General features: G+C 44.3%; 6 protein-coding genes across 6 annotated transcripts; all 6 read right to left on the bottom strand.

The window, feature by feature from the left end:
- Window positions 1–30834: 30834 nt before the first annotated feature.
- On the bottom strand, window positions 30835–33682 carry LOC308427726 (chymase; the record flags this gene model as incomplete). The annotated part of the gene is made up of 5 exons (XM_080925916.1): window positions 30835–30978; window positions 31293–31547; window positions 31749–31884; window positions 32883–33033; window positions 33625–33682. The coding sequence occupies 5 exons, from the start codon at window positions 33680–33682 to the stop codon at window positions 30835–30837; spliced, it is 744 nt and encodes a 247-aa protein (XP_080782042.1).
- A 5798-nt stretch (window positions 33683–39480) lies between these two features.
- On the bottom strand, window positions 39481–42018 carry LOC308427725 (mast cell protease 4). Its single transcript, XM_080925915.1, has 5 exons — window positions 41951–42018; window positions 41304–41454; window positions 40657–40792; window positions 40218–40472; window positions 39481–39817 (listed from the first exon to the last, which is right to left on the bottom strand). The coding sequence occupies exons 1-5, from the start codon at window positions 42003–42005 to the stop codon at window positions 39674–39676; spliced, it is 741 nt and encodes a 246-aa protein (XP_080782041.1). The 5' UTR covers window positions 42006–42018; the 3' UTR covers window positions 39481–39673.
- Window positions 42019–49581: 7563 nt separating this feature from the next.
- On the bottom strand, window positions 49582–52457 carry LOC308428405 (mast cell protease 8-like; the record flags this gene model as incomplete). The annotated part of the gene is made up of 5 exons (XM_080926830.1): window positions 49582–49734; window positions 50134–50388; window positions 50609–50741; window positions 51064–51214; window positions 52403–52457. 5 exons carry the CDS (start codon window positions 52455–52457, stop codon window positions 49582–49584), a joined length of 747 nt encoding a protein of 248 aa, XP_080782956.1.
- A 13570-nt stretch (window positions 52458–66027) lies between these two features.
- Window positions 66028–68434, bottom strand: LOC308428037 (cathepsin G-like; the record flags this gene model as incomplete). Its single annotated transcript, XM_080926325.1, is given in 6 exon segments — window positions 66028–66087; window positions 66091–66237; window positions 66628–66882; window positions 67052–67187; window positions 67600–67747; window positions 68380–68434. Coding segments are annotated over 6 exon segments (801 nt in total).
- An 11394-nt stretch (window positions 68435–79828) lies between these two features.
- Window positions 79829–82678, bottom strand: LOC308428036 (granzyme E-like; the record flags this gene model as incomplete). The annotated part of the gene is made up of 5 exons (XM_080926324.1): window positions 79829–79972; window positions 80355–80615; window positions 80818–80953; window positions 81452–81602; window positions 82624–82678. 5 exons carry the CDS (start codon window positions 82676–82678, stop codon window positions 79829–79831), a joined length of 747 nt encoding a protein of 248 aa, XP_080782450.1.
- A 14972-nt stretch (window positions 82679–97650) lies between these two features.
- Window positions 97651–101518, bottom strand: LOC308428035 (granzyme G-like; the record flags this gene model as incomplete). Its single annotated transcript, XM_080926323.1, has 5 exons — window positions 97651–97794; window positions 99228–99488; window positions 99673–99808; window positions 100252–100402; window positions 101464–101518. The coding sequence occupies 5 exons, from the start codon at window positions 101516–101518 to the stop codon at window positions 97651–97653; spliced, it is 747 nt and encodes a 248-aa protein (XP_080782449.1).
- Window positions 101519–118261: the final 16743 nt, after the last annotated feature.

The following is a 118261-nucleotide window of genomic DNA, read 5'->3' as shown; positions in this document are numbered from 1 at the left end:
TAGAGCTCAGAATTCAGGTCCTCCTGATGTCTGCAGCAAGCAGTCTGTCTACCTGCTGAGCCATGGCAGGTCTGTTTCCAGCCACCATCATCCCTGGCTGCCCACGGCACAGGACCCTGTCATCACCATCTATGTCCCGAGTTTAGTCGCTAACTTTTCATAGAACCCCTAAACCTATGCAATTCAGGATCTCCAAGTTCCTGACTCCATAAAACCTCTCTATAGAGCTCTCATTTTTAAAAACATAGGAGCTGGAGAGACTCTGCTCAGTGGTTAAGAGCACTGACCATATGGTGGCTCATTTCAGTAGTGCCATCTGATGCCCTCTTTGCATCTGAAGACATCTACAGTATACTCATGTAAAAGAAATACATCGTTTTTAAAATTAAAAAATAAAAAAGCTAGAAGATTAAATATTTCGCTTTAAAAATGTGTATGGTTGTTTTGCTATCATGTATGTCTCTGTACTTTGTGAATGCCTGGTGCCCCCTGAGGCCAGAAGAGGCTGTGGGATTCTGGGATCTGGAATTAGCTGGCACTCCAGCCCAGGTCCTCTGGGAGTATCAGGTGTTCTTATCTATCACAGTATCTCTGCGGTGCCTCCAGATCTCTGGTTGTCTGAAATGCAGTTGATTTTGTATACTAAACACCTCTCACATCTGTTTCTGTATCTGCTAACTACAACCTTCATTTCAGTTCTTGTCTAAATTCCTGTACACTTTCCTAATAGGCATCTTGGTTCCGAGTTTTTCCATACCTACACACTGAAAGCTGGATGATCATTGAAATAACATGTGACAAAACCACTGTATCATGTGTAATATGTTCTAATAAAGCCTGCAAGTACAGGCAAAACATAAAGACCACCCACCCCTATTTAAAGGCACTGCCAAGTTATTTAGAAAACTGAAGGGATTCTCTAGAGAAAAAAGTTTGGCGGGACCCTCTGCTAAAGATGTGTTGCTTGGCTTTTGAGTCTTCTTTTAGGTTCATCTGCATATTTCCTTATAAAACCCAGCCACATCAAATTTTCCTCCTAAATCTGTTTTAGCAGTAATTATTATTATTATTATTTTATTAGCTTATTCACTTTATATCCAGCTCACTGCCCTCCTGTGGTCACTTCAATTCTACAGTCCCCCCTCTATCCCCCTCCACTTCTCCAATATTGCCCCCCCCAATATCCCCCTACCCTGCCACATCAAGTCTCTGTGAGGATAGGTACATTCTTTCCCACTGAGGTCAGACAAGGCAGCCCAGCTAGAAGAACATATCTCATGTACAGGCTTTTGGGATAGCTCCCACTCTAGTTGTTTGGAACCCACAGAAAGACGAAGCTGCTCTACCTTCCTCCTGTTCTTCCATAGTTGTCCCCAAGTTCCAACAACTGTTTGCCTGTGGGTGTCTACATCTGTCTGGGTCAGCTGTTGGGTGGAGCTTCTGAGAGGACAGCAATGCTAGACTCCTGTCAGCAAGCATAATAGAATGTCATTAATAGTGTTAGGGATTGGCGCTTGCCTGTGGGATTGGTCTCAGGTTGGATCAGTTATTGGTTAGTCATTCCCTCAGTCTCTGGCTCCATCCCCAATCTTGGCATTTCTTGTAGACAGGGTAAATTTTGGGCCAAAAGTTTTGTGGGTGGGTTGGTGTCCCTACTGCTCAACCATTGTTCCTGCCTGGCCACAGGAGGCAGACTCCCCAGGCTCCGTATCCTCAGTGTTAAGGACACCCCCATTGAGTCTTGGGCACCTCCCTTATCCCAGGCCTCTGTCTCTTTCTGAAGATGTCCCCTAATTCCCCCCATCAGTTGCAGATTTCCATTCATTCTTGTGGTAAATAATAAAAAAATGTAAAAAGTCTCCATCCCATACTGCCAGCGACTCTCTGGTCTCAGCGGTGATCTCGCTGCGATGGCTAGTGTCAGCAGCAGCCACCCATCTACTTCACATGGCAGTTCACTGTCACACCAGCCCCATGTAATGACCACCTATCTTGCGGTTCTCTTGTTGTGGACTCTACTCAGTCACAATTCCCAGTAACCCGGTAAAATCAAAACTCTAGAAGCTTGTAATTTATCAGATTTATATCAGTAAATTCTCACCCCACACAATAAACTCAGAGCCAATTGATATTGATATAAAACTGTTTACCTAGATAAGACAAATTGTCCTGTAATAATCCATCCCTTATAAGATATTCATAGCTACCTGTGGCTATTTAAAGCCACACAGATTTGGGTTGTCCTTCTCTTCCTCCATCTTGGTTCTTCCTTCTTTCTCCATCTTCTCTGTCCCTCCCGTTTTTTTAGTTTAGGATCAATATATATATTATTGGACAGGAAAGATGAGATGCGGCAGAACCTTCCTCTACTGAATAAAGATTTCAGGGGACCAATCACTGGGCAAGGAGTAGGCGGGACTTCCGAGGCGGAGAGAGGAAGAGGAGATGCAGGAGAAGAAATGTAGGTAGGAGAAGCCCCCTGTTCAGGTGGCAGATACTTTGATTCACTACTGGAGGATTTATAACTTAGAATGGCTTACAAATTAGAATACCAGTCGCTGTACCCAGAAATTGTTACTTGTTGATTCTAAACTAAGATTATGTGGTGGTTTTTTTTTTTTTTTTTAATGTGGCAACGCAACTGAATTGCAGAGAAAGATATGGTGGTGGGACGCACCAAACCTGCCACAGAATTAGGATGTGTGGGGCTGGTGTGGCAGCGACGCTCCATGGGAACTTATCAGGTCAGGTGGGATGTTTGGGAGCTCTGGGCCAGAGAGTCTGCTGAGATCTGCTGAGATGACAACAGCCCGCTGATGCCTTGTGGACCACCGATTCCCAGTGTAGTCCAGCGCTATTATGGTATGGTGCCATTTTCTTTTATTTAATATTTACTGCTACACATTCTCAAGGCCATCGGCCATCCCCTATGCCCTTCTCCACACCTAACCCTGAATCTTCTCATTTCCCTCCCCATTCCCTCTCCCACACAGTTCCTTCTCTCCATCTGACTTCCACAACTATTCCATTCCTCCTCCCAAGTGAGACTAAAGTATCTTCGCTTGTGCCCTTCTTCCTGTCCAGCCTCCTTGAGTCTGCAGACTGCAACATGGAAGGGCATCCTGCATTTTAATGCTAATACCCACGCATACCATGCATGTCCTTTTGGGATTGGGTTACCTCACTCAGAATATTCTCAAGATCCATCCATTTGCCTGCAAAATTCATGATGTCTTTGTTTTCTATAGATGAATAGTATTCATCGTGTAGAGGTACCACACTTCTTTATCCATTCTCCAGTTGAGGGACATCTAGAATAACTCCCTTTTTGATAATTTGGTTATTCTCCATATTCAACTTGGTTTTCATCCTTCACACCTCTAGGTGGTGTCTGGCCATCTTGGTTTGTTTGTATATACAAACTGTGAACAATGCAACCTCGTGACCTCCTCAGCCTGGCGGGCTAGGAGACTGTGGATATGCCCACGAAAGGCAGAAGCAGGCCTTGAGTGACAGGTCTTAGGGGCTTGAACAGAAACATCTGCCTTGGCTGCATCTGTGAGCTTTCATGTGCTGGAGTTAACGAGCTGCAGAGAAATGGAAACTCACCAAATTTACTGCTGTACTGTTGCCACCCCCGAGTTACTGTTCTGGGGATGGGTTTTGTGACTTGTCCCTTTATATACACTGTACTGAATATTTCATTTCCAGTCCTCCTTTCAGGTGAGCCCTGCTGATTTTAAGCTGCTGGACAGCTACACAACCTAAGAGAGGAAGTGGTTCTTTTGGCTTACAGTTTGAGGGTGTAAGTCCACCATGACATGAAAGGCATGGTGGCCAGCGTTGGAGATGTCTAGTTAGGATCTAGATAAATGTGTACACAGATTACCCTTTCCTTTGTGTTCAGTCTGGGACTCCAACGTTTGGGATGGTGCTGCCCACAGAGTGAGTCTTTCCTTTTTAACTAGACTCCGAAAATGCCCTCACAGGCACACTCAAATGCATATGTCCTGGGCAGTGTCAAATCTAGCCAAGTTGACACTGAAGGTTAGTCAGCATACCTGTCTTTAGCGAAACCTGTTAGGTTGGCTTAACCAGAATTTCACATATTTATAATGCTAAATAGAAAAAGAAAGTTGCAGAAATATTTACACCACAATTCTGTTTAAATATTAAAAACAAGCCAAATTATGATATTTTTTAATAAATAGACTTGTGAGAGTATAAGCACTTGAGAACAAGGAGACAGGGTAGCGTTTTTTTGTGGAGGTAGAGTATAAGCACTTGAGAACAAGGAGACAGGATAGCGTTTTTTTGTGGAGGTAGAGTATAAGGAAGAGGAATAGTACCCAGGGGACTGATCTAAGATGAAGTGATAGGTCCAGGCTATTATTTTATTAATCTTGTTGTTGTCTAATATAAAACCACACAGATTAAAAATGTATAGTCATATTTTAGATGGACAAAAATATAAATGCATAGTTTCCTTCTCGTCTTCATCCTCCTCTTCTTCGAGATGCAGTCTTATGCTGTAACTTGCTTCCAATTCACAGCAGTCCTCCTGCCTTAGCTCCCATGTTCTGAAATTACAGGCTTGAACCACCACGTGCAGCTTGTAAGTTTACTTTCTGTAATTAATTTGCTCATGAACATTTCTAGTGGAACAAACTTAAACTGTTCAGACAAGGGGAGAGGTAATCATTACTTTAAAATTTCCCTTTGTGTTTTGGGGGTGGGGAGTACATTTTTATTCTTTGAGTGTGTACTGTTCCTCTTCCTTATCACAGTGCACAGAAGTGACAGGTCACTTGGTTAGGCGGTTAGTCATCACTGCTTTCTCAGAAGGGCCTTGTTTCATTTGTTTTTGGATGTTTCCTTGGTCAGCTAAGGCACAGCTGGTTAAGCCAGGTTTTGGGTGTGGGACAGTGGAGCACGCCTTGGTAAGGCAGAGTGGATCTCGGACCCCAGCACCAGGTACTTGCCCACTTGAGATGGTAGGTGCCTCCCTGTTCCTTGCCAGATTCCTGACCTGGAACAAGTACCATACTTCCCACATAAGGAAATGTGAGCGGTGGTCAGGAAGCCCCAGGACAGAGTTCTTCATGCTAATGAGGTACCTAGAGGCCCTTAGGTTAACCAATAAGCTTCTCTTCCCAGACATTCCTCTCTGCAAAAACTATCTAATCAACAACAACAGCAACAGTAGCAGCAGCAGCAACAACAACTACTACTACTTTAAAATATTTTATTTTTATTTTATGTACATGGGTGTTTCACATGCACTATGTGATTGCTTGGTGCCTTCAAAAGCCGGAAGAGGGCAAAGATAGGATCCCCTGGGGCAGGAGTTATAGAAGGTATTAGCCATCATATGGGTGGTGCTGAGAATTGAACTCTGCTTCTCTGTAAGAGCATCACTGCTCTTAATCAGTGAGCCAACTCTTCAGGTCCTGGCCTTGATCCACCTTCAACATTCCAAGCTGCTGGGATTAGAACCTGTGGTGTGCATCACAGGTTTGTCTTCCCTACACCTTTATTTTAGTCAGAAGTTACTATGTACCCCAAGCTGATACTTTGTATCACAATCCTCTTGCCTACATCTGCAATGCTTTGGGATGTCCACATTCTTACTTTGATGTCAGTGTTTGGGGTTATCCAGGCGAGTAATGAAACACTTGCCTTCTAGCCACAGAGTAGAACACGTAGACCCTGACGGATCACTCACGAGGCTCGTCTCTGGGCTCTGTCCCATAGTCACTACTACCGGGCAATCTGTTGTGGCCTAGCATTTAATTTTTACATGCTGCTGTTAATGAGTTGTTTCAAAACATAGTTGTTTGAAATGACAATACTTCTAAATTTCTCTCATGGTTCTGTGGGTTAGGGATTAGGGAAGAGCTTAGCTAGGTGGGTGTGAATCAGTCTCCTAGGATGTGGTCAGTCTATCAATAGAGGCAGTCTCAGAAGTGCCAGACAGTCACTGTCATAATCTGAGTGGTAGAAAGAGTCTCTGAGTACAGGGGGCGAGGGTGAGGATCACTTTTAGCTCCAGCGTTTGAAGGGAAGAATCTCACAGATGTCAAACCCACCGCAGGCTCTGCTGGAGTGAAGTCCACTCCTGAAAACCCGTACGTAGCCTTGCAGGCGTGCCTCAGAATTAAGCCACTAACCTTGTTCTTTTCACATACCCGATGTCCCCCTAGGTTTTATAAATTATTGTTGTTTATTGAGACACAGTTTCTCCATGTAGCACTGGCTGTTCTGGAACTCACTATGTAGATTAGGCTGGCCTCAAACTCACAGAAATCCTCCTGTCACTGTCTCCTGAGTGCTGGGATTAAAGGTGAGTGTCACTATGCTTGACTCCCTCTGGACTTTTGAGTATCTTCACAGGTGACTCAGGAGATTTTTCTGTCACTCTTTGCTAGTTCCACATAAAGGGCCACTGTTCTAATGTCAAAACTGGCTTCTTTCCTGCTCTCTGATTTAGGGAACTAATTTTAAGCTCAGTTTTAGTTGACTATTTTCTTTTCTCAAAACCAATTAAAGAAACAAATAAAATGTCAATACGGAGCTGTTCAAGAGAATCAGGACAAGTCTGCCATAACCAGGGACACAGACAGGAGCTGAGCATGGCTGTCCTCTGAGACACTCTACCAGCACTGACTGAGGCTAGGAACCCCTATGAAAGAGTTTGGGGGGAGGACTGATGAACCAAGGGAATGGCAGCTCCAAAGCAAGAACAACAGTGTCAACCAACTCCTGGGAGCTCACAGACAGAGCCACCAACCAAAGAGCATACATGGACTGCTCTGTGACCTCAGCACACATGTGGCAGAGAGCTGCCTTGTCTGGCTTTAGTGGGAGAGGATGCATCTAATTTTGTAGAGAGTTATGCCCCAGGCACGGGGGATGCTGGGAGGTGATGAGCTGTGGGTGAAGAAGAATCGGGAGTTCAAGGTCATCCTCAGTACATGGTAGCTCAAAGCCAGCCTGTTCTACATAAGACAGTGTCTCAAGCATGCACACACTCACAGAACCCCACTCAAACCTAATATCCTCACCCCAACAAAAAACAAACCAACCAAACAAAATCTTGCTGTTGTGTGTGAGACCTCCACTTCTTAGTATGAAATTCATATTTAATGATGGGAAAAGTTGATTTAGAATCAACCCTGAGACCTGTCTTCCCTGTCCCCTTAGACTGGAATGAGATGACTTAGGGCAGAGAGATATGCTGGTTAATACTAAAAATCATTGGTTTTGTTCATGATGATGTAATGAGGCGCCAGTGTCATCAGGAATCTTCTTTTCAGTTCTGTTTGTAGATTGCCTCCACTTTCAGAAGGATTCCTTCCTAAAGGATGGGTTCCTGTTTTCTATGTTTAGAAAATTAATTATGTCCTTTATTCCAAGTTAAAAAGAGAATCCAAGAATTGACTGCCATTGGAGTGGTTAGGGTTATGTGCCCTCTGAGTTGACTATGGTGGATGACTATGAAGGGTTATGTGCCCTCTGAGTTGACTATGGTGGATGACTATGAAGGGTTATGTGCCCTCTCTGAGTTGACTATGGTGGATGACTATGAAGGGTTATGTGCCATCTCTGAGTTGACTATGGTGGATGACTATGAAGGGTTATGTGCTCTTTCTGAGTTGACTATGGTGGATGACTATGAAGGGTTATGTGCCCTCTCTGAGTTGACTATGGTGGATGACTATGAAGGGTTATGTGCCCTCTGAGTTGACTATGGTGGATGACTATGAAGGGTTATGTGCCCTCTCTGAGTTGACTATGGTGGATGACTATGAAGGGTTATGTGCTCTTTCTGAGTTGACTATGGTGGATGACTGTGAAGGGTTATGTGCCCTCTCTGAGTTGACTATGGTGGATGACTATGAAGGGTTATGTGCTCTTTCTGAGTTGACTATGGTGGATGACTGTGAAGGGTTATGTGCCCTCTCTGAGTTGACTATGGTGGATGACTATGAAGGGTTATGTGCCCTCTCTGAGTTGACTATGGTGGATGACTGTGAAGGGTTATGTGCCCTCTCTGAGTTGAATATGGTGGATGACTATGAAGGGTTATGTGTCCTCTGAGTTGACTATGGTGGATGACTATGAAGGGTTATGTGCTCTTTCTGAGTTGACTATGGTGGATGACTATGAAGGGTTATGTGCTCTTTCTGAGTTGACTATGGTGGATGACTATGAAGGGTTATGTGCCCTCTGAGTTGACTATGGTGGATGACTATGAAGGGTTATGTGCCCTCTGAGTTGACTATGGTGGATGACTATGAAGGGTTATGTGCCCTCTCTGAGTTGACTATGGTGGATGACTATGAAGGGTTATGTGCCCTCTCTGAGTTGACTATGGTGGATGACTATGAAGGGTTATGTGTCCTCTCTGAGTTGACTATGGTGGATGACTATGAAGGGTTATGTGCCCTCTCTGAGTTGAATATGGTGGATGACTATGAAGGGTTATGTGCCCTCTCTGAGTTGACTATGGTGGATGACTATGAAGGGTTATGTGTCCTCTCTGAGTTGACTATGGTGGATGACTATGAAGGGTTATGTGCCCTCTGAGTTGACTATGGTGGATGACTATGAAGGGTTATGTGTCCTCTCTGAGTTGACTATGGTGGATGACTATGAAGGGTTATGTGCCCTCTGAGTTGACTATGGTGGATGACTGTGAAGGGTTATGTGCCCTCTGAGTTGACTATGGTGGATGACTGTGAAGGGTTATGTGCCCTCTCTGAGTTGACTATGGTGGATGACTGTGAATACTCTGGATGTCTAGGCTTGTATTCTGTGTCTGCTGTTTAACCAGAGGTCCTTACTCTTTATTCTTCACTGTAGAGACCTGGCTGGTATGATTAGGGACAGAGCTACGATCCTAGAGGGCATTCTCTTGTGAGGGAGGCTGTTGGGAGCAGCCTGCTTCTCTTCTGAGCTTCGTTTTCTGGGCTCTGGGGATGGTGTGTCAGTCCTTTTCTTTCTCTGCAGTTTCTCCTTCAACAACTGAACTATTAAAGTTAAACTATTTGCAGTGTTGGCATTTAGCACTTTAGTAGTTTAAATATTCAAATATGGGTCAGAAGTGAGAAATTTCTATCTGCATATCTGGGCATAGGGTAAGTGCAGCATCTTAGCCTCCTGGGAAGACAGAGGTTTCTGCTGAGTCTGCAGCAATCAGACTTCACTCACTGGAATGGGTGGTCTTCCCCTCAGCAGCACCCTAAGAGAGCAGAGGGCGTGGTCAGTGCATTTCTGTGGTGCAGTGTAGGAAGCAAGGACTTGGGGAGGATCCTGACAGCTTTCTTCAGCTTGGACCAGGGCAGAGTGGAATCCAAGTTTGCTGCAAGCTTTTGAGGTCTGCCCGGAGCTTAAAGAGGGACAGTAGAAAGTACATGCTCCTGTTTCATGGCACTGGATAATAAATAAGTGGGCTATGGACTGCCCTTGTGTGTGTTCTATCAATGGTGTGTGTGTGTGTGTGTGTGTGTGTGTTTGTGTGTGTATGGTGTATGGTACTGTAGAGTAGAGGTGATGAAGATGGACTCTTCTTATACTACGTGCTCAGTATACAAGGCAGTTTTATTGAGATCCTACTATGTGAGGCATCTGTGATGACTAGGTGACTTAAAAGTCCTCAGGTGCACCTGAGTATGTGTGTGTGTATGCATGTGTGCATGTGTGCATATGTGTGTATGTATGCATGTGTGTATGCATATGTGCATGTGTGTATGCATGTGTGCATGTGTGTATGCATGTGTGCATGTGTGTGTATGCATGTGTGCATGTGTGTGTATACACATGTATCTGTGTGTATGCATGTGTGTATGCATGTGTGCATGTGTGTGTATGCATGTGTGCATGTGTGTACGCATGTGTGTATGCATGTGCATGCATGTGTGTATGCATGCGTGCATGTGTGTGTATGCATGTGTCCATGTGTGTATACACATGTACCTGTGTGTATGCATGTATGTATCCATGTGTGCATGTGTGTGTATGCATGTGTGCATGTGTGTGTATGCATGTGTGTATGTGTGTGTGTGTGCATGTGTGTGTGTGTGTTATGGCTCCCTGGCACTCACGCAGCACTAACCAAAGCTGGCTTTTCTTTGCCTTCTTCATTTTATACACTCAGCTCACTTTTTAGACCACCCGTCAGTTGCCAAGCAGAGTGGATTTCTAGTAAGGAGGTTGCAAGTTGATCCGCCTCCTTTAAGATAAAACTAGGCCAGCCCTATCTACAGGAGGCTAGAGCAGAAAGAACACAGTTTTGTTGAGTTTAGAGAGACAGTTATGGTGTGACTTGGGTATCTCATCAAAGGCTTGATAAGAAGATAGTATGAAAGAAGAAAAATGATGGGGAGGAAGGAGAGAGACTAACAAAGAGAGGAGGCTTGAGAACTCACAGGTGACTCCGAATCTCAGAGTCCCTATGATTAGGAGACATCCTGTGAGTGTTCTGTTTGGATATGGACAGGCTTAAAGCTGGGGGTGCACTGAGAGGCAAGATGGTGGCCGTAGAGGTTCAGGGCACCTAGAGTGGATCGTGAGAGTGTTGACAGTCACCTGCATACTTATAGACCTGGACTCCACGTCCATGCAGTGCCAAGGATGACACCGAATATTCCTTGGATGAAATGTTGGGACATAGAAAAGTCTTCAGTGTTGAGACTGAAGAACTTCTAAAGGGACAAACCTTTCTGATGGAAAGTTGGGTTCAGTCTATGGAGGTGGTATGGCCTAACACCTCTCCTGTGTTCTGTCTACACAGCTCCCATTGGTGACCAGCACACTGCTAAACTTACTGGTCTCTGGCCTCCACATACTCAGCAGCATTTGTTGCTATAAGCATATCTTATATTGACAAGTGTATTATTTTACTTGTGTTCTAGGACCCTTATGTTCTCCTGGTCACTTGTCTGTCCCCTTGGCTGGGCACTGACTCTCTCCTTATCCTTATAAGGATGACTGAAGACATCATATCAACTGTAATGTGTGGACATATCTCTTTCCTAGTTCTTCCAGACTTCGATGTTTGCAGTCTGTGGCAAATGTCAGGACAGAATGTGAATTTACTCTCACCCCTCTCCTACCATCACCCTCAGCAGATCTTAGGGGAGAGCCCATCATTTCTTGTGTGAATTCATACAAGCACAATAAACCCTCAGTTCGCAGTTTCCACCACGTGTCTGAGCTAATGCCATCCTTTGCCTAGATTATCATTAGGAGCTCCTTGCTTTCTTCTAGATTATCATTAGGAGCTCCTTGCTTTCTTCTAGATTATCATTAGGAGCTCCTTGCTTTCTTCTAGATTATCATTAGGAGCTCCTTGCTTTCTTTCCCCGATTTCTGTTCCCTCTATTCCTTCTAAGCAGAGCAATTCTTATGAAAAATCAAGCATGTGCCACTAAAATTCATGGTCAAAGTCATCCAACAGATTTTGGGTTTAGAGTAAAAGGTAGGCAACCTCGCAGCCCTTCAGGGTCCGAGATGAGCTGGTGCTCACCTCAGCCACATCCTCAGTTTCTGTCACTCTCCCGCTTGCCTGTCCTGCCTGTCCTGAATTAGGCCTGGTCTCACTCACCGGTACCCTGCTTGAAACATCACTCTTCTAAATAGCTATGTGGATCTCCCAGAGTTGGCTTCCAACATGTAGCCAGTGTCTTAGGAGATGTTTCTTCCTCACCTTTGGAACTCGCTGTCACCCGTATCCTGCTTTATATTTGGTGCCACTTATACAGTGAATCACTGCTCACAAAAGCAGGGGCTTTAGTTGCTTTGTCCATTGCTCTAGCCCTGAAATTGGAACAGTGCCTTCATTTTACAGAAGGCTAACTAGTGTTCATTGAATAAATAAGAATGGTGGGTAAGAGTGGAGTCCCGGGAAGGAAAATTCCTACATTGAAATTCCAGGTCTTCCGTGAGACGGTTTTATCAATTTCACAACATCTCTTAGTTTCCTTGTCTGTGAAACAAAGATAGTGACGGCATTTTCTTCCTATGATTGTTGTTGAGGTCAATAAGCTTTATTGAAAAAAATCTTAGGGACTGGAGAGATGGATCATGGGTTAAGAGTGCCTACTGCTCTTGCAGAGGACCCAGGTTCAGTTCCCAGCATCTATGTGGTGGCTCACAAACGTCTGTAACTCCAGTTCCAGGGGATGCCCTCTTCTGAACTCCAAGGGCACTAGGAATGCAAATGGCACACACACACACACACACACACACACACACACACACACACGCAGATATAACATTCATATATATAAAATAAAGTCTTGAAGAAATCTTAGAACAGTTCAGGTTTAGTAAACGTCAGTCATTTTCACCACTATCACCAGATGAAACTCCTAGGTTGTTGGAAATATAATGCAGAATTCTGAAACTCTGGGAGAAGCTAGAGAGCAGGAGGAGGCACTGGACAGGAGCCTTGCGTGCAGATGTGGTTTCTAATGGTGACAGCAACAATGGTTCAGCTTCACGTGCTGCTCTGGGATCGTCTTATTTCCAATCAGGAGATGAAATATCTGTTTCTTCCCTTGAGCTTAGATGTATGCTCCAGGGCAGTGACTTCCAAGCCTAAGACATAGAAACGACACACATTTCCATCTTATTGTTTTAAGAACTATTCACTAACCTATGAGGTGGCCACACTCTCCTGAGAGAGTCTCAGAGATGCCACAGCCGAGTGTCTAGAAGACAGCCTGACAGGATTCCTAGTGACTATCAGAAGCAGCTGCCAGATTCATGGATGAAGATGCTGCCAGGTGCCTCTTATGTCTACTGAATCAGCCTCAGCATCCAAGTCTTCCTGGATTGGGGTACAGGGCCTTACAGGGATGGTACCAGAATTCATGGGCAAAGACTTGTATGAATTCTTGACCCATGTAAAAAATACTATGAGTTTTAAATTTTGTTTGTTTTTGTTTTTTTCTGAGGCAGGATTTCTTCATGTAGCCCTGGCTGTCCATGAACTCCATCTGTAGACCAGGATGGCCTTGAACTCACAGAGATCCACATGCCCCCTGAGTACGGGGTGAAAGGTTTGCACCACCACCGCCCTGGTCTCATGTAGCCTAGGCTGACCTAGAATTTCCTATATAACAGAGAATGACCTTGAGTTCCTGATCTTTCTGTTTCTAGCTTCCAGGTGACGAGTTTAGAGTTGTGCTGGAATTTCCACTGTCTACTGATGTTTTATTTTGAGCAGTATAGTTACAGATAGTTTGGAGCATAGAGACAGTGTCTGGGCACTCAAGGTGGACCCTGAAAGGAGACCAACACTGCAGTAGATATGCACTGGCCCAGTTGGGGCAGAAACAACCCTCTTTCCTTTTCTAGTCACAGATTATCTCAGATTAAGTACTTAATTACTTAAGATTATTTAGAACTGCATAGATTAAGCAGAACATTTGATACTCTTAGCAGCATATGTGATCAGTAGGGGCTTAGTGGGAGACGGTCTGCTGGACACAGCTGCAGAGTAAAGGGTAGGTATGTAGAACTCCTGGGAGCAGGAGATGTGGACAGCCCGAGAGGAAAACCGTGTTAGAAGCCTATGGCTGCCTGCCTCAGAACCACATTCACGTGCAATGGAACATTTGCTGATTTTGTGATGTAACGTACCCTTGGGGCTTGTTTTAGGAGACAGACCATTAGAAGCCAGATGAACAAAATGTATGGCCTACTATTTGGCATCCTCTTTAGGGAATTGGGTGAGTAGATGAGGTGGTGAGAAATAAGACACACTTTTGTTGCTTAAGAATTTGTGGAAGAAACAGTGAGACACACATATAAAAAGGTGGAGATGCTGTCTGCTACGGGTCACCCGAGCCTACTGAGAGCATCGAGAGAAAAAGGAAGAGAAGCTATTGGTGTCATCCAGGGTGTCCTAGTTAAGGAGACAGACAGTCCCGACTGCCTCCTCATGAGGAAACTGGAAAGGCTTATGTGGAGATAGTGGCAACCTTTAAAGACAAGGGCCACCTTTTTTGCTTTCTTTCTAAAAGATTTTTATTTATTTTATGTATGAGTACAGTGTTGCCATCTTCAGACCTCGGTCCTGAGTTCAATTCCCAGCAACCACATGGTGGCTCACAACCATCTGTAATGGGATCCGATGCCCTCTTCTGGTGTCTGAAGACAGCGACAGTGTACTCATATACATGAAATAAATAAATCTTTAAAAAATTAATTAATGAAAACTGAAAGACAGGTTATTAAAAGCAATACTCACAGAGTAAATTCAACAAATGAAACATCTCTAGGTAATTAAGAAAAAAATTCCTTTGTGACTGATCAACATAGTCCAAAACGCTATAAAGACAAAAACTGAGCTTTATAAAAATTTCCAGGGTGTGGTGGCTTACATCTTTAATCCCAGCACCTGAGGGTTAAGGGAGGCAGAGACAGGCTGAACTTTGAATTTCCAGTTTGGTCTACTTGGTGAGTTCCAGGACAGCCAGGGATAATGTCTCAACAACCTGAATTGTCTGTCGAAGACAAAAGAAAGGCACCAAAGAACAAGAGTTTAGTGCTAGCTGTTAGGGATTAAGTAAGTGCCTAGAAGGACTGAGGATCAAACATAGAAAGCAGTCTTCGAAATACAGTGTAATGCTAATAAAACTAAGAGATGTCACAGTCTGAGCACATTTCTTATAATGGTTAGTGGCCAGGCAAGACAGGCCCTGTTAGGATCAATATCCTATTACTGTCAGGGCTGGAAGCCCTTAGGAAGATTATAATGTCCCTTTTTATTTTAATTAAGATGAGTTGGCCCAAAATGTGAAGTCCTCCAACTCACTCTTTTTAGGTGGGGTGCTGTAAACTTGCTCATTATGGTGCTAATGCCTAGAGGCTTTGATGTCTGCCTCTTTGGATCCTGTGGTTCTGGCCTTGAACTGACCATATCCAGGAACTCACCTGCTCTTAGAGTGCTGAGGAGCCTTCCGCTAGTTGAAGATTCGTATTCACCAGTTCCCTAATAAAGGTGCCCTGCTTCCTTTGTAGAAAACATGACTTAGGAAGTGAACTCCAGCCCTCTCCATCCTTGCTCTAGCCCCCTGCTCTCGGTTTGATTCTTGGTCTTCACTCACAGACCTGAACCTACAGCACTTGTGCCTGTAACCACTTCCCTCGCAGGAAACAGAATGCCAGCATCAGTGAGGTTGCATCCTCCCACAAACCGTGTCTCTTCGTGGTTCTTCCTCCATCTCATCAAGCAAAATGGTCATCTTAAAATTTTAAGATGATTAGTTTGTCTGCTTCTGAAGGTTTATATCAGTAAACAGATGCAATCCATCTTTAAAATCTGCCCTTTCTGAACTGGTCTAGCATAAGACCCAGGGAAACCACTCTTGCACATATACCCAAAAATGCTCCAACCTACCGCAAGGACAGTTTGTTGCTTAACTATGTTCATAGTGGCTTTATTCATAATAGCCAGAAACTGGAAACAACCTAGAGGTCCCTCAGCAGATGAATGGGTAAAGAAAATGTGGTACATTTGTACAATGTATTACTTAGTTGTTAGGAAAAGATGACATCATGAAATTTGAGTGCAAATGGATGGAACTAGAAAAAAAAATCATTCTGAGCAAGACAACCCAGACACAGCAGGACAAGCCTGGGATGTACTCTTTTTTAAGTGGATATTAGCTGTAAAGTAAAGGATAATCATGCTGCAATCCACAGACCAGAGAGGCTAAGTAATAAGGGGGGCCATAGGGAGGACACATGGGTCGTCCAGGGAAAAGGGCAGGATGGGGTGGGAACAGAAGGGATCAGATGATGGGGGAGGGGTTGAGTGAGATAAGACTGAATGGGGGCATTTAGGGGACCATGTGTAAACCTAGTGCAGTGGAAACTTCCTGGAACCTAGGAGGGTGAACCTAGAGAGGACCCCTAGCAATGGAGGATACAGAGTCTGTACAGGGCGTCTCTGGTAACCTGGCAAGGCTCCCAATGGGATACCAACCCAGCTCCCAAGCCTTCCACTCACAGCTGTCCTACTGTGCTGGGCAACGGTGCTTCAGTGCTGGTGAGAGTAGCCAAGCAAAGTCTGGTCTTACTTGAGGTCTAAGCCACAAGAGGAAGCCCATGCCAAACACATCCTGGATGGCCAGCAACCAGAAACTGGATGGCTCAGAGACCTAGGATAGAACCAAATAATACTGACCAAACCAAACAAAACAAATAACACACACACACACACACACACACACACACACACAAAACGAGACCAACCAACCAAAAAAACCAAAACAAAATTCCAAAAACAACAACAACAACAAAAAAACCCCAAACCAAAAAAAAAAAAAAAAAAAAAAAAAACACTCCCACCAAAACCAAAAAAACCAAACCAAACAACAACAACAACAAAAAAAAAATCAAACCAAAACAAACCAAAAGGCAAATGGAACGATTCCGAATGCTATTCTGCTAGACTCATAGATCGGTGCCTAGCTAAATTGTCACCAGACAGGCAGGCTTCCTCCAGCAACTGATGGAACAGGTGCAGAGACCCACAGCCAAGCATTAGGGGTCGCATGGGGAACCCTATGGAAGTTGGGGGCAGAAGGATTGTAGAAGGGCTGGAGGGATGGCTCAGTGGTTAAGAGCACTGACTGCTCTTCCAGAGGTCCTGCGTTCATGTGAAGTATGTGCCATGTCTTACTGTGCTGTACTAGGCTGTCCCGTGAGGGGAGGTGTGTGTGGGGCTGAGAGGGGTGTAGGGAGGAGAGGCTGTGGTTGAGATGAATTGTATGAGAAAAGAGTAAACTAAAACAACAACAACAACAACAACAACAACAACAAAAAAACAAAAACAAAAAAAAAAAACAATCTGCAAGCCGGGTGTGGTGGCACACCGCTGTAATAAGTCCTCTTGGAGGCAGAGACAGGTGAATCTCTGAGTTCAAGGTCAGCCTGGTCTACAAAGCAAGTTCCAGGACAGCCAGAGCTACACAGAGAAACTTAGTCTCAAACAAACAACAATAAACAAAAATATTTGTCCTTTCCTATACTTGACATTTTGATTGTGACACTCTACCTGTTTTGTGACTGGTTGCTCTTTGCTGCTGCTGGTACGCTGTTGTTTGACCTTGTCACACAGTTTTGATTGTTCATTGTGTTGTGGATGAATCTTGAGTTGTTCCACAGAACTCAGTATCGTTCTTACTTATGCTTCATCCCGAGCTCAGTGCAGATGTCTGCCTGTGTTCCCAGGTGTGCGCATCGCATGTCTTTATAAGGAATTAAGGGACTGTCCAGGCAGCCAGCTGTCTCTACAAACTGTATAATTTTGGAAGCTAGGTCTTTGTGCTTCTTACATATTCAGGTAATATTTAATTTCTTCTCAGATTGTTGGTGAGGTTGAAGACTAGTTATAGTCTCAGCATTGAACATAAGTTGCTTAGCATTAAAGACGTATTTCCAGATTTGAAAGGGTAGATTTCAGATGGTACAGTAAGTTAAAGTCAATATAGTTCAGGCATGGAACTGTAAACTCCTTAGGTTAAGATAGATGACAAATATGACGGACAAGATATCAAGAGTATTTCACACCTTATAATTTACACAATTATTATAGTTGTGCTCAATTTATATCTGAGAAAAAGAGCCATTTTAATTGGACAAACGGGGAGGGAATGATGCGGGCTGCCCTGATGCTGTTTGTATTCTGAAATTAATCCTGTTTCACTGACAGGGAGTGCCCCTAATGGATGAGCAGCCAATCAAGTACTCAGGTGATCTCATGTGAACCTTCTCCCTATCCTAACTGGCCAATAAAGGCTAGAGCCTGTGATTAGGCAGTGGAGGGGAAAGGCGGGACAAGAGTTTTAGGGGAGTGAGGGAGAAGACAAGAAAGAGAGAGGACGAAAGAGGAGGAAGTCATGATAGAACAGCACCACGTGACTAGGAGAAAGCGCAGGTCGTAAAAGGGTTTTATAGCTTGGGAGTAAGTATAGTCTTAGATTTGTCCAATCTAGGCATACGGTTTATGAATAAAATACCTAGACTGTATGTTTTTCTCTATGGGCTTATTGGGGTTGGAAATTATTACAACAGTGGATAAGAGTTCTAGTTTCTGTTCCTGGAATCATTGTCTTTCTAATTGTAGGCATCTTGTGATGTATTATGCTATTGCTTTGGGGCTTAATTTGTGTTTCACTGGTAACTAATGCAGTTCAATAGTCCGCATGTTTATTAGTAATTTAACTATATTATTTTGTTAATAGTCTGTTCTGTGATTTTGAGGTGGGATCCTTCTTCTTTGCTCAGGGAGGCCCTGAACTTGTGATTCTTCTGCCACAGTCTCCTGAGAAACTGGAATAACCAGCCTGTGCCACGGGGCTTAGTGCAACTTACTGTTTTTCTTTCTGTGTGTTTACATGTGTGCATGCGGATGTTCGTACTTTTCTTTATCCAAAGTTCAAATCTAATAGGACATCCTGCTTTCTTCCTTTCCCTCTTAGGTCTTTCAATGATAGTCCTCATATGTCCTGTCTTGGAAACATTTTTGTCACAGTGGATGAGAAATGGGGATGTCTGCTGCCATCTAGTGGACAGAGGCACATGCAATGTATAGACAGGCTGTGCTGTGGCAGGAATTTATTAGTCCCACCCCCTGTGAGTATGACAACTGGCTTTTTGTGGCATGTGTGTGTAGAAGTCTCCCTGGACTACGACTTTCTAAAAAAGTGATACAGGTATATTCTTAGTGAATTGTCAGGAAATTCTGCTTCGTTATTCATCAGCTCATGAGCAGGAATTGGTTTTTGTGTCCACAAATATGGGTCAGATTTAATTTATGGGATAGTTGTCTTTGCCACTCCCCTGAATGTCCAAGTGTTTATATACAAATGGGTCAATTTCTGGACTCCATCCCGATGTTTTTTATTGCTTTAGTTGATGCCTTTACAATACCTCATTGTTTAACTACAATAATTTAAAATAATTTGATTCCTTGGCCTACTTTAGATTGGTTTCCCTCAGAAACAATCCCTGAGACAAAGATCTGAATGCAAGTAGTTTATCAGGGATGCGATCATTAGAAGTATCCCTGGAGCAGGGAAGAAATGAAGGGGAAGGAAAGAGGAAAGAAGGAAAGGACGGTGAATGTTGGTGAAAAATTAACCTCTGTGGGCAACCGTAGGTTTACCTTGGCTACCTGGGGATTGTGTGTGTGTGTTGGGGGGGGGGGTTGATGAAACCGGGTTCTTCATACACTGGTCCTCAACCATTGTGGTGAAGCTACCTCAAGGACATTTACAATGCTAGTTGTCTGCTGTGGTCTACTGTGTGCTGGCTGAGAATATTCCTGTAACTTAATAAAGGTGGGAGGGAGGGAGGTTGAGAGGGGGGAGGAAGGGATAGAGAGAGAAGCAGAGAGAAATAGAGAGACAGAGACAGTGACACACAGAGGTAGAAAGATAGAGGGACAGAGAGTGACACACACAGAGACAGAGAGAAAACAAATGGGACAAGAGGGTCTTCTCACGAGGTCTGCTCTGGTGAGCATCGTTGGCAACCCTGGCAGGACAGCACTGGCACCGGCCGCTCTCCTCCTGCGCAACGGTCTACCCCACTGATGCCCCACACTGAGTTCCTTTCAGTTGTCTTTTCAGTTTGTAATAAAAAGCCTTTGAACGGATAATGGAGACAGTGCATACGTACGGTGGAATTTATTCAGCTATAATGAGAAATAAAGTACAAAAATTTACAGGAAAGTAAATGGAATTGAAAAATATTATGTTAAATGAGGCAACCCAGGCATGGCAAGCTTGTGGTCTTGCATATGCAGATCCTGCCTTTGGGGTTTTATATGTGTGCGTTAACGTGGGAGACATATGGTATGGAAGTAGAAGGTGGAATACTGGGGTAGGATTAAGTGGGGGTGGGGCAGACCGAGGAGGAGAGAAAGGACAAAGAAGCATCAGTGTGATGGCTGTGCCTGGTTGTCAGCTTGACTACATCTGGAGCTGACTAAAATCTGCGCGATTGGGTACACTTGTGAGGGATATATTTTTTCTAAAATAATTGAAAATGTGAAGGATCTTTTGAGGTGTGAAGATCCATCTTTAATCTGGGCCACACCTTCAAGTGGCAGTCTCTGCCTGCTTGCCCCACTCTCACTGGCACATCATTTCTTCAGTGGCATTAGATCCCACTTCTCTGAGACTCTACTGTCAAAAAGCCAGCTGAGACATCCAGCCCTGTGTATTGACCAGGTACTGAATTCTTGGACCGTATGTTGGTAGACAGCGATTGTTGGACTATCAGAACCACAGTCTGTAAGCCACTCTAATAAGTCATATGTCTATCTACACACACACACACACACACACACACACACACACACATTCATTTTATAAGTTCTGTTTCTCTTGAGGACCCTGATAATACAGTCATCCAAAACCAAGGCTATATGAAAGGCTGACACTTGGTAAGCTAATTAAAAGGTAAAATTAGCAGCGGGAGAGATGGTTCAGGGGTAAAGCACACTTGCTACTCTAGAAGAATTCCAGCAGCCATGTTAGGCAGTTCACAGCAACTTATAACCTCCAGCAGGGAATCTCTGAAAGTGCCCACCCACATGTATACATCCCCATCCTTCTACATAACACTAGATTGGAGATGCCACGCACAGGTGGATAACGCTGTCCCTAGAAGCTATGTGTTCTTAAATGAAAAGCCCAGTGCTAGGGGCAGGCTACCTTCCCAGGAGCTTTTGGTCAAGGAGGTCTTCCTTCTAAGCCTTCCAAAACAACAAGGTGATTGGCAGGGCTGTTGGCCCACCAGAACTAGATGGTAAGACTGTGGCTGCTGCTGAGAAGACAATGGATTGTCTTTCCCAGGAAAGAGCACACCCGTTGGTCATCTGATACCATGTGGTCAGCAGGGCACATTTGTAGATTCTAGCTGTAACTAACTGTATAAACTCTGAACAGGATCAGGGCCTTGAACATCCTATCATGGGTGAGGGAGGGACTTGCAAGCCCCTCCTCCCCACAAGGTTCAGATACTTAATGGCCACTGGAAGAAGAGATATTTACATTTTCTTCAAGAGTAAAGTACTCATGTTCCTGGAAGCAACCCCAATGAAACCCACTGGGTGACACACATGTATATATGCATGTATACACTTGCATGTGATTATAACCTCAAAAATAAAAGGAAAACAACAAGCTCTTGTAAGCCAAAATGTCCCTTCTTCCTTTACAAAACCAAAAGATCTCAGCAGAATAGAAACAGGCAAAGCAAGAGCAATAGGGTTAACTGTGATCAAAATACATTATATATATGCATGAAAATGTCATGATGAACCCCATTATTATGTATGATTAATGGTTAATAAAAACATAAAATCATACCCCGGAGTTACTCCTTAGCTGCTTCCTAGTAACAGTCAATCAAAGATCAGTCTTTGTTTCAGATGTACTTTCAGACCATTTGTGAGTGTTCATGGTTTTTGCTGCAGAACACACACCTGTTGGCTTACAATATCCATCCAATTATATGCTTACTAGGATGGACAGCCCCTTGCTTGCTCCCATTTTTTATAAAACCTTGCCCCAATGAGGGTTCGAGGCTTCTTCACCAAACCATCCTGCTTTGTCAGGGTTGGAGGTAAATAGGCCTAATCTCAAGCTTGTAAATAAAGAACCTAGTGGAATTACATCAAAGGCGGCTCCTGGGTGGCCTTTTGGGGCTCAAGACGAAGACACAGCAAAGTCCCCAGACATGCATAGCAGATACTTTATCACAGAGCTGTCTCCCTAGACACATAGATAGGGCTTCCGTGTTTAGCCTTGAGATCTCATGCTGCTGGAACTGCACCCCTTGCTTTAAGCCCACTGATTAAAACGTTAATACCATTTCGAAAACACCTTTATAGGGACAAGCTGAAAACCGTATAATTACAGTTGGTCCTGAAGTCACTATCTTCCTCTGTTAGCATTCTTTCCGTCCCTCCTCTTTGACAGGCTGTTCTGTTGGTTCGGGTTGTTCTCCATCGGAGTAACCAAGACCTTTATCTCTGAGCTCACTGTGCCTTTTTCAGGACAGGCTTTTAGCAGTTTCCCATTACAGTTATTACCAGGCATAGACTCACCAGGAAGGAGTCCTGCTACACCCGGAGCCATGATTACATTGTTATATAGCGACAGCTTTGTCACTGTGATGAGCAGTGGTCTCTTTTGTGTTGTGCACACATTTGTCAAGAGAAGCTTGGCATGGCAGCTGGAAGCTGTAACTTTAGGTTTAGCCCTGGTGACGATGAAGTGGAGCCAAGAGTTATGGAGACAGAAGAGCCAGACTGTCCTGGTGACTAGACTCCTCCTGGGATTTGATGGCTCTGGTATTCAGCTCATAAAAGGCAGCTCTGCTCACACAGCCAGTTATGTCCCGAGGTCAGTCAGGGTTGACTAGGGGCTGCTAGCATCGCAGGAGTTCATTTTTCTGTGGTGAGTAGTTTTCTGCGGTATGTGGTACATGGCCTTACTGCGGTATTTCAGCCACTGGCTTCCTTCTTTCAGAGAGCCCACCGTGGGTTGTCATGGCAGTTATTGAGCCCTTTTGGTCAAAAGCTGAGGCTCTCAGCAGCCGGAAGCTGACACAGGGCCCGCTCTTGTTCTATTCAAGGCACCAATGAATGGTTCAGTTTAGTATTCCCAAGGGTAACATGCTAGCAGCAAACTCCAGAGACGCCTCTCATTGTGAAGTACTCTGGTGCCACTGAAGTGTGAACAGGGAGTTCTGGACTCTGTTGGGAGAGGATCTGGGATAAACACAGTGAGAAGAATATTCTTTGTACTCCGATCCTTCTTCCTGATGGAGACTGGGAAGACATATACTTCCTCAACAAAAGCCACACACCAAAGGCAACGTCATTTAATCTGGTAAACATACAGCATGCAAATCAGCAGCAGTAGAGGCTACCAGTTAGTGCAGGCGTCCACTTCCACCCATCATGGCGGATTTGGTTCCCAAGAGACCACCCTCTGCACTGTTTCAAGTTTCTGAGTGTGCTACTAAACTTATCTTATTGAGAATTCACTACTTCTGAGTGACCATCTTGGCTGGTGGTGGGGAGGGAGGAGCTATTGTGTGACACTGTTCCTGGGGAGACATAAAGAAACATCTTCTCATCAAAAAGAAAATGACAACAGACTAAAGCAACAGTAGTGTCAAAGTGCAGCTTGCTGAACCAATGAGTCCTCTGGGAGCCTGGGTGACTCAAGACAGCCGACTGACTGCAAGCTAATGGGAAACTGGAAAACTGGAACCTTGGGACTCTCGGCACAACCTGTATTAGTTTTGGAAGGTTAGAGAGGCTGTCTCCTAAGCAGTCCTCTGTCTAAGCAACCTTGAAGAGGGCAGGGGCTTGGAAGACTTTTTGAGTTCTTTGCACACACACACACACACACACACACACACACACACACACAGTGCCTGTGCCTGCAGAGTCCAGAGAATCCTCTAAGAGCTGGTGTTATAGGTGGTTGGGAGCTGTTTAATGTGCTTGTGCTGGCAACCAAACTTGGGTCCTCTGAGAGCAGGGCATACTCTTGATGGCTGAGCCCGGCTCCTGCAGTCTGCATGAGCCAGATTAGGCACTTCCTGAGTCCTAGGAGTCTCCCTCTAGGGTAGAAAGTTTCAACATGGAGGAAATTGCTACCCAACAGTGGTGACACATTACACAGATGTTTATTCAGTTCTTATCCTGGTCTCCTAGTTTATACATAAATTTACCTCATAAGTATGTACATCTCAAACACACTTTCAGGGTGCAAGGCTTGACCCACAGGGTGGTAGGAGGCTTAGGATTATCTGTCTTCTCAGCTGCAACTAAAGCAAATAGGCCAGATTTTCTTTATTTGTTATCCAGTATTAGGCATTTTATAACAGTGATAACACAAAGAGACTAAGACACCACTCCGGGTCCACTCTTTACCCAGCCCCGAGATCCATATTGGTAGGCAGTTTTGTGGCTGGAGTTGGCTACTGGAAGCCTGGCAGGGGGTGGGCAGGAGGTTGGCTTTATCTACACTCTCTCTGCTAGACTATTGAGTGCACTCCGAGTTCTTCCTGGACTGCACCCGGCCCACAGCCCCTGTGCTGCAGCCACATGAACAGGCAGAGTTTCTCTCTCCTCAGAGCTCCTGTGGCCTCTCCCTGGCCAGACCTGTGTTGAAGAGGCAGAGCCAGTATGCCTCTGCTGCTCTAGGGTGCCCCCCCACACCTCCCAGTCAGTCTTAAGAACGATGTCCCCTTTGCAAATCATCCCTTAAATGAACTTTCCTCAAATTGTCCTATGCCACCGTGTCATCTGTTGGGACTGGCACCTGGCCGAAGGGTCCTTTGAGAACAAAGGTCTGGATGAGAAGCCGAGATGAGTATTTCAGACCTCAGAGCTCGAGCTGATAATGGAAAACATGCCGTTGGTCTTGGTGCAGTTTTCAAGGCCAACAGACTCAGCAGAGATAAGGCCATGTGCTGGATGTAACCACAGCAGATGCCCATCAGGGAATCTACAAAGGTCTCATCTTGCCGGTCATCTGCTCGTGGGTGTAATTTTTAAGGAAATAAATTTGAAGTAACATAGCCAACTTTTCTATGCTGCATTCGATGGCCCTAGGTCCATGTAACAAAAGCAAGCAAGCAAGCAAACAAACACAGACATACTTCAATTATCTGAAGAAGTTAGACGTACTGAAGGCTTGAATAAAGGACGGAAGCCTCTTGTCACTTTATCAAAACCATGGTTGCACTAATAACGGCTCCAGCCACAGATCAAGTCATCGGGAAGATCTTGTGCCTAGAAAGGCAGCCACAGATGGTTTTTATAAATAACGTTCACAATCACAGGACAGTTTACAGTTGACCCTGTCCTAGAAACTACACCTGCCCATCCCTTTTAACTTTATGTGCCACACTGTCTTGATTTGACAAGGTATTCATCTTGGCCTGGGTCTGTGTTGGGCAGGCCTGGATGAGCCTTTTCCAGAGGTTATATGAAACTTTTTTGTGTGTTAAGATATGAGACGCACAGAACTACCCACTCTGGGTTTCAGTACCAGCCGTCCAGGAGCAGGTGACAAGAATAACTCCCAGAACCTCAGACTCAAATCTTGCTGCTACATGCTTTCATCTCTCCTGACTACATTCATGGGGAGCATGTGGAGGGAGGGCCACTGCCATCAGGGTTCACCAGTGCCCAGCTTCCTCATGGCTGTCCCTGACCGACTCCTTCAGCCGTGGGCCTGGAGGACTATAATTTTCCTCCACCCTTGGTCCTGGGAACTCACTCTGTAGTCTTCTGGAAGGATCTTTCTGGTTTATGCTCTGTTCCAGTTTGTATTCTGGGCCCACGGGGAGATGTTTAAGACAAAACCTCTTGTTCTTTTTATGTTTTGTCCTAAATTGATAACTAATTATAAAAATGGGTATGGAAACTTCGAGATTATAAAGAAATACCTAATCAATTACACTCTCGCAGCCAAACACCTCCAATTTCACACTGATTCTTTTTCTTTATTGCTTTAACACTTGTTATTTGAGGACCAAAGCCAGGACAATTGATCTATGTGGGAGAGGAGATGGGTTTCAGAGTGACCTTCAGTCACCGCCTACAGGAGACACCTTTTGGTTCCAGTGGGAAAGGTGAGAGGTCATGTGTAATTAGACACTGCAACAGTGCACCCCCTCCCCCACCCCAATCAGGGCACTGTTCCATATCCCAGGCAGCTCTGCAACTCACAACAAGCCTCCTGCCTCAGCATTCGGAAAGCTTGGGCTTCAGGTGTGTGCCGCCAAATAGTTTTTGGCAGTTGTTAACCATGGGGAAGGGGAGAATCGTTTTTCTCTGGGCGTGTAGCCCCTGTTGACCATGCTCCAGTGGAAGGTCACTCCAAGAATGTTGGCAGCACAAACTGGTCTTCATGGGTTAAAAAGGTAAAAAGGGACACAGAGTTGGGTTCTCTTACATTTTTCTATTGTTGTTTTGAAGTGTCAACTCAGATGGAACCTTTGATGGCCAGGCTGAGACCCAGGAAGTAGAATAGTGACCAAGCATGAACTTCTGCGTAAGGTCTTTGGTTGATGGTAGCCTAGGAAATATATCTTTCTTTCTTTTCTCTGGGGCTAGTGGGGGGTCTTCAAAATACATGTTTGCATCTTTGCTGAGGGTAAGGACACATGTTCATATCTGTGAGCACACACAGGGCAGAAGAATAATGGTGTACCTCAGGATTGAGTGCTCAAAGCTGACTTACCCATTCTGTTGTCAGTGAGAATTCCCAGCTTCAACTTTGCTTTTCTGGAAGTCCACCTCCAATACTCTTTATTTTGTAGTGTCTCGTGAATAAATTTCCACACTTTTGTGGGAGTAATAGAGAGGAAATTACAATATCTATTTACTTGAGACTGAGGGGCAGATCTGCTCTTCTTAGAACCTTCCCCCCTGGGGGGGAGAGGGACAATTCTACAGTGGCACAGGGACTCCGGGCGCATTTTGTTCTTCCATGTGGGGCCAGTGTGACTGGCAGAACAGGCCTGGAACAAAAGTGAGGTTGAGAAGTATTCAAATCCCGAAAAATCTCATCTTGAGAACAAAATCTCATCTTGAGATCAGTAAGAGTAAGGATCATTCTCTCCCTTTCTTGGCCTGCATGCCAAGTAGCCCCACAATCTGGTCTCAGTTTTTCATGAGGAAGTCACATAGCCTCTTGGTCAAATTACAGGTTTAAGCACCTGGAATCCCTCTTCATGCAAACAAAGCGTTCCCAGCTCCTTCGTTCCAGCCAATAATGTACATCCTCTGTTAAAACCCACTCCCCTAGTTACATGCCCAGTAAAGAAGAACAGACCGTAACACTAAAAACCATCTCTCAGATGCTTGCCCACCCGAGGGCAGAAGCAGAGCAGGTCATACTTCCACTTTCCTATGATCTCCTTTTCCTTCCTCTCTACGTGTTAGAGACAGAAATTCATCACTTGCTTCTTTTGCTACCACTGAAGGGTGGTTTGGGGAGGAAGAGAATAGTCATGCCTTTTAATATACTTTCCGTAACCTAATGTCAGCCTGTTGTTCATTAGCATTTTGACTTTCTTTATTTTTATTTATGCGAGTGCACTGTAGCTGTCTTCAGACACCAGAAGAGGGCACCAGATCTTATCACAGAGGTTGTGAGCCACCATGTGGTTGCTGGGAATTGAACTCAGGATCTCTGGAAGAGAAGCCAGTGCTCTTAACCACTGAGCCATCTCTCCAGCTCCCAAATTTTGACTTTCTTATATGCAAGGGAGCGTTCTAAGGATGTAAAATTGTAGTTAAGTCTAATTTTGTTTCACTGAAAAAGTTTTGTTATGTGGCAGTTCTTTTATTGTGTAATGTAATCCATGTTTGCTATAAAAATTTATCCTTGTTTTTTAAAGTTCAAATCATGTTTCTTTGAAATTTAAGTGCATGGCTGTGGTAGGCAAGAACATGTGTTAGTTATTTCTGTTTATTTTTTGTTGGTTTTAGATGGGGTTTCTCTGTGTAGCCTTGGTTGTCCTAAATTTTCTCTGTAGATCAGGTGGCCTTGAACTCAGAGCTCTGCCTACCTCTGTCTCCCCAGTGCTGGGAGTAAAGGCATGCCCCACGATGCCTGTCTTTCGGTTCTGTTTTTCGTTTTTTGAGACAGGGTCTTGGTATGTAGCCTAGGTTGGCTTGGAACTCACAATCTGCTTGCCTCTATCCCCTAGGTGCTGGGATTACAGATCTGCATCCCATCCTTGGTTCTAAACACACACATATTAAATGCTCACCTCCAGTGACAGCTGTCACCTGCATTTTGTTCCAGTGATTTAATAGCCTAGGGATCCAACTACAGATTTTCAAAACATTCCCCAAGCTTCTGAATTTTAATGGTGTCTGTACATAATATATTGTTTTTACTTTAATCTGTGGGAAAAACAAAGTTCAGGGTCAGGACTGAGTCCGAGGCTGCAAGAACAGACTCTGCCTAACAAATGGAGTTAGGAACAGAGGATTATAAAAGTGCTGAGAGCCCTTAGGTTGTTTCTTGTTAGAAATTTGGTCATAGAGAGGTGAAATGTAACTAATACAGTGTGTGTGTGTGTGTGTATATGTGTGTGTGTCTGTGTGTGTCTGTGTCTCTCTGTGTGTGTTTGTGTGTGTATGCTTGTGTGTGTGTGTATGTGTGTGTGTCTGTGTGTGTCTGTGTCTGTGTGTGTGTGTGTGTGTCTGTGTGTGTATGCTTGTGTGTGTATGTGTGTGTGTCTGTGTGTGTATGTGTCTGTGTGTGTGTGTGTCTGTGTGTGTATGCTTGTGTGTGTATGTGTGTGTGTCTGTGTGTGTATGTGTCTGTGTGTGTATGTGTCTGTGTGTATATGCTTGTGTGTGTGTATGCTTGTGTGTGTCTGTGTGTGCATATGTCTCTGTGTGTGTATGTGTGTACTTGCGTGTGTGTATGTGTCTCTGTGTGTATATGTCTCTCTCTCTCTCTCTGTGTCTGTGTGTATGTATATCTCTGTGTGCATGTGTGTGCACATGTGTGTGTTCTCACAATAATATTGCTATTTACAGAAAGAGCTTATGTTGGGCTGGGGAGACAGTTAAGGTTGGTAAAGGGTGCTTGCTGTAAAACCACACTGACAAGAATTCAACCTCAGCACACACCATGTAACAAGCTAGCTGGGCTGTTACAAGCCAGCTCCCTCAGTGTAAGAGAGAGGGTTTGATGGTTTCTAGGCTAATAGAAGAGACAGAAGCTTACGTTTCAGGGAGAGACCCCACTGGAAAGGAGTAGGTGGAGATAAATTGGAGAGGACATTTAGTGCCTTCTGTGGTCTCTGCATGTGCACAAGCACATGTGCCCCCTGCCCCATCTTTCCCAACCTCATCCTCATACATGTATACAGACACATGCAAATAAATAAATCACTTTAGGAAAGCAAATAGGACTTGATTGAAAAAAGAAAAAAGAAAAATTTTTCTTCAAAGTCATTGTGTGTGTTTCTTCTGTTGGTCTAGAGAAGCAGTCAGCTTGCTGGAAAGGAGTGATCTGTGGGCAGTTGTCAGGCCCAGCTGTAATAGCTGCAGGACCAGCTCCTAGGAGCTTACTCTGTGCTAGGCCCATATTCCCACTCTGGGGTTTGCTCTTCAGTTTGTTGGAGCTCAGAGCTCTGAGTTGTGCACTCTGTGTGTCAGAGGTAGAGAGCCAACACTGCCCTGTCCCTAGTCCTGCTGATGTGTTCAGTGACCACCTTGAAGCCCAAAAGTTTAGGCTACAGGTAGGACTTCTCTCCAAAGAAATGGAACAACTAGCTTAAGAAGGGTTGTGGATAAGATTTCCAAGGCAGTGGGCCACATACTAACACACAGAAACATCTATTATAAATGTGAAGACACGAAAAAAACCAACACTACACAAAAAACCAAAAATTAACAATTCATAAAGGACTAACATGAAGAACCAACTGTCCTAAATTGGTTTCTTTTGCTGAGATAAAGACTGCCCGCCATGCCTCTGTGGGCAAATGTTTGCACTGAGCAGCTGTAGGCCTTGGGCTTCCTGGCACAGAGCTATCTGTGGATGGATGATGTCTCTCAAGCTGGCTTTGTGATGGTTTCTCTTCTTGTTCCTGGTCATCTGTTCTGTGGCAGTGACTGAGAGGCAATCCCCTCTGGCTTCCCTTAGTGCTTTGCAGATGGGAGGCCTCTTTTCCAGATGAGGCCTGGCAAGATTGTTTGACCCTAGCTGTCCTACCTGTACCACCTGTGGAAATCTCAGATGAAGGTGATTCTGTACCTTTGACCTCAGGGACATTGATCAATAGCTGAGAGATTTTTGTCTGGGTGTGTAGAGGGTGTTGCTATTGGCTTCTACTGGAGATAGGCCCGAAATACTTTAAAGATCCCACATCCTGTTTGCTATATAAAATGTTCTCAGTGATTCTGAATTATTAAATATAAATGAGAGTTGGTATAGGATTAGTAGTTAAGTTAGGGAATGGGAGGTGGCTCAGTGGCTAAGAGAGCTTGCTGTAAAAGCATGAAGACCTGAGTTTGAATCCCCTACACCCTTACAGAAAATGGGGTGTGGCTAAATGTGCCATTAACCTCAGCACTTGAGGTAGGAGGATCTTTGAGGACTGTGTCTCAAAGGATCCCTGCAGAGAGTGATAGAATAAAAAGATAAAACATTTGCCATTCTCTTCAGGTCTCTGCTTCTGTAAGCATGGGCATGTACACCTATGCACACACATGTGCATACACAGCATACACATTTCACATACACACACACACACACACCTCAATGAGAGACAAATGAGAGAGAAAGAGATAGTAAGAGGAAAAAAGGAAGATATTAAAGAGAGGATGGGTATAATTTCTGGCTTTAGTTGGACATATAGACCTTAATATCCCAGGAATAGTCTTAGTTTTTCTTTGATATCTCTCTGTCTGTTTCAATGTGTATCCTGTGTCTGCCTACTCCTTTATACCACACCCCCATACTCTCTTCCAAATCTTAAGTTATTTAAGACATGCCTGAGGTTGCTGCGTCCAGGGCAAAGACAGCAGCTGAGAGAAGACACACAGTGCAGTCTAGTATCTGGGCCTTTATTGAGGTTTATGAAGATAATATCTCAGGGTCCTTCTGTGACCTGTGAGAACCTCTGGGACCTCAGGGACCTGGCAGGGCTTCAGCAGCAACTATGGACCTGCCAGACCACGTGGCACAGGAAACCTGCACTGCTCCAGTTCCCAGATTTCCTCACAGGCTGGACCAAGCTCCAGAGTTAATTCTCCCTCAAGATCTTATTGATCCAGGGCCTGTAATGGGAGATTCTGGTGAAGACAGCAGGGGGCTTTGCATTCCGATGTACATAGGATGCAATACCTTGGGCTATCCCAGCACACAGGAGAGGTCCTCCAGAGTCTCCCTGTTGGGAGTGGGGCAAAGAGAAAACACATGAATGGCTAGGAGTCTACCTCTACCCACCCATTCCAGCTTGCAGTTAGATCTAAAGTCTGATGCCACATCTTTGTCTTGGGGGTAGCCAAGTACCTTCCCCATATCTCCCCATGTGTGCCGCACAGCAGATTGGGTAACCCAGGATAGCCCTGGAAAGATGGATACTTTGTTTCCTCACCTGGTGATTCTGAAACACTGAATAGTTGACAATCTTCTGCCCCACCCCCTTCTAGATCTCTGGCTCCCAAGAGTGCTTTTAGAAAACCCTAGTGAGAGAATCACCTTGTATACATTTTGCATCTTCTTGGGGTTGCCCACACACAGCTGGGAACTGTGTTGAAAGCTGGTGAAGTGTTTGCAGGCTTGGGGCTCCAGGAGTCTCATCTTTACTTCCTGCAGTGTGTCCGAGGCTGGTTCATTAACGTTTGTTCTGCCCCAGCCAACTGCCCTGCACATTCTCCCGGGTGGGATGGTTTTGAAATTGGCAGAGAGTGGGAGGGTTCCCACGCCTAGGGTTAGCTTGGCTTTCTCTTTCAACTGTGAAGGGAATGAGGACTCTTAGTCAGGTCCATGGGCTAGGGGGTAGTTCCAGGCAGTGAGGGAGGGAACGGGCAAGGTACCAAGTCCAACAAGGGAATAAGAGGGGAGTGCTGTCCAAGGAGGGGCAGGGGAAATTCAGGCAATGAGGACCAGAAGAAAAAAATCTAAAGGTATACAATGAAGGGAGAATCTTGTTACCTTCAGTAACATGATGTCATGGAGAACCAAATAGTCATCATATTTTGGATGAAGGAATTGCTTTTCAACCTCAAGCCTTTGCCATGTGTCTTCTTTAGATGTTTTGTTATGGGCTCCTAGGAGGACGGTTATAGACCTGTTGTGAGAAAGGATGGGACCTGAGCGTGTAGCAATTGGTAGATGCTCAGCATACATAGCTTGCCTAGGATACATGAATCTCTGAGTTTGATCCACATCCCTGTGTAAACTGGCATGGTGGTTTAGGCCTATAATCTCTGCACTTGGGTGGTAGAGGCAGGGGGATTAGAAGTTCAAGGGCATCCTTAGCTACATAGTGAATTGGAGGCCAGCCTGAGCTACAGTGGACTGTGCCTCAAAAACAAACTACCAATAAATCCAACATCAGCAACAACAGTAAGAAAGGGCAAGTAGAGACACTGACAGGTTCAGAGATAAATGTGCTTTGGAAAAAAGGCTGGAATTCTTCCCTAGACATGGGCCTCTTCTCATTCCCACTTTCTGGGTTGCTTGTGGTGTTGACGGGCTCAGTGTTTAATCAGGAGAGCAATGTGGAGATACTTGTTCGTGGGCCTGAGTCAGCTTTCAGGAGAGAAAAGGCTTGGAGAATTTTCTGGAGCACACACGCTTCCCAGGGCTGACTCTTCAGGAATTGAGCAAAAGATGGAGGACCTGGGGTATAGAGTTATTACCCCTCAATTTGGAGAACTTCGAATGTGGCCAGTTTTATACAGCATGCACTAGTCAGGAATGAGGAAGTAGTGTCCTGCGGGCGTGCTCTGCCTTCCTTAGAAATGTTGGGCTGTGGACCTTGGAACTGAAGGCCAGTGTTTTTGAAAATAGCAAGGAGAGACCCTCAGAAAACTACTGGGTAGATTCTCGAAAGTGAGCTATGTGTGTCTTCCATGTTTAAGGAGGTATGGAGGAGTCGCATTGGAGAAACCTCCTTTGCCTCTGAGGGGAGCTGTGTTTATAGGGATTGAGGTTCAGGGCATCCATTTAATGCCATCTCTCTTGTCAGTTAACCTAGGCTCAGGGTCCCTCTTCACGGTCCCGCCTGGGTGTGTCCCAGGTTGTCACCAGTGAGGTTTAAGGACAAACTGCCTCTTGTCTCACCTTCCTGCACAGTGAGCTGCCGTCAGCACGAAGTTCCGTCTTATCAGGAAGCCACTGCAGGCTGACTGGTAATTCTCAGAAGTGACAATTTCCAGATAGGCCATGTAGGGGCGGGAGTGTGGTATGCACTCCGTGCCCCCAATGATCTCCCCTAGAACAGAGAACCCCAGGGCCTGAGATAGGCATGGATGCTCTCTCCAGAGAGTGCACAGTTGGGGTAAGGTTGGGAGAGTCTTCCCTTGACCTCCTTGCTCTAAACTCTGCCCATGGCTCTCTCAGGAATCTTTGGCAGCTCCTCTCACCCACAGCCCGCCCCTCTCCACACAGTCACTTCCTTCTCAGGATCCAATCCCACCTTGGGTGTAGGCAGTTTCATACTTCTGATATTTTACACTCTGCCTTGTCCCTGGCCCATCCTCCCCTCCTCAGCACATTTTGTCCAGGTTCCTCCTGCCCTGCCCCCTCATAGGCACAGAATAGAAAACCACAAAGTGATCTTCCGCCTTGGGACCCAAAGAGAGAATGTGCCTGTTATCCTGGAATCTCTGTCTTTCTCCCAGTGGCTTTAGGATTCCCTGCTCAGTCGGCACAAGACTCTGTGTTCCTAGAAACTACCACAGCTGTAAAGAATGGGCAGGAACATTCCACAAGGAGGGTCATGAGAAGAGCTATGTCCCAAATGACACAATTTGATCTTTTAGGAGGACCCTGCAGATTTGAGAGGGAGGGACCTGACACTCACCAGCTTTGGTGCTGGAACCCAGGAGAAGGAGCAGAAGATGGAGAGCAAGAAGGTGCATCCTCTCAGAGGGGCTGCTCAGGGCTGCTGCAGGCTTTATCTTTGGGTCCTGGGCCTTATTACCAGCAGGCAGCTGGGGGGGGGGTGGGTGGGCTGGAGATGTTATCACAGGAACTGTGTGGTCACGGCTTCTTCTTTAAGTTGTCTTCATAACTGGACACTTCCCTAGAATAACACTGCTTTTCTAGAGGTGAAACTGAAGCCTGGACTCTTATGTTCCAGATACTCAGAAGGATCCTCAACTGTGTCAGTTAGGCATGTGGGGACAGATAGGGAGAGATTTTACTTGTTAAAGGTCCCTAGAATCTTGGGTTAAGGAATATCTTTGCAGTGAGCATCCAGGAGCACACAGGCTGTGATTTTACTGTAGTTCACAGTAGGAAATGTGCTTTGCAGAAATACTCAGTGGACATACACATACGTACACATGTACAGGGGTTGAGTTAGGAAATGGATATGACCACATTTTGCTGTATAAAAATTTCAAAAAGTAAAGGAAAAAATAATATACCCAGGTGGTTTTCATGCGATTTCATTTTATTACACTGTATATTAAAACTTGAACAGCGTTCTTCTTAAATAGCATTAATTCTAAAATCTGACACTAACTTGTATTTTTTTTTCTTGGAACTTTGTGTTTAGTGTCTGAAGGAGAGAGAGAGAGAGAGAGAGAGAGAGAGAGAGAGAGAGAGAGAGAGAGAGAGAGAACAGACACCAAAGGAGGAAGCCAGATCTAGGATAGGACCTCAGGCAAATCATTATTATTGTTTCAATTTGTTGGCCTGACATTTAGCTTCCACAGTATGTAAACAATTAGATCTTTCTGATCTCAAGGGTTCTTTTGGCGCAATCATCCTAGAGAAGGAATCTTGGTATGTGTGAGGAAAAGGTTGGGTTAGAGGTATCAGGTAAGCAAGTTTCTCCAGAAAGCTGGGATTGTTCTAAACTATCAACTACAGCAGTGTCTGAAAGTTGACGCTTTTTCTTTTTAGTTAAAACTACCTTGGGAAACATCATTAGTGTCTGTTTACAAATGTAGGCTTGAAATTGAGACCACAACTATACTGCCTTTAACTGTTAAAGACATTTTAAATATCTGTTCAGTGCTTCCCTCACTCGGAAGAAGGAATCTAAAGAAGAGAAGGCAACACAGTGGGTGCCATTTCTCTTGGAGACCTACAGGAGGTTTAGTTCATAGGTGGGAGTTTAACTGAAGTCCCTTGTTTCTTATTTGCTTAAACTGAGTGCTGTCCTCTGACCCTGAATCTCTAGCAGGGAAGCAGAGGATCTGGACCTGGAGAGGTCTTGGTGGATCAGCTTCAGGGAGACCAAGCCCCGGAGCCAAGGAAAGTTTTTCTCTTGTGTTGTTGAAAATGGAGGGAAGGTCACATAGAACTAGGGTGCCAGATCCACAACATCATGGCTCAGGTCCATCACCACTGAGTAATGTTTCTTTGCTTGGCTGTAGGTGACAGAGGGGACATGGTTCAGTCCACAGCAGAGCTTCAACCTCATAAACACTGACCCCATGACTTTCCTGCATTTTCTTTGTCTGCTACAGTTTCCCAGAATTCTCCTTTCTCTGCTGCTCCCTTAGCTGCTTTATATGTTGTGTCCTGGAGTGTTCAATTATGGTGTGATGATCAGGAAGCTGGGAGTGTGATTAGTTACAAAGGAATGGGGGTCAGTAGGAGACCCTGCCTTTACTTAAGGCAGCGACTGATGAAACCTGTTATTTTTGTTTCGTTAAGGAAGGCGTGTTAGGTCAGCTTCTCATTGCTACAGTTTGAGGACACAGTTCATGATGGAAAGACCTTGCAGCAGGACTTTGAAGGGTGAGCTGCACTGCACCAGCAGACTGGAATTCAGACTCTAACATAAAGCTTCACAACCAGCCTACAGCAAACAACTTCTTTTAGTATTTAAAGACATGACCTAACAAGTTGTTCAAAATTTCGATCAATTCACAACTTAATATTTTATACACTATACACTCTAAATTTCAATCATCTACAACATTGTAAGGCTGTTTGGAAAACTGAACTATCACAACAGAATGTGTTGTAGGGTGCATGCAGCTCTGGCAGGAACAGCTGCCACCCAGGAGTGGTTAATTTCCACTCTTCTTCCACTTTCCCTTCTACTTTCTAATTTCTCATTCTTGTTTCCTTGTTCCCTACTCCCTCCCCTTCCATCTTTTATTTGAAACATGCCTTATGTAGTCCAGGTTAGCCTTGAACCCCATATGTAGATCAGGCTCTGTCTTGAACCTGCACCTTCTGCCTGTGCCTCCCAGGAGCTAGGTTACATGTGTGCACTATTGTGTTCAGTTTAGGATTTATTTCTTAGGAGATAATTCAGTAATATGGCAATAGGAGTAATTATGATGCCCAAGACATATTCTGTGCACAGATGTGACTCCAAGATATCATTTAGTAGTTTTGCATTCTAGTATGAAAAGCTGGATATAACTGGGTGGTGTGCAATTTTAATTTTTTTCAAGGCCTACTTTTAATGATGGTTCTTAAACACATTAACCTCCCTTGTAAGCCCATCATCCACTAGAGGGAATTGGAAAGACCGAATACAGGGGAAGTGGACCTGTTTAGAAATGGTTCTTTGGAGCAGATCCCACCTACATTGTCAGGAAATCAGCAGTTCAGGTCACAGGTCAGCAGTGACAGCCAACACTCAGAAACACTTCACAGATACACCAGCAGTAGAGTCAGGAGAGCAGCAGTGGTACATTGCCCTAACAGGAACAGCAGGAATTATCATGAGTCAGCAGGAGGGAACAGGGCCAACAGGAACTGCAGGAACAGTTCTTGGCTATGCTTCTCTCAGGAAAGCAACGATTGGCGAAGATCAGTGAAGACTGGAGAGCAACAAGCACTGGACTGTTAGCTCTATGGGCCAGCCAACCTTCCCAAGGCCAGCCTCCATTCTTTTCCCTCCATTGTGTCCTTTGTATACTCATCACGTGTCCTCCACAGATCTTGCCTCGCCATGTGTCCTGCCTCAGCACCTGAGTCTGACTGAGCCAAACTGATGAGAGTCTGTCTCAGCTGACTTCACTATACCAACCAACCCTAGTCTTTAGAAGCAGGAAGAAACTGCAACACACCACCCGAAGCTTTATTAATGTGCTTCTCTCTGTGGAGTCCCAACAAATGGAGCTCAACTACATAAAGTAAGGTAGTTCAGTACATGTATGTCATTTAGTGAAGAACCCTTCATCACATGTCCTTTCAGGGGCTTGCTTTAGCAGAACATCTCTTCACCTGCGTCCTCTTTAGAAAAATACTGCTTCATAAGTTTTCCTTAGCCTTTCACCTGTGTCTGCCTCATAGGAATGTTCCTTCACATGTTTGGTCCATTAAAACACCATCCAAAAAAACCCCCTGACTTTCCAAAGAACCCTCAAGTTTCCACTTCAGTGCATACTCAATCCTCAGTACCTGGGAGGCTGAGGTAGAAGTAAGACACTTGTTCCAGGTCTCCACACAAGTTCTTATATACAATAACTCAAAAGGAAGCAAAATTCAAAATGAGTTCATGTTTGAAAGTGACGCAACCTTATATTTCTTCGTTTTTCAAAATGGTCCTCGAGCTACTGAATGTTTTCCATTTGTAAAATAATTGATAAACACCTTTCTTTGGATGGCAGGAGAACAGAGTGGAGCAGGCAGTTATACCCGCGCAGGGTAGTTACAACTCTGGCTGTTTTCTTCTCCCACTTCACCCTAAACAGGACTCTGCTCTATGCATTTTTTTCCCTGAAGGAAAATATTCTTCAGTCATTGTTTAGCATTAAAACCTGTACATCCCTCTCAACTGCAATTTTTTGGTCTAAAGATTTAGCATTTTTGCTACCTTCTGAGCTGCGTACCTGCTGACTTCTTGGATACTTTCTTCAGCTGCTGTTGGCTGAGCTGATCTCTTTGGACACCCTCGGTGTGTGTCTGCTGCTAGGCACACTAAGATTCCTTTTTAAGCTAGGTTGCTCAGCACTGCTATTGCACCTACCATGGAAAATCCTTGTTATCTGCATGTTGGCTTGCTGAGACACTCTCTCTCCAGTGTCCACTGGGCCTTCTGCTTTCTTCCTCCTTCCACCATGCCAGAGAACGGATGCTGTGGTGTGATGACTCTCTTATCTTGATTTTGGAATCTTTGGGTCACCAACTGCTCCTTTGGCACCAGGGGACCATGTGATTTTTTTTTTTTTTTCTGTAGTGGTGAACTCTCTGGAAGCCATTCAGTCTGTGGTCTTAGTCCAGCTCTCAGGGGTTTCCACCTCCTCGACTATTACTGTGGACAGGCTACAGGGTGGGACAATCACTCTCTCCTCACCCCCAGTTGCCCAGATTCAGGAAGGAAGATTCCCCAAGTACATGTCCTTCTTAGAGTGTGCAGTAAAGAGGCAGTGTGACCTCAGCTGCAGGTTAGCAAGTGTTCACATCTCCTAAGAACACAGCTACTGTTTTTGCTTTGTGTTTTATGTTTTGAGCCATTTATATAAACCAGAGGTAATAGAACATGGTTGGGGTCCTAGAACTGGGGAGGATGAGGCAGAAGAATCATGAGTTGCAAGTCAGTCTGCCCTACATGGTGAGAGTATGCTTAAACCACACTAATCTTAGTCACGATGAGAAAAGACCCGTTCAGGTACACAGGTTTAAACAACTGTCAGAAAACCAACCAAAACCAAAACAGTCACCCATGTTTTTATAATCCACCTCAGGTTCTTTAATTTTAAAAGATTCTTTTAGATTTCTTAGTGCTTCCCTCCCTCCAGAGTTAGAATAGAGTTTATAGTTAGTCTTGAACTTTGATAACTATCTCTACATCTCTCCAATCCTGTGCTGAAGCTGGAATCTCAGATGAGAGGTGGGCAGGCCAGGAGGAGTGTGGAGGTGCTGAGTTCCTAGTCTGAGGCTGGTGCTGGCAGTAATTTTTTATGGTACAGTATTCAGAGGGCCATGCCCATCATATTCCTCCTCCTGGGGGCCTAGCAGTCCTCATGTGTGGTCTCTTCCCCTTCAGACTCCACAGAGCCTTGTAGTTAAAGCATTGTTTCTCTTGACTAAGGACAGTGGGGGCTTTGGCTTGTAAGAGGAGAAGTTCACCTAACACTGACATTCTTCTGAAAGGCTGGATCTTTGAGGAAGATGGCAGTTGAGTGGGGGTGCCTTAGAAGCAGAGCCATCACACTAAGTATTAGTACATGCTAAGTACTGAATTGTCTCTTCCCATCAGGGGCTAGTTCTGCCCTGAGTTGGCTCCAGAAAGGACTAATGCTCTCCTGTTGTGGCTGCCGCAGCCACAGTCATGGTCCAAGCACTGCTGAGAGCAGGCTCTCCTCTAGCTGCAGGTCAGTATTGAGAGGAGGAGGATGGCAGGGTAGGTGGTGAGGACACAAGTATCAGCAGCCATGTCTGACCTAGACATGGAAACTGTGATGGTGTGTGGGGAGGTGCAGTGGTTAAGGCCTGGGGTTAAGGGGCAGAAGCGCTGAGAGACAAGGACGGAGAGGATGAGGAGACAGGACAGTGGAGAACAGAACAGTGCACATTACCCTGGATGTGAAATCTTACTGTACACATCCATGCACCTTTACAATATTTAATAATCCCCAGTGGCACATTCTGTGTCAGGAAGTCAATAGTCAAGATGTTTAACATGGGAAGAGAGTAGCTCAAATCAGTTCTTCATTGAACACAGAGGGAGATAGTGTTTTGAATACAGTGTGGAGTCACACAGTTGCGAGAGGTTATGTCTTTATTGAGGTGCATTATAGGGAACAATCCATCATCACAGACTTGTGTATCTTTGAGATTGTCTTAGGGACTGGCTGGGGACAGGGTGGGGGCAAGTTAGAGGCAGGCTGGGGACAGACTAGGACAGGTTAGGGCCAGGCTTTGTTGAACCCAAGGGGTACCAGATTAGCTCTCTCTTGCAGACTCTGACTCATGCAGGTCAGGCTTTTCAGCTACTTGCCCTTTATGACTCTATTAATCCAGGGCACATATGAGGAGATTCGGGTGAAGACTGCAGGGGGTTTTGCATCTCCACGTCCATAAGATACAATGCCATGGGCCACTCCAGCACACAGTAGTGGTCCTCCAGAGTCTCCCTGTATATTAGAAAAACCAGACTGTAAGCATAGATCACCTTCCCACAACTGCAGACCCCCCCCACCATAGCTAACTCTAGAGGAAAGTAAGGGGTCCAGGCTCCTTTTTGAGTTTTAAGTTAGAGATTTAATGACTGGTCATTTTTCCTCTGGCTTTGTCTCAGTGTTTAGATTCTTTCCCTCCACTCCTTTCATTTCTGTTCTGGAGCTGCATGGGAAGGTTACAGGAGGTCCTTGGACATAGGCAGTTTGAGAACAAGATGGAGAATTTCAGGTCCCAGAGCCTAAGGGCTAGCAGCCTAAGATCACAGGCATTGCACTACCATGGAGTGATGCTTGGCCCACTCCCTCCACTGACATTGTTGCCTGTTGTGAGGCAGAAGATCAGGTGTGTACTCACTTTGTATGCTGATCTTATCTTTCTGGGACTCCCCACGCAGACCTGGAGGTCATAGTTGTAGTGCCAATAGTGTCTACAGGCCTCTTTATCCATGATTCTTAGTTTCACCTCCATCAGTGTATCTGAGGCAGGTTCGGTCACTCCAGTTCGCCCCCAGCCAGCTGCCCGGCACATCTTCCCAGGGTTGATAAAGTCAGAGGGACGAGGCAGGGGAATTACACCCACAGCAGGAGTCACCTTGGCTTTCTTTTGAAGCTGTTGGGTGAAGGAGAGAAGGGATGGCAAACCTGAGAAGGATGCTTGGTCATGGGTTCTTTGCCATTGGGGATTCAGTAGTGGGTTCTGAGAAAATGATTTGGACAAGAGAGAAGTCAAAGTCCTGAGCCAGGGAGAGAGTTAAGGATGGGAGACTTGAGCAGGTCAAGAAAAATGACGACACCTTCAGTAACATGATGTCATGGAGATTGGAATTGGAGTTATAATTTGGGTGAACGATTTGCTTTTCAACTTTTATCTTCTGCTGTGTGGATTCTTTTTTGCTCACATCATGGGCTCCAAGGGTGACAGTGGTTTCTCTGTTGATGGAGAAAGAAGCAGTAAAAGAGCCAATCTTTTGAGGAAGACTCCTTCCAAGGAATCAACACCAGAGTCTTCTCTATTCCAGTGCACAGACCAGAGAGACTTGAGATGGAGGTCCTCAGACCACAGCCTTCCCAGAAGAACAGGGCTCAGGGAAACATAGGAGTGAGAACTCTCTCCACCCCCACCCTCAGTACTTAGATTGAATCCATGGCTCTGCCCATGGCCAATGGGCACTCTACATTGACTTTCACCAGCTCATGTCTGAGCTCTGGTGACATCAGCACAAGACAAGAGCTGCAGTTTCTGTCCAGATGATATTCCTGCTTAAAGCTCTGACCTCTGAAAATGGGGATGACACATACATGGCCTAGTGATTGGCCTTGTGCTCCCCTTTTCCTCTCAGTGTATGGAGAGCCCATCTGGAGATGAGCAGGGCTTCCTCAGAGCTCTCCTGCTCTGTGACTCTGGTTCATGCATTTCCTCAAAGGAAGAGAAGCCTCTTACCTTCCTTTACAGTGTGCAGCAGTCACCACAAATTGGCGGCTTATGAGAAACCCACCACAGGTAGCCATGTAACCTCTCTCAGTGGTGATCTCCAGATGGGCCATGTAAGGGCGGGAGTGTGGTCTAGACTCAATACCACCAATGATCTCCTCTGAAACAAAGAACACCCAGTACCTAATCACAGACTTGCAGGGCACCTCAACACAGAGCTGAGAGAAAAATGGAGCTAAAGCTAAGCAACTTCTCCAAGCTCACCCCACCTTGCATGGGGCTCAGGCCCCTCCACATGTCCTTTGGTTTTTTCTCTTCTGATGATCTTTCCTCCTCATGCCTCCCTGTCTACCATCATCCTTCATTCAGAACACAGCATCCATTCATGTTTCTTACTTTTCACATCATTTCTTCACAACCTCAACCTGTCTTTCTCAGCACTAAGGGAAAGCCAGAGAGAGGAGAGCTGCCCCTCAGAGTATTTTGATGAAATGATGTGAGGGGGAATTAGTTTTTTATTCTTCCTTGACCTAGATATTTCCCTGCACCATGTCAGTTTAGGATCCTGCCTCATGTTAGGGTTTCTGTTGATAAAGCTAAGAGATTAAGGTTGGTTGCTGAAAACTCCGAAGTTAAGAGATGAAGACCAAACTCACCAGATCCAGCTCCAGAAGGCATGAGAAGCGCCATCAGGAATAATAGGGCCTGCATTTTCCAGTGGTGAGGCCTGTGGTGAGCTTCTAGTGTTCTCCTGTTGGTTCCTGCTTTTATACATCCAAAGTAGGAGAGAGGAAGGGCTAGAAACCACAGATCTGGCCTGGACAAGCTTTAGTTTTCTTATCAGAAATTCTCATGTCTTTGCTCTCTTGGGGTGTTGAATCTTTAGCCAGATCCTGAGACTCCTGGATCCCATGATGAGTTGGTGAATGTCCCCTTCAAAGCAGCTCCCAGAGGCAGGACAGGAACACAAAGGGAGGGAGACCTTGATCAGAAATCATGAAACTATTTTTAGAAGCAACCAGGTCTTATTGTCAGCTTTGAGACCCATGCTGCATATGTGTAAAATCTCACCACTGTTGCTGTAGCACAAACACAGGCATCTGTAGGGTATGAATATGTGGGTGAGAGGAAGTATATTTTATTTCCAAAAAAGTTGGTGGTGGGCTGATGCAGCCTGAAGGTTATTGCTTACATTATTCTCAAATAAATAACAGATGATAGAATGTGGCCATGAGAGATGAAATATTGGACAGAGTATATTGAATACACAGCATATGAGGGATGATCAAGACCTTTAGTTAGTGATTCTCAAGATCCTTAATGATGTAACTCTGTAATAAAGTTCCTCATGTTGTGGCTGCTTCTAGCCATACAATTATTCCATTGCTACTTAATAACTGTAATTTTGCTTTTATGAATTGTAATGTAAAATATTTGATATGGAGGATATCTGATATCGGACCCCTCAAGTGGCTGTAATCCACAGGTTGACGATAGCTTCTGTGCGTGCATATTCTGATTTAGTCATATTAATAGTCCCTTGGATAGATGTTGTAATACATATTTAGGGAGAACTGAATGGACTTTCAGGATATCACAGAACAGGAAGATTATACATTAATTAGTTAGTTTCTAAAGCTTATTGTTTTCAGTGCCAGTAAGATGAACAGAAAACGCAATGGAATTTTTAAAATACCACCTCTGTGCTCCACAGGGATCTCAGGCTTGCTAGTTATTCGTGGAGAGTCTCCTTGATTGAGAAGAATGATGAATCTGTGAAGATCAGTATTGAGACTTAGTACTTTCATCTTTTCATGTGTCACTGGAAATTAAACACAGATCACAGTTACACAGGAATATACCTTTGACTACAAAGTTTATTCTTTTAAAGTTTTTGTTTATTCTTGCTCAATTAATAACAATTTGAAATTCTGTATATGTTTAAAAAACTGACACATTGTCATATTTCTGGTCTGTGCCTTCCTACGTCCTCACCAACCCTGAGTATTGCTATTTGCATTTACAGATGTGGAATTTGAGCCTTGCCAAAATGTCATAGTCATTTAAATATCAGAATTTGGTCTGAAATCAATTAGGACCTGACTCCACTCCAATAACCTTTCTTTGTAGAAGTTTGCTTCTCTTGATTGCAAAGACAATGAGAGAGGGAGCAATCCCACAGATCCCGAGAGGATCAGCTCACCTGTTCAGAAGCTGGTCTAGAATGACCCTGTAATAGATCCTACCTGATGCACCGCTCACATACACTTCTCTGTCTTGGTGGATCCTGAATAGAGATCCCCACTGGAAGGAAGAACAGAGGACATTTTCTGTTGTAAATTATAGAAATTAGTAGTTGTAGGTGTGAGATAATTTTTAGGGCATGCATAATAAACATGACACTTAAGCAATGTCACCCATGGGTGTCCTCAATGCAAGACAAGGCTTTGGGTGATCAAGTATTTATAACCAGAGATCATAGTGTACAGTTGTTGGCTCATTGTGTCTAAGTACTCAATAACGTACACAAAGAAAATGCTGGGCTTTAGACACTATTTTTCATCTAAATAAGAACACAAACTTTTTTTTAAAGATGAAAAAATTTATTGTGAAGAAATAAAAAAGATATCATGCAGATTAATAAAGTAACTTAAGTGCTCGTTCAGATCCAAAAGTCTATACATCTCTATGAACCATATCACTGGACTTGACTTTGGGAATTGTGGTGCTTTACAGAAAAATTGTAGGTTTGGTAACAAGAGGTATTGACTATCATGTGGATTCCCAGGCATGGACTTCACTCCTCAGAGTTCTTTGCATGATAGAGACTGGGTGCCACCTCTACCCTTCTCTATTTTCTTCCATTGGTTCCACAGAGCTACAAAGGGTGTGTAAGCAGAGTGACCTGGATTAGAAAAAAAACTAGATCTGACCAATTTTTAAAAATCACTTTGCACTGGATTTGACCTGAAAACACTCTGTAATTCTTCTGTGATTCCTCAGTTAGAGGACATACTTTAGAGATGGTCCACCCACAGGGTCCCAAATGAACAGTCCCTTTTTCTAATTCATGAGGACAGAGGTAGGGGAGACGTAGTCACCTATTGTCATCATCCCCATTGTGGGTGACTGATTTAGAAAATGACATTATGATAGAAACTAGTGAAAAACATCACAACTGTTTCTCATTACCAAAGAGCAAACCAGGGTCTTGTTATCCATGGAGTTATCCAGTGGTCAGTGCAAATAATGGGCTATTGGATGATACAGACAAAGTGATTCCTGCTGTATCTCCCTTCAGGACATCTATTTGCATTTTGGAGAACCACTTAACTACTTAACTTAATCAGGTGGTGACTTGAGTCAAAGTTTGTAGTTCTATTGTTGTTGCAAATGACACATACCTATCAGCTAATAATCTGAGGAATGCATTGACACCCACCACTAGGTGTCTATTGCAGGGACTGAATCATGTTACACTGATGGTGTCATGTTCATTGGGAGTACAGAAGGTAGTACCTACTATAGACATCTTGGGAAGACACACACTTTCCTCAAAGTAGGAAATAAATCTAAGGACATTAACTGTGTCGAAGTATCCATGGTCAGTGATAATCCATAGGTCAGGTTATCTCTTCCTAAGTCAGGCTGTTGCATCTGGCTCATCCATCTCTAAGGAAGAGGTAAAATCTTCTGTAGGTGTTTGGATAAAAACTTGACTGAGAAAGAATGCTCACACAGGATAGCCCCCTGTTATAGAAGATAACTTGAGAGTAGATGTTTGGAATAATACAATCCTACTTGATGGTGTCATGGAAGACAGTGATGTACAGAAGTTTAAGACAAAAATAAAACCATCCTCACAATTCTAGGAAAAGACCACCTAATCTACAACTGTGGTAACAATTTATTATAAATCATATTTATTGATCTCTTTCCTTTTGGACAAGTATAGATTCACTTTCAATTGTGGAAAATAACTAGAGCCATCTTAACCTTCATCTTGTCCAAGAAAAAAATTAGAATTTAAAATGTTTGATTTTACAAGTTTTGTGTAGGAATATTGTATTTATAGCACTATCACGCCTCCTCCCTCCGAATCTCCTTTCATGCTGTATCTTGTATAGCCTTATGGGAAGTCCCACATGGTGGAGGGATGAATGGAGGCCTTCAGCTCCATTTTCACACCTGCTTTCACATTCTGTTTTTCACATCCATTCTGGTAATATATATATATATATATATATATATATATATATATATATATATATATATATATATATATATATAGACCTTTACTATTGAAGAGTTATCAATGAGCAGTGTTTATTGATTCCTGTTATTCAGTAATGTTGTGTGCCCCACCCAACATATGCCCTACTGCTTGTGACTTACTAGTTTAACATTGTTTATTATTCCTTGTTTTTTCTTGAGTGTGGTCCAACCCTTCAGATTGAAATTTCCCTTCTAGTGCCTTCTGTAAAGCTGAACTGGTGGACAGAAATTGCTTGGATTCATTTTTAGTATAACATGCTCCAACCCCCTCAATTTTAAAAGATAGTTTTTCTGGGTGTAATAGTCTGGATTTGCATGTGTGGTCTCTTAGAGATTGTAGAATGCCTATCTAGGCCCTTTGGTTTTAAGAGTATCCAATGAGAAGTCAGTACAACTCTAATGGGTTCTTATCTCCAAAAGTTCTTATGTCATCTTCAATTTTAGCATATTTTTATGGGGTATAAGAATCTGAGTTGGCACTTGCACATGATTTATAAGTTTTGTCTTTTCATAGACTCTCAGAGTTCTAGGTCTTAGATTTTATCTCTTTAGGAGGCATAGTTAAAGAATTGGTTATTTAGTAGGTAGGCATTGTCCACCTACATTTTAAATTTAAAAAATTGCCTTTGTTCAAGATCAAGGACATAATGAATTTTTCACATTGTTGGTGTTTTTGTGATAGGAACTGGATATTTTAATTTTGACTGTTGCCTTTTTTTTTTTGTGGTGGGATTCTACCCTGATAGGCTTGAATGCTAGGGTGTGTCTTGGAGTGTCTGAAGGGACAAATCTCTGGCTGGGACTCTGGGGACTAAGGCAGAGTGTCCTACCAGATCCAAGTCTGGTCTAGGTTCACAGCAACTCCATGGAGTGGCTGGGTCTGAGGTCAGAGTAGTGTTGTGAGATTGTATCACATTTGGGGTAGGCTAGGGTCATGATGGTGTGGGAAAGTGCACCTTAGCAGAGAAGCAATGTGATAGGAAACTGGAGGTAGGGTGGGCTTAGAATTTTTGAGGAAAATCATTGGGCTCAGGTGGCGTTGTTGCAAGGAACCAGAGATAGTGGAAAAGAAAGGATACAGGGGAAGTGGACCTGTTTAGAAAGTATTTTTGGGGCAACTCCTGTCTGTGTTGTCTGGAAATTGGCAGTCCAGTTCATAGGTCAGCAGGCAGTGGCAGCTTGATCCACTCACAAATACTTCGTGGATACACCAGCAGTGCAGTTTGGCGGTGTCTGGTTACCAAGAGCAGTGTGACACAACCTAGTAGAGACAGCCAGGCCTCAGCCTCAGCTTGAGTCAGTTGGAGGGACCAACAGGAAGACCAGGAGAAGTTCTCAGCTGTGCTTCTTTCAGGGAATCGAAGATCAGCAAAGACTCGAGATCCATTAGCCTTGTGCAATTAGCTGTACCATCAAACCAAGCTCTGTTCCCGTCGCTCCATGGAGTCCTATGTATACTCTCCAAACACCACGTGTCCTCCATGTGCCTTGCCTCAGCACACCCTTGCATCAGCACGAAGCCCGAGTCTGATGAAGCAGCACGGAAATGCAGTACATCACCGGAAGTTTCTTTGTGTGTTTCTATGGAGTCCTGACAAATTCAGCTCAGCTATGCAGTGTAAGGCAGAGCAATACATTCATGTTATTAGCCAAGGATCCTTCATCAAGCCCTTTCACATGCTTGCTTTAGCAGAACATCCTCTCTCCTGTGTCTGCTTCAGCAAAATGTTTCCTAACAAGTCGGCCTGAGCCTTTCACAGCTGTGTCCACTTTCGCCTGTTTGCCCCAGCAAAGCACCATCTAATTGACTTTCCAAAGAACCCTTATGATTCCCCTTCATCACTCCAGTACAAAGGCCATCATCAAGAATATGAACGAACAACAAACACCGGTGTTGATACAGGGAGAAGAGAACCTTTATATTGTTATTCAGAATGCAGACAAGGTGAAGCTGCATTGGAAAACAATCTGGAGATTTCTCAAAAAGCACTACCACCACCACTCCCACAACCAAACCCTCCAAAAACCTAAATTAAAATGACCACATGTTCCAGCTAAGTCACTCCTGAGCACTTATCTGGGGGACTCTATGCCATGACGTGGATATCTGAACATCTATGTCTATTGCTGCCATATTTACAGTAACTAGGAAATAGAATAGTAATAAAGATGTCCTATATGTAAAAAGCACAATCTCAGGAAAATGGATGGATTGGCAATTTTATTCTTTCTGAGTGAGATAACCTAGGACTCCAAGCACAAAACCCTCATGTTCTTTCTCATATGAGGATCCTAGCTATGTGAATGTATGGTTTTGTGTGTATAACAAGGAGTAACTGGAAGCCAGGAAAAAGCAAAAGAGACAGGAGAAATTACTTTCAAGGAGGAGGAGTTGTAAAAAATAGGTAATAAAGAAAAAACACCCTGAAGTAGAAAGAAAGGCAGATGTGCTCCTGTGTGCAATATCTGCTTCTGTGTTTTCACAGTAACCCACTGCCCTGTAACCTCCTCCCCTGCGGGTGGAGGGGACCAATGGCTGGCACTGTAAGCCTGGTTAATAACATACAGGGAAGGCAGTAGACCCAAATGGGAAGTAAATACACTCCCTCCGATGGCAAATTAAGCTTATGCAACAGCAGACTGCCTTCCAAATACCCATAGACACCTCTAGACAATAGTAGATCCCAGCCTTCCTCAGAGACACCTCTCCTTCTGAAGATAGTGGGGTGAAAGCAGAATGCACAGGGTCCAAGATGCACACATGAGTGGTGGTTGTGGGTTCATCTCTACACAAGTCACTTAGCCCACCCTTTCTACAGCCGGGGACACACTGAGTGAGAGTAGGAGAAATAGGCAAGACGACAGGGTGAAGGGCTGCAGACCCCATTGTCTAGTCTGGATACAGTGATGACAATCATCAGTTGACACCAACTGGAGCACAATCAACAACAGTCAAGGAAGGGCTGGGCTTGCAGGCTGCCATTCTTTATCTCTTGACATGGTGCCTATTGATAGTTTCTGGGAGGGGAGGAGGAAATCACTGTCTTTAGTTGAGTCTCCATGGCTGAGCCAACCAGGCTTCAATGGATAGATCCAAACTCAGTTACACAGATGGTCATTGTTAATCTTACTCGGTTACAAATCTAAGCACATAGACGTGAACATGAGAGAGATATTTGTGAGGAGAGCTTAGGGTGTACAGGGAAGTGAGGGATCTGAGAGGGGTGAAAACGTTTACAATGCATGGAATACTCGTGGAAAAATGGTTTGGAAAAAGTATCAGGTGCTTCCATGACTAGGTGCACCAGGTGACTGTGACAGTAGTTACCCAGGATTGCCCATGACTCTAAGCTCACGGCCGGGCTCTGAGCCACGATCTATTACATGAGAGGTGCTGACCTCGCCCTGCTGCAGAGGAGGTGAGTCTACATACTGGTTTGGGCATTCAATATTTGGTCTCCTTCTAAAGTTTCTGATCTCCATCCTGGGTCTGTCCTGTGTCATCTCCTGAGTCCCTTTGGGAAAGGTGAAGAGAGGTGGCTATGGTTCTAAGATGAGGACAGGCTTGATAGACAGGCCTTGCTGGAGCTGGACTGGGGGACCTGGTGCAGTTCTCAGAGAACAGTGGATGTCCCATGACCATAGGCCTTCCTTAGAGGAATGAAGAGAGTGGGAGGTAAAGGCTTTGGATCACTCTCACCCTTGGTAATCTGTTGAATGTGAAAAAGAATTTAGAAACAAAGGGCATCCTCCTCACACATGGGCAGGATGTTCCAGGACTGGCAGAACTAGCCTTTATATGTCATGTTATGATGGGGTCAGTGAGCAGGTATCTGACCTGAGAAACAAATGAAGAGAGGGTGAAGAAGGTGGTGTATAAAAATGTTTTAAGCACTGCATTCATGGGACAGAGGGATGCCATTCTCTTTCCTGCAGACATATTTCTTTATTAAGATTCAGATAGCCGTGCCCCCAGGGTGCTGAACACTGGCCCAGACACAGCTTTGACATTCTAGGGTTGTTGCAAGAGTTTCATTGTTTTCTGAATCCAAGGTATAAAGCTAGAGATTCTGGTGAACACCCGAGGAGGTGTCCCAGTACACAAGCGATAACTGACAATGCCCTGAGCCACTCCATCACACACAAAGGGTCCCCCTGAGTCTCCCTGTGGACAGAAAGAAGGAAGTCTTAGTAAATAGCTTCTTATCACCTCTCTCCAGGCTCATTTTCTCTCTGTTCTCTGTTCCCACTTAGCCCTGGGTTTTCAGATGGGAAGCAGCAGTGCTCCCATTGACCTTAATTCTGAACAGGACAGAATAGAGTATGACTCACTGACTAGAGTGTCTCTGCCTGGCTGTGTCCTTCCTTCAGGTTAACTAGACTGAGCTCTCCTATTTTCTCATGAACAATAGATTGGCTCAGGCGAAATGCCAGATTCCCATGTTGTTCCCTCCATATTCTCTAGACTAGCCGTGGTCATACAGCTGGAGAAAGCCTGGCTCTGCATCTGCAGTATTACTCTGTCCCTGGGCAAACCTTTGAAGATTGTTATGTCCTTTCTTACCCCAGCAGTGGCCTTCCTCTCATTGGGATTTCCCACACAGAGCTGGATGGAGTTGTTGTAGTTTTTGGACATGTCTTGGCACATCTGGCCCTTTTGAACTTTTAGATTCACTTCTTGAAGTGTGTTTGACAATGTACAATTGGCCAAGTTTCCCCAACCTGCCACTGTGCACACCTGCCCAGGGTTCACCCAGTCCTGGATCTTTGGAAGGGCAATAGTCTTCACAGCGCTATTGAGTTGAGCTTTGCGTTTCAGCTGGTCAGAAAGATGAAGAATAACTGTTAACTTCTGACACCCTCAGCAAGCTTAAACCAGGGATGAGGTGGCCTGTATCTTCCCCATTTGCAAACCTCCTCCACTCCCACTGTAGGCCCATTCTACTACCCTGGACCAATAGATCAGCCACTTAGAAGAGAAAATTGGACTGATACACCAGTGATCTATGGGAGTAAACCGGAAATCAGTAAAATGGTACCTTCAGGAGCATGATGTCATTAACCAGTGTTACACCATCAAAGTCCTCGTGAGGTTTAGCTTTAAGAACAGGAATGAGCTGGGTGTTTTTTTGTTTCTTGATATTATGAGCACCTAAGGTGACAGTTATATTCCTGTGAAAAGAAGATGGGTTAGGTACAACACAGGAGCAATGAAGCAGTTCCTGAAATGCAGGCTGAGGGCTCAGTGCAAGGAAGAACTTGGCTGAGTCAAATAGCAAGAATTTATGGGGGAGTTTTTCCTTAGGCCTTCAGTAACCACCCATCCATTCAGACCCTTTACCAACACTATTGGGTCCTTGTTTCACAACCACTTTAGGCCAAATAGGATAAAGTCAGGTTGATCTTCACCTTTGGTTCTGCATATTCAGGGACAGCCAGGATTTGTTGTTCTTTGGTCAGTCCCAGGCATCAAAACCCATTTGCTTCTCCTTACCTCCCATTACAGTGGGCTGCTGTCATTACGATGTCTTTTTCCACCAAGAAACCGCCACAGCGAATGGAGGCTAATTTGCTATCATAAAATTTTATGAATGCCATGTAGGGCCGGGAGTGGGGTTTGGACTCTGTACCCCATAAGATTTCTCCTGGAAAAAAAAGAAAAAGCTTATTCTGAATCTTTGTGCTCATTGAATAATCCCGGAGGCTGGAATAAGGGACATTTCATGCTTGGAGTGTGGGCTTGACGTGAATGAAGAATAGATCCTTTGTAGCGGCTGTCACACAGTGAGAAAGGGAGCTTGGCCTGCTGTGATGGACCATACAGAGCCTGCTGCCTGACATCACTTTTCCCTGGTTTTCAATTTCTTCTTGTAGTTGTGATGGTGCCAAGACTTTCCCTTGAATCAAATTAAATCTCATGCACACATTAAGGATGAATCAGCACATGCTGTCCAGCAGATCTAGAACACACTCCACACAACTACAGTTGCTCCCGTGTCTCATGATTCACCTGGCATCCTTACATAAGCACTGGGCTCTGCCTGAAGTGAGCATAACTCAGTATTGGGGTAGAGAACTCTGGCTGCTTTTCCTCTATTCTGACTCATGATACATAGGAAGTACTCCACTTAGAGATGAGATTGTTGTATAAACACTGAAAGGCTCTCAAATGTGCTAAGTGAGAAGCTGGGAGGAAGCCTCCTAATGTAGTCTAAACTTCAGCATAGATGAAGTTGCCTTCCTAAGGCATTGAAATAGCATTCAGGATGAAGAAGGGAGAACACAGAGGACTAGTAGGGATCATAGAGAGGAGAGGAGATGAGTTGGAGGATCCTATGTCTTCCTTTTCCATCAAGCTGTGGAGCAGAGATGAAGCCAAACTTGGCTGGCTCTGCTAGGTTGTGGCTAACTGTCATGGCAGACCCATGTGATTCAGAAACACAGAGACAAAACCAGGGTGACACCTGGAAACCTGTCTAGCGAAATTCTTCTAGTCTTAATGTAGGTGGAAACCCCTGGATAAAGCTGTTGGCTCTTAGGTTTGTACAACTGGATCTTCCAGCCCTCATTTTCAACAGCAGCTTTTCAGTAGGGTCCTATGATATGTTTCTAATTCTTCACTTTTAGGTGACTAAGTACTCACCGGGTGCCACTGCAAGTAGTTCGTTGTGGTTTTGGTGACCTATTTATCCAGTGCTAGAGCCGGGGTTCAGCTACCTTCTCAGATGAACCAAGTCAGGAGTAGATCTTAGATACAGCCTGACAGGACGCTATGCGAATGTCAGTGCTGGAAGCCACATGCCACAGCTCTGGGGACCTGGATGGTAGCTTACCTCCTTCAGTGTTGGCCGGTAAGATAGCCACCAGGAAGACCAGGAGCAGGAACATCCTCTTCAGGGTCTGACTAGGTATCAATTGATCACTTCGTTACTTCTCACAACTTTTAAACCATCAGGTGAGGAAAGAGGTCCGGAGCCAGAGACCTCTCATTTCCTGTGATATTCAAGATCCGAGTTCTTGCCACATCGGTGTGGTGAAGGCACAGGAAACACACTGTTGTCAGTTGCTGGTGAGCGTGACCACATTCCCCACAGGAATGCTGGATGCTGAGAAGGGCAGGAGAGCTTATTAAGACCTTCCACACTAGGCGGAGGGCAAGTACCCTCTCCTGCTCAGGGAATTGCAGCAGGATGCCTCTGTGTCCTGAGTTTGTGATCAGGTAATTGTCTCCTTTAAAAAAATAACATCTCTACATCCCATACTAATCTCTATGAGTTTTTTTTTTTTTTCTTTTGCTTTTGCACAAGGACTTTTGGTTCCAGATTTAAGCTGAGTCATCTATTAATACCCCGAGAGCTTTGAACACTTTGGGGGTTGGGATGAAGAATTAGGATGAAACGTTATTGGGATGTTGATGACAGTGTCAGGAGGTAAGAAAATGACTGCATGAGGAAGGATTTGACAAACGCTCAGGGTCCCATGCTATAAAAACACTGATGTCCTCATCATGTTGATATCTCAAAGGTCTCCAATATTTTGTCACCAAAGTAGTTAGTGGCACAGAAGTAGAGACAAAGAGCAGAAAGAAAGCCATGCTGTGGGCGCTGAGTGGGCGTTCGCAGTGTGTCCACGCTGTCAAGGCAACCGGGTCCTCAGCGAAGACTGTGAGCAATGTAGGCAAAGCTCCTTACCGCTTGCCTCTCTGCCTCTGCTGGGCAGTCAGCTGGGGTTTGTCCTGCAGTTCTGTATATGCAGGTGCCTGGTTGATGTCAGCTTTTGCATGTAACCCCCAAGTGCACTTCTTCTTAGAATGCCAGAGTCAACCTGACATCGAGACCATTCCCGGCCATCTTGTCATTTAGCATAGGCATAGGCAACTTCTGATGTAAGCTGCATGTAGCTCTCATGCGGACTTTGCATCTGGCACATCAAAGCTGGAACATTGGAACACATTTTCATTTGCATTGCCTTCCCCAGGGATACCACAGGGATTATTATTATCTTGTGACTCTTTTAATTTACTTGTATCCTCTTCCCATCAATTCGCAAATGGTGAACACATTCGGTAATGTTGGAGTAATTATTAAATATCTGTGTGATACCATATATCTGCAAAAACAAAATCCATAAGGCCACACACCAAGAAAATTAAAGATGCTATGTTACTCCTGAAGCCCCGATTATCACTTAAATACATCTGGTCCTGGGCTGTCACAATTTCCACTTCTGACTTTTTGTATCTTGATAGAGCTGTCACATTTTCCTGGTAGTTCAACGTCTTTTGAGCTGCTGGGACAGGCTCTTGCCCTAGCCTTCTGCCTCACACATGGCTCACAGCCCCGTATCTCAGGGCTTCCTGGGAACCAGTCAGACTGTCAAGCAGCCGCAGTGTGAGTGCCTCTCCTGCTCCCTGTGGACCTTCCCAGAACTTACTGCTGTTCTGACCAAGGGCTGGAGAGTCTGTGTGTGAGCTTGGATACCATGTGGGGAATGAAGTTTGTTTGCTCATGTGAGGATTTCACTGATAGATGTGTAACTGCCTTAGGACTTTGTGAGTAGAAGGAAGGGAAACGAACATCTGCTGATCTTTTAAAAGGACAGTGTATGTAGGACTGCAGTGAGGTCTCAAGTTGCCAGGAAAGATGCATGAAAGCAATGGGTGGGACATTCTCACGTTGGATGGAAAAAGCCATCACAGAGGTCCTCCCCTGGAGCCCAGAGGACGTATATAGGGTAAGCTCAGACAAGGACATGCAAGCTCATTTTCCTTGTGTCTTATCTCACTCTTTCTTTTCCTGCCCAGCCCTCTCTTTAGACCTCTGGGTCCCTATCACCCACAACTTCTGTGTTAAGATCACAGAGGAGCAAGGGGCTCCTGCTGTGATAGCTACACTTTGGAACCTCTCTTCCTAGGCCCAGAAAGCGGAAAGACCAGCAGGAAAACGAGCCCTTGGCAGTACTTTATCTGAACATGGGATGGTGCTGCCTGTTGTTTCCGGACAACATCTTATCCCATTAAAGATCTGATGATTATGTATTCTTGGAGTCTGTTTAAAAATTAAAAAAAAGAATTGCCACTGTTGCAAAAAAGTAGAAAGCACAAGTTTGATAATTATAGCTGTTTTCACTAGTAAATCACAGTCTTCTACAGCTGTAAAACAGCACTCCTCTTGGACATTCTCCATTTTTCTGTACGGAAACACTGACCCTGTAGGATAATGCCATTCTGTTGCTCCTTCTGGTTGTGTTTCCATGGATCTGGAATGATGATACCTCATGCTTCGTACATGGTCATTTCTTTATTGACCAACCAGAACTTACTAGATAGTAGGGAAGCCCTATGCACATTCAGGACTATGGTGGGGCCTAGAAAAGGAGGAGAGTGTAAAGACCAGAGCGAGAGACAGGGAGGAGGTGGGGGTCATGACCCAAAGCCCCAATTCATCTTTCTGATCTGGACCCTTAGGATGAATCTTCCAGGAGGAGGGTTTGCTTCCACGGTCTCCTGAGCTCTACCAAGTAGACTACAGGGATTGGTTTGCACAATTTTGGATGTTTTGGAAGAAAACCAAAAGAAGCAAGCTTTTGTTTGTTTGTTTGTTTTTGTAAGTGGGAAATGGATGTTCCCAGACTTAACAGAGAAAAGCCTACGGCCTTGCACCGGCCTCTCTCCTTGTTTCCAAGGAATACGTAGTTCTGCGGCCCAACTGCTCAGGCAGAGTGTGGAAAGCTACACTGCACTTTCCCTTTGCCACCATCTGGTGATGGGCTTCTGAGATGCGCTGATTCTCCAGGGGTGTGAGAGCAAAGCCGAGGGTCAGAGCCGAGGATGAGAAATGAGGCAGACTGAGTGGCAAGTTACTCGTCTGGCAAGACAATGTGTAGACACCATGTGATGGGAAGTCCTGGAGAGCTGTGACCAGGGGCCTGGGAATCCAATAGTCTTCTGGGTAAGAGAGCCCTAGGTAGCATGTGTTTGGACATTTTTGTGGTAAGGAGACACCAGCAAACAGTGTCTGTGGTAAAAGCAAATGTAAAGTTTGACTGGAGTTCATTTGTTTAGCATCCAAGGGAAGGAAGGGTGTTCTGAAGAGGCGCGTAGTTTGTCCAAGGATAATGTAGAATGGAATGAGTGGGTGACAATATTTTAATTTTCTAAGACAAAAGAAACATGGCATCTTATTTTGACAAAATACATGTGAGATCTATAATACTTGCATATTTATATTTTGAAGAACACATTGCGTATATTTTGTATATTAAGGTAACCACAGATGTGCAACAAAACATAAATTTATAATTAAGACAAGAAAGGAAATACACTGTTCATCATTGTAGAGAGAACTAAAATTTATATTTTTTACATGTCAATAATTCAGTTTGTTCTACAATTAATTACTTAGTGTCAGAGAATGATACTGATTATTTTAACAATTGTATTTGTTAACATATAAGAGGGAATAGTATAGAAGAATATAAACTTTCAAACAAATTCCTCTCAGAAATGATTATGTTGAAGTAGTAACATGTACATGCATAGTTATTTATTATATAGTCTGATATTGTTTTTTTACCACTTGTCATTTTGTTCAGCTTGAGGGGTAAGTGTCTGAATATATGATATTTCTAACATCAGGGAAATGTTATAGTTTATTTTGGCTTTCTAAACCTGTCAGTTGTTCAGCATGGAGCTTTACCCCACGATTCTCTCATTAGAAATGAGCACCAAGCATGTGTTCTTGGGTGGGCTGGAGGTATGAAAGGACCACTCTGGAGTTGGAGAGGCACCGGCCTGTAGTCCTGACTTCTGCAGCCCTTTCCCCCTCTGTCTTTACACCCTGCTTGTTCCAGATGCTCTGATAGGTCATATTTTAATTCGTTTTACTCCTATATGGCCAGGCCCTTTGCACTGTGTTCCAGCAACTCCAGAAGAAATCCTTGCATGCTTCAATACCACGGTGTGTTGAAGGGGCCACACTTTCAAGCGACACAGCATTTCAACATACAAGCAGAACAGGAAGAGGTAACAGAAAATTTGATAGTTACAGTCCGATCTGCAAAATAATTCAATTTATAATAAACAGGTAAAGAGAACAGGATAAAGACACTTTAATAGTCAATGATTTGTGGGGAAACTCAGACTCCCTGGATACACCACAGCTCCTCCATCTATGGCTCAGGGGACATCATGGGAGAGGGGTTGGAAAGGTTGTAAGAGCCAGAGCACCAGGAGGTGTGCTGTGAAACAGTGTATCCTAGAAATGGCTGCATAAACAAAATCAGAGCTAACACATCTGCTGGGTGAAATTCTGCTGGGTCTGATCCCCAGACAAGAACTACAAGCATCTATTGTGTGCAGAGAGGAGAATTAGAACCTCCTGTGAATGAGCTCCCTTACTGGTTGTCCAATTCAGAATGGCCATTCTTGACACACATACCCAACAAAAAGAGACCCAGTCGGTTGTGTTTGTGACAATAACAGATGTCTTGCTGACTAGTCTTAAGCCAACTTGATAAAGGCTAGAGTCATTTGGAAAGAGAAAATCTCAATTAAGAAAATGCCTGTACGGCATTTGCTTTTATTAATTGATATGGGAGGGCACAGCCTGTTGTGGGTAGTGCTGCCCCAGGGCTGCTGGTCCTGGGCTCTATAAGAAAGTAGGCTGAACAAGCTTGAGGAACAAGCCAATAAACAGCATTCCTACATGGCCTCTGCATCAGCTCCTGCCTCCAGGCTCCTGCTTCGAATTCCTGTCCTGACTTCCTTCAGTGATGCACTGTGACCTAAGAGTTTGTAAGATGAAATAACCTGTTTCCCAAGTTGCTTTTGGTCATTGTGTTTATCATAGCAACAGAAAATCTAAGACAGATACATAATCAACTTTCCATTAAAAGCACAGCAAAAGATGCTAGTAAGAGAATGAAAGCCGTGGCAGAGAACATTTGCCAAAGATGTAACTGATAAGACACCATTAAGGAAACAGTTGTCAAGTGGATTTAAAATATCACAATACAAAAAAGAGTAAACTCACCTGGATGGTGGAGGTACACCATTAATCCCAGCACTGGGGACACAGAGGCAGATGGATCTCTGAGTTTGAGTTCAGCCTGGTCTGCAGATCAAGTTCTAGGGCCACACAGAGAAACCCCATCTAAAAAACCACAAACAGCAAGAGCAGCGGCAAGAGTAAACCCAACCAAACCAATGCACAGACACCCAGACAAAGAGAAACAGAACAGACAAGCATGTAAGAAGTAATTCCACATCATTTGCCCTATAAGGAAAAGGCACTTAAGAGAGCCACAGGATCCACTGCACATCTGTTAGAATGGCCAAAACCCAACCTACCGGTTGCAGCAGTCTCCACAGGATCCACTGCACATCTGTTAGAATGGCCAAAACCCAACCTACCGGTTGCAGCAGTCTCTGGCAGGAATGTGGAGACAGAGTAGCTCTCTTCCAATCCAGATGCTAAATGCCATTTTTTGACATAGTATAGACTTTTTTCACAAAATGAAACATATGCCTACCGTACGATCTAACAATTGAGTTTCTTAGCACTTTATTAAAAATTGCATACACATAAACCCTGCACAGGTCTGTTCATAGCAACTTGATTCTTAATGATCAAACTTGGGGGTAGCCAAGTTTCCTGAACCAGGTGGACAGAACAATGAACCCTGGAACCTCCAAAGAATGGGATTTTATTTAGCATTATAAGGAAATGAGCTAATGTGAGCAAAGACTCTTATTCTGTAATAACAAAGTCGAGGCTAGCAAAAGGAAAACCACTCTTGACATCACTCAGAAAGGAGTGCCAGCCTTGGGAAAGGGGAAAGGTTGACATGCTGATACGGTGAGGACAGTGGTTGTTGAAGTCTCCTCCTCCTTCAAAAAAGATTTATTTATGTATTTTGTGTATATGAGTGCTCTATTTTTATGTTTGGCTACATGCCAAAATTAAGCAGCGGACAGAAGAGGGCATCAGGTCCCTTTATAGATGGTTGTGAGCCACCGTGTGACTGCTGGGAATTGAACTCAGGATCTCTGGAAGAGCAGTTGGTGCTCTGAACTGCTGAGCCATCTCTCCAGCTCTTGACTGAATAATTTCTGCTCCCTTTGCCTCACAGGCTGGTTCTGCAGAGTGTTATAACCTTCATGCTCTTCCAGCACAATCACGCTCCCAAATCCCTCATCCTGGTTCAGGATGTGAAGCCTTACCTAGTGACTGCTGTAGCTCGGGACTTCTCCATTTTCTGATTGTCTACACTCTCATGGAACCGACTGCCTACTTCCTCCTTACTCTCAGGGTTCCAAGCAAGCATTGGCTGCCATCTATGGAGAGCTTCCTGGCTATTGAGAAGCCCTGAGTACACGTCATACTGAAAATGGACCATAATGATAGTCGCTTACTGCTGAGAAGCCACGAACAGATGTAGAAGCTCCTTAATCTTAACTCCTAAATAAAAGAAGCTAACCTGGCAAGATGCTGGTGACTCAACACCCAGAAAATGCAAGCTCTAGAAATTCAACTAATATCAAGGGGAAAAAGCCCCATGCCATAATATAAAACGTATTGGTAAGTTATCAGCTGTTTGTTTAGGCTCATGGAAAGCACACTTCGGAAGTGAGGGGAACCTCTCGTCTCAAACTCAAGCAGGTTCCTTTCAAGCATCCTCCAAAACTTGTCCCAGGGCATTCTCTAATACCGTTCCAGGAAGAAAGGGAAACTATAAACAGTCCAGGGCATTAAAAACGCGGTGCCCGTGAGAACGGCTGGACGGCTTTCAACACAGATTCCTCTGCAGTACCCCACAGTATAAAAATGTCTGCGGAGGGAAGAGCTTCCGAGAAGCTCCTCCGCGGAGAGAATGCTGCGTACAACCAGGACTCCCGTGGGCTGCCTCAGGTTCCCTTAGTAGATTTCTGCTAGCGATGACGTTACAAGCACTGTGTGATGAGGTTACTTTAGCTTGTCCTCTCATTCAGGCTCTGCGCCGGTCTCAGCCGGATGCTGTAAGGGCTCAAAGTGATGACGTTTGCCATCGCTCTGCTACTTCTCACTCACTCTTTAACTTTTGCTTGCTATGTACTTAACAGACTTGAATCATTCAGAACCAGAAGAGCATCGCTCTCCAGACCACAGAACACCATGTTCTCTGTGTGAGGCAGCGGGAGGCATCCCTGCTGTGGCTACCGTCAGGCTCTGGGTCAGGAAGAAAGGTCCTGGAGCTGTGCAGGTGTTGACTTGAGTTCACTTTGCAACCAGAGCAGGCGAGATTTAGAGGCCAGAATCTGCATTCACATTGGTCCCTATGGTCAGGGATTGGACTGTATTTTCTTTCCTAAAGATACCCCAGGCTTCTGAGAGAAATAGAACTAAAGAGGAAAGTCATTATCCCTGGCTCTCTGACTCTCGTGGGGGTCCTGGGTCCGAGTTCTCTGCAAGTAGGACTCTCACCGCTGTTTCCTTATAGGCAACCTGGTAATAAGTGTGGAAAAATTGTCTTACCTAGATGGGCAGTTTATATCAATTGGCTCTGAGTTTATTGTGTGGACGTTTTGTTGGGTGAGAATTTACTGGTATAAATCTGATTGATAAATTACATGCCTCTAGAGTTTTGATTTTACCGGGTTACTAGGAATTGTGACTATAACCACAGGGGCGGACGACTGGGAATGTAAGCAGAGTCGGCAGCAAGAGAACTGTGAGATAGGTGCTCTCTGCATGGGGCTAGCCATGGAGTCAGCGAGACCACCGCGGCCAGAGTGTAGCTGGTGCCAGCATGGCATGGTGCCATTTTCTTTTTAAATTATTTAACACAACAACTTCCAAACTCTCCTATAAGCCCCTCCCTGTTCTTCAAATTCATGGGCTTCACTTCCCCCCATAATGTTCACAGTACGAGTGAATTCACCCCTACTATAAGTCCCTGCAGTCTTCCCTTTCTCTCCTCTTTAGGTTCTAGAACTGAGTAGTTCAAATGTGAAGAGTCACAGCAAAAGGTTCCTAAGATAACAGGCCGTTCAAGTTCTTCCGCTTGCTGCAGACGTGGGGGTGATCATCAGTTCAGGGGCCGGATGTGAGACCACATGGTCTCACGTGCAATATCCTTTCAAGACCATGTCAGAGGGGCCTGAGTGACCACAGAAACAGATTTGGAAGAAAAATGAATGTGAGAAGAAAAATTTTCTAGCAGAGGAATTTGGACAAGGCAGTCCTGGTTCTGTAGAGGTCTTGTTGAGGCCCAGGATAGTCACTCCATTGTCTGGAACTTGCATCTGTAAATAACACTGTGTCCTTAATTATTCTTTTTTTTTAAGTGATGGTTTTTGTCTTATGGCTGTGAAGGGATAACATGACCAAGGCAACTCTTATAAAGGACAACATTACTTAGTTTAATCTTTTTTTTAACATTCACTTTACTGCTCCCATCTCGATCACTCCCTCCCACAATACTTCCCACATTTCCCCTCCCCTTCTCCTCTGAGTGGGTGGGAACCCCCTGGGTATTCCTTCACCCTAGTACTTCAAGTCTCTGCGAGGCTAGGAACATCCTCTCCCACTGAGGCCAGACAAAGCAGCCCAGCTAGAAGAACACATCCCACATACAGGCAACAACTTTTGGGATAGGGCCTGCTCCAGCTGTGTGGGACCCACATGAAGACCAAGCTTCACATATGCTACATATGAGTGGGGATACCTATGTCCAGCCCATGTATGTTCTTTGGTTGGTGGTTCAATCTCTGAGAGCCTACAAGGGTCCAGGTTAGTTGACCCTGTTGGTCTTCTTGTGGAGTTTCTATCCCCTTCATGGCCTTAAATCCTTCCTCCTATTCTTCCATAAAAGTCCCTAAACTGTGGGATTCTGTATCTGTCTGAGTCAGCTGCTTGTTGGAGACTCAAAGAGGACAGCCATGTTAGACTCCTGTTTGCAAGCATAACAGAATATCATTAATAGTGTCAGGGATTGGTGCTTGGCCTTGGGAAGGGTCTCAAGTTGGGTTGGTTACTGGTTGGAAAGGCAAACATTTAGTTGGGTCTGGTTTAAGGGTTCAGAGGTTTAGTCCACTATCATTATGACAGGAAACATGTCAATATGCAGGCAGATGCGAGGCTGGAGGAGCAGAGAGTTCTACATCTTGATCTGAAGGTAGCAGGGAGAAGACTTTTCCACATTGGGTGTAGCTTGTATATGAAACCTCAAAGCCTACCTCCAGAAGGCCACATCTACTTCAACAATGCCACACCTCTTAATAGTCCTACTCCTTATGGGCCAAGAATTCAAACACATGAATCTATGGAGGTCATACCTATTCTAATGGCCACAGTTTTCTTTCGGAAAGCAGTTTTACCCATGGTTAAACTATTTCACATTTAAGATTCCTGGGCATATGTAATTACTTATAGAAGGTGTGGGGTTTTGATATCTTTCTTCCTCTTGTCCTGCAGGGTCCTTCATAATTTGATCTACAGGCCATGAGCATCAGCAGGGTTCTATGAACTCCAGTTATTTTTCTAGTAGCCATTTTCTATGTCCATTTTAAGTTATTTTAGTAGAATGAAGGTACTACATTCACAGTTGTGATATTTATACTAGACTTGAATATTCTTACTTTTGTAGTGAACTTAATTTTTATAAATTAAGATATAATTACATTCCTTTCCCATTCCCTTTCCTCTTTCAACCCCTTAAATACTCTCCTGCTTCCTCTCATATTCATATCTCATTCTCTTTCTTTTTGTTAAATATTTGTGTGTGTGTGTGTGTGTGTGTGTGTGTGTGTGTGTGTGTGTGTGTGTGATGTGTTGGGGGATAGGATACAGCATAGGATCCCCTGAAGCTACAGTTAGACACAGGTGTGAATTGCCTGAGGTGGGTGCTGGGAACCAAACTCAGGTCCTTTGGAGGAACAGTAAGCACTCTTAACCATGGAACCATCTTGCTAGCCCTAGAATCTCTTTTTAAAAAATTATTATTGTTACACATATATAAATGCATAAATATATAATGTAATAATCCATTGAGTTTGTTTAGTGTTTCTTATTTGTATATGATTTCAGGGCTGATCACTTGGTATCAGATAACCTATCAGAGACTCAACCCTGAGGAAGAGCATTTCTTCTGCTTCCAGCATTCCTCAGTTGCCTATAGCTCTTCCTTTAGGGTTGGAGCCCCCGAGATTCCCCTCCTGGGTTAACATGTTTATTGGTAACTGTTACTTGTTTAGCTCTTGTTTCGGCAGCTATATTATTGAGGTATCATGAGTGAAGCCTCCTTGTCATTTCTAGGAGACTCAATCACACAGCACATGTCCTGATTCTCTGGCTCTTACCATCTTCTGAGATATTCCCTGAGCCTTAGGTTCAGGCGTTGTGTTGTAGGTGGACATTGGAGCTGGACATCCCATGATCCTCTGTTCTCTGCATTCTGAACACCTGTGGGTTTTTTTTTTTTTTTTTTTTTTTTTTTTTTTGTAATGGTCTCTGTCTCTTTTAAAAAAAAAGCTTCTTTGATGAGGGAGGAGATCTACCTTTATGTGTGGGCATAAAGATAAGTATTTAGAATTTGGTAAGAAATTATACTGGCTTAGTAGAGTGAAGGTAGTAGACTCTCCTCTAAAGTCCATGCTCTCATTAACTCCAGGAATTGGTTGGATTTCCAGTGCCTAGCGTGCCTTTCCTCCTGTTGAGCAGACTTTAGATTTAATTGGACAGCTGTTGGTTACTGCCAGGATATAAGTGCCACTAGTCTTCTGTGAGTGAAGACTGATCACCCCAACAGCAGGTTAGTGAGCATTTGCCATTCTTCCCACTGCATCTCCAGAGCCAACACTGCTATGGAAACTATCTGCTTCTCACACCATTTACGTCGTGACACAGGGTTCGGAGCCCCCCTTACACAAAGGGCAGATGACAGGTCTTAACAGAGAAATTGGCTGCTGTAATGTTGAGACTGGTGAATGACTGGGTAGTACATACCTTTTGAACTTAGATAGATGCCCAGGTCCCTGCTTAGAATCCTTTTTGCTGAGACATAGAAAGACTGGTATCAGAGGAATACTCTGGTTGTCCCCACTGTTACAACAGATGGCTAAGAAAGGCTTTGGAACTCTCACCAAGGAGGTGTGAGAGCCTCAGTGGGAAGGGTGCTGGTGGGGAGAGTGGTCTCCCAGTCCCTTGGGCCCTTCAGATCTGCTTGTTACACTGAGCACATGGATTTGGTCACGACAAGAGCACAACATTGGACATCTGGACCTTCAGTCATGTTTTCCTTCAGAAGAGAATTCCTTCACAGCCTAGACCTACCTATATTAGTGGGTTAGGACCCCAAATGAGACTTTAAGTCGTGTGTGTGTGTGTGTGTGTGTGTGTGTGTGTGTGTGTGTGTGTGTGTAATGGAGTGCTAAACATTTAAAGACCAAGGAGAATGACGATATGGTTAGGGCCTGCAGGATCTCATGGGAAAGAGGCACCAGGACTGTAGGGAGTTGTAGAAACCTTTCTAAACTGAAGTCTGGTCTGGAAGCTGCCTTGGATGTGCTGACAGGAACAGGAAGACATGCAAAGAGGTGGGGGTTCCCTTGGGTTCCCTTGGGTTCCCTTGTTATTAGGCAGTGTTCTGGGGCTCCAAGAAAATGCCACAGGACAAATGGGATGTGGGGGACTTTTCTGATGCTCTCTGCTCTTCCAACTGGCAAGAGTTGTCTCCATTTGCTAGCACAGCCATTTAACAGTGAGATCGTCATCCCTAAGAAACTGCAAGTAGTCGGTAATTCCCATGGACATGCAGTTGCCAGAGAATGATTGGGTGCTGCCAGAGGTGAGCTGCTGGCTCCAGTTTTGTTGAGAATTGCCTACACTGAGCATTAAACAAATGGCCTTCCGACAGGAGTTACATGCAAAACGATGAACTCGGATAGATGCCCAGAGGAATTCACCAAAGCATTGTGTATGCGCCCAGTTGGATTTGGTACGGCATCTGGTCATTAACTATTTCACTTAAGACTATAGAAACTGAAGAAATTCAGATCATCACGCTATGAGATGTAATTAACATTTGATGTATCAGAAAAACCTTTCCAGCTGATTCTGTGTAGTTACTTTAAGATGTTTAAAGTCTGATTTCAATCTACATGATTTTGGTGAGGTTTTATTTGATGTAGACAACCACAGACTAGTCTTTAGGGCAAACACTCCATTCTTTTAGTCAACATTTGGTCTGCAGTCTTATATAACTTCAGGCTACTAAGAGAGTGAAGTAGCTCTTCACCACCGGAAATGGAAACACGGACCTGTAACGTAGTGCTCTCGGTATGATGTGAGGTTTTAGAGAAGAACTGCTGTCTCTGCTGGACGCTGCCTTGCTTCTAGTCTGACTTTTGTGATTTGTGTTCCTACGAACATCAGCATTTGTTTAAATATTCTGATGTTCTATTGTTCCCTCTCGTCTAGTACTTACATAGTATAAGCTTTTGCATTTGTGTGTATTTAAGGTTTAGTTTTGAGTGTGGTGTAAGGAATTTATTCACTATTATTTTTCCCCATTTAAGTAACAATCTGCTTGTCCTCACACCACGTATAAAAAAATTCATGCTTTTTTTTTCCACTTTAAGATTTATTTATGTATTTATTTTATGTATGAGTGCTCTATATACATGTGTACCTGCAGGCCAGCAGAGGGCATCAGATCACATTATAGATGGCCATGAGCCACCATGTGGTTGCTGGGGATTGGATTTAGGACCCTGGGAAGAACAGCCAGTGCTTTTAACCACTGAGCCCTCTCTCCAGCCCCAGAAGTTCATTGTTTTCATGGGTTTGAGATTTGTCTTAAATGGGGACTTTAATGGAATTTCACCTCTGCCCTTCGATCAAACTTATCTGTCTGCATAGCTCAGCACTGAGTGGGAAGGTTTCAGGGAGACAGCCTTGTCCTGGGAGAAGCTGGTTCAGGCAGTGAGATGAGGGAACAGGGGAACGCACGTCTTAGGGAGGGGAAACCGCTCATCCTGACCCCCAGGCTGAGGCGGGTAGGCGACTGTCCAGGCGCAGGTCATTGGGCACCCACTGGAGAAGGACTGTTTATGCTCCTTCAGTATAGAAACCTAATCCTGCTAGAAAGGGCGTACATGAGAAGTGACAGCCGCTGAACCCTCGTGAGTAGCCGTCCTGTTAGAGAGGCCCCGTGGATTCCCCTTGCACTCTGTGCCGTCTGAGAATGCAGGAAAAAATAGCTGTGATCTAGTGACCGTGATCATCAGACACAGGATGCTGGTGCCCTGACTTTGAATTTCTCAGCCTCTGAAACGTAGCAAAATAAATGTTTGTTGTTTAGTAAACCGCTAAAGCACCACACAGTGGCATTTTGACCTAGGAGTTCAAACCCATGAAGACAGCACTAAATAATATTTAATAAACAAAAATTTACACTGTCCAGGAGACATTAAGAAGGGCTATGGAAATCCCCCGGAGAAGGTCTGCACCTGAGACTGGGAGTCAGTAAGTCCCTGATACTATGGTGCAAGGCGTCTCATTGTTCTTTTGATCCAGGGGATGAAGCTCTGGATTTTAGTGAATACAGCTGGAGGGTTACCATTGTTGCTTCCATAGGAGACAATGCCCTGGGCCACATTGTTACACACCAGAGGGCCACCAGAATCACCCTGTGGGCAGAGAAGGAAAAGGACATGAAGCTAGGCTTTCTGGCTCTTGCTGCCAAATGATATAGGCTCCCAGAGAAAGGTATGGGTTGGGGGCTTCCTTTAGTTGTCTATGTGTCTGCACATTGCTTTTGATGGGCTTGCAGGAGTCAAGTTCCTGGGTCTTTCAGCTGCTGGACTTTAGGTCCTGCTAAAGTTACTGCCTCTAGCTCTCTCCATCAAGGTACCCCCACATTCCCCAGTAAAGTAAATTGTAGGTCTTCCCATCATTCCTGAAGAGGAAAAACCCTTCACTCTGGTCTCGTCCCCAGGCTTGAGGGGAATGAGACCTGCCTTGCTGTCCTCTGTCAGTCCTGAGGACCTTGTCCCAAAGGTGTGTGGTCGCACTCTTACCTTGAAGGCAGACTTCCTTTCTCTTGGGTTTCCCACACAGATCTGAGTCTGACTGTTGTAGAACTGGAAGCGATTGATGCACTTTTGGTCCATCTGTACTCTTAGCTGCACCTCTTGGAGTACATTTGTTCCCCTGCTCTGGCTCACCCGGCCCCAGCCAGCCACTGTGCACAAATCCCCTGGCCTCAGTTTCTTGTTGTCCTGAGGCAGAGCCACTGGTTTCACCGCTCGACTTTTCCGGGCTCTCCTCCTCAGCTGTCAGGAAGGATGTAGGCATTCCAGCTCAGCTCTTTCCCACCAGCACTCAGGAATTCTGCATCCCCCTTACCACCCTGGAACCGTGCCCGGACTTCTTCCTCAAAAACCACACACACCAAGATGGAGCCAGCAAAGCCTGGAGAACCAGAGGCGAGAATGGGAGTACCTGCAGTAACATGATGTCATTCTGGATGTTCTGCGGATTGTAATCAGGATGGCGGATGGCTCTGAGCACAGTGATGTGTTGCTGGGTCCTTTCTCTCCTTTGGATGTTGTGGGCCCCAAGGGTAACATTTATGGACCTACGAAAGAAAGTTTGGGCTAGAGGTAGATTGGAGAAGCAGGATCTTAGATCCAGCAATCCAGCAGGGCAGATGAATGGCAGGCAAACAAGCTGGAGAGAGTGTGGGGCATGGGAGGGTCCTGGGCCTGAATCCTGCCTGCTGTTTCCCACAAACAGGAACCGGGAAAGCAGAATCAACTGAAACAGTTTGGGTTCACAGTTAGCACCCAGCCTGTGTCCTCCATCTTCTTCTGTTTGCTTTGATCATAGCCTACTTTTCTGTGTCTGGACCCTTGCTTCTTACCTCCCTCCTGTCCCATCCTGTCTCCAGAATTTTATTATCATTATACTTAATTGCAATTGCATGTTGTCAGGCTCTGCAGAGGGAGTCTGGGGACACTGACTTTCTGGGATGCCCCCAAGTTTCTCACCTTCCCAAGCAATGAGCTGCTGTTAGGACAAAATCTTCTCGAACCAGAAACCCTCCACAAGCACTCAGCCCTTCCGGAAGCTGGATCAGAAGAAATGCCATGTAGGGGTAGGAATTTGGCCTGGCTTCTCGGCCTCCAATGATCTTTCCTGCAAAGAAACATCTGACACTGGATGGCGCTTGCAGGGAGAGCCGAGTGTGCAGTTTTAGAAAGCCTGGAAGTTGGGGAAGGATGCATAGGAGCTTTGGGGGACATCAGGCACAGAGATAAGATGCCAAGGCTCCACAGGAGTTGCTTCTAGCTTGAAGAGAGACTCATCTCCTTCCCAGGCCTTGGGTGTTCCTTCTCCAAATGGAGAATGATATTTGTTCCACCCGAGGCTGACTCTGGCTAATTGAGGCAAGATGCTTTCTCAAAGTATGAGCTTTCTCTGTTCCCTGGTACTTCCTTCCTCAGAGAGCATCCCATGGCCCAAGGTCTACCTTCTCAAGTTATGGGACTAGATATGGACTACTGAATAAATGTATGTAGAAAATAGTTATAAAGTACTTTCTATGTGTCAGGGCCAATAACAAGACTCTTTCTTGTACATTAATCAATTTAATTGCCATAGCAACTCTATGAGGCAGCGTTAATATTATTTACATTGTATAGGTAAGGAAACTGAGGAGATGTGAGTTCAAGTAACTTGCTCAACAATACAGAGTTAGGATTGCTGCAACATATCTATTCAAGTACATAGGACAGGACCCGATCTCTGAGGTGTGGCTGGCCACTCACCTGCCTCCACTCCTTGGAGTAAAATAAAGGTCAGCAGGAGCAGGAGTGGCTGCATCTTTCCAGAACTGTTGCTTGGTCAGTTGCTGCTTGCACTTTTCTCTGCCAGACTTTTATCCTCCCCTGGAGAGGAAGGAAGGGTGGGCTGAGAAGTCACAGGTCCATTTTCCTGCTTGTGTGATATGTTTCATCATCCAAGGCTTCCTAGGAGGTTTGCACACCAACTGCCAGTGATCTAGGAGAGGAGAGAGGTGTCCACACCAATGTGGTCCCACACAGTTGCTATGTTCTTGCTGACAGCTAATTAGGAATCCAGCAAAGAGTGAGGTCTTTGAATATTGTATGCCAAGTTCACCACACACACAATAATTCAGGGAAACTGGTGACTATTTTCTTTTCTATCTCTTATTCTGGGATTATGGCTTCAGTTGACATTCAAAGATATCTGTCTGTCTGTCTATCTATCTCTATCTATCTATCTATCTATCTATCTATCTATCTATCTATCTATCCATCCATCCATCTATCCTAGTATGGTCTTAACATGACTATGTGGCTGAGGATGACCTTGAACTTCTGATGTTCCTGCCTTTACTCCTGGCTGCTGGAGTTTACCACCATGTCAGGTTTATGAGGTACTGGGGATCAAACCTAGGCTCTCATGCATGGTAGACAGTCATGATATCTGCTGAGTCAAAGCTCTCCAAATCTGAACCATTTGTTCACGTGTCTTTTGTAATGCCTAAGGACAAGGATGAATACATGATGGTGGGTGTGGGGAAGGTAGGGGTGCCAACAGCAGGAGCATGCCAATGAGGGGGAAAGAGAAAGAAATCCTCTCCTCATCCTTTCAGAAGAAAAGGACTGACCAGCCTCCCTTCATCCGTTCAGAAGCAAAGGACTGACCAAGGCTCTGGTGTGACTCATTCTTTTGGGTCACCTGAGCTACATCCCACTCCCAGAGAAAACCATAACTCACTTGCAGACTTATTTTTTTGAACTCTTAGTAAAAATGCTTTATTTTCTTCTTGCTTTATATCTCACTTACAGAGTTATGAAGTTCACAGCTTTTATACCAAAATGTAAGAAGGCTGTTTAGAAATGTCTCTGCAGTCAAATGTCACCTGACATTTCTTCTAATTCATATTTAATATTGAAAAACCAAGGTTCAGGGCAGCTCTGGGCATCTACTTTCTCCCACAGCCTTTTCTTCTCCACTCTCTGTCCTCTCTGAGCTATTCCTGGGCTGGTCTGAGCTGGTCTGCGCCAGTCTGGTCATGTCCTTAGGGTTGGAGGTAAGTGGTAGGTTTAGTTCACACAAGATTTCATACCCATTTGCATATGGAACCAAGTGAGACCTACCACAGCTTCCTCCTTTCCTACTTACTAGGGCCAACTCCCTCAAACCCAAGGGTCTCAAGGATAGGACACAGACAAAACCACCAACGAGTAGGCAAGTTCAGTCTTTATGGTAGTTCTAGAACTCTCCTTGAAGCAACAGGAACAAATTCGCTAAGTAAACATCTGTGAATTTAAACAAACCTACTTACTGTTCAAATCCCACTTTATATTTCAATATCCTCCTCAGTGAATCATGTGCTGTGATGATCTACCAGGAAAACAAACAAACAAACAAACAACAGCAAACTGAACAACAAAACCTTTGCTGGCAACAATTAGTTCAACCATAAAAGTGTTGCCTTGGACTTTATGTAGTTCATCAATTCAAACCCACGTCAAGATTTTTTGCCAATCCTGGCAAAGGTCTTAGTGTTCTCCAGGATGCCCCGCATGAAGTTTTAGTTGCTGAGAGCTCTCTGCTCTTTGCTGGTCACACCGGGGATCCTATATCATTGATGGTGCAAGACACCAGTCAGCCTGGTTTCTATTCTGCCTTGGAGATACTAACTTTAAAGGGAAGATACATTTTTTTTATTTATAACATGTACATCAAGAAGAGCTAGGGTCAAATCATGAACAGTTGGTGGGGGGTGGGGGGGAGACGACACTCAAGAGATCACTGTTACACAAAGGATGGTTATGCCTGCTGAAGAGTTTCTAACAGGGTCAGTGTTTGCTGCAGACACTTATAATCATGTATCTCTAGTGAAACAGATGAACACTCACATACTCCCTAATATATGGAGCAAGGCATGGTTTTTAAGGCTAACTCCTACAAACCTTGGAAGTTAAAGAATCTCTCTCATCTCATACATGGTTTTCCACTTATTTTATAGTTTCATGCACCTTATTCTCATCTTAATCCATGTTCTCTGACATCTCTAGCTATTTATTTATTTATTTTGTTTGTCTGTTTTCTTTTGTTTTTGAGACAGGGTTTCTCTGTTTAACCCTGTCTGAGCTGGAGCTCAGGACTAGGCTGGCCTCAAATTCAGACATCCTCCTGCCTCTGCCTCCTGACTGCAGGGATGAGAGACCTTTGCCATCACAGCCAGGCTGGATTTTGATTTGTGTGGGTGGAGTAGTTCATGGAAGAGAGAAGAGCAGCCCAGCATGGTTGCCTTTGCATTTGGTACAGTTTCATTTCAGTGATATCTCAACATTTTGCTTTGTTTTAGAAATGTTATCCGAATGAAAATAAAGGGAAAAGGATAAAATAGCCTGAATGTACAGAAGAAAGAGGGATGAAAGACACACACCCAGTACTGTAACTACAGGTGTGTGCAGGGCATTTTATACTAGAGACCATGGGATGCACGCCAACTCTCCCACTAAAAGCAACCAGAAACATGGCTTCTTAAAATGACCATACAATGTAAAATCCTGAGAACTGCCCATGCAGGAGTTATCCTCAGGCCTTAACTGAAGAAACAGTGAGTCTAAGTAGGAAGCTACAGGGAGTTACTGAGCCCACAAATTGTGAACTTCTGATAATCAAAATAGTCAGAGGCTGCTATATGACTCTTGTAGGCAGGACTGTCATCTCTTTGATGGGATTAGCATAGCTTTAACAACAAATCCAGAGAAAATATTAATCTTTATATATGAGGAAGATGTGTTATATTTTCAAGTCCTTATTTGTGCAGGACCTTGTTTTGATGTGGTGTTGTACTGGCTTGTTTTGTGTCCACTTGACACAAGCTGGAGTTATTACAGAGAAAAGAGCCTCAGTTGAGGAAATGCCTCCATGAGATCCAGCTGTAAGGCATTTTCTCAACTAGTGATCAAGGGGAGAGGGTCCAGCCCATTGTGGGTGGTGCCATCCCTGGGCTGGTAGACCTGGGTTCTATAAGAAAGCAGGCTGAGCAAGCCAGGGGAAGCAAGCCAGTAAGTGACATCCCTCCATGGCCTCTGCATCAGCTCCTGCTTCCTGACCTGCTTGAGTTCCAGTCCTGACTTTCTTTGGTGATGAACAGCAATGTGGACATGTAAGCTGAATAAATCTTTTTCTCCCCAACTTGCTTCTTGGCAATGATGTTTTGTGCAGGAATAGAAACCCTGACTAAGACAGGTGTGACTAAAAAGACATAGTTTATTTTTTTTTCACGTAGAAAATCTGTGTTCATGCAAAACACTAGAAACTTGTGCTTTATAAATACCATTTATCAGGGTGAAAAGAAGACAAAACCTTACTATTTCAGAAGATGCAACCTCTCTCACAAATTAAATGCCCAGGCAACAGCTATACCATATGTGAAAGAAGCATTATATGGCAATATTACTTTTGAATAATATCAATTTTGATACATATCAAAGCACATCAATTAAGAAAAATTTACCTCATGAGAAGATTGGATTTATTCTAGGAGCACATGGTGTGGTTGCCTTTGCATTTGGAAATCGGTTGCTCTAGTAACTAACTGATTACAGAGAAACATTATTGTTCATGTGGTGCAAGAACAAAAGGAAAAAACTGCCCAAACATTTGCTAAAATTCAGTCATTAATTGGATTTTTTTTTACGGCAAACTAGAAGCAAATCTGGTTCCATAAAACTCTACACAAATCATAATTATCCGTGAAACATCAAAATCTTTTTCTTTCAGAGCAAAAGAAAAAAATGAAAGTGTCTGGAAATAAATTGCCTTCCATATTATGCTAACAGGCAGGAAATAGAAGTGAAAGTTTAAAGTCCAGGAAGGAGGGAACCAAACTGTAATATTTGTGGATAGGGACGTACATGGAGAGACTTAAAATAATCTACAACTAAATTATCATCACTGATATAGGAGCCTAACACAGGCCCTGGATAAAAAAATAAAATCAATTGTATTTTTAGAAATAGCAACAGTGTTAGAAAATGAAAAATATAATAAGTTAATATTTAAATGCATGAAAATGATAAAATAAAATCTAAAAGAATATATGTGATACCTTTTTGGTGAAGATGATAAAAAATGAACAAGGAATCATTTAAGACTTAAACACAGAGATTCCATGTATATGAACTGCAAGACAATACTACAGAAATGCCAGTTCTCCAAAGTTGACATCTGGATCCATTCCTCTTGAGAAGTACTTTGTAGGACTCTTTCCAAGTGTGTATGTGTGTGTGTGGGGGGGCGTGTGTGAGTATGAGTGTGCTGATGTGTGACACAGCATATGGAGAGAGTTCAGAGGACAATATATGGGGTTAAAGTAAAAACTTTACCTTCTATCTATGCCACATCAAAAATTCTAGGGGAGGACATGGACCAAATGTCAATAAAGACTTGAAAATATGTTGTATCAATATCTATGATAGATAAAGATTTTATATACTATAGATAAAAGTAAACAGCATAAAGAAATTAATTGAAGGATTCGATCTATTAAAACTGGGAGGAAACAAAGACAAAGATTCTTCAGAACACACAGAATCAGCAAAAGGCTTGTGAATACATAACTGACTTCCATAAAGCAGTGTGGAAGATCAATAATTAAACATGATGGACTTTAATAGGGATCTCAGAACAGAGCATCCAGCTGACCAAGAAGCATCTGAAGAGTTGCTGATCTCATCAGGTACCACCAAAGCAGCAAATTAAAGCACTATGAGTGCCACCACCCACCCGTGGGTACTAACACAAAGGAAGACTGTGCCCAAGGAGGGCACAGAAGGCTGCATCAAGCCGGAATCACAGCACTCCAAGGGTTGGCGTAGAGAGTCAGAGAAGGGTTCTGGGGAATGTCCCACTTCCTAACATAACAGGCAATGATTGCCTAGTAAGTATTCTATTAGCAGACCCATGGAATCTGTGGAGTTTCCAAATGAGCATTATTGCAATATCTGTCTATCTATCTATCTATCTATCTATCTATCTATCTATCTATCTATCTATCATCTATCTATTGTCTGCTTGCTATAGGGTAGGTGTTGGAGAGAACATTTGAGTGGAGAGAGGACTAATTAGAGCCCACACCTTTAAATGCTTTTACTTTAATAAAAAAAAAAAAAGTGGTTTGGACAAGTAAGACTGTGATCAGTTTCACAATAGCTGGTGGCATCTGTTTCCTGCTGTTCCACTACATTTCTGTCAGTTACAGGTTTTTCTCCTTTGGGGTGTTGGGACATTAATAGTGGGTGTTTCCCACTTCCTTTCTGGGCTGCAGAAGACCCACATTCTGATCTTCTGGGCGGCTGCTGCTGGGTCAGAATCCTTCTAAGTCTCCCCACCCTCCCGAGCCCACCGAATCAAGAAACCAATTTAGTTGTTCCTGACTTTGTAAGAGACCAGGGCTATATTGACCTCAGGTCCTCAGGGTGCCTTAGTGTCACTCTTGGGAGCATCTCAGATGTCTCCACTGTGTGTGGATAGTTTATCATTGGTGCTGGGAGCAGGCTGTAGCACAAGCAGTCCTTTTGACATAAGCGTCTGCAAGATCCTTTAACAGAGAATTAGACAGGGTGCTGCTCTCTGTGAGAGAGCGGCAGGTGACTAAGCAGAGACAGAAGCTCCAGAAGACCCTGAAGCACACAACTGCAATAGCACATTTGCTGCTGTCTGCACAGACCCCTTCAGATTGAGAACTTAGAGAGAATGACACATGTGGGTATCTCAGGTCTCCAGCGTTCCCAAGGCCAGGCAGAGCTCAGTGTGAACAGAAGAGAAGTTCATCTTGAGACTCTCTTGGCAAACCTCTCAGACCATCCAAATAAGCAACAATGTCAATCATGATGTAGGTGTAGAAGGATGTGCCGTCTAGCCGGTCAGAAAAGCTTATTTTAAAGTTTTATTTAGTGACATACAGAAACATAAATTCTTTTATGGTGAATGGAAAAAGCAGAGTGTAAAATCATGTATATAATTTAATTCTAATTTTGTGGAGGGAAGAGGGCAATAACCAGAAAGAAGGGCAATTTTATATAAACCTTATTTGCATCTTTTTGAGACATGATCTCAGGATCTCTGTTGTGGATTTGGTTTATTGTTTGTATTATGTTAACGGGGTTCCCAGAAAATTACATGAGAATCCTGCATGCAAGATGCTGCAGGTCCCTGCCCTCACGTGGCTCTAACTGGTAAATAAAGTTGCCAGTGGCCAATGGCTGGGCAGGGAGACAGAGAAAGAACTTTAGTTTTCCCTGGGCAAGGTACCTGAGGGAGAAAGGAGGGAGAACTGCCATGCCAGGCAAGGAATACGATGCAGGCTTAAGAGCTGCAAAAAGAGAAGCATAGCAGCCATTAAGAGCCAGAGAAGAGTGGTCCCAGCTGCTCTGCCCCCACTGGGTCTAGGGTAGCAAAGATGTAGATTTTAGTAAGTAATAGTTTAGAAGTATCAGAGGGAGGTGTTAGTAATATGGAAGTTTGGGAGTGGTCCAGTTGTTGAGGTGACTAAGGCATATTAAATATAAGGCTGTGTGTGTGTGTGTGTGTGTGTGTGTGTGTGTGCGTGTGTGTGTGTGTATCTTTCTTTCAAAAATCCAGAGCATTAGGGAGGGTAGCAAGAACTGTCACCATTGCTGGCAGAGAGATTAGATGGGATTTAATCAACTACTGATACACTTTAATCTGCTTACAAAATGTGCTGTGGTAAAGCTGTCACAGAAATTGTTGGAGCGATTGACAGGTTCAGCTTGAGATCCATGCCATGAGAGGGAGCCCACTCCTGACATTTTCTGGAGAGTCAGGACACAGAGGCTGAATAGCCTGTAGACCTAGAATAGAACCAAACATAACTGGCAAATAACAACAAAAGTAAACAAGCAAAAACCCCAACAACAACAACAGCAATGAAAATATTCTAATGATGTTCTGCTATATCCATACATTGGCGCCCAATTGCTATCAGAGAGGCCTCATCCAGCAACGGATGGAAACAAATGCAGAGACTCAGCTAAACATTAGATAGAGCTTAGGAATCTTGCAGAAGACGGGGCGGAAGAATTGTAGAATTCAGAGGGATCATGGATACCACAAGAAACCACACAGAATCAACTAACCTGGGCCCCTAAAGGCTCACAGAAACTGAACCCACAATCGGGAAGCCTGAATGTAACTGACCTAAGCTTTCTGCAGAAATATTACAGTTGTGTAGTGTGATGGTTGACATATGCTCCTCCCAGGGAGTGGCACTATTAGAAGGCATGGCCTTGTTGGAGGAGGTGTGTCACTGTGGCAGTGGGCTTGGAGATCTTCCTCCTAGCTGCCCGAGGATTCTCAGTCTGTTTCTGGCTTTATTTGGATTAAGATGTAAAACTCTCAGCTCCTTCTGCACCATGCCTACCTGGATGCCGCCATGAGTTGATGATACTGTACTGAACATCTGAACTTGTAAGCCAGCCCTAATTAAATGTTGTCCTTTATAAGACTTGTCTTGGTCATGGTGTCTGTTCACAGCAGTAAAACCCTGACTAAGACATGTAGCTTGGTCTTTCTGTGAGAATTTTAGTGGTGGGAGCAGGGGCTGTTTCTGGCTCTGTCCCCTGCTTTGTGGGACTCTTCTATTGGGTTGCTTTGTCTAGCCTTAACACAAAGCAAGGTACTTAATCTTGCTGCAACTTGGTATGCCATGTTTGGTTGATATCCATGGGAGGTCTGCCCTTTTCTGAACAGAAATGGAGGAGTGGATTTCATGTGTGTGTGGTGTGTGTGTGTGTGTGTGTGTGTGTGTGTGTGTGTGTACAGAAGAGATGTGAAGAAGGGAAGAGAGACTGTAGTTGGGATGTAAAAAAATAAAAATAGAAAAATCACTATGCTTTTGGAAAAAGAAGAACAGAACAACCCTGTAGGTCTCAGGAAGAGCTGGGGCCTGTGGTCTCTGCTACAGGTGGGTGGCCAAGAATGTTTAGCAGGGGCCAGGTGGGACTAGACACTACAGTGTAGGGCAAGAGTAGAGACGGAGATAATACATTGGTAAGAGCACACTTTTGCAGGCGGGAGATAGTAATGCCCAGTGACTGTGACAAGAAGGCAAACTGTAAAGGAATTGATTGTGTGTGTCTTTTATCCTCGGATTCAGGGGTCTTGGTTGGGATATGGTGGCGCAGTCACTTCCTGGAGCAAGGGCTGGTAAAGCAAAAGGAAGCCGGAAGGGGCCAGTAGCACGGCCGACCCCCTGCAAAGGGGATAGATTTTAAAATTACATACAACAGACCTAGGGTAAGACTAAACACAACTGCTCTAAACAAGAAAACACCACAAAACAAAGCATAGCAATAAAATGACTCCTAATGACCTCCTGTTTTACTCATAGGTCAGTGCCATGCTCAGACATTGTTATTGTCCTGCCACAGATGGGGACAAATATGGAGACCCACAGCCAGACAACATGCAGACAGTGAGAGGTCTGGGCACATCCCAAACTTGATGCTTCTGACAAATCCCTCCCCTCAGGGCTCAGGAAATCTTGCAGAAGAGGAGAGTCTAAGAGCCAGAGGGGATAGAGGACACCAAGAAATCAAGGCCTCCAAACCAACCCAACCAAAACTCATGATGAACTCACAGAGACCAAGGCCAAATGCACAGGGCCTGCATGGGTCTGCACCAGGTTTTGTTTTTTAAATACATTATGTCTTCTAGTTTAGTGTTTTTATGGGATGCCTGAGTGTTCTAGTGAGTGACTCTCTGATTATTGTGTTTTATCTTGTTCTCTTTTTCCTCTGGTTGTTTTTACTAATTCTGGTGTGTTGTTAGTTTTTTAAAAAATATATAATATTACAATTGTCCGTTGGATTCCTGTTTGTTTTAAAGTGAGAGACAGAAAGGGAGCAGATCCAGATGGAAGGGAGGTGGGGAGGAGTAGAGAGAGGGAGGGAAAATCATGTTCAAGATATATTAAGTGAGGGAAAACATTTTAATAAAAGGGAATAAAAGTAAAAAACAAAACACTAAAGGTCATCTTCTGTATAAGCACACACCAAACCAACATAGCAGGAAAGTTCCAGAAGTCACTAGAAAAACTCTAAATACATCTCTTTCTGTTATAATGAGAAATAACATTTAAATATTAATTTGGACTAAAGACAAGAACCAGAAGGCAATATTTATAGAAGAAAACTAACAATGACACACAGACACTTACATACTGCAAACAGAGAAATGCCTGGCTGTAACAAAACCTGAGACTATTGCCGGGTCTTCAGTGTTAATCATAGGCAACTGTTGTACAAGGGAGAAGAAGGAGGAGAGCGAGGAGGAAGAGAACATCCCTTAGATGTCTAGGCAGAGACGCACTGATAGATGGTAGCTTGTCTCCACACAGAAGCATGCAGTACCCGGCGGTTCCCCACTGTAGCCTGTCATAGTCTTACCACTCCCAACACTCTGAGGACTTGGTGGAAGAAGGGAGAACCATCAGTTTTGCTGTAGTTCTTATTGATTTAAATACATTTATACTTTAGCCATAAAAATGTATCCTACCGTTGCTAATTTTTTTAATTTGTTTGCATAATATCTGTTGATCAAATTCTTTCCCCTCCCTCAATTATTCCCGGATGTTCTCCATCTCAAAATCTACCTGCTCATGTTCTCAATTGCTCCCAAAACAAACTAACTAACAAATAAAAAGAAACTCAATACTCAAAACAAAAAGCCAGGAACCACCTTCTCAAATAACCTTTAGAAAATAAAAATCAAAATAGATGAACTGAGGTACGTGGAAATCCACAGGGCTGGAGGGGTTCCGACTTCATCCCAGTTCCACACTCTGCATTCTGAACCAAAGAAAACCAGTGCATGTGGCACTATAGAGAATTTAATCATATTTTTAAAAAATTATTTTTGTGTTATTTCTAGATATAGATCTATTGTCCTGTCTAGACAAACACGATTATGAAGATGAACAAAGGATCTACTGTGTGCCTGATACAAAACCAGAGACCTATAACTGTTGATTCATGATGTCAAGAGATATTGATAGCCTAGTACACAAACTGCCATATCCCCATGTGGCCAGCAGGGGGAGGCCGAGGTTCCAGGCTGAGCCAGGGTTGTTGACAGATTGCAGGTCTTGGCTGAGCCTCCCTAGAACTCTTGGGCTGGAACAGGGCTCACTAGCCTCGCATAGGTAAGAGGGGTGCCTGGAAGTCCAAGTATGGCTGGAAAATGAGGTAGAGAACACTCCGCAGTTTTGGAACTTATACCTTAAATCAGGTTCGGGTGAGGTAGGGATGGTACTGGTACCGAGAGGAGGTCAGATGGAAAACAGTGGGAGGCCGTAAAGGGGGACAGAAGTTGACTGAGATCTGTGCTGGGCTGGGAAATGAGACCCAGCTGAGTCTGGGTCCATGAGAGGGCTGTCTCAGGCTTCTGAATTGCAGACAGTTCAGGTAGGTTAGAGTCCCCTACCCTGCTAGACATGGAAACTGGAGACAGGAAACTGAATGAATTGCGTAGCTCAAGGTCTTATGAGATTTTATAGTCAAATCTCCCTTCACCCCAATACCTTGTTAGACTCTCTGTCATGGTCGGGGCTGGATGAGGAGGCTTAGTGGTGTAGGAATTTCCTAGGCCCAGAAGACCCATGTCTGGAGGACTGAGTATGAACGGGTGACTGAGCACAGGGCACTGCAGTACTGCTGCAACTCCTGACGACTGTGCTGTGAGAAAGCCGACCTTGCAGACTTGAACATTAAACATGGGCATGGCTGGAGGCCATGGCACACACCTTCAGTCCTAGCACTGGGGAAGCAGAGAGGGGCAGATCTCTGTGAGTTGAAGGCCAGGCAGGTTTCCATAGCAACTCCATGCAGCCAGAGGTATTCAGTGAGGGTCTATCTCAAAAATGAATCAACTCCCTACCACCACCATATAAATGTGTGAGAACTGTGAAGCCTGAAGTTCCAGTAGGAGGACAGGTGGAGGAGGAGGAGGAAGCAAAGCCAGAAGTGCCCGGGGAGGTCTGCCTGGGCCATCGAGGTGCACATACAATGAAGGGGCTCAAACAGCAAAGAACTCAGTTATATGTACATTGGAGGTCATTTATTATGAATTTTCAGCCTTTGCTGCCCACTCCACGTGGTTCTTGTCTGAGGTCAGACAGGCTGGTTGGCACAGGTGCTTTAACACCTCTTAGGGGAGCTTCAGGTTTCTCTTTATCCAGGGCAGGAAGTAGGAGATTTTAGTGAAGACTCTTGGAGGAGTGCCAGCCGTAAGTCCAAAGGACACCATTCCATAAGCTCTGTTGTGACACACGAGGGGTCCCCCAGAGTCACCCTGAGGGCAGAGAAAGGAGGAACTGAGCCTGGCTCCCTGTGGCTCTGTTCTCCTCCCCCCCCCCACCTCTGGCAATGCTAACTCTTAGATCAGGGCCAGGACAGGGTCCAGCCTCCCTCAGCTCCAGGGAGGCCCAACTTTTCCTTCTAGCCTAGGTTTTCCCTGCTGTCCCCAGGGAGACTCTGAGACAATGGATGCTGCACTGGGATGACAGAGGTTTCCTCACCCCACACTCTTGCTACACCCACACAACAGACCAAAGCTGACATTTGGGGTGGTACCTTCTCTGAGCTGAGGCTTGAGGGTTTGGCCTTTCTCACACGCAGGCCCCTTCCAGGTCCCTCCTACCCCTCATTTCCTCTGTTAAGTGCTTGGTCCCCACCTTGAATGAAGTCTGTTTGTTCTTTGGGTCTCCAGCACAAATCTCCTTGGTGCTGAAATAGTGACGGAAGCGGCATTTGCATTCCTCGTCCTTCTGGATGATCAGTTCTGTCTCTCGTAGGCGGGAAGATATTACGGTGGAATTTATGGACCTGACCCCCCAGCCAGCCACACGGCACACATCCCCTGGCTTCACCTGGGCATTGGGCTCAGGCAACCTGAGGGGGCTCACAGCTCTAGTCATCTTGGCCTTTCTAGCCAGCTGGTAGGAAAGAGGGAGGAGAGATCAGTTCAGCTATGATCCTGCTACTCTGAGACTCTTTGAAAGGCAGGATGGAAGAGAGGGAAGAAGAACCCGCATCAAAAAAGGAGGCAGGTTCTAGCCTTGCACAAAGAAGAACCAACCGATGGGGGCCAGTGAGGGGCGAGCAGAAGTTTGTGGTTGGGAGGATGGCCGGTCTCACCTTTAACAGCATGATATCACTGGATACTTCAATGCTATTATACTCTGGATGGGTGATGGCTCTTTCCACACGGATGACCTGCTGTGTCTTCTCAACAGCATTGACGTTGTGGGCCCCCAGAATGACTACCATTGTGCTGTGGAGGTAGCAGAGTGGAGAGGAGAGATGTGGAGTCAGAGAGGATGCTGTTGAGCTGTGGAAGGCAGGGAAAGCAGGGTGGGATCTAGCTGAGGGGACTTGACACAGGAGAGCCTCAGGGTCAGACCCTATGCTCTCTGCTTCTCAAGGATACAGGGTCCTGGGGGCTCCGTCTTATGTCTAGGCAATATTCCATAGCCTGCAATGTGTTTTAATGTAAAATTTCAACCTCAACCACTACTTTAATTTGGCCAGTGCAGTTGACCAACTCACTGCTGCTGGCTCTGACCTCTTGCCTTTGGATCAAAAATTTACCTCCCATCTGCCTCCCATTTTTCACAGTCCTGTGTTTGTAATTAACACTCACCAGAACATCCACAATAGAAGACAGAAGATCGTGTGTGTGTGTGTGTGTGTGTGTGTGTGTGTGTGTGTGTGTGTGTGTGTGGTATGTGTGTGTGGTATCTGAGAAAACGGGCTAACTGCTTCTCCTCACCTGTTTCTGCAGTGAGCCGCTGTCAGCACAAAGTTGTCTTGAACGAGGAAGCCTCCGCAGAATTTCTTTAGCCCATCAATAGTCAAAGACTTAAGAAACACCATGTAGGGGCGGGAGTGTGGCTTCACCATATGACCCCCGATGATCTCCTCTGGAAAAAAAAGGCTAGAATATGGGATGTCTGGAAGCAGTAGACAGGGTCAGCAGGGAAGATCTAGGAAGGGACTGACTGTGGAGTCAGATCTGGAGATCCCAAAGCCTAGTGTAGACAGCATTCCTTGCAAATGGCATAATCTTTGCTGACTCAGAACCCTGCTCTAAGAAGGTCTGGGTAGCCCTCATCTTCCAGCCCCTGCTTTATAAATACATGGAGGGATAAGCTCCGTCTTTATCATGTTAGTGAGTCATCCTAACCCCTGTACTATTGACCCTGTACTATACAGTTTCTCATGTTTTACCCTGAAGCCCTATAGAGGTGGATTTTCTTAGCATTATCTCATTTTGGTGCCTAACATATCTTGGGTGCTCAGTTTATACTTTTTCCTGCATCAACGAGCAGCTTGAAGTTAACTGAGGATCTGACCAGGTCAGTCCTGGTGACATTCATAGCCAGGGACATACTGGAGTAGTTACTGTGCTGCTCCAGATGGGAGTAAATGGGGACCTGCAGAAAGAACTGGGAGTCCAACTAACACTAGACTGCACAGCTAGTGGAGTGTGCAGTGCAGGATCTGTCAGCCTGGGCCTCTTCCTTCTGCAGGGCTGGGAGTGGACTTAACCAATGATGCTAATATTCTTGAGCTGGTGGCCTCACCCCACTGCAGATTGGACATTAAAGCTGCCTATCTCTGGGCTGAAGTCAAGTTAATGATGCTCCTTCTGTCTTTGCATTGTCTGCCACATCTCTTTCTAAGGATCCATTCTCCAAGTGATGGGAAGGAAAAAAAAAGCTGGGAGAAGCTAGGGCTTACTAATTTTCCTGGGAACACTCACCTTTCTCAGACCTTGTTGAGATTCTAACTAGTGTTGGATTTCCAAATCTGGGTTTGGAATGGGACCTGAGGTTCAGAAACCTCCTGGGTTCAGTACAAGGACAGTTTCTGATGTTTCAGGGCAGAAAGAGAGCAGAGGTGTCATAGGATGGCATCTCTGCCCCAGGCGTGGTCACTCACCTGCTCCAGCTCCAAGAGGCAGAAGTAGGGTCAGGAGAATCAGGACTGGTGGCATCTTCCCAGGAAGGCTGCTCAGGAAGGAGGAGGGCAGAGTAGACACAACCCTTGGAAGTGAAGGAAGGATGTGTGAGCTCAGGGGCCTCACAGGCATTTTAAACCTAGGGCACCTCTGCTTCAGATTGACGTCACATTACTTAAGGAAGTTTTCTGGTTTGGGTAAAAATGACACTGTTGCCACACTGACATCCTATGAGCTAAGCTGGGATAAAGGTCAAGAATGTAGATACTTGGAGACTGTGGCTGAGGAGAGCAGAGACCCCAAAAAGTTCACAGTGACCACACTGAGACACAAGTGAGTCCTTTTCTATGGCTTACACACTTTTTCACCTGGTAAGATCTCTTTGGGCTTCTTTGTTTTTTCTTCCTTCCTTTCCTTTAAAAATAGTACTGGCAATCAAATTATAGCACACTACAAATACACTCACAAAGTTATAGAGTACTGCATGACAATTCATACTGTGCCATATCTGCTCCGGCAGTATTGCAGTGTGTCGTGTCATTGAACTTTGGGATGAGTGATCATCCTGTGTAATAATCTGAATATTCCGATGAATTAATCTGAACTCACTCTGACTCTCCTGAAGCTCACAGAGAAGGAGGTCACAGAGAAGTGTCAAATGCAAGTGTTTTTCTTGTATTCATTAGTCATGTATTACTGTCATACATAGTTAAGAGTAATCACATATCACATATGACAGACACACTTTATCTGTTTACTAGTTGTTCTCATTTATCTCTGGAGCAAGAGTTCAGAACTGAATTCATGAACAATAAAATCAGGTCGGCGTTGTTTTCCCTGCTGATGACTCCAGTGATATTTTGTACAATGCTGCAAAGCATTTCCTATAAACAGTCAAGGACTGGGACTGGATCTTGAATGATTATTTAATGGCTACATCCAGGAGTGAGAGCGACAGGGCTGCAGCTCTTGAAGTGTCTGATCTTGACTGGAGGGAGCTGACAGCCTGGGCTTAGAGCAGTAGATACTGAGGGTTTGTGAGCTTACTCTGAATGTTCCACAGGCTGGCTTTGCACTGAGCTCGTGTGTGTGTGTGTGTGTGTGTGTGTGTGTGTGTGAGTGTAAGTCTGAGTGTGTGTGTGTATCTGAGTGTGTGTGTAAGTGTGTATGTTAATGTGTGTATGAGTGTGTGTGCACGAGTGTATGTATGTGTGTGTATATGTGTGTGTGTGTATGAGTGTGTGTATCTGTGTGTATGTGTGAGAGTATGTATGTATGTGTGTGAGTGCATGTGTATGAGTGTGTGTGTGTTTGTGTGTGTGTGTACATCCAGAAAACCACAGAGCTACCCCATATTCTGCTTTCCCATCACTACTTTATGGATTTCAAATACTTTTGAATTTTCTTATTTCATACTTTTGGGACTGAGGGAGAAGTTCTTATCTTCATTTAGAACTAAAGTTGTGAGAGTATTTGGATTAAAATTATCTGTCCAGTCCACTCTTATGTAAGCTTTTAGCTTTTCTGGGCCACCTTGAAGGGACAAACCTTTTGGGCTACATTACTCACAGGAACTGTAAGGAGCATTTCTGTTTTCCCCTGAAAGGGGCCGTGTATAGAAGACATGATGTCTGCACATACAGATTAGCAACCAAACCCTTACACACAGAATAATCTTAATCATATCGGTGACCACAGAGAAAGAATTTTAAAACCATGAAGAGAGTTCATGTTTGCGATATCCAATGAGTAAATTGAACACATGTAAGTAATAAAATTTGTTCTGGTATTCTTTTATCATAAAAGTATGAATCTGGGTGAATATTCAGCATGGATTTTGAGAAACAAAAGTCTCACCGCCTGTCTTGGTGGACACAGCTCTGACCTCAGTGGATTCCTAAGGCACTGCTGAGAGGTTTTGGTTCTAATCGTACTGTTACTAAAACCTTACATCGTTTACCATTATCCCTCTTTCCTCTTCCATGTGTCTCTCACACCCTTCAGACTCATGGCCCCTAATTCTTTAATTATCATTTCTCTCTCACAATGAGGGAATGAAATATAAATTCAACCTGCAGAGTCAGTGTACTATTGCTTGAATGCAAACTTCTTCAGGTCAGACCATGTAGACTGCAGAACGGTTATGGCGCTTACCTTTGGAAAAGCCTGATTCTCCCTCTCAGCAGTTTATAATTGTGTTGCTCTTCATCTCGTGAGGGCCCCTGGCTACCTCCCCATCCACTTTGATGATCAACTGCTGTTGCCACTGTTCAGGTCTTGTTTGAGCAGGCATATTGTTGAGATTTCTTCTATGTAGTTTGCTTGCCAAAGCTAGAGGACATGTAGCTAAAGATGTTTAACCGTTGATTATGCGTCTGTGTTTGGATGTGTACACATGGGTATAGGTGCCCTTGGAGACCAGGGGAGCAAAATCACAAGTGGTGATGAGCAATTCAGCACAGCTGCTCAGAATTGAACTTGAGTGCTTGGTGAGAGCAGTGTGTGCTGTTAAGACTTCTGAGCCATCTCTGCTGTTGGGTGTGCTCAAGTCTCGAAACTAGCTGCTCGTAAGTGTAGGTGCTGTGAAAATGGTGGGGAGAATACAGTGTGATTGTAGTGTGTTAGCATTTCTCTCTCAAGAGAGCCCAGTAAAGCCCTGGAAAGGTTGTGAAGGGACATGATCAAAACTAATTTTAGTTTAAACAAGTCTAATTCTATTCATGTCTTTCTATTTATTTGAAAGCAGGTACCATATCTACGCCGAGGAGGAGTGGGTTTGGTTGTACCAAAATAGTGACCATATTTCTGGAGGTTTTGAAATTTGTTTTTAAATATTCAATCAATACTACATCACTGTTCATAAAAGTGTACTACGTTGGGTTAAAATCCAGTGAGTTATTTGCCTTAATCTGAGATCTCCGTAATGTCACCTTCACCGGGAACACTCACTATTTGAAACATGATATTGACAGTTGGTTTTCTTCTTAAAGATAAAATGATTAGTAAAATATACGGAAATATTCAGTCAGTAAGTTTGATTCTTTTGCCACATTCTGGATATTTTGTTTCAGATTTTATTCACAGCATGATATGTAACTTGATAATGTTACTCTAGTGTACTCGGCTTGGCCATCTTACTAATGAATTGGGAATTAAGTCAGCAGACACTGTTTAGGAATTCCTGGTATAGATGATGATTTAATCCTGTGACCCTTATGAGATTCAGTTCTCGTGATGATTTATATGATGCTACTAATATTAAAGCTTGACACTAACTTTCCTTTTGAAACTTAGTTTTTATTTGTTGACAACGATACACATGTATTCAATGCATTTTGGCCATTTTTACCCATGATTGTCCCCTCTCTTACCTTATCAATTTTCAATGAGAACTTCTCTGGTACAAGTTTTTGTCTTGTGCAGAGAGCCCGAATTTAACATAAATGTAGTGTGTCAGTAACTTGATCAACTGTTCATTCTACAATGCCCTATGTATTTTTTAATGTTGTTAGAGACAGGATTTCCACTTTCTCCAGCTCCATTTTTTTTCTTACAGCTTTATTTAACAAGACAGAGATACATGTAATGATTTTTAAAGGCATTTTGGCATAAAACTATATGAATATACTTTTTTCAGTACTTGATTTTTAAAAGTTTGATAGTATGCATTGAAATCTTACTAGTTATAATAAGCATAAAGTACATGTAAAATAAAATGTAACATGGAAATAGTCAAAGTTTTCTTGGTGTGTATAGATTAAACATAATGATTTTTAAATATCAAAAATTGCTACAAGGCTATATTCTTAGCTCTTGAGTTATTAATGATTTAGGGTCTAGATGTACCCTACTTTGAGAGGGTGCTAAACACTTACCATTTTTTTCTAAGAAGGACTGGGGCTTCCACTTTTTGGCCTTTCTTGTTTTGAGCTTCATATGGTCTGTGAGTTGTTTCTTGGGTATTCAGATCTTTCTGTGGATAGTATCCAATTATCAGTGACTGCATATTATGTTTGTTCTTTTGTGACTGGGTTATCTCATTCAGGATGATATTCTTCAGATACATCCATTTACCTAGGAATTTCATAAAGTCATTGTTTCTTATAGCCGAGTAGTACTCCATTGTGTAAATATACCACAATTTTTGTATCCATTCATCTACTGAAGGACATCTGGGTTCTTTCCACCTTCTGGCTATTATCAATAACGCTTCTATGAACATGGTTCTATAAGCATGTGTCCTTATTGTATGTTGGAGCATCTTTGGGGTATATGCCCAAAAGTGGAATTACTGGGTCTTCAGGTAGTACTATGTCCAATTTTCTGAGGAACTGCCAGACTGATTTCCAGAGTATTTGTACCAGCTTACAACCCCACCAACAGTGGAGGAGTGTTCCTTTTTCTCCACATTCTCACTAGTATGTGTTGTCATCTGAGTTTTTTAACTTAGCCATTCTGACAGGTATGAGGTGGAATCTTAGGGTAGTTTTGATTTGCATTTCCCTGATGACTAGGGATGTCAAGCATTTTCTTACGTGCTTCTCTGCTATATGATATTCCTCAATTGAGAATTCTTTGTTTAGCTCTGTACCCCATTTTTTAATAGAATTGTTTGATCCTCTGGAGTCTAAGTTCTTGAGTTCTTTGTATACATTGAGTATTAGACCTCTGTCAGATGTGGGGTTGGTAAAGATTTTTTCCTAATCTGTTGGCTGCCGTTTTGTTTACTTGACAGTGTCCTTAGCCTTACAGAAATTTTGCAATCTCATTAAGTCCAATTTATTAATTATTGATCTTAGAGCACAAGCCATTGGTGTTCTGTTCAGGAAAATTTTTCCCGTGCCTATGTGTTCTAAGGTTTTCTCTACTTTCTCCTCTAATAGTTTCAGTGTACCTGGTTTTATGTGGATATCTTTGATCTACTTGCACTTGAGCTTTGTACAAGGAGATAAAAAAGGTTCTATTTTCATTCTTCTGCATGCTGACTGTCAGTTGAACCAACACCATTTGTTGAAGAGGCTGTTCTTTTTCCATTGAATGTTTTCAGCTCCTTTGTCAAAGATCAAGTGACCATATGTGTGAGAGTTCATTTCTTCTATTCTGTTCTATTGATTTATCTGCCTATCTCTGTACCAGTACCATGCGTTTTTTTTTTTTTTTTTTTTTTTTTTTTTTTTTTTTTTTTTTTTTTTTAACACATTGCTTTGTAATATAGCTTGAGGTCAGCGATGGTGATTCCTGCAGAAGTTTTCTTGTTGTCGAAATTAGATATGCTAGATTTTTTGTTATTCTTGATGAATTTGCAAATTTCTCTTTCCAATTCTAGAAAGAATTGAGTTGGAATTTTGATAGGGATTGCATTGAATCTGTAGATTACTTTTGGTAATGGCCATTACAAATTACAATGTTAATCCTTCCAATCCATGAGCATGGGAGATCTTTCCATCTTCTGAGATCTTCTTCAATTTCCTTCTTTAGAGATTTGAAGTTCTTGTCATACAGGTTCTTCACTTGCTTAGTTAGGGTCACACCAAGCTATTTCATATTGTTTGTGACTATTGTGAAGGGTATCTTTTCCCTATTTTCTTTCTCAGCATGTTCGTCCTTTGAGTAGAGGAAGGCTACTGATTTGTTTGAGTTAATTTTATATCCAGCTACTTTGCTGAACTTGTTTATCAGCTGTAAAAGTTTCTCTGGTGAAATTTTTGGGATCACTTAAGTATACTATCATGTCATCTGCAAATAGTGATATTTTTACTTCTCCCTTTCTGAATTGTATTCCTTTGATTTCTTTTTGCTATCTAATTGCTTTGGCCAGAAATTCCATGTTGAATAAGTAGACGGAGAGTGTGCAGCCTTGTCTAGTCCCTGATGTTAGTGGGATTGCTTCAAGTTTCCCACCGTTAAGTTTGATGTTGGCTGTTGGTTTGCTGTATACTGATTTTATTATGTTTAGGTATGGGCCTTGGATTCCTGTTCTTTCCAAGACTTTTAACATGAAGTGGTGTTGAATTTTGTCAAATGTTTCTCAGCATCTAGTGAAATGACCTTGTGGTTTTTTCTTTGAGTTTGTTCATATGGTGAATTACATTGATGGATTTCTGTATATTAAACCATCCCTGCATCCCAGGGATGAAGCCTATTTGGTCATGACGAATGATCGTTTTTGTGTGTTATTAAATTCTGTTTGCAAAAATTTTATTGAGTATTTTTGCATCAGTGTTCACAAGGGAGATTGGTCTGAAGTTCTCTTTCCTTGTACAGTCTTCATGTTATTTAGGAATGAGAGTTATTGTGGCTTTAAAGAATGAGTTGGGTAGTGCTCCATATGACTCTATTTTGTGGAATAGTTTGGAGAGTATTGGTATTAGGTCGTCAATAAATGCCTGATAGAATTCTGCACTGAACCCATCTGGTCCTGGGCTTTTTTTGTTTGGGAGGCCTTTGATGACTGCTTCTATTTCTTTACATGTTATGGGATTGTTTAGATGGTTTATCTGATTCTGACATAACTTTGGTGTTTGGTGTTTGTCTAGAAATTTATTCATTTCCTCCAGGTTTTCAAGTTTTCTTGAGTATAGGCTTTTATAGTATGATCTGATGATTTCTTGAATTTCCTCAGTTTCTGTTGTTATGTCTCCCCTTTTATTTCTGATTTTGTTAATTTGAATACTCTGTCATTGCCCTCTAGTTAGTCTGGCTAATGGTTCATTGACCTTGTTAATTTTTCAAAGAACAAGCTCCTGTTTTTTTTTTTTTTTTGGTTCTCCTTGGTTGATTTCTGTTATCAATTTGATTCTTTCCTGCCATTTACTCATCTTTGGTGTGTCTGCTTCTTTTTGTTGTAGAGCTTTCAGCTGTGCTGTCAATTTGCTAGTGTATGGTCTCTCCAGTTTTTTTTTTTTTTTTTTTGAGGCACTCAGAGCTATGAGTTTTCCTCTTAGTACTGATTTCATTGCATGCTATAGGTTTCTGTATGTTGAGCTTTCATTCTCATTAAATTCTAGAAAATCCTTAATTATTTTCTTTATTTCTTCTTTGACCATGTTATTACTGAGCAGAGTGTATTCAGCTTGCATGTGCATGAGGCTTTTTGTTGTCTTTGTTGTTATTAAAGAACAGTCTTAGTCTATGGTAATCTGATAGGATGCGTGAGAATGTTTCAATCTTCTTATATCTATTGAAGCTTGTTTTCTGACCGACTATATGGTCAGTTTTGTAAAAGGTGCCATGAGGTGCTGAGAACAAGGTGTATTCTTTTGTTTTAGGATGAAATGTTCCGTTGATGTTTGTTAATTCCAATTGGTTCATAACCTCTGCAGTTTTACTGTGTCCTTGTTCAGTTTCTGCTTCCATAATTTGTCCATTGATTAGAGTGGGAGGTTGAAGTCTCCCACTATTATTGTGTGTGGTAAAATCTATATTTTGAGCTTTAGTAGGATTTCTTTTATGAATATGGGTGCTCTTGTATTTGGAGCTATATGTTTAGGATTGAGACTTTATCCTGATAATTTTTTTTGTAATGAGTAAAAAGTGTCCTTCCTTATCCTTTTTGATTACTTTTGGTTGAATATCTACTTTATTTGATATTAGAATGGCATCCTCATCTTGTTTCTTGTGGCCATTTTCTTGAAAGGTTTTTTTTTTTTTCCCCAGCATTTTACTCTGAGATAGTGTCTATCTTTGTCTCTGAGATGAGTTTCCTGTATTTATCAAAATGCTGGATTTTGTTTATGTATCCAGTCTGATAGTCTATGTCTCTTTATTGGGGGAATTGGGTCCATTTATGTTAACATATATTAAGTAATAGTGATTATTGTTTCCTGTTATTTTTTTTCTGTTAGAGGTAGAATTGTGTCTCAGTGTCTTTCTTCTTTTGTTTTTATTGCTTAATTATATTCTTGCTTTTTCTAGTGTGTAGTTTCCCTCATTGTGTTGGGTTTTCAATCTATTATTCTTTGTAGGGCTGGATTTATGTTCAGATATTGTGTAAATTTAATTTTGTTTTGGAATATCTTGGTTTCTCCATCTATGGTAATTGAGAGTTTTGCTGGATATAGTAACCTGGGCTGACATTTATGTTCTCTTAGAGTCTGTATGGTGTTTTTCCAGGATCTTCTAGCTTTCATAGTCTCTGTTGAGAAGTCGGGTGTAATTCTGATTGGTCTTCCTTTATATATTACGTGTTCCGTTTTCCTGAATGCTTTCAGTATTTTTTCTTTGTTTCAAACATTTGGTGTTTTGACTACTATGTGTCTGGAAAAATTTCTTTTCTGGTCTAATCTATTTGGGGTTCTGTAGGCTTCATTTATGCTCATGGTCATTTCATTCTTAAGGGTAGGGAAGTTTTCTTCTATGATTTTGTTGAAGATATTTATTGTACCTTTTAGGTGATATTCTTGCCCTTTTCTGTTCCTATTATCCTTAGGTTTGGTATTCTCATTGTGTCCTGGATCTCATGGATATTTTGGGTTAAGATCTTTTTGGTTTTTGCATCTTTTTTGACCGTTTTGTCTATGTTTTCTATGTTGTCTTTGGTCCCTGAGATTCTCTTTTCCATCTCTTGTAGTCTGTTAGTGACTCATGATTTCCTTTTTAGGTTTTCTTTTCCCAGTGTTGTCTCCTTTTGTGTTTCCTTTATTGTTTCTATTTCCATTTTCAATTCCTTCACTTGTTTGTGTTTTTCTGTAGTTCTTTGAGTGATTTTTGTTATTCCCTTTTAAGAGCTCCTATTTGTTTATGTGTGTTCTCCTGTAGTTGTTTAAGGGAGTCATTCACTTGCTTCTCCAAGATCTCCATTATCATTGTGAAGTATGATTTCAAGTCCAAGTCTTCTTTTTCTGGAGTGTTTGGTAATCCACTACTTGCTGTGGTGGGAGAGCTTGGTTCTGATGTTGCCAGGTTGTCTTGGTTTCCATTGCTTAAGTTCTTTTGTTTTCCTCTTGCCATCTTGTTATCTGTTATTATATGTGGTCTTATTGTCAGTGACTGGCACCTGTGTCTCCTGTGGATTCGAGGGCCCATGGACTAAGGAAGAAATTGCTTCTGAGTTTTCAGCTTTTTGTGGGTAAACAGTGAGTTCTTGTGGCAGTAACTCAGCTCTGTCTTTGAGCGCTCAGGTGTTGGAGTTCTTGTGAGGCTGTTCTGGGAGTTCAGCCCTCTGCCCACAGGTCCTGAGTACTACTGGAAGGGACCTGGCTCTTTCTCTAGGCCAAAAAGGACCCTTTTCCAGAGAGTACAGTACTTTCTGTTCTCTGAGGACTCCCGGTGTGCTCTCCCAAACCTATATGTCAGGCTCATTTCTAGTCCAGGTTTAAAAGTGCCTGGTAGAGCTGATCTTAGAGCACCACCTCTCCTGGGAAGATTGGTTCTCTCTGACAAAGGCTTGGGCCTTACTGTGGGCCAGAGAGAAACCTTTTCCACAAGTACCACCAGGTACTCTTTGTGCTCTGGGTACTCACGGAGCAATTTTGCCAGACCTGTGCCCTAGGTTCTCTGCTGGTCCAGGTTGAAAAAAGCCCATGTGTCTTGTCTGAAAGCACAGCCTTTCCAGGAGATCCCAATTCCTTCTGACAAAGGCCTGGCCCTTCCTGTGGGCCAGTGAGGAACCTTTTCCACAAGCACCACCAGACACTCTCTGTGCTCTGGGCACTCACTGCGCAACTTTACCAGGCCTGTGACTCAGGTTCTCTGCTGGTCCAGGTGAAAATTTTATTTTTTGAATTAGATACTCTGTATTCCATTTGAGAGGTTATCCCTTTCCCCAGCCCCAATCCCATCCCCTTCCCCCTCCATTTGCCTTCATAAAGGTGTACTTCCTTTTGATCCCCCTGACCACTCCATTGCCTTGGCATTCCCCTACATTAGGAAAACCTGCCCTCTCTGAAACAAGTCTCTTCTCATATTGATGCCAGACACTACTCTTTTCAGCTACCTACCCAACTGGATCAATAGGTCTCTCAAAGGGCACACAAAGGTTGGTGTTTTACTCCATGGAAGTTTTGGAGGGTTTGGTTGGTTGTTAATATTGTTATCTTCCTGTGAGGTTGCAACTTTTTTTCAGCTCCTTAGTTCCTTTCTTTTGCAACCTCATTGGGATCCCTGAGTTAAGACCGATGGTTAGCTGCAAGCATGCTCAGCTGTATCTACATGAATCTAGCATAATTTTTGATGGGGCATCTCTGTCTGGTTCCTGCCAGTATGTACTTTTTGGAATAAGCTATTGTGCTTGGATTTGGTGACTGCTATGTGGTGGATTCCAAGGTGAGGCAGCTTCTGAGTGATCTTTTCTTAAATCCATGTTTCTTTATTTGACCTTGCCTTCCCTCAAATGAGAATTTTGTCCTCTTTTCTAAGAAGGAATCCCCATTTTGGCCTTTCTTCTTTTTGAGCTTCATAATATCTGTGAATTGTTTCTTGAGTATTGGGTATTCAGAGCTTTCTGGGGCTAGTATCCATTTATCAGTGAGTGCATACCATGTGTGTTCTTTTGTGACTGTGTTACCTCACTCAGGATGGTAGTCTCTAGTTCCATCCATTTACCTATGAATTTCATGAAGTCATTGTTTTTAATAGCTGAGTAGTACTCCATTGTGTAAATGCACCACATTTTCTGTATCCATTCATCTGTTGATTTACATCTGGGTTCTTTCCAGTTTTTGGCTATTATAAACAAGGCTGCTATAAACATGGTGGAGCATGTGTCCTTGTTATATGTTGGAGCATCTTTGGGGTATATGCCCAGGAGTGGAATAGCTGGGTTTTCAGGTAGGACTATGTCCAATTTTTTGAGAAACTGCCAGACTGATTTCCAGAGTGGTTGTACCAGCTTACAACCCCACCAACAGTAGAGGAGTGTTCCTCTTTCTCCACATCCTCGCCAGCATCTGCTATCACCTAAGTTTTTTTTTTTTTTTTTTTTAAATCAGCCATTCTGACTGGTGTGACTGTGGAATCTCAGGGTTGTTTTGATTTGCATTTCTCTGATGACTAAGGATGTTGGCATTTCTATAGGTGCTTCTCAGCCATTCGATGTTCTTCAGGTGAGAATTATTTGTTTGCCTCTGTACCCAATTTTTAATAGAATTATTTGATTCTCTAGAGTCTAGCTTCCTGAGTTCTTTGTATATATTGTATACTAGCCCTCTATCAGATATAGAATTGGTAAAGATACTTTCCCAATCTGTTGGCTGACATTTTTGTCTTCTTAACAGTGTCCTTAGCCTTTCAGGAGCTTTGCAATTTCATGCGGTTCCATTTGTTGATTCTTGATCTTAGAGCATAAGCCATTGGTGTTCTGTTCAGAAAAATTTCCCCTGTGCTGATGTGTTCTAAGCTCTTCTCCACTTTCTCTTCTAACAGTTTCAGTGTACTTGGTTTTATGTGGAGATCTTTGATACACTTGGACTTCAGCTTTGTATAAGGAGATAGTAAAGGATCTATTTGCATTATTATGCATGCTTACTGCCAGTTGAACCAGCATGATTTGTTGAAGAGGCTGTCCTTTTCCATGAGTGTTTTTTTAGCTCTTTTGTCAAAGATCAAGTGACCATAGGTGTATGGATTCATTTCTGGGTCCTCAATTCTGTTCCATTGATCTACCTGCTTATCTCTGTACCAAAAACATGCAGTTTTTAATCACAATTGCTTTGTAGTATAGCTTGAGGTCAGAGATGTGGAATCTCCCAGAAGTGTTTTTATTCTTGAAAATAGATTTCATTATTCTAGGTTTTCTGTTATTCTAGATGAACTGGCAAATTGCTTTTTCCAACTCTATGAAGAATTGAGTTGGAATTTTAATGGGGATTACATTGAATTTGTAGATTACTTTTGACAAGATGGCCATCTTTACAATTTTGGTCCTGCCAATCCATGAGCATGGGAGGTCTTTTCATCTTCTGAGATCTTCAATTTCCTTCTTCAGAGTCTTGAAGTTCTTGTCATACAGATCCTTCACTTGCTTGGTTAAGGTCACCTCAACAAGAAAAGTCTCCAAGTTCCAGGTGATACAGAGGCTGAAAAAGCCATCTTCTATAACCAGGCAAGACTTCCAGTGGTGGTACTGGGACATCAACCTAGCCAGAAAACATTTGACCTACAATTTGTCCTGTCTACAAGTAAAGGTCTCAGGAATTGTGGCGTGGGTGACTGGTCAAGATGAGGCTTGTACCCTGAGAAGGCTCCCACACTAGACACTGCCTGTATGGTCAGGAAGCAGAGGCTGGATAGCTCAGAGACCTCATAGGAACTCACTGAGGATAAAATGACCATCACAGAGCATGTATGGATCTCAGCTACATCCTCTGCATGTGTGTTATGGTTGTGTAGTTTAGTGTTCTTTTGGGACTCATAACAGTGGGAGTGGATATATCTCTGAACTTTGATTTACTCTTGGGCCCACTTTTCTTCTACTGGGTTTGCTTTGTTTTGTCTTGATATGAACTTGTTAAGCTGCGTTTAGTTGATATCTATCTCTGGGAAGCTTGTGCTTTTCTGAAGAAAAATGGTGGAGGAGTGAATCTGAGGAATGTGGAGTGGGGTGGGGATGCTGGGAGAAATGGAGGAAGGCAGACTGTAGTCAGGAAGTAATGAATGAGAGAAGAAGAAAAACTATAATTCACCAGTGCTGCTGTGGGCAGGACTTGAATAGGGTCCCATGGGTCACCATGAGCTGTCTTATTCTTCAGCCAGAGTGGCTGAGTTTGTGATTTGAATGTCAAGGAAGCTAAAGCCTCTCTAATTGGCTTTTTCCAGTTCAGGTTATGTAGAGGCTCTACGTGAGGTATATTGAAGACCATAGAACTGGAGAGTTTCTGTCGCCCACTCAGTTCCACACACTGCATTCTGGACCCAAGAATACCATGCACATGGAACTGATAGACTAGAGAGAATTTGATAATTTTTTTAAAAAAAACATGATATTTTTGTGCATTTCAGACATAAATTTGAGTGCTACATTGAGCTGTCTAGAGAAACAAAAGGATGCAGGTGATAAAGCAGTCTACTGTGTACCCGATACAAAACTAGAAACTTAGATGTGTTGGTTGATGGTGTCAAAAGTTTATTTCTAGCTTTGATTCACTAGGGTCCACAAACTGCCATATGTCCATGTGGCCAGCAGGGGGAAGTAGAGGTTCCAGGATAAGCCAGGGTAGATGACAAACTGGAGGTCTTGGTTTAGCCTCAATCCCAGGAATTCATTAGCCTGGCATAGGTAGGAGTGGTGCCACGTGACCGGAATGTGAGGTGGAGGAGACTCCACAGTCTTGGAACTTATAGGTAGAGGAGTGTAAGGCTGGTGTAAAGCAGGCCTGGGTGAGGTAGGGGTAGAGTAGAAAGTTCTGGTAGGTAGAGGATTCAGATGGAAAACACTAGAAGGCCAAAAAAACAGGACAGAAATTGACTGAGCTCTGTGCTGTGCTGAGAAATGAAATGAGTCTGGGTCCATTAGAGGGATGTGTCCATATTGAAGACTGCAGACAGTTCAGGTAGTGAGTGTGTTGTAAGATCTAGAGGAGTCGAGGAGTCTTAGCTCAAGAACTCAACCCACAGAACACAATTAGACGATAGACCGCTGTAATAACAAGAGGTTTTAATTCCGTGTGCATGAAGTTGCTCATCCTCGCAGGGAGCGTCAACCTCAAACTCAAAAAGATTACATCTTTTATACTTTTTTGTGAGGAGGGTAAACTACTATTTTACCATTGGTCAACCATATAGTTTTCAGAAAGAGGAGAGGAAGCAGGGAGGAAAGGGGAGAGAAATTTTGGCAGTTAAGGTTGTTGACAACTTGCAATCTTTTTGAAATTCAGTACAAGAAGGAGGAGGGGAGCTGTTCCTAAAACAGTCATTTTTGTTTTGTCTTAACTTAGCCTGACCTGTCCACTAAAACTTTATTTTTACATTTTAAGAACCTTGTTTATATATTTCAGAACTTTGACGGGTTTTATCCTTGTTTTATTTCTCAGAATTGGGTGATTAATTGGGTGACTAGAGCATGAGCTAATTATGACATGCATCAGGACCGTATCTAGGGCTTTCTAGAGGGTCAGGAGGCTATCAGTCAGTATATTCTGTGGTTTTACTGAGAGTTACTCTGGGCCATTGTTTTTGTAAGGCACAGGTGGGATCTCACAGCCTTGGGATGACTGGAGAGTCTCTGAGTCTGATTTTAACTATTTCTGTGCCTTTAGGGTCTCCCATTCTAAGAATGGGGTGTTTTGAAAAAGTCTCAGAACCCCTAAAACTTTTTTTTTTTTTTTTTTTTTTTTTTAACATCAAGTGTCCCCTACCCTGCTAGAGATTGGGACTGAAGACAGGAAAGTAACAGGGTTGCACAGCCCATGGCCTTCTGAATTCCCAGAGTCAAATTCTTCTTCTCACCAATGCATTGTTAGACTTACTGTCATACTTGGGACTGACTCAGCAGTGTAGGAATTTCCTAGGCCCAGAAGACCCATGTCTGGAGGACTGAGTATGAACGGGTGACTGAGCACAGAGCACCGCAGTACTGCTGCAACTCCTGACGACTATGCTGTGAGAAAGCCGACCTTGCAGACTTGAACATTAAACATGGGCATGGCTGGAGGCCATGGCACACACCTTCAGTCCTAGCATTGGGGAAGCAGAGAGGGGCAGATCTCTGTGAGTTGAAGGCCAGGCAGGTTTCCATAGCAACTCCATGCAGCCAGAGGTATTCAGTGAGGGCCTGTCTCAAAAATGAAAACAGGGAAACAACTCCCTGCCACCACCATGTAAACGTGTGGGAACTGTGTAGCCTGAAGTTCCAGTAGGACAGGAGGAGGAGGAGGAAGCAAAGCCAGAAGTGCCCGGGGAGGTCTGTCTGGGCCAGCGAGGTGCACATACAATGAAGGGGCTCAAACAGCAAAGAACTCAGTTATATGCACACTGGAGGTCATTTATTATGAATTTTCAGCCTTTGCTGCCCACTCCACGTGGTTCTTGCCCGAGGTCAGACAGGCTGGTTGGCACAGGTGCTTTAACACCTCTTAGGGGAGCTTCATGTTTTTGCTTATCCAGGGCAGGAAGTGTACAACCTTGGTGAAGACTCCTGAAGTGACTGTCCTATTTTTCCCATAGGATACAATTCCATAAGCTCTGTTGTGACACACGAGGGGTCCCCCAGAGTCACCCTGTGGGCAGAGAAAGGAATAAGTGATCCTGGCTCCCACTGATTCTATTCTTCCTCTTCCTCTGGCAATGTGAACTATTAGATCAGGGCAAGGCCATTTTCCACCCTCCCTCAGTACCAGAGCTCTGGGGAGGCCAACTTCCCTCTTGCCCAGTCCTAGGCTTGTCCTGAGGTCCACAAGAAGACTCTGAAATAATGTATGCTCCACTGGGATGGCAGATGTTGCCTCACCTCAAACTCTGGGTACAACAGATTTTGATTTTTGAACTTTCCCTTCTCGGAACTGAGACTTGAGGGTTTGTCCATTCTTAAATGCTTAATATCCCCAGTCTGTTAGTTCCTCAGAAAATTGAACATAGTACTTCCTGAGGACCCATATATATCACTCCTGGACATTTCCCAGAAATGCTCCAACATATGACAAGGACACATGGTCCACTTTGTTCATAGCAGCCTTGTTTGTAATAGCCAGAAGCTGAAAAGAACCCAGATGTCCTTCAACTGAGGAATGGATACAGAAAATGTGGTACATTTACACAACGGAATACTACTCAGTTATTTGAAACAATGAGTTTGATTAAATTCTTAGGCAAATGTATGGATCTAGAAAATATCATCCCAAATGAGGTAACACAGTCACAAATATACACCCATGGATTGTACTCACTGATAACTGGATATTAGCTCAAAACCCTCGAATACCCAAGATACAATTCACAGACCACATGAAGCTCAAGAAGAAGGAAGACCAAGCTGTGGCTGCTTCAGTCTTCCTTAGAAAACCAAACAAAAATATGAACAGGAGGAAATACAGAGACAAAGTTTGAAGCAGAGACTAAAGGAAAGGCTATCCAGAGACTGCCCCACTTGGGGATCTATCCCATATTCAGCCACCAAACCCAAACAATATTGCTGATACCAAGAAGTGCATGCTGACAGGAGCCTGATAAAGCTGTCTCCTGAGAGGCTCTGCCAGAGCATAAGAAATACAGAGGCAGATGCTCACAGCCAACCTCTGAACTGAGAACAGGGTCCTTGATGAAGGAATTAGAGAAAGAATTGAAGGAGTTGAAGGGGTTTGCAACCCCATAAGAACAGTAATAAAAACCAATCAGAGCTCCCACGGATTAAACTATTAGCCAAAGAGTACACATGAATGGCCCCATGGCTCCAGCTGCACATGTATCAGAGTGTGGCCTTGTTGGCCATCAATGGGAAGAGAAGCCCTTGGTCCTGCCAAGGCTTGATGCCGCAGTGTAGGGGAATGTCAGGCCGGGAGGCGGGTGGTTGAGGGTGGGAGAACACCCTCATAGAAGCAGGGGAGGGGGTATGTGTAAGGGATATGGAGGAGAATCTGAGAAAGGGGATAAAATTTGAAATGTAAATAAAATATATCCAATGTAATCAGTTAAAAAATAAAAGCTTGATTCTCACCACAGAAGCATCCTGTATTTGGTTTGGATCTCCAACACAAATCTCTGTGGTCTTGGAATAGTGACGGAAGAGTCTTTTGCATTCCTCGTCCTTCTGGATGATCAGCTCAGTCTCTCGAAGGCGGGAAGATATTTTCTTGGCATTGATGGACTTTACCCCCCAGCCAGCCACATGGCACACATCCCCTGGCTTCACCTGGGCATTGTTCTGGGGCAACTTGAGAGTCCTCACAGCTTTAGTCCTCTTGGCCTTTCTCTTCAGCTGATAGGGAAGAGGGAGGAGAGACCAGCTCAGCTAGGAGCCTGCTACTCTGAGACTCTTTGAAAGGCAGGATGGAGGAGAGGGAAGAAGCAGGATCAGAGCAGGAGAGAGGGGCTAGCCTTGAGCCAAGCAGAGCACAGGCACACTGTGAGAGATGGGGTGAAAAGAGGGTGGCACGTCTAACCTTTAGTAGCATGATGTCATTGGTGAAATACACTTTATTATATGCTGGATGGGGAATGGTTTTAGCCACAGGGATGATCTGCTGAGTCTCCTCCCTTGCCTTGATGTTGTGGGCCCCCAGTGTGACTGTCATTGGCCTATGGAGAGAGCAGGTTACAGAAGAGAGATATGGAGTCAGAGAGGATGCAGTTCAGAAGCTGTGGAAGTGGTGTCAGGGTGGGGATATAGCTGAGGGGACTTGACATAGGAGAGCCTCAGGGTCAGACCTAATGCTCTGCTCCTTAAGGACATGGGACTCCTGGGGACTCCCTCATGTATAAGGGCAACATGTCAGATTTCTGCATTGACTTTTATTGTAAACTTTCAACCTCACCCACTGCTTTAGTTTGTCCAGTGCAGTTGATCAACTCAAGTGTGCTGCTGGCTCTGACCTCTCACCCTCTGACCTAAAAATTACCTCTTATCAGACTCCCAGTATCACAGTCCAGCCTTCTAATGAGCTCTCAGGGGAACATTCAACCTAGAGGATAGAAGCTCTCGTGCGGTGGTCTGAAAATGTGGGTTGGCTGCTTGTCCTCACCTTCCTTTGCAGTGAGCAGCTGTCAGCACAAAGTAGTCTTGTACCAGGAATCCTCCGCAGGAACTGATATTCCCGTCTTTTTCCACAGACTCAATAAATGCCATGTAGGGGCGGGAGTGGCGCTTGGCCTCTTTGCCCCCGATGATCTCATCTGAAATTTTTAAAAAAAGTCTTGAATATGAATATGGGGTTTCTGGGGTAAGCAATTGGGTGAGCAGTGAAGGCGGTGATTGGGGGTCAGATCTGCATAGCCCAGGCCTGCTGCAGACAGGGTTTCTTTCACATGGAATAATCTTTGCTGACTCATGGTTCAGTGCCATTCTGTGAGAAGTGGTGGGTAGCCCTGACTTCCAGCCCCTGCTGTTAAAATACATAAGCTCTGTCTTCATCATGTTAGTGAGTCATCCTAACTCCTGTACTATTGACCGGTGTCATTTTCTCACGTTTTACCTCTAAGCCCTATGGAGGTGGATTTTCTAACATTATCACATTTTGGTGCCTAACATATCTTGGGTGCTCAGTTAATACTTTTTCCTGCATCAACGCGTAGCTTGAAGTTAACTGAGGATCTGGCAAGGTCAGTCCTGGTGAGATTCATAGCCAGGGACATACTGGAGTAGTTAGTGTGCTGCTCCAGATGGGAGTAGATGGGGACCTGCAGAAAGAACTGGGAGTCCAACTAACACTAGACTGCAAAGCTAGTGGAGTGTGCAGTGAAGGATCTGTCAGCCTGGGCCTCTTCCTTCTGCAGGGCTGGGAGTGGACTTAACCAATGATGCTAATATTCTTGAGCTGGTGGCCTCATCCCATTGCAGGCTGGTTGTTACGTCTGCCTTGTCCCTTGGCTAAAGTCAAGGTGTATATTTTTGATCTTTTAATTCTCTGCTACATCTCTTTCTAAGTATGATCCAGTCTCCAGGTAAGGAAATAATGATGATGATGATGATGATGACGACAACAACAACAACAACAACAACAACAATAATAATAAAAGACTGGAACAAGCTAGTGGCTGCTAAATTCTGAGAACACCTCCCTTCTGCAGACTTTGTAGAGAAACTTGCCAGTGTCAGGTTTCCAAGTCTGAGTTTGAAATGGGACCTGAGGTCCAGAAAGCTTCTTAGTTTAGTACTAGGACAGTTTCTAACCACATTGAAGAATGTCAGCAATGTATCATGGGATGACATCTTAGCCACAGGGGTGGTCACTCACCTGCTCCAGCTCCAAGAGGCAGAAGTAGGGTCAGGAGAATCAGGACTGATGGCATCTTTCCAGGAAGGCTGCTCAGGAAGGAGGAGGGCAGAGTAGACACAGCCCTTCGAAGGGGAAAAAGGATGTGTGAGCTCAGGGGCCTCACAGGCATTTTAAACCTAGGGCACCTCTGCTTCAGATTGACGTCACATTACTTAAGGAAGTTTTCTGGTTTGGGTAAAAATGACACTTTTACCACACTGACCTCCTATGAACTAAGCTGGGTTAAATTTCAAGAATTTAGGTGATTGAGGAGAGCTAAGACCCCAGGAAGTTCACAATGACTGCACTGAGACACAAGTGTGTCCTTTTCTATGGTTTACACAGTTTTTTTCTTTTTCTTTTTCTTTTGTTTGCATTCTGGTAAGATCTCTTTGGGTTTCTTTGTATTTTTGTCCTTATTTGTATTTCAAAAAATAATACTAGCAACCAAATTATCATAATAACCGTTATAGCACACTGCAAATACACTCACAAAGATACAGAGAGCTGTGTGACAATTCATAGTGCGCCACACTTCTATGCCTGGGCAGTATTGCCGTGTGTCATGTCTTTAATCTTTGGATGTGTGATCATCCTGTGTAATAATCTGAATATTCTGGTGAATTAATCTGAACTCACTCTGACTCTCATAAAGCTCACAGAGAATGTCACAGAGAAATCTCAAAAGCAAGTCACAGAGAAATCTCAAGGCTGAAGAACTAACTCAGCATCAACAGGTGAGAGTACTTGAAGACAACGGTGCTGTGTAGAAAAAGAAGAAGCCATGGCTGACTCCAGACAGGAAGCCCAGGATCCAGTTGTTCTGTTCACAACCAGATGTCTGCTGTCCCAGTCTGCTGCTAAGGATTCCTAGGGGTCTGTTGGTGTCATCTGTGATGGAGTCCTGAAGAAGTGGGGTCTCCAACCAAGGAAGGAAACCTCAGCAACAGGATAGATGGACAAGAAAGCAGAAAGCATGAGACAAGCAGGCAACAGCAAGCCTTCCTTTCTCCATGTCTTTATATAGGCTGCCTCTAGAAGGGGTGGCCCATAGTTAGGGTTCATTTTCCATGTCAACAAAATTAGTCAAGATTGTCGCTCACAGGCGTGATGAGATGCTTGGTTTTGGTTAATTCCAAATGAAGTCAAGGTAAGAACCACAATTAGCCATCACAGGCTGTTCTCCAAAATAAATAAAGAATTTTAGAAATTAAGAACTGGGGAAGTAAAACTGCCAATGAGAAAATGGGTAATTAAAAGGAATAGATATTTTAAATTAAGAGAAAAAGAATGAAGGAAATATAATCTAATAACCATAAATTTTAACTATTTATTATTCATCCCTGAATTTAAGCACTACTACTGAGCTTTAGTAATACATAGTGTATGGTATTGTCACAAAATCAAACAAGTCTATCAACAGAATTCAATGGATGCATTGAATTTTAAATGCACAGACCTACAGACAACTAATTTTAGACAATGGAAAAATATTTTCAACAAATAGTCCTGGTTTAAATGGATATTTGCATTACAAGAATGCATATCAATCCATATCTATTATCCTTCACAAAACATGAGTATGAGACCTCAGCACAAATTTACACACACTAAACATGATATAAAATAAAGTTGGAGAGGCCTTGATCCCATTGGAATGGGTAACAGCTTTCTGAACAGAGCACGGACAGTGAAGGCTCTAAGACCAACAGTTTACAATTGGGACTTGATGAGAGTGATGAGTTCCTGTAAGGCAAAGAAAGCTGTCAGACAAAAATGGCAACCTGGGAAAAGATTTTCACCAGCTTCATGAATGGCTTTTGCAAGCTTCGGCATAAAAAATGTGCAAACAGGTTTTGACTTTTACTTAACCCCCTTTCTAGAAACTGTTGGATTTCCTTCTTAAAAATAGTTTCCAAGGTCTATTTCGTTATTTAGCCACTGACTAAATTCCCTTTCGGAAGGGAAATGGGGTAGGAATGGATCTGAGAGAAATGAGAGGTTGGGGGTGGTGAAAGAAATGGAGGGAGGGTAGACTGTGTCAGGAAGTAATATATGAGAGAAGAAGAAAAGATATAATTCACCAGTGCTGCTGTGGACGGGACTTGAATAGGTCACAGGGGTCACCATGAGCTGTCTTATTCTTCAGATGTAGCGGTGAGTTTATGATTTGAATGTCAAAGAAGGTAAACCTCTCTGCTCGGCTTTCTCCTGCTCAAGTTATGGTAGAGGGTTTGTGTGAGGTACATTGAAACCACAGGGCTGGAGAGTTTCCAGCTTCCTCCCAATTCCACACACTGCATTCTGAACTCAAGAAATCCACATATGTGAAACTGCTAGAATAGACATAATTCAAGACTTTTTTCAACATTTTTTTTTTTTTTTGCATTTCAGATACAGACCCATGTGTGTCCATTGTCCTGTATAGACAAACATGAGTATGAAGACAAACAAGGGATCTACTGTGTACCTGATACAAAACCAGAGACTTACAACTGTTGGTTGATGATGTCAAGAGATACTTCTAGCCTAGCACCCCTTGGATCTCTAAGTACACAAACTGCCATATCCTCATGTGGTCAGCTGGGGAAGGCCCGAGGTTCCAGGCTGAGCCAGGGTTGTTGGGAGATTGCAGGTCATGACTCAGCCTCTCTGTCAATGGAACTCTTGGGTTGGGACAGGGATCATTAGCCTGGCTTAGGTAGGAAGGATGAGCATCAGGTGACAGGCATCCCAATTCTGTCTGGAATGTGAGGTGGAGAAGACTCCATACTTTTGGAACTTATAGGTAGAAGAATGTAAGGCTGGTGTAAATCAGTCTTGGGAAATGTAGGGATGGAATAGAAAGTTCTGGTAGCTAGATGAGTTCAGGTGGAAAACATTAGAATGCCAACAAGAAGGACAGAAGTTGACTGAGTTCTGCTGTGCTGAGAAATGAGAGCCAGGTTTGTCTGGGTTCATCAGTGGGATGTGTCCATATTGGAGACTGCAGACAGTTGAGATGGTGAGAGTCCTCTGCCCTGCTAGAGGTGGGGACTAAAGACAGGAACCTGACTGGGTAGCATGACCTATAGCCTTTTGAATTCGCAAAGACAAATCTCCTTCCACCCCAAATGCCTTGTTTCACTATCTTACATTGTTGAGCTGGATGAGGAGGCTCAGCAGTGTAGGAATTTCCTAGGCCCAGAAGACCCATGTCTGGAGGACTGAGTATGAACGGGTGACTGAGCACAGGGCCCCGCAGTACTGCTGCAACTCCTGACGACTGTGCTGTGAGAAAGCCGACCTTGCAGACTTGAACATTAAACATGGGTATGGCTGGAGGCCATGGCACACACCTTCAATCCTAGCACTGGGGAAGCAGAGAGGGGCAGATCTCTGTGAGTTGAATGCCACATAGGTTTCCATAGCAACTCCATGCAGCCAGAGGTATTCAGTGAAGGTCTATCTCAAAATTGAATCAACTCCCTACCACCACCATGTAAACGTGTGGGAACTGTGTAGCCTGAAGTTCCAGTAGGAGGACAGGAGGAGGAGGAGGAGGAGGAGGAAGCAAAGCCAGAAGTGCCCGGGGAGGTCTGCCTGGGCCAGCGAGGTGCACATACAATGAAGGGGCTCAAACAGCAAAGAACTCAGTTATATGCACATTGGAGTCATTTATTATGAATTTTCAGCCTTTGCTGCTGATTCCACATGGTTCTTGTCCAAGGTCAGACAGGCTGGTTGGCACAGGTGCTTTAACACCTCTTAGGGGAGCTTCAAGTTTTTACTCTTCCATGGCAGGAAATGTACAACCTTGTTGAAGATTCCTGGAGAGATCCTTTTTTCTTTTACATAAGACAAAACTCCATAAGCTCTGTCGTGTCCCCCAGAGTCACCCTGAGGGCAGAGAAAGGAGGAACTGAGCCTGGCTCTCTCTGGCTCTGTTCTCCCCCCCCCCACCTCTGGCAATGCTAACTCTTAGATCAGGGCCAGGACAGGGTCCAGCCTCCCTCAGCTCTAGGGAGGCCCAACTTTTCCTACTAGCCTAGGTTTTCCCTGCTGTCCCCAGGGAGACTCTGAGACAATGGATGCTGCACTGGGATGACAGAAGTTTCCTCACCCCACACTCTTGCTACACCCACACAACTGACCAAAGCTCCACTTTGGGGTGGTACCTTCTCTGAGCTGAGGCTTGAGGGTTTGGCCGTTCTCACACACAGCCAGGTCCCTCTTACCACTCATTTTTTCTTTTAAGTACTTGAGACCCACCTTGAATGTACCTTGTATGTTCTTTGGGTCTCCAGCACAAATCTCCTTGGTGTTGAAATAGTATTGGAAGCAGCGTTTGCATTCCTCGTCCTCCTGGATGATCAGTTTAGCCTCTCGTAGGCGGGAAGATACTTTAGTGGCATTGATGGATGTGTTCCCCCAGCCAGGATAACGACACACATCCCCTGGCTTCACCTGGGCATTTTTCTGGGGCAACTTGAGAGTCCTCACAGCTTTAGTCCTCTTGGCCTTTCTCTCCAGTTTATAGGGAAGAGGGAGAGAGACCAGCTCAGCTAGGAGCCTGCTAGCCCAAGACTCTTTGAAAGGCAGGATGGAGGAGAGGGAAGAAGCAGGATCAGAGCAGAAGAGAGGGGATAGTCTTGAACCAAGCAGAGCACAGGCACACTGTGAGAGATGGTGTTGAGGGATGAAGGGGAATGAAGGAGTGCAGGTGGGTGGGTAGCAGTCTCACCTTTAGTAGCATGATGTCATTGATGTGGTCCATATGTTTATATGCTGGGTGAAGAATGTCTCTTGCTACACAGATGATCTGCAGAGTCTTTTCCTGTGCACGGAGGTTGTGGGCCCCCAGTGTGACTGTCATTGAGCTGTGGAGAGAGCAGAGTGGAGAGGAGAGATGTGGAGTCAGAGAGGATGCAGTTCAGGAACTGTGAGAGGCAGGAGAGGCAGCGTGACTATAGCTCAGAGGACCTGAGGACACAGGAGAGTCTCAGGGTCAGACCTACTGTTCTCTTCTTTTCAATCATGTCTGACTTCTGGGGGCTCCTTCTAGCATTTAGGCAATATTCTGAATTTTGCATCGACCTTTAATATAAACTTTCAACCTCACCCACTGCTTTAGTGTGTCCAGTGCAGTTGAGCAACACACGTGTGCTGCTGGCTCTGACCTCTCGTCCTTGGACCTACATTTGTCTCTCATCAGACTCCCATTGTCACAGTTCTTCCTTCAAGAGAGCTCACACGTGAACCTCCCCAGGAGATGACGAAGCTCCTGTGGGATTCAGAAAACATAAGCCCGCTGCTTGTTCTCCGCGTCCTGTGCGGTCATCTGCTCTCAGTACACAGTTGCTGTGTCCGGAACCAGGAAGCCTCCGCATGCAGTCTTTCTCCTGTCAGCTTCCAGAAATTTAACATATGCCATGTAAGGGTGGCAGTGGGGCTTGACCTCATGGCCCCCAACGATCTCCTCTGAAATTAAAAAAAAATTCTAGACTGTGGTGTCTGGGGGAAGAAGTAGGGCTAGAGGGGAGATATAGGAAGCAAGGGATTGCGTGGCAGATCTGCATTGGCCATACAGAGAGGATTCCTTGCACATAAATACCCATTGCTGGCTGTTAGGCCTGAGAGCCATGCTCTGAGAAAGGTTGGGTAGAAGTTGTCTTCCAGTCCCTGCTTTACAAATACATGGAGGGGTCAGCTATGGCTTCACCATGTAGAGGCTTGGGGAATTCACTGGGTTTGTTTGCTGGTGAGTCATCCTAATCCCTCTAACACTGACTGGTGTCACTGTATCACCTATTATCCCCAACCCACACAGAGATGGGTTTTCTAACATTATTGTGCCTAACACATCTTGGGTGCTGAGTAAATGCTTTTTGCTGCATCAGTGAGTAGTTTTTTTGTTATCTGGGGGTCTGGTGTGTCACTGCTGGTGGAATTCAGAGTCAGTGAGTTATTGGAGGAGTGTGCGGTTCAAGATGGGAATACTTGGGGACCTGCAGGAGAACTAAAGAGTCAGTACAGCATCTGTCAGCCTGGGACTCTTTTCTTCTGAAGGGCTGGGGTGGACTTAACCAATGATGCTAATATTCCTGAGCTGATGGCCTCACCCCATTGCCAGTTCATCATTAGTGCTGCCTTGTCCTTTGGCTAAAGTTAAGTTATGATGCACATTTTAAATTTTTGAATGCCCTGCCACATCTTTTTAAAAAAGATGATCCAGTCTTTAGGTGATGGTGGGGGGAAAGCTGGATTAGTGAGTACTTACTAAATTTCTGACAACACCTCCCTTCCTCAGACTTTGTTGAGAATTTAGCCAGTGTCAGATTTCCAAGTCTGGGTTTAGTACTCGAGGTTCAGAAACCTCCTTAGTTTAGTGCCAGGGCAGTTTCTGACCACTGCTGGGCAGAAAGTCAGCAATGAGTCATGAGATGGCATCTCAGCCACAAGAGTGGTCACTCAGTAGCTTCAGCTCCTAGGGGGAGGAGAAAGGTCAGGAGAATCAGGACTGGTGGCATCTTCCCAGGAAGGCTGCTCAGGATGGAGGAGGGCAGAGTAGACACAGTCTGTAGAAAGGGAGGAAGGATGTGTGTGCTCAGGGGCCTCACAGGCATGGTAAACCTAGGGCACCTCTCCTTCTGACTGATGTCATATTACTTGAGGAAGTTTTCTGGTAAAAATGGTTTGGGTAAAAATGACACTGTTGCCACACTGACATCCTATGAGCTAAGCTGGGATAACGGTCAAGATGGTTGGAGACTGTGGCTGAGGAGGCCTGAGACCCCAGAAAGTCCACAGTGACCACACTGAGACACAAGTGTGTCATTTTCTAAGGCTTACACCCTTTTGCATCTGGTAAGATCTCTGGGTGCTTTTCTTTTTTAGAAAATAATTATACTGCAACCAAACTATCCTAACATCAATTGCAGCGCACTATAAATAAACTCACAGAGTTACACAGTACTTCATGTGAGGTGATCCCATCCGGTATCTGCTGGTCAGTATTGCAATATATCATGTCATTAATCTTTGGGATGACTGATCATCCTGCGGAGCGATCCATTTCAATATTGTGATGAATTAATCCTAACTCACCCCAACTCTCCTGAAACTCTTAGGAAGTCACAGAGAAATCTCAAAAGTAAGTGTTGGCCTCATATCCACTGATCACATGTTACTGTCATACATAGTTAAGAGTAATCACATATCACAAATGATGTGCACACTTTATCTGTTTACTAGGTATTGTTATTTATCTGTGGGGCAAGAGCTTCAGGACAAGATTCAATGGTCAGTAAGATCAGAACAGCATTGGCTTCTCTGCTTATGACACCAGTGGTATTTTGTACAAGGTTGCCTAGCATTTCCCACAGACAAACAAGGACTGTGATTAGATCTTGAATGATTATTGAACTGGTGCATCCAGGAGTGAGAGCGACAGGGCTGCAGATCTTGAAGTGTCTGATCTTGACTGGAGGGAGTTGAGAGCCTGGGCTTAGAGCAGTAGATGGTGAGGGCTTGTGAGCTTACTCTGAATGTGAGACAGGCTGGCCTTGACCCAAGAGGCCAAATCTTTTGAGTTCAGACTCCATCTTAGAGAATCTGACCTAAGTTTGAACTCAAGTAAACAAACAGGCTGTACCTAGAACCAGTCTCCAGGTTATCTCACAACAATACCCGTGTCTAGCACCAGTGTGTCAGTTATTCCCCAACAGATCTGCACTTCCAGGCTACAAGCCTGCCTGCAGCACCAGCCAATTATGTTAAAGGGCACAGTAACTGTTGTAAATTAGATTTCTCGCCTAGGCCCAGACAGACCACACCAAACACGGTTCCACGTGGAGAGGTTTAATAGAACGGGATAGGGCAGGGGTCAAGGCCGGGCGAAGAGAGGAAGAGGAAAGAGAGAGAGGAGGAAGGGTTTCGGTCTTTTGTAGGGGTAGTGACGTCACTTGCTCCCAGGTGGAGATGGGATTTAGAACTGATGTCTTCTGGGAATGCTTTGGCTGTTTCCATGGCAATTGATGTGCTAGGTTCCTGTCACCTGTGGGTGGAGCCATTGCTGGGGGAGGGGGCTATCCTAATGCCAACATTCCTCCCTTTTTTCTTATATAAAAAGAGAGAAAAGGGGAGGGTAGGGAAGCCGATGGTGAAAAGGGAATAGGGGTGTCGGGTCTCTTAAACTGCTTCCTGCTGTCTTGGGGCGTCGTAGGGGTGTAGCTGGTTTTCGCCATCGGGTTCCACTTGGTAATCATTAACATCAGGATTTTCTATAGGCAATGGCTTGTAGTCCTGCAACAGGAACTGATTAATGGTTTGGTTAGAAATTTTTTGTATCTGTCGTTGAAGGAATGTAGAGACAAGATTGATAAGGCAGGGAGCAAATAGTAATGCTAGAAAGATGACTAGAAGAGGGGTTACGAAGGGGAGTATCCACTTCCATATAGGGTTTTCGAAGGTCCAGAAACTGGAGGTCTCACGTTCCCTGGAATTTTGTATGTCAGATTGTAGCTCTTGGATCTTATCTCTCACTATCCCGGATTGGTTGACATAGAAGCAGCATTCTTCTTGGAGAAACAGACAAAGGCCACCTTCTTTAGCTGTTAGAAGGTCCAGCCCCCGTCGGTTTTGAAGAACCACAGCTGCCAGGGAATCTATCTGTTTTTGGATGGTGAGCAGAGTTTCAGACACTTCTTGAAACCTGTTGTTGAGGGTGGAAGTGATCTCATTATATTTGGTCATGGAAGTAGTTATTCCTGCTATCCCAGTGCTAGTTCCTACTGCTATTCCTGCAGCTACCAAAAGTGGCACGACCTGAACTGCTCTCTTATGTCGGGCGGCTATCATATTGACGACTGGGATTGGCAGGGGCTCGTTTCCCTGGATTACTCCTAGTTCGGGGAAAAGGAGAACCAAAGTGCAGCTTCCTGACCAGCTGCCAGGTAAACGATGATATGCCTGCGTGCCACAGAGGATTGATGTATTTTGGATCACTGGGCACTGTGGCAGAGATGGGGTATCAAGGGTTGTGGTCATATTGCAGTCTAAGGAGCCTAACATTCCTACAGGATGTGTCCCAGATGCCTTAAAACAGTTTGCCGTGCCAAGAAGAGAGATAGAGGAGAGGTAAGGGGTCATGGCAACATCAGAGTCAGGACAGCTGACGAAGGGTGAGGTAAGGTTATTGGGCAACATTACTGGAGAAGCTGTGAGCGGCAATTGTGAGTTTGTTCCAGGAGGAACACATAGCCAGCAGTCTTTAAAACGACCAGGTCGGGTGATATTAAGGAGCTTGTATGCTAATGTCAAAGTCTGAAGCAAAAGGCGGAAGGACAAGCTGGTGCCATTTATGAGGGGGGATGTTAAGGAAGTAAGGACCTCAGAGGAGTGTTTGATTATTTTTCCTACCCCTTCTATATCTAGGGGTTGGGCAACTGAAACATATTTTCTCTGAATTTTGATAGTACTCACTGGGGATCCTGGTTGGTTTTTACGGTAGAGCTTACCGACAACTCCAGTCTCCCACCTGGGATCCCATGGATCTTCTATGTAGAAAAAGAGCTTCTTGTGCTGTTGGTAGAAGAAGTGGTGGGGCCGTGATCCTAGCATGTGTATCTGGCAAGACCAATATGGGCAACCCCCATATTTATCTGGCCATTTCTTACAAACATCTGCTGTCTGGTCAAAGAGAAAGCAGGTAAAGAGATCATAGTACTTGGATGGGATGACCGACACAGGGACGACAGCGATTTGAATCGGTTCTTGACATCCAGCCATAGAGCAGTTTCCTGAACCTATTTGGAAAGACTGTTTGTTATCTGTGAAAGTCTCTTGAACCTCAAATCTCCAGATATATGGGCTTCCCTGGATAAAGACAAACAGTAAAGGGAAGATAAGAAGCCCATGTCTAATCCAGTGGTGTTGAATGTTGCTGGCAGGCTGGGGTCTCATTTTTTGGAAGCGAGGGTAAGGTGGGTTGTCTCGACGTCCTCTGGAGCTTGACAGAGCACGGTCCTGTTAGGGTCGATGTGTATGAAGAATGTTTAGGTGGGGGAATAAAAGGTTTGAGATGGGACAGGTGGACCCAGTGAGGGAGTCCCTCCAGTTTGGCTGCTGTAGGTGTCGCGAGAATCACTTTAAAAGGGCCCTGCCATTTAGGGGAGAGTGATGAGGGCCGGTTGTCTGGAGGAGATAGAAGAACTTGGTCTCCAGTGTTTACAGGCAGTGGGCAAGGTTCAGTGTGTGGTCGGGGTAGATGGTGGTCAGCGAAGTTCCACAAGAGAGAGTGAAGGTGGCAAAGTAACGGGGTGAGTAGATGGTCTGGGAGGGGAGAGCATTTAGGTGAGAGGCCAGGAGTTAGGACCGGACGCCCATACATGAGTTCAAATGGTGAGACCTGAAGAGGTCGCTTGGGAAGAGCTCGTAGTCTGAAAAGAGCCAGAGGTAGGAGTTTTACCCAATCAAGGTGAAGTTCCTGTGACAGCTTGACAAGGGTGGTTTTTAAAGAGCGGTTAGTTCTCTCTACCTTCCCTGAAGATTGAGGGTGGTAGGGGATATGAAAATGCCAGGGGATGTCTAGAGCCTTAGACAGGTTTTGAGAGATTTGAGAGGTAAACTCAGGACCATTGTCTGATTGCAAGGAAGCTGGGACACCAAATCGGGGAATTATCTCTCGGAGGAGGAGATCAGAGACTGTCTGAGCCCTCTTGTTGGTTGTGGGAAATGCCTCTACCCACCCTGAGAAAGTATCTACCAAGACCAGGAGGTATCTGACTCGTTTGACAGTGGGCATGTGGGTAAAATCAAGTTGCCAGTCAGTTTCAGGAAGAGAACCTCGGGCTTGATGGGTAGGAAAAGGAGTACTACGATATTTTGAGCTAGGGTCTGACGCCTGGCAGATTTTGCAAGAAGCAGTGATAGATTTTAAGAAACTTAAGTCTTCAGGGGTAGGCTGCAAGTGGGTCTTAACAAAATAGGACAAGGCCTGGCTGTTAGGATGGAAGAGTTGATGAAGATAGGACAGAGTTTGGCGAATGTCCGGGGGTGAAGGTGGGATTGTGGGCTGCAGTGTAAGAATGTCTTGGGGAGGGTGAGTCGAGCCTAAGCCCCTAAGGGCTGCAGCCCTAGCTGCCTCATCGGCCCGGTTATTTCCCTTGGAAACAATGGAATCATCGGTCTGGTGGGATCTGCAGTGAATAATCCCAATAGCCGTGGGGAGATGGGAAGCCTTTAGCATGGCCATAATTTGATTTGCATTAGTTACTGATCCTCCTTTTGTTGTAAGTAGCCCACGTTCCTTCCAGATAGCAGCGTGGGACAGGAGGATATGAAAAGCATATTTAGAATCTGTGTAGACATTGAGGGATTGTCCCTGTGCCAGTTGAAAAGCACGGGTAAGGGCTATTAATTCAGCCTGTTGATTGGTGGTATGAGCAGGGAGGGCCTGCGCCTCTACCACCTCTGTGTCTGACACTATGGCATAGCCAGCTCTTCTGTGCCCTTCATGTAGAAAGGAGCTGCCATCTGTATACCAGGTGTGGGTAGCCTGAGGCAGTGTGCCCTCCTGTATGTGTGAGGGATGAGGTAATAGTTCATCTAAAGTTTTAGTGCAAGAGTGAGACAGGGAGTAGTTAGTATCTGGCGGAGGAAGAAGGCTGGAAATGTTAAGAGGTGGACATGATTGGAAGGTGAGCGTAGAGTCTTCGATTAGTGCTACCTGGAGAGAAAGAACCCTGGAAGGGGGCAGGGTCTGTAGGCCTTTGTAAGTCAGGAGCTGCGACAGGTTATGAGAAGAGAAAACAGTTATGGGCGAACCAAAGGTTAGCTTTTTTGACTCTCTAATGAGGAGTTCAGCAGCTGCTAAGGTGCAAATACAGGGTGCCCATCCCTGGACGGTTAGATCTAGTCTTTTTGACAAATATGCTACGGGTGCAAAAGATGGCCCCAGTTGGTGACCTAGGACTCCAAGGGCAAATCCCTCCTTTTCAGTTACATAGAGGGAAAAGGGGCGAGTCAGGTCAGGGAGATGTAAGGCCGGAGCCTTAAGGAGGGCCTGTTGGAGCCTTCGAAAGGGCCTGGTAACAGGCTTGAGGGGAGGTTCATGGATGGAACCTGATGCTGCTTCATATAGGGGGCGAGAGAGGAGGGAAAAGGAAGGAACCCAGGAGCGTAGAAAGCTAGCTATCCCTAGGAATGATAAAATTTCTTCCTTTGTAGAAGGAACGGTTAGGGACTGAATTAGGTTTTTTCTATCTAAGGTAATAGCTTTGTGGGTTGGGGTAATTGTTAGTCCCAGATAGGTGACCTGAGAAGTGGACAGTTGGACTTTGGAAGGTGAGACCCTGTAGCCTCGACTGGAAAGAAAGTTTAGGAGAGTGGAGGTGTCATCCTGGCTGATCTCTGAGGAAGGACTACAGAGAAGAAGGTCATCTACATAAAGTATGACCTTAGATCTGAGAGGAGGCAGAGATGACAAATCAGAATCCAGAGCCTGGCCAAACAAGTGTGGGCTGTCTCGGAACCCCTGAGGTAGAACAGTCCAGGTAAGCTGGGTAGAGAAATGGGTGTCTGGATCTGTCCAGGTAAAGGCAAATATGTCCTGTGACTGTGCGTCTAGAGGGATGGAGAAGAACGCATCTTTGAGATCTAGGACTGAGAAATGGGAGGTCCCTGAGGGGATAGTGGAAAGAAGAGTATAAGGATTAGCCACAACAGGATGAAGGGGAACCACTGCAGAGTTGATGCGCCTGAGGTCTTGAACCAGACGATAGGTTCCGTTGGGCTTTTTAACTGCTAGTATAGGGGTGTTAAAAGGAGAAGAGGTAGGGCGAAGAAGTTTTTTCCTTAAGAGGTCAGAAATGATAGGTTTAAGTCCCCTAAGGCTCTGGAGGGAGAGAGGGTACTGAGCTTGGGTTATGTACCTGGTAGGGCCCAGTAATTGGACGACAACAGGAGAATGATGTTTAGCAACAGAGGGGTTCTGGACGTCCCAGACTTGGGGGTCTACCTGAGAAGCTGGTAAAGGAAGCAGCATGTTTGTGTCAGTAGGTTGGCTGGCTAGGAGGAGAAGCAGAGGGGTTGCTGGCGAGCTTGGGTTTAGGCGAGTGGGGGGAGCAAAGGAAATGGAAGCTCCCAGCTTTACTAGAAGGTCTCTTCCCAATAAGGGGACAGGACATGTAGGCACTACCAAAAAGGAATGGGTGAGAGGTATGCCCCTGAAGGTACAATTAAGTGGTGGGGTTTGGTGAGGGAGATAGGGTTGTCCTCCTACCCCGACAATAGGAAAACGGGAGGGAGAAGTGGGTCCCCAAAACTCCGTCAGGACCGAGTAAGTGGCCCCAGTGTCCAAGAGGAAGGAGATGGGCCGCCCACATACCATGATAGCTACCCGTGGCTCCCTGTTTGTAATGGTAGTGGTCGGGTCAAGGGAGCCCAGGCTCCGTCAATCGTCCATAGCCAAGCCTAGGAGATCGGCTGGAGAGTTATTTGGGTGTGATGCCCCCCTGTCTTGTGCAACATAAGGGCAGTCTACAGCCCAGTGTCCCTCTCGATGGCATCTAGGACATGGCCCCTTTGGTTTGCGGGGGCTAGGGCAGGCTTTTGCCCAGTGACCTTTCTGACCACACTTATAGCAGGGAGCCGGTGGTCCCTTTTCCCTCAGAGGCCGGGAGTTTGTAGCAGTAGCTGGTCGGACAGCCTGTGCCAGCATATGGTACTTTTGTTTGCGAGCCTTTTCATCTCTCCCATGGTACACTTTAAAGGCCAGCGCCAAGACTTCTGCCTGTGGAGTTAGGGGCCCCCTCTCCAGCCATTTAAGCTTGTCTCTTATGTCGGGGTAGCTCTGGGAAAAAAATATGTCATTAACAGTTGTTTACCTTCTGGGTTTTCAGGATCTAAGTTAGTGTACTGTAACAGGGCCTTTGTGAGGCGCTCTAGGAATTGGGATGGGTTTTCTTGTCTGTCTTGGAAAACCTCTTGTAGCTTTTCAAAATTTACCGGTTTTAAGGCTGCTCTGCGGAGACCGGCCAGGAGGCAGGTTATGAACCTGTCTCTGGCCAAGATACCACTCGTGGAATTGTAATCCCATCGGGGATCTTGGTCAGGTACTGCCTCAGATCCAATTGGGTATGTTGTATCTGTTTGATGGATTTCGTCTGCATGCGTTTTTGCCTGCTCCCAAACTCGCTGGCTTTCCTCAGGAAGTAAATTATTAGTGAGTCTCATAGTAAAGCATAGAACATCAGACTATAAGATTGCGGCACAGAAGAGGACAGAAAGGGAGGAAAGGGGCACCGGCAGTGGTGCTTGAGGCCGAGTGGTGTGTCCACGTCCACATGTGAGTCTGGCTGTGGAGGGGAGTTTTGAAAAGCTTAGAATAACATGAATAGAAGCTGAGGTAGAGGTTTGGATTTTGCGGCGATGGCTAGTTGGCTGGATCGAGAGCTGTGGTGTCATCTGCCTTATTGCCTCATTGCTAGAAGGAGGTGGGTGGGGTTATAAGAACACAGAGAAGGATTAGAGCGGAGATAGATAAATAGGGAACCTCTTTCCATTTACCAGATCGTTGGCAGTATGAGTGGAGGTCTCGTAAAATTAACGAGTCTAGGGTGCCATTTTTCAGCCATTTTGAGTTATTATCTAGTGGATATTGAGTCCAAACATTGTTGCAGAGGTGTATCAATTTTGATGTCTTTAGCTGAGGTGTTAGTTTTAGAGATTTGGAATTTTCCAGGAGACATCCCAGTGGGGAGCCTGGTGACACGTTTTGAGACATTGAGTTGCCCATTGGGAAGGTACAGGGAGGGGGCTACGGAGCCATCCAATCCAGCGTCCCAGTGGATGAAACTCGGTAGAAAAGTTTCGCCTATGCGCAGGGGTCGCGAGTCGTCACTCGGACTCCTGGTGGCTTCGCCAGATCCTGGATCTGGCAGAGAGTGCCCTCGCCAGGCCTGGACTTCGGCTGAGTGAACCGGCTGCTGGAGCCCTGGGGGAAGGGAAAAAGAGTGAAGGGCACTCCCGACGAGCTTCTCAATGGTCAATGTCTGTCTCAAAACTGTGGCTATAGAGAAGTAACCCTCTTTGCCCGAAAAAGCTGGCCAGGCCTTTTTGGGAAATCGGGGATTCTCTCCACCAACTGGAGTGACAATCCCTACCAATTTGCCGATGTTTGTGCGGAAGCCTTAGCCACGATCTGGTATCAGGAAAAGTGAAACCGTGTGGCGTGTGGCTGATCTATCTCAGCAGCCCGCGTGGCAGGAGCTATTGGCACACGTGGCAGAGCAGTGGCCAGCAAGTGTCTAGAGCTTTAGTAATGGCGACAACTCACGTGCTGGAAGTCTGTAAGTCGGGCAGCTGTTGGTAGATCAGCTGTGGCGGCAGATGGGTTGCACGTGGCAGCGGCGGCGGCAGTGGCGGCGGCAGCAGCGGCGGGAGACGGTCACTGCGGCAGTCAGCAGAACAAGAGGCAGTATGGAAACTCAAGGCAGTGGCCTCGGTTAAGAGGAATAGGCAACCACAGTGCCCGCCATGCAGCTGCCGCTATGCCGAGCCCGATGGGGTGGGCCGGGGTGTGCTGGAGTGGCCGGCAAGGACTGGTCGCGAGAAAATCTGGCTCCCTGTACGGGCCACCAATGTTGTAAATTAGATTTCTCGCCTAGGCCCAGACAGACCACACCAAACACGGTTCCACGTGGAGAGGTTTAATAGAACGGGATAGGGCAGGGGTCAAGGCCGGGCGAAGAGAGGAAGAGGAAAGAGAGAGAGGAGGAAGGGTTTCGGTCTTTTGTAGGGGTAGTGACGTCACTTGCTCCCAGGTGGAGATGGGATTTAGAACTGATGTCTTCTGGGAATGCTTTGGCTGTTTCCATGGCAATTGATGTGCTAGGTTCCTGTCACCTGTGGGTGGAGCCATTGCTGGGGGAGGGGGCTATCCTAATGCCAACAGTAACCCCCAAAATTAGATGCTTGCCAAGCTAGAAACACTCACCTGTCGCTTGTCATTTCCCATAAAACTTTGTCCTGATGAGTGTTCAGGGCTTTCACTGAAGTCATCCTATGCATTGACAGTGAGTTAAACTCAAGTTCGAATTTGTAAATAAAGACTCCATTGCGATTGCATAGGATTGGCTCCTGATTGGTTCTTTGGGGTTCACGAATGCTTCGAGAGAGTTTTCCATTGGTATTTAGCACGGCACTAGGTGACTTCTTATTCTTAAGCTCACCCTCCTTCCTATAGTTTGAATAGTATCAATAAAAGCATCAGTTTTTTGTTCTAGATGTTGACCTGAATCTTCTTGAATACTCAAGAGAATTAGTGATTGTTTTGCTAAATGGTTAGCAAAAGTAGCTGTCCTAACTTCTTGTGTCAAAGCAATTGGAGAAGCTATTAATGTAATCAATGCTGCCACACCAGCAATAATCAATTCCACTACCCTCTTGTTTCTGCTTAAAGTCTGACTCACTTATTCCAGTATCTGCAAGCTTTTCAGAATATCCAAGTCTTGTAGTACTACTCATAGGCAATAATATAAAAGCTGATTGATAGATCCCCATAACAGTTATGCCAGATTTCAGTACATTAACACAATTAGGAAGTGTACAATCAACACAACTTAAATTAAACAAAAGTACAAGAAACAAAAGTAATTTTAACATGACCAATTAATAAAAGATTCCAATTTTAAGGAAACACAGAAATACACCCAAAATACTATTTACAAGGCAAACAGAAATCCTACCTCTAAATTCATTGAAAATCATAATCTTATTATAAGTTGGCTCATCTCTA

Source organism: Micromys minutus (assembly GCF_963924665.1).
Source record: "Micromys minutus genome assembly, chromosome: 12".
Classification (NCBI taxonomy): Eukaryota; Metazoa; Chordata; class Mammalia; order Rodentia; family Muridae; genus Micromys; species Micromys minutus.
This window is presented reverse-complemented; position numbering and strand designations above follow the sequence as displayed.

What these genes read in the sequence shown, in the direction of transcription:
- LOC308427725 (XM_080925915.1), bottom strand. Translation starts at nt 42,005, where the DNA reads ATGCAGGCCCTATTATTCCTGATGGCGCTTCTCATGCCTTCTGGAGCT. An exon ending in GCCTTCTGGAGCTGGATCTG is followed by an intron (nt 41,455 to 41,950) that starts GTGAGTTTGGTC and finishes TCTTTGTTTCAG; the next exon opens with AGGAGATCATTGGTGGTATT. An exon ending in AGATAAGATCAGCATACAAA is followed by an intron (nt 39,818 to 40,217) that starts GTGAGTACACAC and finishes TCTAATATACAG; the next exon opens with GGAGACTCTGGAGGACCACT.